The 121,896-nt window shown below is 45.3% G+C and overlaps 2 protein-coding genes across 11 annotated transcripts; one reads left to right on the top strand and one right to left on the bottom strand.

The window, feature by feature from the left end:
* Nucleotides 1–10,694: 10,694 nt before the first annotated feature.
* Nucleotides 10,695–102,808, bottom strand: USP22 (ubiquitin specific peptidase 22). Of its 7 annotated transcripts, none has more exons than XM_072820805.1 (14): nt 102,483–102,808; nt 82,737–82,869; nt 75,758–75,871; nt 74,047–74,148; nt 73,247–73,416; nt 71,922–72,069; nt 69,028–69,133; nt 67,953–68,111; nt 63,199–63,325; nt 62,216–62,307; nt 61,490–61,552; nt 60,812–60,961; nt 49,544–49,636; nt 10,695–10,938 (listed from the first exon to the last, which is right to left on the bottom strand). In XM_072820805.1, the coding sequence occupies exons 1-13, from the start codon at nt 102,651–102,653 to the stop codon at nt 49,546–49,548; spliced, it is 1,626 nt and encodes a 541-aa protein (XP_072676906.1). In that variant the 5' UTR covers nt 102,654–102,808; the 3' UTR covers nt 10,695–10,938; nt 49,544–49,545. The 7 variants fall into 7 exon arrangements, with proteins under 7 accessions (XP_072676906.1, XP_072676904.1, XP_072676903.1 ...); XM_072820803.1 differs by lacking the exon at nt 10,695–10,938 and adding an exon at nt 28,145–36,280; XM_072820802.1 differs by lacking the exon at nt 10,695–10,938 and adding an exon at nt 41,046–41,559.
* TNFRSF13B (TNF receptor superfamily member 13B) lies at nt 12,110–46,243 on the top strand. 4 transcript variants are annotated; one of them, XM_072820809.1, is made up of 7 exons: nt 12,175–12,255; nt 14,173–14,349; nt 31,814–31,951; nt 35,356–35,595; nt 44,705–44,881; nt 45,365–45,631; nt 45,790–46,243. In XM_072820809.1, exons 3-6 carry the CDS (start codon nt 31,831–31,833, stop codon nt 45,616–45,618), a joined length of 792 nt encoding a protein of 263 aa, XP_072676910.1. In that variant the 5' UTR covers nt 12,175–12,255; nt 14,173–14,349; nt 31,814–31,830; the 3' UTR covers nt 45,619–45,631; nt 45,790–46,243. The 4 variants fall into 4 exon arrangements, with proteins under 4 accessions (XP_072676911.1, XP_072676908.1, XP_072676910.1 ...); XM_072820807.1 differs by lacking the exon at nt 14,173–14,349 and having other exon boundaries at nt 12,116–12,255; XM_072820808.1 differs by lacking the exons at nt 12,175–12,255; nt 14,173–14,349 and adding an exon at nt 28,570–28,615.
* Nucleotides 102,809–121,896: the final 19,088 nt, after the last annotated feature.

The following is a 121,896-nucleotide window of genomic DNA, read 5'->3' as shown; positions in this document are numbered from 1 at the left end:
CTTTATTCATAATTGCCAAAGCCTGGAATCTGCCTTCAGAGGTGAATGGATAAATAAACTGTAGTAAACCCAGACAATGGAATACTATTCAGCACTAAAAAGAAATGTGTCATTTTGCCATGAAAAGACGTGGAGGAACCTTAAATGCATGTTTATAGCTGGAGGAAGCCAATCTGAAAAGGCTATGTACTGTATGATACAACCATATGACATTTTGGGAAAGGCAAAACTAGAGAGACAGTACAAAGATCAGTGGTTGCCAGGAGTCTGGGAGGCAGGGAGGCATGAAGAGGCAGAGAACAGAAGATTTTCAGGGCAGTGAAACTATTCTGGGTGGCACTTTAGTGGATCCATACCATTATACATTTTTCAAATCCCATAGAATACACATCATTAGGAGTGAGCCCTAATGTAAACTGTGGGCTTTGGGTGATGATGATATTTCAATGTAAGTTGGTGACTGTAACAAATGTTCCACCTTGAGGAGGCTACGTGTTCATGGGAGGTAGAGTAAGGACAAATGTGAACTTTCTGTACTTTCTGCTCAGTTTTGTTGTGAACCTAAATGTGGCTCTAAAATATAAAATGTATTGTTTTTTTTAAAAAGGTTGGAAGAAAATCAACCAAAGGGGAAGGAAGGAAAGAAGAGAAGGGAATCAAAGGGAAATTGTGGACCTGAAATGTTCAGTTACTGAAATTAAGAACTCAGAAGATAAGTTTAATACCTGATTAGATAGAGTTGGAGAGAAATGTAAGGAACTGGAAGGTAGGTCACAGGAAAATATCCAGATTGTAGAGACAAAAGAGCATAAAAGAAAAATGGGACATGGTATAAAAGAGCTAACATATGTGAAATTAGAGTTTAAGAAGAAGATGAGAGGGGGTGCCTGGGTGGCTCAGTTGGTTAAGTGTCTGACTCTTGATTTCAGCTCAGGTCATGATTGCAGGGTCTGGAGATCAAGTCCCACATCAGGCTCCACACTCAGCAGAGTCTGCTTGGTATTCTCTCTCCCTCTTCCTTTCCCCCCTCCCTGCTCATGCAATCAATCAATCAATCATAAGAAAGTAGTGTGGGCAGCCCCGGGTGGCTCAGTGGTTTAGCACTGCCTTCAGCTCAGGGCGTGATCCTGGAGTTCTGGGATCGAGTCCCACGTTGAGCTCCCTGCAGGGAGCCTGCTTCTCCCTCTACCTATGTCTCTGCCTCTGTGTGTGTGTGTGTGTCTCTCAGGAATAAATAGATAAATCTTTTTAAAAAATAAGAAAGTAAGTAAATAAAATAAAAAGAGGACAGAGAAAATACTGGACAGTGGTAGCAGTTTAGGAGATAATGACTAAAAATAATTTTAGATGAATGAAAAGACACTGAGCCATAGATTTGAAAGGATAAATACAAAGGAGGATAAATACAAAGGAACTTAGGAGGATAAATACAAAGAAAATCCCACTGAAGTATAGTGTAATCATGTTACCGGGAATCTAAGACAAGAAGAAAAATCTTAGAAGCAGACGGAAGAAAAAAATTCCAGAGTTTTCAATGAGCGACTGATATGATACCTGGCTCATGGTCTGATTCTTGTTTGTTTGTAAGCTCCATGCCCAACGTGGGACTTGAACTCACAACCGAGATCTATGATCCAGAGTTGCGTGCTCTACTGACTGACCCAGCCAGGTGCCCCTGATTTGCGTTTTGAAAAGTTCCTTTGCAACAGCTGGAGGAGAACGGATGGTAGAACAGTTAGTTGGTGGCTCAGCAGAAAGGTGCTGTGGGTCTGAGAGTGGCAGTGATGGGGATGGGGGGAGAATGGCCATGCTGAGGACGTTCTATATTGTGGAGATGGAATGGACCACTTGGTGATGGAAGCAGAAGAATCAAGAGTCATCACCAGATCTCTGCTTTGAGTGATTCACTACATGGTGGTATCATTATCTGAAATGGGCAAGTGTGCCAGAGGGAGTGGTTTGGCTATGCTATGGTTAGTGGGTGATTTGCTGTCTTTGGGCTTCATCATCCTCATCTGCAAAGTTGCACCCACCTCAAAGCTTTATTAGCTATTATTATGACAGACATCCAAGTTGAAAGGTCCCTGTGTCCTTAGGCACTTTAGGTCCAGAGCTCCAACAACAAGACCAGCCCAGCCGTGTGGCTTAGACCAGCCACCTGTACCAGAGCCAGCTTCCCACTCATCAGGAAAAAGGAGAAAAATCCATTAGACTCCAATAGTAGTGGATTAAACTCAACTCCTACAAGACAAAAGGTCTTGAGGGGTTTTTCCTCCTTTACCCAAAACTTTTAAATTCTGCTTCTGCAACCTGATGCTTTCTAATCTGCCTTATTCCATTGGTGTATATTGTTTTGGTTTGCTAACCTCTGGGGGATTAACGCTCACCCTCCTTCTTTCTGGAGGGAATGTGCCTGTGAGGCAGGCTGCACCAGAAACTGTTTTTGTTTTTGTCTTTGTTTTTGTTTTTTTTTTGTTCCTCCCAAGCATTGATCTGATTCAGTTAATTCAATTCAGATACTTCTGGAGGACCTTCTCCATGCCAGGTACTGCGGGAGCTCAACACATTATTTCAATCATTCCTTCTTTTGGGAAATATTTCTCTCTTGCTTCTCACATCCACCCCCACAGGCCTTTTTCTCTATTACACTCATATGCCAAGTTCACTCACTTCTAACTGTGCCAATTGTCTGAACTGCCGTTCACCTAGACCTTTGCAGCCCCCTGCCCCCCACCAACACACGCACTCCCTGGGCTCCAGAGCCTGCCACTCCACTTTACCCCAGCACAGACCAGCATCCGACTTTCTATCGTCTTCTCGTGTTGGCAGCTCTCCGCCTCTATCACCTGTGCTCCATGACTGCAGGAACTTCGACTTACACGCAGCCATGTCCAGAGCACCCATATACAGTAGGTGCTCAATTAATGCTTATGAGCTGAGTGAGTGAACCACTCTGCTTCTGGTCCCACATGTCCTCCCTGAGAGGGTCAGAAGTCCCAAGATAGAAGATCATCAGGGTCACGCAGGAGCTGAGGCTCACATGTGGAGCTTGATGAAAATTTATAACAAGCCCAGCTGTTCTTAGCACCCACCAGGGAGATCGTGGGCCCCAGGGTCAGATACCAGAGGGAGGAAATCTCGGCTCCACCACATCCTTGGCTATGGGCAAAATGCTCCGCCTCAACTCCCGTATCTATAAAATGGGGGCCTTGGTGGCATCCACCTTATTCTGAAGATGAAGCAATTTAAAATAAAGCCTGTGCTCGGCACATAGTAGTAGTTCAACTAACCATGGTCACTTACTCTCCTAATGCCTCCCCTCTCCACCACACACACCATTACCTTCACAGTGGGGCCCGAGCCCCTTTTCCAGCTTGTCACCTACTGTTTACAGATAAGGGATGCCAGAGACCTCAGCCCAGAAGTTAGCAGCTTATCCCCTTCCCTTTCTCATTGATGGGTGCCTTTCACGTGCCAGATACAGCTCTAGGTACCAAGGACATGCTGATGTCAAGATGAAGCCACCTGGCCTGCTAGAGCTGAACATTCCAGTTAGTGGGGGAGCTGATGACCTGCCGCTAAGCCCAAGAACAAGCTAGCTTATTCTAAGCAGATGTAAATGTTCAGAAGGAAATATACCAGATTGAAGTGGTTGGGTTGAGAACTCTGGCTAGGGTGGTCAGGAGTACCTCTCCGAGGAGGTCCTTTTGGGGCTAAAACTCAGTTCCGCAAAGAGCCTCAGCTGAGCATCACTGCCGGGAGAATGGCAGGTGCAAAGGCCCTGAGGTGGGAGTGGGTCTGGCTGTGCTCTGGGAGTGAGCCGGGGAGAGATGTGGAAAAGGAGAGCAGGCAGTGGAGCTAGGTAGTGGGGGCCTCGTGCACATTCTGGTCTTGGCTCTGTTCTTCTAGCCGCACCCCCGGGACGTCTGTGAATCAGTGGACTGTGTATGTGAGTGCTAGCTGAGTCACCACCGCCTCCCCGCGGGGCCTGGTCTCATCTTCTCACGAATGACCTGGTTCACCGATTTTCCTTCCTTAAATTGGTCACCACCCAGCAGAATCCAAAGGAACCAAAATCTTGGTTTTCATTTCCAACATTCTCCTTCATTCATATATTCACTCAACAAATACTTGTGAAAGGTATATTGTATGTTGAATACTTTGCTGGACTCTGAAGACAAGTTACATACCTTGGGGCCCTCAAGCAGCCCAGAGCCTGGAGATTTCAATGTCTCAACTTTGCCATCATAAAATGGGCAGAATGGGGGGTACCTGGGGGGCTCAGTTGGTGAAGCATCTGCCTTTGGCTTGGGCATAATTCCAGGGTCCTGGGATCAAGCCCCACACTGGGCTCTCTGCTGGGGAGATTGCTTCTTTCTCTGCCACTGCCTGCCACTCCCCCTGCTTGTGTGTTCATTCTCTCTCTCTCTCTCTCTGTCAAATAAATAAATAAAATCTTTTAAAAAACCCAAAGAACTGTATTAAAATGGGCAGGCTGGAACTGATGTCTATAAGATACTTCTCTTCTAGAGTCCAGATGACAATGGAGAAATTTGTAAATACCTCTGCTCAGCATCACATGGACAACAGCGGGTTTGGAGGGGAGACGGAGAGCTTCTTTCTGCTTCCAAACTTAAGATATTAAAGTTTCCCCATTGTCAAGTGTCATAGCTCCATTCCCCACCTGCCCTGGCTCCAACCAATCCCCAAACTGTAAAAGATTCAGAGATCAGTGACTCACCTCCCTTTCCTGAGCTGCAGCAAGAAGTACTTGCAGCTGCCTCCTCTGTCTCCTGATCTAGAACCTGGGTCAGTGCGCTGGGAGCTATTTGCAAGGCTGCATTTTTTGGTTAACAAAAAATGTCTCTGCTCAGAGACCAAGGGGAGGAGCAGGACCAGCAGAACCTTTCCTCTTTTAGCAAGAAGTCATCTTTTATTCTATCTGGGTACTATGTGGGCCTGCTGTATAGAGGGAAGGGTTTGGGCACTGCAAGCAGATCCCTTACCAGCTTTATGACCTTAGGCAAATCACTTGCCTCTCTGACCCTCAGTCTCCTCTTCAGTAAACTAGGAATGATGATAATAATAATAAATAAATATATTTCTGAGAGGATTAAATAGAATCTGTGAAGCGCCTTGTACACTCCAGTAATCAGTGACAAGGACCATTTTTTTAAAAAGATTTTATTTATTTATTCATGAGAGACAGAGGTAGAGACCTAGGGAGAGGGAGAAGCAGGCTCCCAGCGGGGAGCCCAAGGCAGGACTCGATCCCAGGACCCCGGGATCACGACTTGAGCCAAAGGCAGACATTCGACCATTGAGCCACCCAGGTGCCTGATGACAAGGATTATCAATACAAATATAGGGACATTATGGATTGAGAATACAGTCTCCCAATGATATCCACCTGATTGTTAGCTAATATAGCACCTCCCTGGTTTAGGGTGGGCTTCAGGGGCACCAACTGTCTCTGGGAGAGTGAGTATTTGCTAGCAGCTCAGATGCTCAGAGCAGTGCATTGCCTCACACCTCTTGTAGTCACGTTCCTTCCTTCCCAGTGAGTGACTGCAAGCATTCAGGTAGGCAGCAGCTCCTTCTCCCACTGGTCAGTAAACATCTGTGCACAGCCTCACTAATAATCAGGAAATGCAAATTAAAGTAACAAGATGCCAACCTATTCCTATTAGATCACCAAAATATCTGATACTAGATGAAACAGTCTGATACTAGCCTGTGTAGATAAAGAGTTGGGGGCATGGGGCTAGTCATCCACTGCCAGTGGGAATGAGTCTTAGCGTGGCCAGTTTGGCCATATCCACTAAAATCGGGAAAGTGCGCACCCCACAATTCAGAGGTCCTCTTTGAGAACATCCTCCCTAGAGAGACTTTCACATTTGCATAAAGAAGCATGTGCAGGTCTGCCCAGGACGGCACTGCTCATAACAGCAAGGAGTCAGAAACAACCCGAATTCTCCTCAGCCGAGGAGGGACAGAAATGTGGAATACCAGACAGTGGGTAAAAGTATGAACTAGCTGTGTACAAATTAATATGAGTCAATCTCAAACAATGTCGGGTGAAAGTAGGAAAATCCATAATGAGATATACAGAATACCATCTATATAAAACACCTTTAAATCGCTCATGCAAAATAGTGATGTATACTGAATTATTGGTAAACATATACTTACAAAGCAAGCCTGGAAGATAGAGCCAAACCTACAATGGTGGTTCCAGCTGGGGAGGGAAGGAATAAGGGTAAAGGGGTGAGGGGATTTCAGAGCTGTAATGTTTTCTTTCTCTTTCTTTCTTTCATTCAGATTTTATTTATTCATTTGAGAGAGAGAGCACAAGGCAGGGGGAGGATCCGAGGCAGAGGGAGAAGCAGACTCCCCGCTGAACAGGGAGGCTCGACCCCAGGACCCCGGGATCATGACTTGAATCATGACTTGAGCCAAAATCAGACGTCCAACCAACGGAGCAACTCAGGCTCCCCACTGTCTTCTTTCTTTCTTTTTTTTTTTTTTAATGTTTTTATTTATTTATGATAGGCACACACAGAGAGAGAGAGAGAGAGAGGCAGAGACAGAGGCAGAGGGAGAAGCAGGCTCCATGCACCAGGAGCCCGATGTGGGATTCGATCCCGGGTCTCCAGGATCCCGCCCTGGGCCTAAGGCAGGCGCTAAACCGCTGCACCACCCAGGAATCCCCACTGTCTTCTTTCTTAAAAGAAAATTCTGAAGATGAACATGCCAACCTGTTAACATGTAACTCTAGGTGGTAGAAATACGGGTTTTATTATCTTATTTATAGGTAGATTCTGTATATTTTTAAACAAAAGAAATAAAAAGAATATCCATCACAGAAAACCCTGGCTGAGAAACGTAGAAGGAATGATAGATGTAGAAAGTCACCACATTTCAAGTGTTATAGTTGTTTCACACAAGGACCGTCAGTGAATGGTGGTTGGGGAGCAGGATGTGCAAGGTGTCAGAGTACCACCTGCGGGTGACACTCGTTGTAAAGGGGGCAGGGTGCCTCTACATGGAGACATCTGGTGTCACCACCTTAACAGGCGGTTCCAGTTGGGCATCACCACATGGGGGATCGTTGACACCACGCAGCACTAGCTGAGAATCTACATCTATTTACCCCATCACCTGGAATGTCTCCTCCCCACTTGGAGCCCAAATCCAAGCAAGTGTGCAGACTATCATTCTGCTTCCAGGGGGCTAGAGGAACATGTTAAAGCACAGGGGACAAGCCATGAGAGATGCGGATGTGGGACATTGTATAAGACAGAGGCTGAGTCCATGTCAACCAAAGAAAGAAAAAGAAGATAAAAGAAAACAAAGAGCAAAAGGGAAAGGACTATTCTAGACCCCAAAAATGACTACACAGACATAATAATGACATGCCACGTGTGACCCTCGGCTGGATTCTGATTCAAAAGAGGCAGCCAAGAAAATCTTTGGACAACATCTGGGAAATCTTAAGTATGGACTAGATATTGGATGGGGTTTCAAGTTATTATTGATTTTCTTAGGTGTAGAAATGCTAAGTGTAGGGAAGAGAAGGTCTGTGTGTTAGGAGATGTCTGCTGGAGCGCTGAGGAGTGAATGTTACACCTTCTGCAAATGCTTTCGGGTGTCTCAGCAGGAAAGTAGACTGTAGACAGACACCAATGTGAACACTTGTCAAATGTCACTGGAGGGTCCATGGGTATTTGTTCTCTGTTACTTTTAGCCTTTCTCTGAGTTTCGAATTTTTTATAATAAAGAATTTTGAGGGGATTTTTTTTTAATGGACAGAGAAACTAGATCTTCCCACAGAAGTTTGCGGCTCTTGCTATAGAAACTGCTGTTTGCTTTTTTGAAGTGGGTTTTGCTAAAGTATTTAGAATTTCTGAGAAACTAACACAAATCGAGGGAGGGAGTGGGTACTTTAGCAACGTAGGAAATTCACATCTGAGTCGCATATGTAAATTGCAATCATGAAAATCAGGGCTTTCACTGCATTTCTAAGAAATGCCCTTTTTTGGATACTCTTGCTTTTGTCTTACCTCTAGGACTCTCAGAGAAGGTTCCACAGCATGGCCTCAAAAGGGCCTGGGGTGGGGGGTTGGCAGGTGCCAGGGTGCTGCTCACCAGACAAATCCCCACTGCCTCAGAGAGACCACGACACCGCTGGGCAGGAGTTCTCAGGCCCAAAATATCGCCGCCGTGCTTGTGTAGAGTGGAACAGTCCTGTTGGAAAATATTGATCATGGGCAGCCCGGGTCGCTCAGTGGCTTAGCGCCGCCTTCAGTCCAGGCGTGATCCCGGAGAACCGGGATCGAGTCCCACGTCGGGCTCCCTGCATGGAGCCTGCTTCTCCCTCTGCCTGTGTCTCTGCCTCTCTCCCTCTCTCTCTGTGTGTGTCTCTATGAATAAATAAATAAAATCTTTAAAAAAATAAAAAGAAAATATTGATCAATGTGACGTCTCCTTTGACCAAATAATCCACTTAGGGAATTCAAGCCATTAGATGAGACACAGAGATAAAATATATATTAAATGAATATATGTAAGGGGTTTAAAATAGTGCCTGGAACATGGTGAGTGCTACGTAAATGCTCACTATTGTTATTCTTTGTAATAGGCATTTTATTTTTTATTTATTTATTTATTTATTTTTTGTAATAGGCATTTTAAAGAACTCCTTTAAAAGGTTAGGTTTGGGCTGCTGGGGTGGCTCAGCGGTTTAGTGCTGCCTTCAGTCCAGGGCCTGATCCTGGAGACCCAGGATCGAGTCCCACGTCGGGCTCCCTGCATGGAGCCTGCTTCTCCTCTGCCTGTGTCTCTACCTCTCTCTCTCTCTCTCTCTCTCTCTCTCTCTGTCTCTCTGTGTGTGTGTCTCATGAATAAATAAATAAAATCTTAAAAAAAATAAAAAGATAAAGCTTGATAGAATATATTGGGTGAAAAAAAAAGCCAGATGTTTACAGTGTGTTGAATCCGTATGCACAAGTAATTGTGTAAAAACTGTGTATGGGGGTGGAGGGGATGGGGCAAAATCTATCATCTATCGACGTGTGCATGCATGTAAATGTCAAGGCTTGGCCGGAAGCCTGTGTGAACCAGATCTGGTCACAGTTGCCACCTTTGAACAGGGAAAGGGGCCATCTAGAGTATCTAGATAGGAGAAAAATTTCTTTTTTGCTATAGTCCCTTTCACACTGAATTTTTCTTTACCATGTGCTCATTTTAACTGTTTAGGTGACCCTATTTGAATGAATCAGCTCCCAAACCTGGAGGTATACAAGGTGCCTTCACTCTGGGTCCCAGAACTCTTCTGTCCCCTTTAAATGTGGGGACTTAAAATTAGAATCCCGCGTCCCCCCCTGGGGGAGACAGCTCTCGGAGAGGGCTGGTTTCAGAATGATGTTCAGAAACCTCCAGCACCTGTTCTGAGGGAGCCCAGGGAGGAAGGGAATCTATTTTCATAGGTCATGAAATTTGAGCTCAGTACCACAATAATAAAATTCCTTGCAATTGTGTGGCACTGGTGGGGACAGATCACACATGCTTTGGTCTGGGCTGTCCTGTTTGAGCTTAACATTCATCCATTGGATCAGGAGAAAATGAGGCTTGCAGAGGCTAAGCAAGCCCCCCCGCCAAAATGTCCCACAGCTTTGCTCTGTCTGGTTTAATAAAATCTAGTAACAACGGAAAGGAGCCAGAAGAAAGAAGTGGATAATCCCATCTGTAGGTTCCTGTTTATACGGTCAGGAACAGACAACATGAATCTGTGGGGACAGAGGTCAGAATGAGGGCGATTCTGGGGTGATGTGGTGGCTGCTGGGAGAGGCAGGGAGGGGGGCTTCTGGGGGCCCCAAGTGTTCTCAGTCTTGATCTGGGTAGCATTACCTGGGTATGCACATCTGTAAACTATTCACTGACCTGCACACTTCAAATTCTTGCATTTCACTGCACGTAAATTGCACTTTTAAATGAAGAAAATAGAAAGCAAATAAGATCCATTATTTGTAAAGACTGTTCCAGCAAAAGCATTAGCAAGCTGTGATCAGCAATGAGACATTAGGAAACCCTGCCATCCCGTTCTTGGCCTCCCCGGGAGTCAGATCTGATTCTGTTTGACTTTTGTTTCACGTGTAACTTTTGTTTTGTTGGCTTTAAAACTCAAAAGTGCTATCTCATTGAGCAAGGCAATGTGTGTGGTTCCAGAGACCAGCAGTCAGTCCAGCAGGTCTGCTTCTGGAAGGTACAGTCCGCTCAATAGATGGAGACAGCTTTCCAACGGTCAGAACTAACCCCCTGTGAGCCAGCTGCTCTGTGAGGTGCTGAGAGCCCCAGCTCCGGGGAAGAAGATAAGGGGGAAGTGCACTGAGGGCATCCAACAGTGACTCTGGGCTTGCCCTGATTCCACAGGCAGAAAGTTCCTGGCAACAGAACCCATGATTGCCTCTGGCTCTCGAATCCACCCCGCCTGCCTAGCTGTTGGCACAAGTAATACAGATGTATCTTCTCTGTGTAAACATTAAGAAATTACAAGTAGGGCTAAAGTCCCTCTTGACCATCACCCCCAAATCTGGTCCCCTCTTGTCCTACCCAGAGGCAACCATTGTCACCATGCTCATCTTGTCAGATGTCGTCTGTCTGCATCACGTTCGTATGTATGGTGTCACTGAAAATGCGATTTGTGATTTTATTTTACTAAAAGGTATCATGGTTTGTCTTGACAGTCATTCCATGTCACTGCTTACAGATCCAGACTGATCTTTGTAACCTTCTTGTAACCCTTCTTTGTAACCTTTGCATAATATTCCTGGTTGTGACCTGTGTACCTCACTCGGCCATCCTCCGCTGGATCGACATGGACGTTGCTTCCAGATGCTCCCTATTATTAACCACGCCTCTGCGAACATCCTTGTGCACCTGTGGTACACGGGGAAGAATGTCGGGGTTGTGAGTTAGGTGTATGTTGTACAGTTTAATGCACCCGGCAGGTTGCCCTCCAAAATGGTAGTAACAACAGCCTCCCTCTGGCAGGGCAAGAGATCGCATCTCCCTAGGTACCCCCCATATCTCCCTGTTATCAAGTTCGAAGATTGTGCCAACCTGGTGGATGAAAATCCGTTTTTCATTGTTTGTGTCGCTTTGATCATGAGATTGAGCAGTTTTTAGGTTACCAGCCCTATTTCCTCTCCGGTTGTGTTCACTATCATCCGGGTCAGCCTTTTGTTCCCCTCCTTTCCACCCTCACTCCTGCCGTAACTCCTCCCTGGATGTCATCCCACTTCCCCTCCACCTACCCGATCCCTCAAGGTTTCCTTCCTCAATGCCATGGGCTTCTAAATCTGTCTCAATCCAGTCTTAATCCTGTGGAGGTTTCAGGGGAGTTGGGAAGGCATGGAAAACAAGTTCCCATAGTGGGAAGGGGGCTATGGCGCTGATCCTCATCGTTTATTGAGAACTTACTATGTGCCAATAACTTCTGCTAAGGATTTAACTGGGTAACTCCTTTCATTCTCCTTTCCTTCTGCTAACTGTGAGCAGGTATTATCGTTATACTTACTCATGAGAAGAGAAAATGGAGGCACAGAGGCCAAGCTGAGATTCAATCCAGGGTGTCCTGCTCTGATGTCAGCCTCTCGAGTACTTTGATAGGGCTTAGGAAACACAGAGAATGGGCATTTAACCTGGTCTGGGACAGTCAGGGACAGCTTCCTGGAGGAGGTGGCCCCTCGGCTGAGCCTGAAGGCAGATCAAGAAGAGATGACCAAGCACTGAAATAGGAAGTGGTTGTCAAGAAGAGGGAAGGGCCTGGGAAGCCTCTTGTCTGGAGGCTGGAGACCTGGGTCACTCTGGCTGCAGCCTGGAGCGTGTGACACATCCAAGGGGTGGGTTGGGGCCAGATTGGGGTCATACCAGTTTCCATCTCTTCCCAAAGCCAATCCAACCTTTCCCTTGCTCTGTGGGTGCTGACGGGCGGTGTGTGGTGGGGGCTCTGCAGACAGCACCGGTGGGGACTCCGGAGTAGGCGCAGGCCGCCCACCTCGGCTCCTAACACGCAGGTGCAGGGGCGGGTGGGGGTGCCGCTGATTTACATCCTACAGGTTGGGGGGGGAAAACCCAGGAAGTGCAGCTCAGGCACTAATCAAATCTAAGGCTAAAAATAAACGTCCTGAGTAATGCGTGGCTTGGGCCAGAGCAGGCGAGGCAGCCGGACTCGGACGGGCCAGGAGGAGTGGAGTGAGTAGTCGGGGAGGCGGCCAGTGGGGGGGAGTGGGGGCGAGGAGGGCTTGGCCGGGGCACAAGCTTCAATGGGGTTTGATGGGCACAGCACCCACAGCAGACGGGTAAGCTCGAGCAGTCTGGGGGTCACCCCAAGCCTCTGCACGTAGAGAGCCCCAAGTCTGGGAGCTTTAGGGGATCTGTACCTCGCATTCCAGGAGAGGAGCCGGGAAGATGGAGGGTCAGGACATAGGTGGGAGTCCCATCTGAGACAACCCCAACCCCACTCCTAAGCTGGTCAGGGCACCTGAGCCAGGTTGGTCCGAGCGTTTAAAAGTATTTTATTTTGGGATCCCTGGGTGGCTCAGCGGTTTGGCGCCTGCCTTTGGCCCAGGGCGCGATCCTGAAGTCCTGGGATCAAGTCCCACGTCGGGCTCCCTGCGTGGAGCCTGCTTCTCTCTCTGCCTCTCTCTCTCTCTCTCTTTCTCTCTCTCTCTCTATGTCTATCATAAATAAATAAATATTTTTTTAAAAAGTATTTTATTTTGAAGTCAATGCCAAAGCGGAGAGGAGAGTTTAATGCACTTTCTGCATACATCCCCCAGCTTTGGCAATTATCGACACAGGGCCGGCCTTACATTTTCTGTGCTTGCCATGTTCCCCCTCCAGCCCCACTGGATCAGTTTAGAGCTAATAACCAATTTCATATTGTTTGATTCATGGGTACCTTAGCATTAATCTCTAAAAAAACTCTTTAAAGGCCAAAAAACTAACCATCATGCCCTGACCAACTAAAAAAAGAAGGATCCCCTAGTATTACCAAATAAACAGTCAGTGTCAAGACTTCCCAACTGTCTTATCAATGTCTTTTCCAACTGATTTGATCAAATCAGGATCTGAACACAACCCACGTTATACCTTTGATTACATATTTTAATCTAGAACAGTCCCCATTTGCTCTCCTTTCTTCCCCCTGCTATATATTTATTGAAGACCCTGGATTACTTAGCCTGTAGAATTTTTATGAGAGTTTTAAAGATTCATTTGAAGGCACAATCCAGGAAGCTCAGGTTGCTGGAGTAGATGAGTCCAAGTCCATCACTGTGCAGAGGGGACCCAAGGCTAAACATGAGAGGGGCTGTCAGGGCCCTGGGTGGCCCAGCCCGGGATCCCACATTGCCGGCTGCTGCTCTGTCCCCCACGAGTCAGTCTCTGATTCCTTTCTTCATCCAGTGACCATGGCCTCAGACATATCCCCAGCTAAGGGCTCAGAGTCAAGACCAGAGGCCCCCTTGACTCAGGGTGAAACTGCCCAGGCCCCCAGGACCACAGGCCGGGACTCGGTCGGAACTGTGACCGGGCACCGAGCGTGGCTGCCGAGTATAGCAGAATCAGCCTTGGCCTGGAGTCCTAGCTCCCGGTGTTCACGGGCTCACTGGGTGACCTTGGGAGGGTTCTGCACCTCGCCAGGCTGTTTCCTCGGCTTTACAATGAAGAGGAGCCTCTGCCCCACCAGGTGTCCCCCAAAACCTCAAAAGGGCTTTGCCCCCTGCCAGAACCCCTCTTGAGGAGTCAAAGGTTGAGAGAGGGGCTGCAGTTAAAAGAGCTTTGACTTTCTTTAATCCGGCATTTTTCCAACTAAGTTGACCACAGAGGTCCTTCTTGGTATGGAAACTATTAAGCCAAGCACATGAGGACTCACAGGCAGAGGCCCCACAGTCATCCCTCCTGGCTGCTGTCCGGTCAGGGTGCAAGGTGCAGGAGGTGGGGGGTGTGAGCCTGGTCCGCAAAAGCAGGCGTGCAAGAGGACTTCTTCCCTTCTTCCCTACATGGCAACAGAACTTTCTCAAGCTTCCATTATGCCTGGCCAGTGTCAGTCTTAGGATTTTCCTGCCCCTCTTTGGGGCTGGACAATGATTCTTGAATTTTATGTAGATGCAGATGGTGGTGGAGGAGTGGGGAGCAGATACGGTGCCCTCCGGTCCGTTGGGTGTCTGCCGTCAGGCCAGTTGGGAACTATGTCCCGTCAGATCTCACGGCTCGGTGGCTTCCGATCATTAATGTCTTGGAAGCTCTCCATGTCTACATTGGAAGCCCAGAAAATATAAAAAGGTATATAATATGAAATCTTCCTTCCCTCAGTGTCCTTACCTTCCCAGTTCCTGCCTCTCTGGGAATAAACAGATTTGCTGACATATAATTTACGTGTCATAAAAGTGTACACGTCAATGTCACATTTAGTATATTTACAGAGTTGTGCAATCATCGCTATGATCTAATTTTAGAACATTTCCACACACTTCATTCCCCCTACCCCTGGCCTTAAGCTAACACTAATCTGCTTTCTATCTCTAAAGATCTTCTTGTGTTTTTGTTTTGTTTGTTTATAATGTGGAGGGAGGGGCAGAGTGAGAGGGAGGAGAATCCCAAGCAGATTCCCTGCTGAGCATGGAGCTCGATGCAGGGCTTGGGCCCAGGACCTTGAGATCATGAGCTGAAATCAAGAGTCAGCCACCCACGCGCCTCTAGATTTGCCTGCTTTGGACAATTTTATAAAAATCAAATGCGGTGTTTTGCAAACTACCTTCTTCCTCTTAGCATGATGTTTTTAAGGTTCTTTCATGTTGTAGCATCTATCAGCACTTTGCTCATTTTTATGGCCAAATAATATTCCATTTAATGGGTATAGCACATTTTATATATTCATTCATCAGTTGACGGACATTTGTGTTGTTTCTACTTTGGGGCTATTATGAATGATGGTGCCATGAATATCTGTCAAGCATTTGGATGGACATGTTTTCATTTCTCTTGGGAGTGGAATTTTGGGTCTTATGTTAATTCTATGCTTAACATTTTGAGGAACCACCAAACTGTTCTCTGCAGTAGCTGTACCATTTGATAATCTTGTTTCACATATGAGGATTCCAATTTCTCCACATCTTCACAAACACTTGTCATTATCCTTCATTTTCATTATAGCCATCTTAGTAGGTATCTCAGTGTGCTTTTGATTTGCATTTCCCTAATGACCAATGATGTTGAGCATCTTTTCATGCTCTTATTAGCCATTCACATATCTTTTTGGGAAGATGTCTAATTCCTTAACCTATTTTTAAATTGGATTGTTTTTTCGATATTCAGTTATAAGCATTCTTTATACATTCTGGATCCCTTAACATATATATGGTTTGCAAATATATCCTCCCAGTCTGTGGATTGTCCTTTTATTTTCTTGATAGTATTCTGTGAAACACAAATGTATTTAATTTTGATGAAGTCTAATTTCTTAATCTTCTCTGTTGTCACTTATGCATTTGGTGTCATTCCTAACCCCAAGTCATGAAGAAACTCCTGTTTTCATCTAAATTTGTCATTTTAGCTCTTACATTTAGATCTATGATCACTGCGAGTTAACTTTTGTATAGGTAGGAGTCCAAATTTTTTCTTCTACACATGGCTATCCTGTTGTCTCAGCACTATTTGTTGAAAAGACGATCCTTTCTCCCATTGAATTGTCTTGGTATCCTTATTGAACATCAATTGACTATAAATATTGGGCTTTATTTGTGAACTCTGAGTTCTATTCCATTTGTCTATGCTTATCTTTATGCCAGTAATACCCTGTCTTATTTACTATTACTTTATAGTCAATTTTAAAATGGAAAAGTGTGAGTCTTCCAACTATGTTTTTCTTTTTTGAGATTGTTTTGGCTCTTCTGAGTCTCTTGCATTTCCATATGATTTTAGGATCAGCTTGTCAAACTCTGCAGAAAAGCCAGCTGGGATTTTTTACTAGGATTGCATTGACTCTATAGAAAAATTTGGGGAATATTGCCATCTTAACAATATTAAGTCTTTAATCCATGAACATGGGATGTCTCTCCATTTGTTTAGGTCTTTTAAGATTTCTATTAACAAGGTTTTATAGTTTTCAATGTACAAGTTTTGCACTTTTTAAAAATTTATTCCTAAGAATTTTATTTAAAACACCTTTTTTTGTTTGTTTGTTTCTTAAGTTTCTTTATAGTGTTTCTTTGTGAATATGCCAACACTTACAGATTTGAATTTCCCCCTTTTTGCAAAAAAGGAAGGAGGGAGGGAGGGAAGGAAGGCAGGAGGGGTCTCAATGAGCCATACTGTTATGTACCTGTTTGTTTTTATTTTTGCTTTTCCACATAATATACCTTGGAGCTCTGTCCATAGAAATATATAAAGAGCTTCCTAATTCTTTTTTTATAGATGCACAATAGTCCCATATATAAGCATACTATAGTTTACTTATCGGTCCTCTATTGATGGCCGTTTGAGGTTTCACCAATCTTCTGCTATCACAAACACTGCTGCAAAGAATTTATCATTTCACACTCTGGGATAAATCCCAGGGTTTAATCACTGTATCACTGATCAATGCATCAGTAATTTTGACAAATGTTGTCAGCTTGCCCTCCACGAGGGTTATCCCTATTTCCTCCCCTTTCAGAGTGAATGAAAGTGCCAGTTTCCTCATTACTCTGCTAATAGAAGGTGTTATTAAGCTTCTGGATTTTTAGGTCTATTAGAGGGAAGATAGTATCAACATAGTTTGAGTTCACCCATCTCTTAGGAATGAGACCAGACATCTTTATGATGTTTTTCTCTGTCTAAGAACTGTCTATTCATTGTGTTTGCTCAATTTTCTATTGAGTAGCTGGCCTTTTCCCTTCTGTTTATAGATATGAACTGCAATGTTTTGTTCTCATTTTTCATTTCCCTTTAGACTTCTTTGAAGGCATTTTTTGCCACATTTAGGGGCTTTTTTTCTGTAGTATAGTTTATCAGTCTTTACAGATTTTGGATATGGGGTCACAGTTAGGCCTCTCATACTCCAAGTTTACAAAGAAATATCAGATCATTTTTTCTCTAGAACTTTTTGTAATTTTATTCTTTCTCACACTTGAAAGTGTGAGAAATTTTATTTTCTCTTTGATTGGGCTATTTGCCTTTTTTTTTTTTAATATAGGGGAAATTATTTCCTGTGCTTCCTGGTTTCTGGCCCCAGTTACCTCGTCTCTGCCAAGAAACCTCTCCCCTAAGTATTAAAAGCAAAAGCCAGGATTTTTGCTTTCCCCTCTCCCCACACCAGGACACCTCTGCCCTGAGTCTACTTGCATGAAGGAAATGCAGGCAGAGGAGGGGGCAGAGTAAAACTTAAATATGTCCCAGCCCAGCTGTCTATAACTCAAAAATGGAGACCGCTTTTCATTCCACAAGTCTTTACGGAGGACAACGATGTGTCAGGTCATTTACGAGCATTTATTAAAGACCTGCTATGTCCCGGTATTTTGGAAGGCACCAGATTCAGAGATGAATGAGACAGTGTAAGGAGACAGAATGGCTACACCCTCAAACGTAAAGTACAAAACCAGAAATACCACCACGTAGACATGCTCAGGCCACATGGTCATCCAGGAAGGCACATGTAACAGCTCAGAAGGAGAGGCTAGAGGACAAGGCAGCTCTGCGGGCAAGTGTTTCTAGAAAATTATGATGCTTAAGCCACAAATTGAGATGGTGGGAGCATGAGATGGTGGGAGCAGTTCTCAGTCCTGGAGAGCTGCTTTGATGATGCTATCATTATTATTAATAATAATATTCTATCATCATAAATGATTCTATGGTTTTATATTACTCTAAAATGATTATAACTGTGACTATAATTAATCCATTATATTTTATATCACTTATACCAGATACGTAACTATCACTTGGCAGCCGAGTCTCAGGCCAGTTACATGTATGTTATGTACATGTCCTTGAGAGAACTTTCTCTGCAGAGGAAAGCCTATAACCTCCATTTTGCAGATAAGGAAAACCAACGTGCCCTTTCCCAAGGGAATTCAGTGGTGTCCCAGAGCTGTGCTTTCCCCACCACAGGCACTTGTTCCTTCACACTTGTTCTCTGTCACTGAACTGTGGCAAATCAATTTTCAAAATGACCTACCTAATGAGAGGCAAAAGTTATAATGGGTAGAGACGGTTGTCCCCTTCTTATAAACACAAAACTGAGAAAGTTACTTGACTGTACTCCCAGGACCTAGTTTAGTTCTGACTTAGATCCAGCACAGGGGTGATGGGCTCACCAGCCTCAGAATCTCTGGAAGGTAGTTTGGGGTGGGGGTGGGGGCTGGCAGGGGTCAGTCTCAGAGCTGTTCAGTATTGCAAAAAAGCCTGGTAGGAAATCACATACAATTAACTGAAGTGAAAAGCCATCTTCTTTTTTTTTTTTTAATTTTTATTTATTTATGATAGTCACACAGTGAGAGAGGCAGAGACACAGGCAGAGGGAGAAGCAGGCTCCATGCACCAGGAGCCCGACGTGGGACTTGATCCCAGGTCTCCAGGATCGCGCCCTGGGCCAAAGGCAGGCGCCAAACCACTGCGCCACCCGGAGATCCCAAAAAGCCACCTTCTTATTTCCTTCTTTGTCTCCTCCTCTCTTGTCCTCTTCTCTCACCGCCTCAATTCCTCCACCTCCTCTTCCTTCTTTGCCATGTGAATAACAGCAAGGTCACCAATGACCATTCCCAATTCTCCCGTGGGCGCCCCAGGTGTCAGGCTGTGACCTCCTCCAGGACACACACCCCTTCTCTTTATGTTGGAATCCCCTCCTGACCACACCCCACCAATGAGAACTTAGCTCAAAATTCCCATCTCATGTTGTGTTTACTCAAATATTGGATGAGAAATTGCTCCTGTCTTGAAGCTTTTATTGTCCTTTCTTTTCAAGTCACATTGACAGATTTTCTTGGCAAAATTGTGAAGATTAAGAAGGAGGAGCCAAGGCTTTCATTCATCCTGCTCCTTTTTCATGGGGACAGGACCCTCTCCCCACCATGGAGAGAGACATGGAGTTGTCTTAAGCCCTTGTGGCAGGATTGGCCCTTTTTATTCTTCCTTGACCCACATCCACGCCTTGGCCGGCACATTACTCTATATTGCAAGGAGTGGCAGTATTAATAAAGCCAAAGCTCAGGGGGTTAACCTTTTACTAATTGCACAGTACCATGGCAGGCAAAGCACTTGCCATGCATGCAATGCTCATAATGGCCTTATGAAGTAAGCAATAACATTCCTATTTTACAGATGAGGACACTGGGTTTCAAGGAGATGAAGTTCTACCCAACTTCACACCGCTAGGAAGCACTAGGCCCAGGATATACAGTCCAGTGGTTCCCAGCCATGGCTGCCTGACGGCTTCACTGGGCTCACTCTCGAAGAGTCTCAAAATATAATACTAGCAGACATACACTGCTAGTTCTGGACGTTTCAATTTTATACATTATGAATTAACTTCCCACTTTCTAAGATGAGAACTCAGTTCTTATATCACCCTCTGTATACACACAACCTCCCCTCCACCCAGTCTCACAGAGCACCATGCTTAGTTAGACCAGTGGAAACTGTGAATGACTCTGATGCAGACAATAAGGCTGACCCACAGTGGATGTGGCAGGACCAGCAGTGTGCCCAGACAGCCTGGCACATCTGCCCACTCTGATGCTGCCAGGGTTTCCAGAGAATCCATCAATAAAGGAAATTCTTTTGGATCCCCTTAGCCAACCCAGGTATTCAAGGATAGACTGCGCTCTTTGCTACCAGCTAATCAGTTTGCCCACACATGTAAAACTCTCTACGGTTTTGTTCTTCCTTTTCTCCTTTCTCTCTTTTAAGTCCTGGTATTGCCATTGTTCATTGACAGTGTTCGAATGACTATCTCCGCTCACAGAAATGAGTAAACTATTTGATGCTGGACATAATACAAAGTCTTTGAGTTATTTATTAACAGTTGCTCACACATTTATGATGTGGATTTCATTCACAGCTGAGTCATACAGGTACTATGATTTCCCTGGAGTTGATAGTGCCTCAGTTTTCTCTGCATGTATCAGTAATTTATCCTCAGCTCCATGACCAACCCAGCCTGTCAGTTGGCCAGACATACTCACTTGTCTATTGTTTCAATGTTTCCATTGGAGACCTTTTTTCCCTCTTTTCTTTTATTTTAGCTGGGATAGGATTCCCTCTAGGCTCATGGGCAGCTGTCCCCAGAGACTTCATTCATCATCACTCTGAGAATTTCTACATTCACCTCTTTGCTGAGATGGAGCCTGTCTTTCTCCCCGACTCCCCATTGTTTTGTATACTCCCTACATTTGATGGAGCATATCCTCCATTAGAAAGAAAAGAAATGGTGCATGGATAGAAGATAAAAGTTTTCAGACTTTTTATTTCTCATAACATCTTTTTTAAAAATGTTTTTTTGAGAGAGAGCGAGAGAGTGAGAGAGCATGAGCAGGAGAGGGGCAGACTGAGAGGGAGAAGCAGACTCCCCACTGAACAGGGATCCTGGGGCTCAACCCCAGGGCCCTGGGATCATGACCTGAGCAAATGGCAGATGCTTAACCAACTGAACCACTCAGGTGCCCCACCTCTCATAACATCTCTATTCAACCCCACACTTGATTAATAACATGTAGTGTTCTAGACTGAAAACATTTCTATCATAAATTTGAAGCACTGTTCCACTATCCTCTTCCTTCTGGTAAGATATATATAATAAAATTTACCATTTAGTATTTTTAAGTGCACAAGTCAGTGGCGTTAAATACACGCATAATGTTTTGCAACCATCACCACTCTCTATACCTAAAATTTTTCATTGTCTCAGTTTACCCTCCCCCCAGCCCCAGATAACCTCTAGTCTACTTTCTGCCTCTATGAACTTGCCTATTCTAGGTACCTCATGTAAGTGAAATCATACTATGTTTGTCCCTTTGTAGCTGGTTTATTTCCTTTAGTATAATGTCTGGAAAGTTCATCTATGTTGCTGCACATGTCAGTACTTCACTCATTTTCATAACCGAATAATATTCCAATGTAGATAGCACTTTTAACTTTTCCTTTCATCTAGAGATGGACATGTGGGTTTTCCACCTTGTAGCTTTTGTGAATAATGCTGCTGTGAACGTTGGTATGCAAGTATCTGTTTGAGTTGCTGCTTTCAGTTCCTTTGGATATCTTCCTAGGAGTGGAGTTGCTGGGTCAAATGGTAGTTCTATATTTAACTTTTTGAGGAATTATCAATTGTTTTCTATAGGGATTGAAGCATTTTGCATTCTCACAATCAATACATGTGGGCTCCAATTTCTCCACATTTTTGCCAACAGTTGTTATTTTCCCCTTTTTTGATAAGAGCCATTTTAATGAGCATGAAGTGGTATCTCATTGTAGTTTTGATTTGAATTTCTCTAATGACTAATGATACTGAATATTTTTATATGCTTATAAGTCATTGGGGGAAATGCCAATTCAAGTCTTTTGTTTAGTTTTGACTTGACTTGTTTTGGTTTTGGTTCTTGAGTCTCAGTATATTAATCCTTTATCAGAAATATGATTTGCAAATATTTGCTCCCATTCTGTGAGCTGTTTTTTCACTCTCTTGATGCACAGAAGTTTTAAATTGTGATGAAATCCAGTTTATCTAAGAGTTGTATCAAAAGTGTCATTGCCAGGGATCCCTGGGTGGCGCAGCGGTTTGGCGCCTGCCTTTGGCCCAGGGCGCGATCCTGGAGACCCGGGATCGAATCCCACATCAGGCTCCCGGTGCATGGAGCCTGCTTCTCCCTCTGCCTGTGTCTCTGCCTCTCTCTCTCTGTCTCTCTGTGACTATCACAAATAAATAAAAATTAAAAAAAAAAAAGTGTCATTGCCAGATTCAATACATGAAGATTTTCCCGTGTTTTCTTCCAAAAGTTTTATAGTTTTAGCCTTAAGGTCTTTGACGCATGTTAAATTAATGTTTGTATATATTATAAGGTAAGGGTTCAACTTCACTCTTTTGCATGTGGTTTTCTCAGCACCATTTATTGAAGACTGTCCTTTCCCCCATTGAAATATTTTGGAAAAATATTTGACTGTTGAAAATCAATTGACTGTTTATGTGAGAGTTTATTTCTGGATTCTATTCCATTCCACTGGTCTGTATGTCTGTCTTTATTTCAGTATCACATTGTTTAACTGTTTACTTTAGCTTTGTAGGAAGTCTTGAAATCAGGAAGTATTAGTTCTCCAACTGTTCCTGTTCTTCAATGTTATTTTGGCCTATTTAGGGTCCTTTGAAATTCCATATGAAGTTTTAGGATGAATTTTTGTATTTGTACAAAGAAGTTATTGGAATTTTGTTAAGGATCACATTGAATATGTGGATCATTTTGGGTAGTATTGCCATATTAACAAGCCTTCCAGTCCATGAACACAGGATGTCCTTTACTTAGGTCTTCCTTAATTTCAGCAGTTTTATTGTTTTTCAGGGTGTACTTTTTTACTACCCTGGTAAAATTTATTCTTAAGCATTTTATTCTTTTTTTTATGCCTTTGTGAATGGAATTATTTTCTAAATTCCCTTTTAGGATTGTTTGCTGCAAATATATTTTTTTGTATGTTGATTTTGTATCCTTCAACGTAATGTTAACACCAACAGGTGTGTGTGTGTGTGTGTGTGTGTGTGTAACTTTTAGGGGCTTTACATATAAGATCATGTCATCTGTAAACAGAAATAATTTTACTTTCTTCTTTCCAATTTGGATACCTTATTTCTTTTTCTTATCTGATTGCTCTGGCTAGAATTTTCAGTACTATGTTCAATCGATGCAGTAAATGTGGGCATTCTTGTCTTGTTGCTGATCTTAGGAGAAAAGCTTTCAGTCTTTTACCATTCAGTAGGATGTCACCTGTGTTTTTCATATATGGCTTTTATCATATTGAGGAAATTCTCTTTTATTCCTACTTTACTGTTTTATTTGTTTAATCATGGGAAGGTGTTGAATTTTGTCAAATAATTTATCTGCATCAGTTGAGATGAGCATATAGTTTTTCTTTTCACTCTTTTAATATAGTGTATTACACTGATTGATTTTCATGTATTCAACCATTATTGCATTCCAGGAAAAAAAAATCCCACTTTGTTGTGGTATGATTATTCATAGTATTCTCATAATCTGTAAAATCTGTAGTAATGTTCCTGCTTTCATTTTTTAAATCTCATTTTCCCCCACTTTATTTTCATCATGGTAAGTATACTCTTTAATCTCCATCACCTATTTCACTCATTCCACACACCCATCTCCTCTCTGGTAACCATCAATTTGCTCTCCATAGTTAAGTCTGTTTCTTGGGTTGTCAGTGTCTCTTTCTTTTTTTCCCTTTTCTTAAATTCCACATGTGTGAAATCATATGGTATTTGTCTTTCTCTGACTCTCTTATTTCACATAGCAGAATACTGTCTAGCTCCATCCATGTCTTTGCAAATGGAAAGATTTCATTCTTCTCTATGGCTGAGGAATATTGAATTGTAGATATATACCACATATCCATTTGTCTATCCATGGACACTTGGGTTCCATAGTTTGGCCCTTGTAAATAATACTGCAAGAAATACAGGGGTGCATTTATCCCTTTGCATTAGTGTTTCTGTATTTTTTAATTAATTAATTTATTTATTTATTAAAGATTTTATTTATTTATGAGAGAGAGAGAGAGAGAGAGAGAGAAAGGCAGAGACACCGGCAGAGGGAGAAGCAGGTTCCATGCATGGAGCCTGACGTGGGACTCGATCCTGGGTCTCCAGGATCACGCCCTGGGCTGAAGGCTGTGCCAAACCGCTGAGCCACCTAGGCTGCCCATGTTTTTGTATTTTTAAAAAAGATTTTATTTATTTATTTATTCATGAGAGACACACAGAGAGAGGCAGATACATAGGCAGAGCAAGAAGCAGGCTCCCTGCAGGGAGCTCAGTGGGGGACTCCATCCCAGGACCCTGAGTCAAAGGACCTGAGCCGAAGGCAGACCCCCAACCACTGAGCTACCCAGGTGCTCCGCGAGTTTTGTTTTGTTTTGCTTTGTAAATATCCAGTAGGGCAATTCCTGGATCGTAAGGTAATTTTATTTTCAATTTTTTGAGGAACCTCCACATTGTTTTCCACAGTGGCTGCACAAATTTGCATTCTCACCAACAGTGTAAGAGGATTCCTTTTTCTCCACATCCTCACCAATACTTGCTGTTTCTTGTATTTTTTATTTTAGCCATTCTGACAGGTGTAAGGTGATATTTCATTGCAGTTTTGATTTGCATTTCCCTGATGATAAGTGATGCTGAGCATCTTTTCATGTCTCACTTTCATTTCTGACTTTAGTGATTTGAGTCTTTTTTTTCTTAGTCAATCTGGCTAAAGGTTTGTCAATTTGTTAATCTATTCAAAGAACCAACTTTTGGTTTTGTTGATTTTCTCCAGTACAATTTTTCTGTTCTCTATTTTATTTTTCTCTACTGTAATCTTTATTATTTCTTTCCCTCTACCATCTTTGGGTTTAGTTCACTCTTCATTTCCTCATGGTGTACAGTTAGGTTATGATTTGAGAATTTCTTCTTTTTTAGTGTATACATTTACAGCTATAAGTTTCCCCCTTAGCATTTCTTTTGCTGTATGCCATAACTTTTGGTAAGTTGTGTTTTCATTTTAACTTATCTCAATATTTTTTCTAATTTTCCTTATGATTTCTGCTTTGATACAGCAGTTGGTTAAGAGAAGGTTGTTCAATTTCCACATATCTGTGAACTTACTAGTTTTCCTTCTGTTATTGATTTTTAGTTTCATTCCATTTTGAGCAGAAAAGATACATCGAATGATTTCAGTTTTTAAAAACCTATTAAAATTTGTTCTGTAAAAAAAATAAAAATAATTTGTTCTGTAATCTAATTTATGGTCTTTTTTTTAAGAGAAAGAGAAAATGAGAGTGGGGGGCAGAGAGAGAGAATCTTAAGCAGGCCCCACACCCGGTGTGGAGCCTCACTCGGACTTGATCTAATGACCCAGAGAGCATGACCTGAGCCAAAACCAAGAGTTGAACATCTAATTGATTGAGACACCCAGATTCCCCTATGATCTAATATATGGTGTATCATAGAGAATGTTCCATGCACAGTTGAGAAAAATGTTTATTCTGCTGTTGTGGGGTATAGTGTCCTGCATATGTCTGTTATATGTCACTAGTTTATAGATTTGCTATTTGTAATTGATTTATAGTGTTGTTTATGTCCTCAAATTCCTTATTGATCTTTTGCCTAGTGCGTCCATTACTGAAAATGGGATATTGACATATCCCAATTTATTGTAGAAATATCTATTTCTCTCTTCAATTCTGTCAGTGTCTGTTTCACATATTTTGGGCTCTGTTGTTAGGTGCATGTATGTTTACAATCTTCTTGCTGTATCAAACTTTTTATTGATATATTTTGTCCTGTGTTTCTTATAACCTCTTTTGATTTAAGGACTATTTTGTCTGGCAATAATAACCACCTCAGCTCTGTTTTGGCTATTATTTCCATGGAATATACTTGTTAATTGTTTTTACTTACAATCTCTTTTTTGTTGTTGTTGTTGTTGTTGTTTTTTATCTAAAGAAAGTCTGTTGTAGACAGCAGATAGATGGATTTTTTTAATACAATCTGCAACTTCTCCCTTTTATTTATTTATTTTTTTTAAAGATTTTATTTATTTATTCATGAGAGACACAGAGAGAAGGAGAGGCAGAGAGACACAGGCAGAGGGAGAAGCAGGCTCCTCGCAGGAAGCCCGATGTGGGACTCGATCCCGGGTCTCCAGGATCAGGCCCTGGGCTGAAGGCGGCGCTAAACCGCTGAGCCACCCGGGCTGCCCAACTTCTCCCTTTTAATAGGAGAATTTAGTCCATTTACTTTTTTGAGATTTTTATTTATTTATTTGAGAGAATGGACAAGAGAGAGAGCATAAGCAGGAGGAGGGGCAGAGAGAGAAGGAGAAGCAGGCTTTCCGCTGAGCAGGAAGTCCAATGTGGGGCTCAATCCCAGCACTCCAGGATCATGACCCAAGCTGAAGGCAGATGCTACCCAGGTGCCCTAGTCCATTTACTCTGATACAATTATTGATAAAAAAGGATTTACTTCTGTCGGTTATCTGTTTTCTGTATGTCTTACAGGTTTTTTGTTCCTTAATTCCTCCTTTACTCCCCTTTTTTATATATAGTTGATTACCTGTAGTGTAACATTTAATTCACTTTTTATTTCCTCTTTTGTATTTTTAAAAGTTACTTTCTTAGTGGTTATCTTGGGGATTACAATTAACATCTTAAACCTATGACAACTTAATTTGAAGACTAACTTAGTTTCAATAATATACACTCTCTTTCTATATCTTTGTCCCCTCTCATTTATATTGCTATTGTCAGAGATTGCCTCTTTATACATTTTATGCCCATTAACATAGGTTTATAGTCATTGTTTTATGCATTGGTCCATTAAGTCATATAGAAAAAAAACAGAGGAGTTACAAACCACACAAAAAATACAATAATACTGGCTTTTATATTTACCTATGTAGTTACCTTTACCAATATCCCTTATCTATACTTATGACTGTGTTTATGTCTAGGATATTTTCATTTCAGCAAAAAAGATTCCCTTTCACATTCCTTGTAGGGCAGGAAATGGACTGGTAATGAACTCCCTCAGCTTCTGTTTATATGGAAATATCTTAATTTCTCCTTCATTCTTGAAGGATAGTTTGCTGGATATATACTTCTTGGTTGGCAAATCTTTCCTTTCAGGAGTTTAAATATATCATCCCACTGCCACCTGGTCTCATGGTTTCTGTGGAGTAAGTAGCTATTAATTTAATTGAAGATCACCTGTGTGTGACAAGTTGTGCTCTGTTGTAGGTTTTACAATTTTCTCTCTGTCTTTGGGTTACCACGTTTTGATTACAATGTGTCTCAGTGTGGGCTCTTTGAATTTAGAGACTTTGAGAGTTCACTGAGATTTTGGAATGTATACATTCATGTCTTTCCTAAGATTTGAAAAATTCTCAGCCATTATTTCTTCAAATATTGTTTATTCCCTCTCTCTCACTCTCTCTACACTTATGGTGGCATGTTTGATGGGGCCCCACAAGTTCCTTAGGTTCTGTTCACTTTTCCTCATTTTTAAAAATTTCTTTTTTTTAAAGATTTATTTATTGATTTATTTATTCATGATAGACAGACAGAGAGAGGCAGAGACAAAGGCAGAGGGAGAAGCAGGCTCCATGCCGGGAGCCGGATGCAGGACTCGATCTCGGGACTCCAGGATCATGCCCTGGGCCAAATGCAGGCCTGAGCCACCCAGGGATCCCATTTTTAAAAATTTCTGCATCTCCGATAACATAATTCAATTGTTTCATCTTCAGGTTCACTGATCCTTTCTTCTGCCTTAGCAAATCTGCCATTGAACCCCTTTAGTAAGTTTTTTTTTTTTCCTTTCAGTTATTGGACTTTACAATTCCAGAATTTGTGTTTGTTTCTATTTCTGAGTAGACTATTTTTTAGAGCAGTTTTGGGTTCACAGAAAAATAGAGTGGGAAATACAGAGAATTTATACCTCATACCTCCAAACATGCACAGCCTCCTATACTATCAACATCCTGTACTAAAGTGGTACATTTGTTACCACTGATGAATCTACAGTAATGCATCATTATCACACAAAGTCCATAAGTTTGTACTAACATTTACTTTTAGTATTGTGTATTCTATAGTATTTCACAAATAAATATAAGTACATGTATCCACCATGGTAGTATCAAACAGAATACTTTCAGTGCTATATAAAGTCCCCTCCTTTATCTCTCCCACCCCAAACCCCCAACAATCACTCATCTTTCTACTGTTTCTGTAGGTCTGCCTTTTCTAGAATATCATATAGCTAGAATCACACAGTAGCCTTTTGGGCTTGGCTTCTTTTAGCTACTAATATGCATTTAAGATTCTTTCATGTGTTTTCATGGCTGATAATTCATTTCTTTTTAGTGATGAGTAAATTCCACTGTTTGGATGTACTATAGTTTATTTATCCATTTACCTACTTTCTTCCAAGTTTTGGTTTCTTTTTTTTTTCTACAACCTCTATCTCTTTATTCATATTCTTATACATCATTCATGCTTTGTTTTTCTGATTTCCTTTAGTTCTTTGTCCATGATTTTCTTTAGCTCATGGAACATATTTAAGATAGTTAATTTAACATTTTTGACTAATGTTTCCAATGTCTAGACTCTCTCACGGATAATTTCTGTCAAATTCTTTTTTTCTGTGAATGTGTGATGCATATTTTTCTGTTTTTTAAAAATATATTTTGTAAGGTTTTTGAGAACTGAACATTTTGAGCATCACGTTGTAGTAATTCTAATTTTCCCATTCCTCAGGGATTTCTGTATCTTGCTTGTTGGTTGCTGCAGTCCATGTGTGGCTTTTCCAAACCATTTTTGCAAAGTAGGTATTTATTCTGTGTGTTCACTGAAGTTTCTGTTCCTTTATCTCTGCACTCAGCCAGTGACCTGAAAAAGACTCCCTTAAATGTCTGGCTCCCAAGAGTGGAGGAGAGTGCTGCCCCTTTAAGTCCCCTGGAAGTCACTTCAGCTGTTGGCAGTTGAAACAATGGCCACCAACCTGTGTGCTAGCCCCTCACTGATCTAAGAGCAGCAAACAGCAGTCAGAATCTACAATCTCAATATTTGTAGAACAAGGTCCTTATTGCCCATCTAGGGGACCAGCAATATGAGCAACTCTGCCCCACCCCACCCCCCGCCACTGCATACGTGAGGAATGGTAGCCACCACCATGAAATAGGCTGAAATGCACCAAAATTTCAAAAATTCACCAGTCTCTTCATCCAGCTCTTTCCTGGATAAGTTCAGAGTTCCAAAACAGTTACTTCAAGATGGTTGCTGCCAGCTTGATAGCTGTTAGGTGGAAAAGCAGATTACTAGAGCTTCTACTCTACCATCTTCCTGGACATTGCTCTCACATCCCAGTTTTGATTTGAGATGTCCATTGACGTCCTCACAAAACTCTGTGGATAACCTGCTTATTGTCAAAAAAGATTTTAGAATCTGCTCTTAATTTCTGGTTCCCCTAAATTCTATGATGATGGGTCATGGCTTGAGATTTTATTATATCAGACATCTGACTGGCTCTTTGAATCTGGAAGCTATGTCTTTGAAATCTGTTTTCTCTAGAATTCCCATTAGTTCAACCTTTGAACCTCTTGAAATAATTCCATAATTTTCATGTCTTTTCTCTCCCTATTGTCTCTCTTGGCTCCCAGTATGTTCTTTCTGCTTGTTTTGTTTGAGTTCTCTTTCAGATCAGGTGGCTCTTGATTCACAGCTCAGACTGAGGCAGAAAGAGCTGATTGGAAGTTCTGGGTAAACAAACAGGGCCGTTAATAAAGCAGCTTTGCTGTCAGATGGTCAAGGAGCAAACTTGATCATTTTCTTGAGAGAATCTCCCAGTCAGTGCCTTTAGGCCTCTTCCTTTGGATCAGTTTTCTCAGAATCTGCTGATTTCCTGCTGGCTGCAGGATGGGGAAGGAGACATTCTTAAAAACCTGGCCACAGCACTCCTCAGGTTGTGTTTTGGGGAGAGTGGACCTTATGGCTACCCTCAGCTGTGTCTCAGAAGACCCCCAAACTTTTGCTTGGTTTTTCCAGAGGCCATTACATGCTTGGGATGGGATTTACCTGGGGTCAGGCCCTCTTTGTATAAATTTCCAACCAGTCTTTCTTCCATTGTCTTGCCTTGCCATTCCCCACTGTCATTAAACTTGGTACCTCCAATTCCAGAGACTTCCTGGAGTTCTGTGGCTCAAATCAGCTTCCTTGTCCCTGAGACCTTTAACTAAAGTCAGTCATCCCAGGTCACATGCCTTCCATATTCCAAAGTATTGCTCACACCTGTCCCCTGCTGCAATAACTTTTTTCCATTCTCTTTCTCTTTGAGGACAGGTATCTTTTCTTCTCCTTTTAGTAGGGTTTCAGGAGGGAAGAAAGATAAGTCCATGTGTTTAAGCTGCTACATTAAACCAGGAGCCACTGGTCTTCTCCCAGCTTACTTTCAATGAAGAGTAAGCAAGCACCTTGCAAAATGTTTAAAAGGAGACATTTGGGGGTATGCCTGGGTGGCTTAGTCAATTAAGCATCTGCCTTCAGCTCAGGGTACAATCTCAGGGTCCTGATATCTGGCTCTTTGTCCTCCCTGATCAACGGGGGGCCTGCTTCTCCCTCTCCCCCACTTGTGTTCTCTTGCTCACTTGCTCTCTCAAATAAATAAATAAATCCATTAAAATATTGAAAAACTGGGCAGCCTGGGTGGCTCAGCGGTTTAGCGCCGACTTCAGCCCAAGGTGTGATCTTAGAGACCCAGGATCTAGTCCCACGTTGGGCTCCCTGTATGGAGCCTGCTTCTCCCTCTGCCTGTGTCTGTGTCTCTCAATCTCTCTCTGTGTCTCTCATGAATAAATAAATAAATAAAATATTTTTTAAAAATTGAAAAATTAAAAACTTCCGTCACATGAAGTTAAACTTTAAAAAAAAAAACAAAGGAAACATTTTTGGTGAAGCAAGTATCATGAAATCAGGCAGAAAATTATAGAAAAAGTGATGCATTCATATAAAGGAAGACTTAGCATACAAAACAAATGACTGATGGAGCCTCAACTGAGATGTGTTTCAGATATCTTGTGGCGCCAACAAAACAGGACACAAAGGTTCAAGAATGGGCAATAGTAACAACCGACAGTGATAAAAATCAGAGTACAAGTTACCTCTGGAAGTATTGGATGGGGAGGAGACCCAAGGGAGTCTTCAGGGTGCAAAAAATATCTATACCTTATACCTTGATGTGGGCTGTAGTGACACAGGTATATACATATGGAAAAATACATCAAGCTGCATACTTCAGATTTGTGCACTTTACACACATCATTGAGTGTGTCTCGTACTTCAGTAAAAAAGAAAAAATGGAAGAAAAGGACATTTATTGAATGCTTGCTGTACGCTAGCCACTGGCTAGATATGCTTTTCTTTTTCTTCACTTAATGAGCACCTACTATGTCCTGGGCACTATCTAGGTTCTGAGGACCCAGCAGTGAACAAAAAAATTAGAGTACTTGCCTGCATGATGCTCACAGATAATGGGGGAGACAGCATCCAATAGTCACAGTTATAAAAGTGAAGTGAAAGCGGTGACAAGTGAAGGACACATCACTGCACAGAAGAAGTGGTGTGTCTTAATCTGGGAAAGAGAATCAGGCTTTTCTGAGGAAATGAAATTGAAACAGTGATCTAAAGGATCAGGAGAAAATAGCCAGCAGAAGGGCAGGGAAGAAGAGCATTTTATGCAAAGGTACTGTGGTAGAAAGAACCACAGTAGGCAAAGAACAGGGCTGAGCAGGGCACAGGTAATCTGAGAGAGGGAGCCTCGAACAGCCATTTCACAAATACAGAAACTGAGGCTCGAGGGAATGAGGTGGCTGCCCCAGGCCCCCAGCAGATGCAGCTGGGGTTGGAAGCTAGCTTTGTCCGGTTCCTCCTCTGCTTGCTGAGACAAAGTAGAATGTGAGTGGGAGAGGCTATCTGTGTTCTGACCCGTAGCAGGGTGCCAGCTGCCCTCATGCTCCCTGCCTCTCAGCTCCACAGGGCCTGCGGATGGGGATGGCCATGGAGCCCTGCCCTGAAGAACAGTACTGGGATCCCCTGCTGAACATGTGCCTCTCTTGCAAATCCATCTGCAGCCATCAGATTCCTCGTACCTGTGCAGCATTCTGCAGTGAGTTCTGGGGCCTGAGCCCCATGGGCTGGATCACCCCTTCCTTCCCTCTAGAGGTCCCCCAGGCCCTATTGCGCTTGGGTGGCTGAGAAGGAGATGGTAGAAGGAGATGTAGAACATGGCACCTCTTTACCCCTCAATCTTTCTGCTCTGGCTACACTAGCCTCCTTGCAGTTTCTTGAACATGCTGTGGGGTTTTTTTTCTGCCTCAGGGCCTTTGCACATGTTGTACCCTATGCTTGGAATGCATTTCCCTGTTATTCTTCCCTCAGCTCCCTCTTACTCAACCTTCAGGTCTGAGGCCAAATGTCAGAAGTCTTACCTACCTGTCCAATAGAAATGAGGCCCTCCTTTGTTTTCCTCTGTTCTGACTTTCTTTTGAAATTTTTTATTATAGGAATTATTGCAGAAAGGATAGCATAATAAATCCATTTCTGCCAATCATCAGCTTTAAAAATCTGCTGTTTTATTCCCCAACCATTTTTTTGCTGGTATAGTGTAAAGTAAATCCAAGAATTCATATAATTTTACCTGTAAATACTAGATCATGAAGAGCCTTCAAAATACAACCTTTATCTCTTATCATCCCCGGCAATAATTCCTTAACACCCTCTGTATTCAGGCTATATCCAATTTTCTCTGATTGTCTTGAAAAAGATATTTTGTCTACTGTTCTTTTTTCATAACTTATTCTTTTCCTTGATGGAACTTCCCATGATTTGCGTAACGTTCTTTTGTGTGCATTTGTTTCATGTCTGTCTTGACCCTTTGGACCGCAAGTTCCTTTCCTTATTTGAATCTTGCACAATGCCTGACACATAGTGAGTGATTCATCAATACTGATTGAGTGGAGTTCAGAGAGGCTGAGTGACTTGCCCAAGCTCACACAGTGTAACAGTGGATTTAAACCAGGACTCTCTGACTTCAAAACCGTGACTCCGAACCACTATCCATTAATGAAGTGGAATACTTGTTGTATCACTCCACATATATTCATGGAACTCTCCAGCCCCTTGAAAATGGGAAACTGACATGATCCTTCAAGAGGGTCATCGTCTAATGGAAGAAATAAATACATTTCAACAGAGAAGGATAAAGTGCCATAAAATGCTACAATTGGGAGAGACCACCTATGGCTAATGGGTTAGGGAACAGGGAAGTGTTCCTGGAGTAAATGCCACCTGAGATAAATTGTTAAGAGTTGGCAGTCAGATGGTGGGAGGTGGCGGGGAGGATACTCTGGAAGGAGGACCCGTGTGGATGAAGGCATGGACATAGAAAAACACAGTAGGGAGTACCAAGGCCCAGAGGGGAAGTTTTTGAGGTTGGGTAGTGAGAGTTGGTGGGTCTAGGGAGCTCAGACACCACCTGCAACAGCCACAATGGGGGCCTGAGGAGGGGAGGAGGTCATACATAAAACCCTAGGAACACCACTGCTGTCCTGTCAACTCCGTCCCATGAGTGGCACATCTGGCTTAGTGGAATCCCCGGGCAGAGCCAGGGCAAGAAGAGGTCATTGATCCCATCTGAGTCTTCCCTCAGGTCCCAGTTTCACCATCTTCCTGGTCTTTTCCTTTACTCTTTCAAGGACGTAAGAGTTGGTGTGTTTGTGTTGCAAAAAGGCACAAATGAATATTTTACTTAAACTTTCCATTAACCCAGCATTTATTTATTATGCATCAGGCATTATGCCAGGAACCTCAAATCCTCATGGCAACTTTAAGAAGTCAATATCAGGGCAGCCCCGGTGGCGCAGCGGTTTGGCGCCACCTGCAACCTGGGGTGTGATCGTGGGGACCCGGGATCGAGTCCCACGTCGGGCTCCCTGCATGGAGCCTGCTTCTCCCTCTGCCTGTGTCTCTGCCTCTCTCTCTCTCTGTGTCTATGAATAAATAAATAAAATCTTAAAAAAAAAAGAAGTCAATATCATTATTACCTCTGTCTTGGAAATGAGGAAACTGAGGCATGGAAACTCTACAACCTGCAAGGGTAGACTAAGGATGCTCTCAAATCTGATTGGCCTTGAAGCCTGTGTTCTTACCTGCTATCTTTCACTACCTCTGAAATGTGCCCTTAAAATCTCCAGTGTGAGTCACATTTTCATATAAATAGAATCTTAGCTTAAAGATAAGGGAGGGGATCCCCGGGTGGCTCAGAGGTTTAGCGCCTGCCTTTTGGCCCGGGGCGTGATCCTGGAGTCCCGTGATCGAGTCCCACGTCGGGCTCCTGGCATGGAGCCTGCTTCTCCCTCTGCCTGTGTCTCTGCCTCTCTCTCTCTCTCTCTGTCTATCATAAATTAATAAATAAATCTTAAAAAAAAAAAAGATAAGGGAAACCTGCCCTGTGAAAGTATAGATTTCTGTTTTGCACTCAAAATTGCTCTTTTAAAGCAAGCGTGATTCATTTCTTTAGTTTGCTTGGCTTCTGCATTTTGGCACTGATGGCTGTTTAGGTTCTTATAATTCTCATTCATTAAGACAGAAGAAACATGAGTGCCCGGGTAGCTCAGTCAGTAAAGCATCTGCCTTCAGCTCAGGTTGTGATCCCCGGGTCCTGGGATTGAGTCCTGCATGGGGCTCCCTGTTCAGCAAGGCACCTCTGCTTTTCCCTCTCTCTCTGCCCCTTCCACCTGCACTTGATCTTGCTCTCTTTTTCAAATAAATCAATAAAAAGGCTTAAAAATACAGAAGAAACACTATTATTTTGAGCTTTCCCATTTTCTTTCCAGCCTCCTCCCTCAACCTGCTGAGGTGGTTTCTAGCTTCCTTCTCCAATCCTTATGTTAATAAGAAATATGTTTCTCCTTTATGAAGTTTGAAAAGTGCAATGAAGAACTTAATGAAAATGAAGAACTTAATGTAATAACCTAGATTTCAATTTTGAAAGATAACTGGAAAATTCTTATATGCTTAGAAACTAAGAAATGCACTTTCAAGTAATCCATAGTTCGGAGACGAAGTAATAATGAAAACTGAAAACATTGAAAGTAGATACAGGAAAAATACTACGTGTCAAATTATATACTGCAGAGATGCCTGGGTGGCTCAGTGGTTGAGCATCTGCCTTTGACTCAGGGTGTGATCCCAGGGTCCAGGGCTCGAGTCCCACATCGGGCTCCTTGCATGGAGCCTGCTTCTCCCTCTGCCTGTGTCTCTGCCTCTCTCTGTGTGTCTCATGAATAAATAAATAATATCTTTTTTTTTTAATGTATACATTGCAGCTAAAATAGAACTTAGAGGACAATGTATAGCCTTCCATTTACATATTGGGAAAGGAGTTGCACTACTCTGGAATTGCTTTTGGGGAATTGAATCATAATTTTTGTAAACTGTGATGCCCTTGAAGGCCAACTTCACAGGGCCTGCAGGTCTTCCCCAGTAGCATCACTCATTTCTGTCTCCTAGAGTCACTCAGTTGCCGCAAGGAGGAAGGCAGCTACTATGACCAGCTCCTGAGGAACTGCATCAGCTGTGCCTCCATCTGCGGACGTCACCCCAAGCAATGCACATATTTCTGTGAGAACAAGTTCAGGAGCCACGTGAACCTCCCACCAGAGCTCAGGAGACAGCGACCTGGGGAAGCTGAAACCAGGTCAGACAACTTGGGAAGGTACCAGGGAACAGAGCACAGAGGCTCGGAGGCAGGTAAGCTCCCCCCCTCCTCCCAGGTCGGCTGGCATAGTGTCTGAGGATCCCAGCGGGTGGAATGCGGAGTGCCAGGCATAAATAACAATGGTCTGCAAAACAGGAAGTCCAGAGTCCAGGCAAATGGCCAGAAGGCAGGGGAGGGTCATTTCAGGATAGAAAAAAATTTTAAGCAAAATATCTAGACGTCTGTGGGCCCAAAGGATGCAGGAGGAAAAAAGGTCTGATCATTGAGAGCTTATAACAGAGGCTAAATGAGTTCTGAAAACACAGATCTGAAAATAACCAGCAGAGCTAACCTCGTGAGCAAGATCTCTGATTCCATTTAAAGACAATGGGGACTTCCTAAGAATGAGAAGGAAAGAAGTATTACAAAACGATTGATAGTAGGGATTGGCCACTTGGGACATAATGAGAAGGGTCCCTTGAACTGGGCATCTACTAAGTGTGGAGCATTGAAAGTGTCTAATTATCCTCCCAGAAAACAGCTCTTAGCTTACCTACCCTGCTCTGTGGTGTCAGAAAGGATGGGACAGGAATGCCATGTAGATCAATAAACACTTGCCTTAGTTACACTGCTCTCAGTCTATCAGTGGAGAGACAAGAAGCCCGAAGCTCCTGGAGCTATGACTGGTTTCTTTCCTCTGTTGTGACTTTCTTCACTTCATTTCCATGGCTCCAGATCCTAGTGCCAAGATACCAAAGGGAGGGAAGGTATCATGTGCCCTGATAATAGAAGTTGCCCATCCCCAAATTCTACTTGGTTAGACTGTGGTCTTTTACTCCTTTCTGTTCTCTTGTCAGTAAGTGGTTGCTGTGTAACAAACAGTCCCAAAAAATCAGTGGCTTATAATTCTCATGTGTCTGGGTTTGGGCTGGGGTCAGCTGGGTTCAGTTGGCTCAGCTAGAGGTGGCTCTGCACCATGTGTCTCTTATCCTATTCCTGGGACCAGCAGACTGACAAGGCATGTCCCTCTCATGATGGCAGAAGTGTAAGAGGTAGAAACACAAAGCTTGCTGTCACTAGGCTGGGGACATGCACTACATCCTCACTGCTGAATCGCAAAGCCAATCAGATTCAACAGAGGCTACCTTTTGGTGGGAGGAGATATAGAGAACTTGTAGCCATGGTGAGTTTGTGGCTGATTTTAATCTAGCACAGCCTCTCTCTCCTGAGAACTGTAGATTAACATGCAGAAGGGCATGGATACGAGAGGGAGTGATGTACAGAATCAGGAAGTAGGGCTGGGGGTGGGGGCAGACCTGCTCCTCCAGCATCTGGTGACCATGTTTGTCCAACCTACACTTGGCGATGTCTTTGGATTCTTCCAGCCAAAAACCTAGAACTTTCCCATCTTTGATGCATTAAGGTTCCCTTCAGATCAATTCTGCCATTTTGCAGATCGAGAAACTGAGCCTCAAAATTCAGAGTGATTTCTGAGAGTCGTACAATGAGTGCATGAGCAATGCTGAGCTGGGATTCAGGCCAGGTCTATGGGTGCCAAAGTGTATCCACTTTGCAAGATCAAAAATCCCAGAGTGGCATTCATGGGACTGTCACTTCCTGAGCGTCACCTGCCGCCCGTGGGACATGATTAGCTATTCTTGTTTGTGACTCCCCACCAAGCCTCATCCCTGGAGGGCACTGGGTAGAATCTGGGAGCCTCATCTTGGCTCCAGGGATAGATTCCTCAGGATGTGCGGATGAGGGTGTGTGAGAGCATGGTGGGGAGCCAGTGGGGTCAACATGACAGGTCATGCCCGAGCCTGCAGCGTTAGCTGTCCCATTCGTACTATGGCAGAGCCGAGGAGACCACATGCCCTCGCAGGGACTCGGTGGCTTAATGACCGTCTTGCTGTGGCCTTAATGACTGGAGGTTTGGGTCCGTTCTGGTCTCCTCTGACATGTGGGTGTGCTGGTGGGGCCGGAGCTGGGCTTGGGGGATGATGAGCAGGAAGTAGCAGGGCCCACACTGGGAAGGCTAGTTGTGCACCTGTCTGAGAGCATGGACTGGAGGATGCCATGTGGCCAGGCTGCCTCTGGCTGCAGCCAGCGGTGGAGCCAATGTGATCCCATCTCTCTGGGAGCTCCCCCAAGCCTGCCATCCCCCCTGCTAAGTCCCCATCCCTGCCAGGCCCCACCTCCAGCCTTCTCTACGTCTCTTGTGCAGTCTTTCCAGATCATCATTCCTTCGTTTGACACATCGCTGTGAGGCTTTGCTGTGCATGGGTGAGTTGGCAAGAGCAAGGCAGATCCTGTCCCTAACCCCATAGAAGTCACAGTCCAATGGGAGAGACAGACAATAGACAAGACTCAGGCAACAATGAATTCATCTCCGTGCATGGTGGCAATGTCACCCACCAGGGGTGCGATGGGGGCAAGGCAGGTAGTCTTCTCTGAGGAGGGGCTTTCAAGGAGGACTAGAGCGATGCTGGAGGCCGTGGAGCCAGACCCCAGTTGCATCCCTCACCAACTGTGGGGCCTTGAGCAAGTTACTTAACCTCTCTGAGCCTTGGTTCTGTGAGAATGAGGTCATACATCTTCACGGAGTCATTGTGAAGATTACAAGAGAACGGTCATCAGGATCGATGAGTGCCCACCAAGCACATGGCAACTGCTCATTTAAAAAGAAAAACGTGTGTTTAAGAGACAAAGTGGAGGGAGAGTATTCCAGGCAGAGGGAACAGCAATGCTGTACAGATGCTCAGTAGTAAAGTTGCTGTGCCGTGAAGAGGATCTCTGCTAGAAGGGAAATCCGAGGAGAATGACACTTCATCTCTGCATCAGAGGCTCCCAGCCTGATGGCAGGGACCGCAGAGGCAGGAGGGACCCCCACCAGAAAGTGTGGCTGCTTTGAATGTTGAGATTGATGATACCACCCACTGGCCTTGAGGGTATAGAAGTCTCGTGGTCCACATAGTGAGGCATTCAAGGGAGCAAGCTGGACAGCTGACATGATGAAGGAGCCCTGGCTGGGGTTTCATTGTGGGCAGGGGTGGCCAGGTGACAGTTCCCATGTGCAGGGGGACATGTAGGGTTGGCATCTGCCACTGGCACTGAGGGCGGGAGCCCCTCGATTTTCCTGTCAGCTGGCCCGGTGTGGTGCAGAGTGTGGAGCTCGGAACATCAACATACGGGGTCCTGCTGCTAGCTCAGGGACACTCTCGGAGGGCTCAGCAAGGTGGAGGGAATGTCCCCTCTCCCTGAGCAGATGGCACGGCCAGGGGCTGCTCGGCTTCTAGGGAAAGGCAGGTGGGCACTGGGCTCAAGGGTGGAGGGAACAGAGGAGCACCCAGGGCCCTGGGGGAGGATCAGACACTCGATGACAGAGGGTCCTATCTGCCAGGCTGGGGACACTGCCGCATTCCTGGAGGCAGGGCAGCCACAGGCCCAGAGCGTGGGGACTAGGCTGCAGGGAGATCCCCCGGGGCCCCTGGAGGGTGGACCCTGGCGAAGGCAGAAGGGACCCCGAGAGGCTGTTTGGGCTGTTGACAAGGGCCTGGATCGTCCTCGAGGGGCGGTGCAATGGCGCGGGCTGGGGGGCGACGGAAGGGCCCTCAGGTCCGGACCGGGGTGGAGGCGTCGAGCACGGCAAGCTGCTCGGGCTCTGGGACGACCCGGCACCGGGGAGCCAGGCTGCGAAGCATTTTAAAGCGCATCAAGCAAAGCACATAGGGTTACGGAGACGCCAATGATGTCGAGACACTATTCACGATAGCATCTCGAAATACTAAATGAAATCACACGTTAAATCAAAATATTACCGCGGTGTTGCACAAATCAGAACGAACCTGTGCGCCTCCAGCAACGCGGCCGATGGCCAGGCGGAGCGGCGGGCTGGATGCGGACAGCGGGTCCAGACCACGCTAAGCTCAGAGGCGGCGCAGGCTGCTGAAGCCACGGCGCGGGGTGCAGAGATACCCCGGGTTCCGCAATGGACAAAGCCACACTCCTGCTCATACCACGTGGGGCTGCAGCCTCCACGTGCAGCGGAAGCAAAGGCTAAATCTCAGGGGCCATCGGTGGGGTTAACGACGTGTTTTTCTCATCCACGTCCACGGAACCCCCAGACTCTCCACGGGCCCCCGGGGTCCAGGTTAAGTGCTCTGGGCGTGTTGGCAGCAGGGCGCTATGCCAGCCTGCCAGCACCTGGATTCCAGCCCACCTCCCTGGGAGACCCGGAGAAGCTTCTGGACCACCTGTGCCTAACAGTCCCCACCTGCAATGATGATAAATGCACCGACCTCCCGGGGCTCTCTGGAGGCCTCCATGGCTCTGATCTGGGGGCACAGACCTGGTTGGGTGGGAAAAGCACAATGTGGGTCCCTTCCTGGGCCGGCTGCATTAGTGTCCTGTGGCTGCTCTGAAACTGGGGCACACATGTCCTCTCTCGCTGTTCTGGAGGCTGGAAGGTTGATACTCGAGGGGCTGGCAGGGCTGTGCTCCCTCCAAGGCTCCAGGGGAGGCTCTTTCCTTGCCCCTTCCCGCTGCTGGCGCCCTGAGGCAGCCTTCCCTCAGTCCCTGCCTCCGTCCTCATGGTCCTCATGCGGCCTCACTGTGCGACCGTCCTTTCTCCTCTTATAGGGGCACCTGTCACTGAATTTAGGGCTCACCCATATCCAGATGACCTCTTCTTGAGGTCAACTGAATTACACAAACTTTCTTCTTTCCAAATAAGGTCACAGTTGCAGGTTCCGAGGGGGCATCTCTTTGGGGGGATGGAAGGAATCAGGGTTGTGGGGAGGGAGCTGGAAGGAGGCTTGGTCCCTCCTTCCTACAGACAACCCTCCCTGGCTGAGCAGTGGAGGAGTGGGGACACTTGGGGATGAGCAGCAGCATCAGCCCCCCAGGCCTACCTGCCTCGTATACATTTATTTGCACCACCTTGCAGATGCCAAGCAATGCTGGCAGGAATCCCATTCCCCATTTTACAGAGAAAATTGAGGGCTGAGGAAGCTGAGGGCAGTGTCCAAAGCCACATTCAACTCAAGCAGTTGTGGCTGCAGGGCTCTCGGCTCCATCCATCTGAGGCCGTGCCACCTGGGTCCCCGGTCCACAGAGGCCGCTTTGCTCTGCCCCTACGTGACGAGCCATAACATTGACCACCTGGCCACCGGAGCCGGAGCCGGGGACCGCAGCAGTCTGGGGAAATTCTATTTTTAGATGTGAGAAGGCTTAGAAGGCAGTAAAACAAAACAAAACAAAAACAAAAACCCGCTTGGAAATAAACTGCCCCAGCGGAGGGCCAGCCTGGCTCCGGCGGCCAGAAGCTGTGTGTGGTGCCCTCTGCAGGTGGTTCTCGGGACCTGCACCTCCAGGGGCTGTGTCCTCAGGACTGTATTTCAGGACCAGAACAGAGAATGCATCCCTTTTACCCATGATAACTTTGCTTTTTTTTTTTTTTTTTTTTTTTTTAATTCATAGAGACACACACACACACAGAGAGAGGCAGAGACACAGGGAGAGGGAGAAGCAGGCACCATTCAGAGAGCCTGACGTGGGACCCGATCCAGGGTCTCCAGGATCACGCCCTGGGCTGCAGGTGGCGCTAAACCGCTGGGCCACTGGGGCTGCCCCCACGATAACTTTGACTGTGTCCCTTTGCTCCCGGGGTCAGCAGAGAGGGAAGGACGGGGCAAGGCCTCTCTGCCCTGTGGGGGTTGGGGCACTGAGGGCCAAGAGAAGGCAACTTCTGAGGTCGTGACTCAAGAGACCTTCGTGATTGAACATAGGAGGGCAGAGAAGGGCACACACACACCCTCCACCCCAGGAGCGTCTTGGTGCTCCCAGCTGCCAGACGCAGGGCCAGGCCCCATTCAGGTGGTACAGAAAGAAGCAGGGGACGGCTCTCCCGTTCATGGGACCTCCAGCTGCTGGGACTCTATGACTTCCTTGGCCTTCTGGTCGGCCTTTACAAGGCCCTTTGGACATGTGGGAGACCAGAGCAGCTTCGAGTCCTTTCTCTGTTTTGAATAGATGACACACATACAAATCATTTAGAAAAGAAAAGGAAGAGGGGCGCCGAGGAGGCTGTTGGTTGAGTGTCCGACTCTTGGTCTCAGTTCAGGTCTTTGAGATCGAGCCCCATGTCGGGCTCTATACTGGGCATGGGACCTACCTTCCCACATTTCCTCATCTAGGGCACATCTTCAGCTTCTTATGTGGTTCACACCGCTGCTGGCATCCAAAGTGCTCACCTCCTGCTTTTGCTGCATACCTCTTGGGGATTGGGCCATTTTAGGACGACCCAGGCTGCGGCTCTGAACAAAGCTCCAGCAAACCCTGTGTCTGTGTGGGTGGGATGTGGCCCTGGAAGTGAAGTTGGGGAATCCACGGGAATCGGGAAAGGGTGTTCCCCATGTTGGTAGATGGTGCCAAATGGCCCTCAAACTTCTCCCCCTAGCACTACCACTAAACGAGGTGCTCTTGTGAGATAGATGGGACACCTGTACTTTTAACCTGTGCTTCCCTTCCTCGTTCGGGGGCTCTGAAGCATGTACTAGGGACAAGTCACCAGCAGGTCCGCGGGAAGCCGCAGATCGCTGCTTCTGGCCGAGGGGTGAAGAGCAGTGGGGACTAGCCCCTCACTCCCTCAGGAGCACAATCTCCATGCTGTTTGTCTACTGCAGCCTCCAAAAGCCACCAAAAACTTAGTGGCCTACAAATAACCCCTTCATTATCTTGCAGGGTTCTGTGGGTTCCTGGGCTCAGCTGGGCAGGTCTGGTGTCCACTTGGGGTTTGTGTGCAGCCGCAGGCAGGTGGTGGGAGGATGGAGTCACTTGGAGGCTTGGCTCCAAGTGGGAGGCTGGGCTGACCGGGCCACGCTCCTCCCCACGTGACCTCTCCCTGGGCAGAAGCCAGGGCTGCCAGGCCTTCGGAGGGCTCAGACCAGGACGGGCACAGAGGGCGCTGCTGCCTCCCACTGGCTGCAGGGAGGCCCAGCCCAGCCATTTTGAAGGGAGGCTACGAATGGGAGGCGGTTCTTTGGGGACCATCTGGGAATACGTGCTGCCAGGTTTGGGTGTTAGAATTCGTGCTGAGAACATCTGAACTATGCAGCTGTTTAGACTCTCCTTGAATCTACGTGGCAGTTCATTTGTACCCAGCAATCTGGCGGCCAGGCATTCCAGCTCTGACGTGAATGAAGGCTGCTGGCCTCTCCCCTGTGGATTCAGTGATCTGATGTCATTTTGTGTCAGAGGCGAGTAGGAGCAGTAGACAGACAGAAAGACCTGGAAGTTGGGAAATGGGAACGGTTTCCTGGCTCTGCCCTCTGCCCTATGACCCTTCCCTGCTTCCTTTTTCCTCTGAGGGCCTTGGTCTCCAGATCTGTAGCACCCGAGTATAGTGGGTGTGCCCTGCTGGAGGTCCTTTGCTTCCCCCTGCCCCATGGCCTTCTTGAGCTCTGGGCAAGGGGCACAAAGGACAGCACTGCCCAGAGCCCCTGTTCTCCCTCTGTAAATGTCGGGGTGGCACCTGCCAGTTCTGTCACTTTATAAAACTCGGGATTCTGAGGCACGTGTGTAGGGAGTGGTGTCCTTCTCGTTGCCTCTGTGTGGCCAGCCCAGAACACTGGCCCAGAGCCCATCAGACCTACTCCCAGTGGCATCTGTGACCAGGAACAGTGTGACTCTGAATCGGTTTTGTCACCTGCAAAATGGAATGTAAAATGGTGCAGCCACTGCTGGACATTCCCCAAAAACTTAAACAGAGAATTACCATCTGACCCAGAGATTCCACTCCTAGGTATAACCCAAGAAAACTAAAAACATGTGTCTGCATGAAAACTTGCATGCAAATGTTCACAGCAGCACTATTCACAATAGCAAAACATGGCAACAACCCACACGTCCATCGGCAGATGAACGGCTAAACATGTTATGACCATACAATGGAGCATGATTCAGCCATAGGAAGGAGTACAGTCCTGCCACACACGACAGTGTGGATCAGCCTTGAAAACATGCTCAGCGAAAGCAGCCAGATGTAGAAGGACACAACTTGTATGATTCCATTCATATGAAATGCCCAGAATAGATATCACAGAGACAGTAGATTAGGGGCTGTCAGGGTCTGGGGCAAGGGACATTCAGAGTGACTACTAGTGAGTTCACAGGTAATGGAAACATCTCCCAATCAGATGGTGGTGACGGTTACTGAACCTCGTGAATATACTAAAACCCACTGAGTTGCTCACTTTAGAATGAAGAATTTGATGCATATGAGTTCTATCTCAATACCCAAAGGTGGAGTCATCAATCCTCCTTCCCAGGAGCAGAGGAATCACGGGGGCCACTCCCCAGAGGGCCTGCACGTAGTAACGTAGTAAGGGCTCAGGGGGTCATCCACATCATCAGTGTATTACATACATGTATTGACTCTGGCCCATCTGTCCTTCCACCTGGGGCCTAGGGGGTGCCCTGATTCCAGGGGCCAGGAAAAATTTCAAGGGGAGGGCTTTGGAGCTGAGTCTTCCTCTGGCATCCAAACCAGAGGCTCAAGACCCTGAGAAGTGGGGTGACCAGCACCCCAGTTCTCCTGGGCCCTCCTGGTTTGCTATCCCAGATTCATTAGCAACTGGACCTGTCCCACTCTCGAAGTCTGCTTCCCCAGGAAGGCCACCTCTTGGAGGAAGGCCCAGGTCAGGGCAGAGTCATCTGCCCAGGACTATTGTCTCTTCACTTATCCATCCACCTCTGGTACTGGCCCGATCTAGGTCCTATGGGAAAGAGCAGATGGCACACAGAGCCAGCTCCAGAGGTGTCCAGCTCTGAGCTCTTAGAAGAAGTTGCTACCAGCCTGGGGTAGAGGGGGCTGATTGTCTCCAGAGTCTAGAGAAGGGTCCACACCAGGCAAGCCTGAGTGAGGCCGGGAATCAACTTCTCCAGGAGCCAGACAGGTGGACAGCATGCTGGGGCTGAGGGCTCTGCCCTCCAAGGGGGCAGGTGGATGGGACGGCCATGTGGCTTGCTTGGGCTCAATGAGGGAAAAGAAAGATTGCAGGACAAGGGGCTGCTAGCCTGCAGGGACACTTCAGAGAAGGGCCCTGGGTGGTGGAGAGCCCCTCCCAATCTCGTGCCTCACGGGAGCTTTGTGGCACCCCTCAGGGCTGAAGCTGAGCACCGAACAGTTGGCCCTGGTCTACAGCACTCTGGGGCTCTGCCTCTGTGCCATCATCTGCTGCTTCATCCTGGCGGTGGCCTGCTTCCTCAAGAGGAGAGGGGACCAATTCTCTTGCCAGCCCTCACCAGCACCATGCCGGACCCAGGCCAAGTCCTCCAAGGGTGAGCACAGATCGGGCCCTCAGACTCCCGGGGCCTGTGGGACAATCTGCTGGTCGGCCTTCTGTCCTGGCACTGGCCCTGCTTCCAAAAGGACAGCAGTTTGCCAGCCCTTCCTGACAAAGGCCTGGGGCACATCCCTGCAGTACTTTTTCTGTCTGGTGAGATCAGTTCACATCAAGACCTGAGGAAGCGTGGATGTGGGCTGCCGGCCGCCGGCTTGGCCCCGCACAGGGCTTCCGGGCTGAAACCTGGAGGAGGTGGTCCCCCTGGGGGGCCTAGGGGTGGTCGGCCAAGGGGCGAAACCTGTTCCTTCCCAGCAGAAAGGCAGCTGGCGCTGGGGAGTGGGCGAGCCGGCAGTCCGCTGACCGCGGGGAGCCCAACTGGCCGACAGCCCAGCCGGCCGCGGGTCCCCTGGGGCAGGGCAGGGCGCTGAGGACGGGCGGGGGCCAAGGCCAAGGCCATCGCCCTCCGCCCTTCCCGCAGATCACTGGATGGAAGCGGGGAGCGCCACGGGCGCGTCGCCGCCAGAGCCGGTGGAGACGTGCAGCTTCTGCTTCCCGGAGCGCAGGCAGCCCACCCAGGAGAGCGCGGGCGCGCCCGGGACCCCCGACACGGCGCCCTCGGGCCGGCGCGGGCTCCTCGGCCTCAGCGCCCCCGCTCGGCCCTGCGCGCGCGCCCCGGACCGCGGCCTCGAGGTCCTGTGCGCCCCCGCCCAGGAGGGAGGCCCCGCTGCCTGACGACGCGGGCAGGGTGAGCCTGGGGGACGGCTGGGGCGGAGGGGGAAGAGGTGGGGAGGGAGGGGAGGGTGGAGAGGGAAGGGGAGGGTTGAGACAGGGGGAGGGAAGAGAGATGCGGAGGGAGGCGGGGAACAGGTCGGTCACCGTCTTTATCCCACGTGTCCACTGCAGGTCACCACCCCTGCATACCTGCAGTGAAGTCATCCTTGCCTGCCGGACTCAGCCCCCAGGAGCCCTTCCTTAGAAATAAAACCTTCTCGGGCTGCCCACTCCTCCCTATCCCTGCTTTCGGTCGTGTCTCCCCTGCGGTGACTCTGGAGGTCCCACCTCTCCCGCTCGCCTCCCTGGGCTCAAGGCTCCACCGCAGCGCAGCCGCCTGGTTTCCGAAGACCTGCGAGTTGACGGTCCCCACCAGGCTCAGGACCCGCCGAGCTCGGTGACCGGTGCCGGTGGGAGGCAGCGAGCACACACGGGACTCTGCTGTGCGCTTTCTTTTAAGAGGGAAAGCCAAAGGATGGAGCGAAGCCAGTGTGCCTCTACAGGAGGGCTGGGCACACCTGCATTTCTTTTCTGAAACAAAGTCCCCACTGTGCCTCCTTAGGCATGGTGAAGCATGGTGCAACGTGTGTGTGTGTGTGTGTGTGTGTGCATCTGTGTGTGTGTGTGTGTGTAGTGGGCTAGGGGTGGACAGGAAGGTGCAGGCTGAGCCCAGGGCGCCAAGCTGCTCTGAGCCCGAGGCTCTTTGCCTGCCCCCCTCCCCAGGAGCCTTCTCATTTGCAGGCACCTTTGGCCTCACCTAGCTACCAACCTGCACGTCTCATGGCTTAATATTCTTTATATTAACTCCCCTTTTCTTCTAGCCCTACTTTAATCTCATGCTGAATTTTATAAGTGATAACACTAAGAATATCTGAGCATCCACACATTTTCAATGTTACCTATATTTTCTATTTGTAGTAGCATTGAAATCTATATTTCAGTGGCACTGAAAATGCATAATGATTCTTAGAAGCATTTACACAGTAAGAGAAATACACAATTGTGTAAATTAAAATGATTCATCCTGTGCCACCCAACATTACCTTGCACAGCTACGTGCACCAGAGGTTCACATAACACACTTTGGGAGGTGTAGACAGGGTGCCTGATGCTCCATCTGTCCACCCTCCAAGGGCTAACAGGCTGTCCCGGCTTCCTGAGGCAGCTGTAACAAAGTAGCACACACTGGGTAGTCTAAAGGCGAAAGTCGCTGTTCCCCACTTCTCCAGGTGTGCCATCTGGAATCAAGGTGCCAGCAGGAGCTGCTTCCTTCTGAAGGCCGCAAGGGAACCATCTGTTCAGGGCCACTATGCTTGGCCTGCATCTTCCTCTCTGTGTCTAGAGTCAAATTCTATCCTTTGTACAAGGACACCAGTCATATGGGATTAGGGCTCACCCCCACCCCTCATTTAACTTGATCACCTCAAGATTCTAAGTCCAAATAAGGTCACATTCTGGGGAACTGAGGGTTAGGGCTTTAACACATGAACTGCCGGGGGGGGGGGGGGGGGTGTGTGACAACATCATTCAGCCCATAACACAGGCCCTGCCCCAAGCCCACCTCTGCTTCATCTTTATGATAAGCAAGTTGGCTTCTAAAAAGTGTCTGCCCAAGACACGTGTCTGTGGCACAGTCAGCCCCACAGGGCAAGTGGTGACGCCCTGGCTGCAGTGTTTCCTACAGCCATGTCCTTGCCAGTAGCTGATCCTATTACAGGATTGAGACTAAAGCCCTGTAGCTGGTGTAGATGTCCCAGCGTGGTGACAAGATAATGGCACACTTGGGAACCTCACAGGTGCCGCTTAGGCGGGAAGGCTCCCTTGGAAGGTGTGCGGCTTTCTACCTCTTCTCAAGTTTTCCAGCTCTACCCATCCAAACCCAGAGACTCTAGGGGATGTTTCTGGTACTGTGGGGGCGGGGAGTCAGGGCTGCTGAAAACGTAAGGTGCTGAGTGTCCGATCCTGGCAGCCATCAGACCAAACTTATCTTGTTTTTTGTCAGTCATTTGATTGCTCTTTGGTGTGTGTGTGTGTGTGTGTGTGTGCGCATGCGTGCGCACATGCTTGCACATATGTGTTTTAATACAGGGATCTCGTTGGTAGACAGTAAATCTGAAACTCTAAATACTGTCCATTTTATACATGCTCTGGATAAAATTCTGTTGGTTCTATCTGAAGCATCTATTCTGACTCCTGCCACTTGTCACAGGCGTGGAGGCAGGCTCCTGTCACTGCTCCCCTGGGTGAGTGCACCAGCGTCCCCTGGCCTCTCTGTCACCTCCCTGTCCCCCAGCCCAGGGCTCAGCAAGCTTTGCTGAAAAGTATCAGAAAGTGAGTATCTTGGGCTTCAGGACCATTCGGTTCCTGCTACGGCTGCCGGACGGTTACTCAGCCCTGCCACTGTAGGGTCCATTCAGCCATAGACAGTATCGAGCAAGCAAGGATGGCTGTGTTGCATAAAACTACTTCTAGAAACAAGAGGCAGGCCAGATTCGAACCTCAGGCCATACTTGCCAAGCCCACCCTATTACAAATCCCTGCCTAATAGCTTCAACGTCCAGATCACTTCTGACCCTGGCTCTGTGGAGTGATTTGTCTCTCAGCAGTGCATTGTTTTCACTTGCTCACTTGTGTGTCTTGTATTCCTTTAAGGAATGCCGGATCTGTGTGGGGCAGCAGTCAGACAGAAGGAAGAGGTAGGGATGCCTGCAAATGGGCACACCTCTTCTCCTGCCAGGCTGTCAGTGTGAGCAGTCAAGTCAGCCAAGCTAGGAGCTGAGCTGGGTTTGGGTTTTGTTGTTACAGTCACCTTTTGTGCCTTGCTAGCTGCAAAGTGCCCTGGTGTTACCATGTTCTTGGTGGCAGGGGGTGGCTGGGCTGGTGATATTCCTGCTATGAACTCGGCTTTACACCTTCCCTGTGTGCCACTGCCTAAAGAGGCTCTTTCTCCATTCTTTGCTCTCTGTAGGTGGTAAGTCTACCATTACATCACTTGGTGCTGGCCCATCTGACGGGTGGCGGAGCCACCTTCCATCCTGGTGTCAGGCAGGCCATGTTCCTGGGCTGAGGGGCTGAGCCTTTTCCCGTGATGCTTCCCTCCCCTGGGAATGGACAGTTTCCTGCCCCTAGATAGAGTAGAGGGTATTTGCCTTCCTACTGCCCACAGTGGGTATATCATCTGTATCCTGAGTTCACAGCCCCTTCCCCAGCTTTGGTTTGTTGGGAAAGAAGAGTCTGGGGGGCTGTGAATACTTCCAGCAGCCAGGGCCCCACGCCTGCTCCTCTGATAGAGGCTTCCTGTGGTCCCTGCCTGGTGCCTGGTTTTTATGAGGTCCAGTGGAAGTCTGTGGAGAAGCACCTGCAAGTGGGTATCAACTCCACTTGTTTGACTTTCCCAGAAGTTCTGTGCTCTCATGCAAGCCTTCAAATCATGGGAGGACTTGCTCTTGCCCATTTTCATGGCAGCTTTGCCTTCTTCCTTGCACTTGGCCACAGGTGGCCACTGTTCATGTCCCCTCTCTCCTTGGAGGCACCTGCCTTCCTTAGACTCCAGGCTAGTCGGTTGCCCTGCAACTTTAGCTCACAGATGGGCTCAGAGAAGATATAGTTTTGTGGATTATCCAGCTATATTATCATTTGGGAAGGAGTGGCCTTCTCTCTGGCTTTCTCCTTCCTAGGTGGCCTTGGAAGCCAGGGTGATCTTATAAAAATATCAATGACATCGTGTCTTTTCACTGCTTAAAACTCTCTCATGGGTTCTTGACACAGAACAAAATCTCCACCTTTTACAGGGGCCTCTGAGCCCATGTGTTCTGGCCCCTGGCCTCCTCTCAAACTCAGCTCATATCACACTCCAGGGCACCCACCACCCTGCAGCCCCACTCACCCTCATCCTCCTGCCCTGAGGCCTTTGCGTTTGCTGTTCCCTCTACCAGGAATGTGCTTCCCTGCATCTTCACCCAGGTTGGAGGGGGTGCTCCTTTTTAAAAAAAAAAAAAAAAAAAAAAAGATTTTATTTACTTATTCATGAGAGACACAGAGAGAGGGGCAGAGACATAGGCAGAGGGAGAAGCAGGCTCCATGGAAGGAGCCCAATGTGGGACTCGATCCTGGGACTCTGGGATCACACCCTGAGCCGAAGGCAGGCGCTCAACCGCTGAGCCACCCAGGCATGGAGGGGGTACTCCTATTGTGCAAAAGTCAGCTCAAATGCCATCTTCTCAGAGCCCCCTCCCCCCACCCCCAGCAGTTTCTCTTTTCCCTGATTTCTTAAAATCTCAGAAATCTCAGAGAAATGATTTTGGAAACTTCTCAAAATTAATTTTTGGTACAAAGGAGATAGGGAAGGGAGAGATTTCCTCCAGCTGTGCTTCTCTGGCTCTTGGTATTTTACATGAGCTATCTGGGCCGGCAGTTCTCAGCCTTAGCTGAACATGAGAATCCCTGGGGGGAAAAATCTGCAAAAAAAACTCCCAAAACTCCAGATGCCTGCACCACACTTTAGATCAATTAAATCAGATTCTCAAGAATGGGGAGGGCCAGGCATCCAGAGGCTTTTTAGGCTCCCAAGTGGCTCCAGGTGAAGAACCAGTGGTCTGGTCCTAAAACGGGCCATATCACCCACCAGCCTGACATTTGATCTCTTTCCAAGAGACCAGGGACAGGTCCACCATCTGCTTAGCAAAATACCTTGTTTCTCCTTCCTAATTTTTGTTGACACTCCCTCATTTATAGATTCATCAAAGGAAAAATACCAAACATATGCTAGGAAATGGACATAAGGGCTTGGTATGCATTTTTCCTTGTGAGTCAGAAGGCACACCACAGATCCCAAGAGCCCCAAGCTTGGCTTTCAGGTTTAGGGTTTTAAAAATTATTTATGTAAGTCTTACTACATGCCACGCATTTTTCTAAGCACTTTCCACATATTAACTCAAATTTTTTCCATATAATAATCCTATGAGAGGATACTAGTAGTGTCCCCCATTTTCTAGATGAGTTTAAGTAGCTCACCCAAAGGTACCCAGAACCAGGATTTGTGTGCAGGCAGCCTGGTTCCACATCCTGTCTCTTAATCACTGGACTGTACCACAGAGAAGGTTTAAATCACAAGTGAAAACATTAGAGAAGCTGGAACTTGCATCTTAGCATGCGGTGACATGCCCCTGACAAGGCAGAGAAACCACATGAATGCATCGGCATGGAAAGCATGAAAAATCCTGGCTGGAGACCAGGAGGAATTTTTCCACTGGCTGCTCAGGAGAAGCAGGCCACAGCATAGGTCAGAGGTGGCAGTGGTCACACAGTGTCTCTCCCCCAAGCCTTCCAGACTTGGCTTTTAGAATTGACGGGAAACCACGGCGTGGGCTGGATTCAACAGTGGAGCCAAGGGAGCTCGCTAAGGTGTCCCTCTGAGCCTTCATCTTCCCATCTTCAAGGACACGCTGTTCCTTTTACCTGGAATGTTCTACCTCTGATAGCCTGTGCTCAGTTTCTTACTTCCTTCAGGACTCTGCTGGGAGGTTGTCTTATTGAAGAGCTATTTGACCACCTGTGTAAACAGCACACCCACTGCTGTCGCGCTCTGGCCCCCAGCCTCTCTACGCAGAGCTCAGCACAGTCTGACGTATATGTGTGTCCCCCACACTGACTGTACCCTCCGTGAGCACAGGACTGTGGGCTCGCTCCTGATGTCCACAACAGTACAAGCCCTGAATGATACAGGGCGTCAAATAGTTGCCAAATGAGTGAATTCAGGAGCCCAATGGGATCACTGTTAAACTCTACTAGTTTGAACACTCTATAGAAATGCAACTTATTTACATTTCATCTTTCTCTCTTAGCCACTGGCATGGACATCCATTCATGACTGACTGGTATCACCATCAGGAGAAGCAGGGAGAAAAAAAAATCTCTAGACTCCTCAGATGTCAGGATTGGGGAGGAGTGTTTCCCAACCACCCATTTTAAACTCTGCCTCTTCTCATCCTACAACGGAGGGGCCAGAGGGCTCAAAAGAACCACCAGCCCGAGGAGCACCCTCAGTGAGTGCAGAGCCCCAACTAGTGCTCATCTCTTGTCCCCTGAAAAGATCCTTTCCTGTCCATCAAACTGCTTTTTCAGGAGCAGACCGATCCACTGACAGAAATGGGGTGGGGGGGGTGGACGTGGAGTTACGATCAGGCCACAGTAGTATTCACAGATTTGCTGCATGAGGAGTATTTGTCTCCAACTTATAGGAGCTCCCACACTGGGATAAAGTGTGTAAGATTTCAGGTGGATACATTTCTTCTTATGAAAAAGGTGGAGTATGCCTCCTTCATTGGCAGAGTTGTGTGTGCAGACAGGGAGCTGGGGACCTGGAGAAAGTCAGGGGGTCCTGCCCCAGGAGACTGGTCCAGGTTGGGGCTTCAGCTTTGCCCTGAATTACACTGGCCATCATGCCCATTGCAGGAGGGGACTTTGTGTTTGTTTTAATGCATGAGTCTGAGAGTCCCAGGAGACAGAGATGTCAGAGTGCGGTGGATGCTTGGTGCACACCCCAGGCCCTCCCAGGACTGAAGCATCCGGTTCCCCCTCTGGAGGAGGGAACAACAATCAACAGGGCCACCTCATCCACACCACTGTTGCCCCTGTCCTGCTAAGTGTCACTTCCTCAGCCAGGCCCCCAACTGCCCTGTAAGGTTGCCAGAGCACTCTGTACCCACGATTGTTCACAATTCTTACAGACATTAGGTCCATGCTTATTTCCTTTCCTGCAAGTTCCTCAGGGACAGGACCTGGCCTCTTTCTGCTCACCATCACACTCCACTGGAGATCTGTTATCAAAGTCCCACACTGAGCAGGAGAGTCATTTATTCAGTGAATACTGTGGACCAGGTGCTATGTTAAGCGCTGTAGACTAGATCTGGGCCATCCCCATTTTCACATATCATTCTTTTATTGAAGCAGCCCAAGACAATAGTTTTTCTTTAATCAAAAAAAATTATCTCTTGCTCACGTAACATGTCTGTCCAGTCACCTATAGGTTCTCCTCCATGTCATCCTTCCCCCAGGATATTCTGGTTGATGGAGACTAACTGAACTTTGCCAGCTGTTGTGGCAGACAGGTAAAGAGAGCGCAGAGAAACATGCACTGGCTGAGTCTGCCCAGAGAGCGTGCATATGATTTTTTTTTTTTTTTTTGTAATGGAAGTATGTTTGACCCATTCTGATTATTCCCCCAGCTCCCAAGTGTAAAGTGGGCATACTTGGCACTTTGGCAGGATCTCCATGTGACTTTTAACCCGCTAGGTGAGGTCTACTGTGGTTGGAAGGACTCTGGAAATTCCTGGAACTTCATCTCCCTTACCAAGACAGTAAACCAGAAGCAATACGTATCCTTGGGGTGGGGGGTGGGGGGAGGGTCTTTTCTTTCCTTCTTTTTTTTTAAGATTTTATTTTAGAAAAAAAGAGAAGATTTTATTTTAGAGAATGAGCATGAGTGGGAAGGAGGGACAGAGGGAGAGCAGCAGACTCCCCGCTGAGCAGGGAGGCAACTTGGGGCTCAATCCCAGGACCCCGGCATCATAACCTGAGCCAAGAGCAGATGCCCAACCAAGCCACCCAGGTGCCCCTCCTGGGAGGACTTTGGATTTACACCCCCATCAAAGAATTAAAAGACACAGCAGCGGTATTACCAATCACAGTCCCATTTAATTCACCTGTATGGCCTGTGCAGATCTGTGGGAATGATGGCTGACTACTATAAGCCTAATCAAATGCTGTCCAGTTGCAGTTGCTGCCACAGAAGGGGTGCCACATTTACTGGAACAAATCAACATGGCTCCTGGCCCTAAGTATGCATCAATTGATCTGATGAATGCAGTTTTTTTTTTTTTCCATACCAATTTATAAGGACCACCAAGGCACTTTGCTTTTATGTGACAGGGCCAGCAGTACCCCTCACAGTATAGACTAGGGCTACATTAATTCTGCTTTCTGTTGTAAGAGTCTATATACATTATCTACTGCCTTGATATTCCATAATTCATCACCCTGGTCCACTATATTGATAGCACTTTGCTGGCTGGACCTGATAAGCAAGTAGTAGTAAATCCTACAGAAGCTTTAATAAGACAAGTGAACCAAAGCATGAGAAATAAACACCCCAAACCTCAAGCCTCCACAACTCAATGAAGTTTCTGGGGGCTCAGTAGTCTGAAGCCTGTTCAAGAGATCTTCAAGGTAAAGCATAAATTGCTGCAAGTTATACCACCTACTCTATAGAAAGAGGAACAATTCCTGACAGGGCTTGTTGGGTTTTGGAGGTAGCATACACCACAGTTGAGTGTGTTAATTTGACCATCTCCAAAAGCAGCATATGGCTCCCAGTTGCATAAGGACTTAAGTTCAGGTTGTCATACATGCTATACTATCACTCAAATCTTATAATCCAGAAGATCCAATGATACTCAAAGTGTCCATGGCAAATAAGGATGCTTTACGGAGACTCTAGCAAGAGCCAATAGGAGAGAAATGACACAGATCTCCAGGATTTCAGGGCGACTCCAATCTATGTCCTCCTCCTCAGATATGTATTCTCCTTTCTAGAAATAGCTCCTGCTTATTTCTTGGACTTAGCAGATTGAACATGTAATCATAAGACATGAGTTGGCCAGGCAGCCCAAGCATCCCGTAACAAGTGGTCTGACCCACTTGGCCTTAAGGTTGGGCTTGTCCAGTGGCCATCTATCATGTATGGGAATGGCATGTGGAAGAGTGAGTGTAGGCATGTCCAGAAGGTAAATTGCATGAACAGGTGCCTCAGACTTGCAACAGACACCTACTACATGGCATCAAGTGTTTTTTTGTGGCCAGATGACTGAGGACACTTACAGTGATGAAGGAAAATCCTGAGTGAAACTCTGAGCTGTGCATCTGGGTACCCACTTTGTCTGGAGTAAGAAAGGGCCAAAAGTAGTGACCTACATTGATTTGTGGTAAGTTGCCAGCAGCTTGGCTAGATGGTCAAACACCTGAACAGGATTGACTGATTGATTTAAAGATATTATCTATTTATTCATGAGAGACATAAAGAGAGAAGCAGAGACATAAGCAGAGGGAGAAGCAGGCTCCTCACAAGGATCCTGATGTGGGACTCAATCCTGGGACTCTGGGATCATGCCCTGAGCCAAAGACAGATGCTCAACCACTGAGCCACCCAGGCATCCCACCTGAACAGGATTTAAAGAATTAGTGACAAGGTCTGGTTGGGGACAGACCTCTCAAAATGGGCACCGACCACAAAGATATCTGTACCCATGTGAGCCCACCAGAGACTCCCTATAGGTGATGCTCTTAATGATCAGAAGACAAAATGGCATGCCGTCTGGATGTGGTCAGCTTCCTTCCCCAGGAAGACCCATGAACCGAAGAGCCATGAAGACGGGTGGGAGCTAGAATAGGCTCAACGTCTTAGACCTGCTCTGCCCGAGACTCACTAAGCTAACTACAGCTGAGTGCCTAAGCAGCTAACAACGAACACTAACACAGAGGCCCTAGGATGGCATTTCTTAAGAGGACCAGCTAGCCCCACCCGGTGGCAGGTTGACTTCACTGGGCCTCTTGCATCATGGAGGGGGCAGAGATTTGTCTTCACTGGAATAAACTCATATTCTGATGACAGACAGCCCTGTCAGCAGCACCAATCAGTCACATTCCACAAATTGCTTCTGATCACAGAACCCAAATCACAGCAAAGGGCATTTGTGAGCAACAGGCTTGTATCCATGGAACTAACTGTTCTCACTACATCACCCCCCTCCTGGAAGCAGCTGGGCATACTGAGGACTCAGCTATGGTGAAAGAATGAGGTTCTACCTTTCAGGATGATTTTTTTTATGTCTTTAGCCAGAGACCATTATCTTGTGCGGACTCCCTCCCTTACAGCCAGAATATATGGGTCTGAGGATCAAGGTGTGGGAGTGGGGTTGGCATTTCCCAGTACTTTTTTTTTTTTTTCTTAATTCATGAGAGAGAGAATGAGAGAGAGAGAGAGAGAGAGAGGCAGAGACACAAGTAGAGGGAGAAGCAGGCTCCATGCAGGGAGCCTGACATGGGACTCGATCCCGGGTCTTCAGATCAGGCCCTGGGCCAAAAGCAGGAACTAAAGCGCTGAGCCACCCGGGCTGCCCGGCACTTCCCAGTATTACACTAATAATCCAATCAAAGCATCTTTTTATTCCACGCCTGGAAAATTTGGTCTTTGTTGGCTTAGTAGTCTTAGACCCTAAGGGGAATATTTTCCACTGAGCGACACAACACTGGTTCTGAGTAATATGAAGAGCATGCTACTCTGTGGGGACAGAAGACTACACCTGGGACTCGGGGGGATTCTCCGGTATCTCTTGATGTTTCCATGTAAGGGAAGTAAAGGCAATTGCAGCAAAGGTTCCTTAAAAAAAGGGTATTTCAGCAATAAGGGTTTGGGTCAACCTGGTAAAAAATCAGTTAAGGGAGTTTCTGAGGACAAGGGAAGTGTGGAGGGAGTAGGAATTGGGGGGGGGGGGTCACAAATGTCAACTACAATCCTGTGACCAATTACAGAATCAAGGGTAGCCATAACCGTGCACATTTTCTCCTTATATTCTCATGCACTTTTCTCATTTGGGGCACTTACTCCAAATGCATGTTGTTATACCACATCCTGGGCCTGGTCACTAAACGTGGGCAAGGATTCCTGCATTTAAGAAGCTCCTCGGGATGCCTGAATGGCTCCGTGGTTTGGCACCTGCCTTCAGCCCGGGAGCATGATCCTGGAGTCCCAGGATCGAGTCCCACATCGGGCTCCCCACAGGGAGCCTGCTTCTCCCTCTGCCTGTGTCTCTGCCTCTCTCTCTCTGTGTCTCTCACGAATAAATAAATCCTTAAAAACTAAAAAAATAAAGAAGCTCCTCTGTTGACTATTCCAGTGACTAACTCTGAGAGGGCATGGTTGTCCTGAATCCCAGATATGTCACCATGCTGCCCACCAAGAGGAAGAAAGGAGGGTCAGAGAAGCAGTGAGCCAATCAGAGAAAATGAGAACATGTGGGGTGCATGGACATCCCCCCACCGCCCCTCCCCACCCCCCAGGCAGTCACTGGACCCGCCCAAACCAAGTAGGAGCTCTGGTCGCTGACCTCGGCAGGGTTCCTGTCACCACAGCTCAGCCCTGGCATCCGCACACAGGAGCCTCTCATCCACAGCACCCTCTCTGGCTGCTGTCATTAGGAAGAGGAGAGTCGGCTAGTTTTCAGAGAAAATGTTGCTTTATTATGACATAGGAAAGACTACAAGCCATTAAGGGAGAAGATTCGACAGTTCCTCAAAATGACAGGTAAAAGGGAGGTGTAAACATCTTGGTAATAAAATCCACAGCACGATCATTGGAATCTTTTCTTACAGTTTTTGTTTTCAAGGTTATAGTAAACAAAACAGTCACTTGAATTGTCAAAAGAACGGCCATTTTACCCAAGGAAAGCATACACACCAAGCCAAAGGACAACAGCACGGGGCTATGTGTTGTGGGGGTGGGGGCGCTGCCGCAGGAAGGAGGCCTGGGCGATCCCGCGCCCTGGAGAGGAGGCCCGGCTGCTCGGGCTGCCCACCCCCGGCCCTAGCTCGCCCCCACTCTCCCAGCACAGACGCTGCTCAGAACTCACTTCAGACCTCAGAAGAGGAAAAAAAAGCCCAGTTTCACTGTGAAGCACTGAAGTGATAGCCAAGATCTCAGAAATACAGCTTATTTTAAAACCACTGGAGGGAGTGCAGGAGAGGCTCACCCAATGATCCCTTAGTGTCAGATGCACTTGGTAATGACCTGAACACATACACAGGGGTGGTTACTAGGAAACAAGGAAGCCATTTTCCTGAATCGAATAACTGGCTTGGGAGCAAGAGAAAAACTCCAGGCCCATCAGAGTATTTTGTTGGTAACAAGGTAAATCCCAGCACACTTGGCGGTGGCAGGATGTCCTGCTGGCAGCACTGCCCATGGTGCCTGCAGTCATGGGAGCTTCCCAGTGGCACACAGACAGGTGACTAGTTGGAACCCTAGTGCCAACAGGGAATAACGAGAATGAATCTGGATATAAACATTTATTAAAATCCTGTCTACAAAAGATAAACGTGGCCTCACTGTCCTCAGACTTCATGCTCTTGGAACAGCTGAACCCTCCTGAACATAAGCAGAAACAGATGTGGGAAGCAGGGCCGGCTGACCACAGGGAACCTATCAGAAAACCCAGGACAATCCAGTAGAGCCAGGTCACAAGGTAGCAAAGTTCATGGCTCAGAACTCTGCAGGTCAGCTTTAGTCAGCTCCTCTTTTTGCTTCTTAAGAAAAGGCAATGGCTCTCCCAAAAAGAAATCTCCAAGTCTCTCTCAAACACACACACATGGCTCAGGCATGTGGGGTTTGAAAACCAGCACCCACCCATATTTCTGATGATGACGATCTTAAAATGCATATTCCTAAAATGCAGAAACACATTGAGCCTGAACTGAGCAAGTACTTTAAAAGCTGCATCACTAAGGACTTTGTCATATATGATGCTGCTGCAGCTATGGATCGTTGTTTCATGTATTCTAGCGTCTTCCACATTGAGCAATAACTACCCAGCTGCTGCTGCTCCTACCCACCTCCTAACCTGACCAGCTAGTGAGCCAGATTAGGAGCACTATTTTTGTATGGCCTACCAGCTAAGAATAGTTAGCACATTTTTAAATAGGGGGGAAAAAAATCCATGATATGTGAAAATTATCAAATTTCAGTATCCACAAAAAGTTTTATTAGAACACACCCATGCTCATCTGTTTATGTATTAACTACGACAGAGACCACATGGCCCAGAAAGCCTCAAATATTTACTCTCTGGCTCTTTACAAAAAAAAAAAAAAAAATTTGTGGTGAACCTGAAACAGAGGGGCTCCCAGGGCAAGCAGTGCGTGTTCTAAGAACTACAGTAAAGCAGTTTCTCCTCCCTTACATCTCTGGGTTAAGTTCTCAGAAATGGACAATCTACGTGTGGGTGTGACCAGACAGATGCATGCAAGATATCTTACAAGGAACACTGCAAACTGTTCCATCTCCCCAGGCGGCTCCTCCCTCTTCTGACCGGCTCATCACAAAGCCATCTCCCCACTATGGTTTAACCAACATCAAAGGTAAAGCAGAGGCAACAGCACTGGCATGCAGACTCCGCTGGAAGCCACCCCGGCTTCCCTCCCACACATGAGCCGCCATGCAACGACAGGGACAGTGAGTGGGACAGGTGGCCAGGAAGCAAATAGGAGGAAGGGGACAATGAAGCCACTGGACCCTTCATTCACTCCAAAGATTCCTAGGAGATACCTGTTAGCCTCAGCCTGACTCTTGTCCGCTGCACCCGTCTTAACCAGGACATCGATGCTTCGAAAGGGAAGGGGAGCAACAAAACCACCACCGATCAAAAAGCAAGATTCACTCTCGAGAATAAAGGAAAACAATCTAATAAATTTCAGTATAAATTCAATAATTCATTCACGTTACTACCATTACGTTTATGAAAATCACCATTGTGGAAAAAGAGAGAAAAGGGGAGAGAGCTCAGAAAATGTCTATTTCTAAAAAAAAACAAGAGAGAACACCTGGGCTGACGCTTCCACATGCAGTTTGATGCTAAGTTATTTGTGGAACAGACGTGCTTGGAAACCCGTTAGTGTCTTCTGTTCCACAGGCTCGGGGACAAGGCGGAGGTTAAGAGCTCCACGCTGTATGTATTTAATACTAAACTCACAGAGAAAGATGCTTTGTGGAGTCCTCTGTCCTTACACGATGTCTGTGGCTCCTGTACTTCGCTGCTTTAATGGACCCATGACTCTCAACCAGGCCGGCGCCTTGTTAAACTGCACCACCGAGTGTAAGCACCGGGACCAGTCCCGCTCCCCCCTCCCCCCACCCCCACTCTCCCCCATGTGGTCTCGAGGGGCACCGGAGCAGAGCCAGTGACACATCAAAGGTGCCCAGTCCCGCACACAGCGCGCCTGCCATTTGGCTGCTTCTGTCATGCGGGTCCTGGAGCCTGGTTCCAAGCACAGCGCTTGTCCATGCAGACGGCACGAGCCCAGGCACCAATTGTGGCTGTGGTGGGGCCCAGACCACAGAGGAATCCGATGTTCTCGGGGGGCACTTCTGTGTGGGTGGTGGCTTCATGACGGGGAGAATGGGGATCATTCTGTGAGGCTAGCCAACTGATCGCCTTCATTGTTTTCAAACCAACTGCAGATAAGGCTACTCATACTCCAGGAACTGTTTGTGGTAGAACAGCAGGTATCTGAGGAGGTGAAGACAGGAAGCATGCTTATAGTCTAACCCATGGAGGTTGAAGCAAAACCAACCCTCCTCCTGCAGGAACACTCGTGTGGTAGGCTCAACACATGCTGGTGGTCTGTTTGCTGGGCTGGGTTTGGGTCCTTGGTCCCCATGGAGGAGGGGCCTTGGCTCAGCAGCAGTGAGCCCACAGTGAATGCCTGTCCTCTCACTTGCGCACCAGGAAGTCACAAGCCCCATCAGCCCTGCTTCCCACACACCCCCAGACTCCGCTTCTCTGCTCTTCCATAGCTACTGCCCTTGTGGTGGAGACTACTCTGGAGGAAACTCTTGCAGCGGCTTCTAGTTCAAAATCCACCCCTTTGGGCAGCCTCCTCACTGTCCACAAAGCCATCCTTTCAAGCACAAATCCTTCTACACAGACTTTCTCAAAGGGCACTCCACTGCTTGGGGTAAACAAAGTGCAGATGCCTCCAGAGTGCTCATGGCAGCTCATCTCAGCCTGTCCCTGGACCCGGGGGCTCTATGGACAGTCTCGAGATGAACAGGGACTTAAAGTAAAAGGTGGATGACAATGGGCCAGGAAGGGATGAAATGGGCAAAGAGTAGAGGAATTCCCTAAGGACCCACATGGCTGCTCATGCCATAGTGAACATAAATGACCACCACCCCATTATCTGTGTTAAGTGATCGACAGTGACCTCGCCCATCCAGTGACCAATCAAGGCTGGCTTCCTGTCAAGCCTTGTTCCTTCAGAGCCTCAAGGCAAACACCCCAGAATGGATGTACACCAAGGTAGTTAGCTGCCAGCCTGGACCTACCCCTCACTGTCCAGCACGTCCTCAATGCTGGCCTTGGTGATGATGGCATCGTCACATTTGAACCACTGGTCCTTGTGCTGCCGAATGAAGCTGGTGTAGTGGCCACTCTCCAGGGTCCCCTGGTGGTTAACTACGGCAAACAAGGAGTACCTGGATTGGGAGCACGGGCAGGGGAGAGATGGAGCAGTCAACTCAGTTTTATTACCACCAGAAGCAGCTGGAAGCCTGCAGAGTGAATAGCCCACTGACCCCAAATGGGAACACCCCAGGAATGAGCGCTGCTGTACAGAGAGCATGAACGCCTGCCTGGTCCGCTCAGCTCTCCAGCTGCTTTGCCAGAAACCACACTTTGTGGAAGTGCAGACAGCTTCAGTACTGGGGATGCTATAAGCAGGTTGTCCTTTGTTCTATCAACCCACGGTAAGCAGGGTAGTAAAGAAGAGAACAGAGGTCTTCCTGCAATGGGAGCTTTATGGTACAGGTGTGAAAAGTCCTTTCCCAACAGGGCTTGAGCATTCTCAACAAGGCTGGATAGCAGCAAGACAGGCAGCAGGCCAGTGGCCAAAAGAAACCAGGGCTCTGCCATCATGGAGCCCTCCCTGCCAAGCCTTCCAGTGGTCCCCGGCTCCCCACTCACCCTCGAGAGGCCCGTGGCAAACCCACAAGGCAACCACTTACTTATTGTCATTGTTGAGACTATCCGTTGGCTGCTGGTACTGTCCATTCATCCTGCTCTCTTTGCTGTAACAAACAACAGCAGCTACTCAGCAGTACTTAAAATAATCAACCGAGCAGACGCATGGCTCCAATAATGATGGTACTACTACCACTGGGGCCTCCCAGAGCAGGTGCAAGACCAGGTGCGTTTCAGACAAGCTTTCTAGTTCTTCCAGCAACCCTGCTTTCTAGGGGGAGCCTATCCCTGTGTGAAGGTGAGGAAGTGAGGCCAAGGCCAGCCCACACAGACCTGACGCCACCTTACTGCTTCAAGCCGAGTCTGTAGTGATCCCCAGGAGACTAATGCACGTTGAACGTATGAGCAAGTGTCACAGTTATTAGGAGGATATATTTTAAGTGGTCCAGGATTATCAAGATTTAAAAATGAGGGAAACTGAATCTATAACTGCAAAATCCACTGTTGCTTAGCTGTATCCAAAGTCCATGACATCAACAGCCACGCTGCTTTGTGTGATCCCACCCGATCACTTGCCAAGTCTGACAGAGGATTTGCTAGAGAAAACTCAAAGCTGAAGCAGCAGGGCTGAGGGAACTCAACTGTGTCCTGATTTAAGATCAGGATAACAATTCAGTTTTAGCAGGTATGCTTCTATCAATGTCAACCCCGGACCCCATGGAGCCATGCCCTTCCGGATCACACATATAGTGTGCCAAACCCTTTCATACCTGGATGCCATGAAGGGGGTCATGTCCAGTTCCAGGGGGAATGACACGTATGTGGTGATCTTCCGCCTCAGCTTGGCCGAGTGTTCAAATCGCTAGAGAAATTGGGTAGAAGGGGAGAGAAGGAAGAGGATGAGGCTATAGGGATTTCCTCCAACAGTGTGTCTCTGGGCACTCCCAAAAGCGGGCTTTTTCATTTTCTTTCTCAACTGCCCTTTGGCCACATTCAGAGCGTTGAGACTCAGTAACACAGTATTAATCCATACAAATCTCATTTGTGGGGTCCAAAAACAGTCTTAAAACAATGGGATTGTTCAAGGCGACTGACACCAAGTGTGCAGGAAAGTAATCTTACATCAAACCCAGCAAAGTGTAAGGTGGCAGAAAATAGAACAGGTATCCATAAGCTCTGGAAGCAAAAATGGACATACTATTCCTCTCACCAAAGACATTCCTTTGACTAGACTGGGGCTACTGAATCCAGCTAGCAAGCCAGGAATGGTTTGGATTTTTTGTTGAAAGGGTCATAAAATAAAACAAAGACCATAAAAACAAAGATCCTATGTGGCCACGAAGCCTAAAATACTTACTATCTGATCCTATACAGAAAAGGCTGACCAGTCTCTGGACCGGATCATAATGCTCTGTGTTTGTTTGCTTTTAAGTAAAAGAAAACCAGAAAACTTTGGTGTTGGGTGTGGTGGTGGTGGGGAATCTGGGGAGGAAGAGGACTAAAATCTTAACCCCCAGCCCCAGTAGAGTAACTCACACCCTACTTTCTTTATGAAGCGATTACTCTGGTTCACCACAAACCTCTCTGGGCAACAGAGAACAGGGGAAGAGTTACAACTTCTGTTCTTCACTGTTCCTTACTGAGTCACTAGAGTTACAAAATGTACCTCTATACACCAAACCCACAGACTCTAAATTGTACTGGGGTTTAAAAATTGAGTTGGCTACTGGAGTCTGCTTTCTAGAAAACTTACTTTGAGATGAAAACAGGCTACAATGGGCAGTTTCTTCATGGTGAGCTGCTTGGTGGACTCCTGGTAGCTATGGCAGCCACTACACTTGATCTTGGCACTGCTTCCTAAGTGCTCTGGTCTGGTAAACCTGCAAGGCATTTTAAAAACATATTTTTAGGGGAAAAAAGATGAGAGAGGAGAAAAAAGAAAAGAATTAGTTTATCATTTTCAATGGATTAATTTCTCTACTAAAAACATGAATACAGTTAGGAGTATTTATAATTTCACAATGAAAACAACAAACTATTTCTTCTTTCGTATCCCCTTATCACTTTAAAAGCTATCTTAAATTTTTTAAAATTAGGGCAGCCCAGATGGCTCAGTGGTTTAGCGCAGCCTTCAGCTCAGGGCTGATCCTGGAGACCCGGGATCGAGTCCCACGATGGGCTCCCTGTGTGGAGCCCGCTTCTCCCTCTGCCTGTGTCTCTGCCTCTCTCTCTCTCGGTCTCTCATGAATAAATAAAGTCTTTAAAAAATTTTTAATTAAAAGTCCAGTGAAATAGTAGTAATAACTTTCTAACTACTTTAAGACCCACCAATTCAAATTTTCAGAAAAATGAGAACTCACGTTCTTGAAAAAAAAAAACTGTACACAAATGTTTTTGGCAGATTTTTTAATAACCAAAAATCTCGGAAGCAAGAGGTCCTTCAGTGTGTGAATGGTTAAAGAAAATAGTACATGATGCCATGGAACACTAGTCAGGAACGAACAGGAACAAGCTATGGGTACACACAACCTGGATGAGTCTCCCCAGAATGTTGGGGGACTGGGGGAGGAGACCCAAAATGTTACATGTTCTATGATTCCATTTACATAACATTCCCAGAATGTTGAATTTGGAAATGGAGCACAGACTCATGGCTGTCAGGGGTTAAGAGGCAATAGTGGTAGGAGGGACCCGCAGGGATGGAAATGCCTGCTTCAATGTCAACATCCTGATTGTGATATTGTACTATAATTTTACAAGCTGTTAGCACTGGGGGAAACTCAGTAGAGAATACTCAGTTATTTTTTATTTATTTTTTAATTAAAGATTTTATTTATTTATTCATGAGAGACACAGAGAGAGAGAGAGATAGAGAAGGGCAGAGACACAGGCAGAGGGAGAAGCATGCTCCATGCAGGGAGCCCGACGTGGGACTCAATCCTGGGTCTCCAGGATCACACCCCAGGCCAAAGGCAGTGCTAAACGCTGGGCCACCGGGGCTGCCCCTCAGTTATTTTTTATAAATGCACGTGAATCTGTATCTTAAAATAGAAGTTAAATTTTAAAAATGGGGAAATGATCATTTTCTAATGATGAAAATAGATCACACCATAGATAGTAAGTTGGCAAGCATTTCTGACACAGGTGGTGGCTACTAAAAAGAAAAATCCATAAAACAGATGTTTCGGTATGGTGTTGTTTTTTTTTTTTTTTAATTTTATAAAGTATGCTTCTTTCCTTTTTTTTTTTAAAGATTTTATTTATTTATTCATGGGAGACACACAGAGAGAGAGAGAGAGAGAGAGAGAGAGAGAGAGAGAGGCAGAGACATAGGCAGAGGGAGAAGCAGGCTCTATGCAGGGAGCCTGACATGGGACTTGATCCCAGGTCTCCAGGATCACACCTTGGGCTGAAGGCGGCGCTAAACCGCTGAGCCACCCAGGGTGCCCTCAATATGGCAAAATTTTGTAAATGTAAAGCTGAAAAACAAATAAAATTCACCTTTCACCACTGGGTCTGGAAATCTTTGTTTACCCTTCAGAACTCTGTCATCTCACTAGGGCAAGACGATGCCCCCTTCTGACCACTGCCTGCCCCGGAGGTGCCCCGGGAGTGGGAAGCCAATGAGACAGCAGGTAGATCTTATAAAGGAAGAACACAATAAAAAATAAAAAAATAAAGGAGAAACACCAGAAAACAAGGCATCTGAACTGTGGAAGGAGCCTTGGTATCCATTGACAGATGAATGGATAAAGGAGATGTGGTCTATGTATACACTGGAATATTTCTCAGTCATTAGACATGACAAATACCCACAATTTGCTTCAACGTGGATGGAACTGGAGGGTATTATGCTGAGTGAAGAAAGTCAGTTGGAGAAGGACAAACATTATATGGTCTCATTCATTTGGGGAATATAAAAAATAGTGAAAGGGAATAAAGGGGAAAGGAGAGAAAATGAGTGGGAAATATCAGAGAGGGTGACAGATCATGAGAGACTCCTAACTCTGGGAAAGGAACAAGGGGTAGTGGAAAGGGATGTGAGCGGGAGGATGGGGTGACTGGGTGACAGGCACTGAGGGGGGCACTTGACGAGATACGCACTGGATGTTATGCTGTATGTTGGCAAATTGAACTCCAATAAAAAAAATAGGATAGGATAGGATAGGAAAGGAAAGGAAAGGGGAAAGGAATCTGAGCGGGCTTGCTGCAACCTACAAGAACGAGCCCATAAATGCAATCTGCAACCTGCAGAGCATGGGTAATTCTGTGGAAAGTGATGTTGTCTTTTCAACATAGAAATGGTTAAGGAAACCAAAGGGAGACTGAAGCCTACGGATTTGCGAGGGGCTTGTGAAACCAAACAACGAAGTGTAGTGTGTAGGCCTCATTTGGATCCTGAGTTGAATGGACTGTACAGAATAGTTTTTTATAAAGCCAACCAGGGCAGTTTGAACACTGGGTATCTGACTGGAAGAGAGAAGGTGCCCAGGTTTATAGTGAAGACTTTGGATACACATGACTAACCATGACACTAGCTCATAATCCAATTTTCCAACTAAAACCAATTTGGCACCACTCCAACCCAACCACTCAGGAACACACTGGGGGCCACGACCACTTCCCTGACATCTACATGGACTTCCCCATTCAGCATAGGGTGACAGCAGGGCCTAGTATTCAGGCCAGTGTCATTACCAGGCAGAAATAGCACTGTGCACTGAGGATAAACACTGACTCTTAGAACTGAAGTCCAAGGCCGGCCCACAGCTGAAACTGGGCTGAAGACTCTGCCCATCCAGCAAGCATTCAGAAAACAGGTGACTGATGGTGGAAAGCAAAGTGCCTGAGGCAACAAACCTACCCAGCCTGGTGGCAAACAACACTTCCTTAAAGGAGCCCTCAAGTGCCTTCCCCAGTGAAGGAAGGAAGCGCCTCTGAGGCTCGTGCTACCAGAACTCACTTCCGTGATAGGTCCGAGTTTCCTGACATGCCGCCTTCGTGGCTTGTGAAGTCACACTAGAGGTGTAAACATTTTACTCACCCTTGCATTTGGATAAACATGCTTCAGCCAGTTATAACCACTTTGCCAACTAGTACCAATTAACCAACTTATCAATAAACAACACACTGCTTCTCATGAGGAGGCACGTTTTTTTAAACATACGCCAGTGCCGTAGAAAATGCTGAGTCCAAAGTCCTCTTTTGATGTTTTCTCATTTATTTTTCTGGAAGTTCCTGATACTTTGTCATTTTTCTTTCCATGTGCAGTGCCCCTAAACTGAAATACACTTATCCCCATATCCTTGTCATCTCTGCCAAATTATGCTAACTTTCTGGCACCAAGTATGTCAACCAAACCTGCTTCAACACGAAGAAAACATCCCACAATGTCAGACATGAAGAGGGTCCTACCTTCAAATTCACATAACCCTGAGTAAAGAATGGACAACAGAGCTCAACTCACATATCTTCTCCATTATCTATCTGTGCTACCCCTCCACCAAAACTAGGTGGGAGACGGGATCCATCTTCCTTCATGAAGTTTACCACAAAAGCCAGGTATCTGCTTTTCCCACCCACTAGCAATTTGGCCACACGACCTACGCTCGACCAGCTGAATACTCCTAATTTGGAATCTATCTGGAAAAATCGTTCTAAAGAAGCAACGGTAGGAACAATGTGTCCTGCTGGGAGCAGCACCTCAACTGCACCTGAGAGCGTCCAGGCCAGTAGCAGGCTGTATGTTTCTGGATCCTGGTCCCCAAGCCATCTCAGGGTGACCACCTGTTCACTAAGCTGCGTCCTCTCTAGCCTTCCTGTGGATGTTGTGAGCTAACCAGTATCTCTGCCTGCTTCAGTCCACCAGAGTCCATTTCTGCCACTTGCAGTTGCCAGCACTCTGACCTGGTATACACAGGTAGTCACACGTGTGTCGGGCAGAAGACCATCACCACGCAAGGTGCTGCGGGGGGACACGAACGTTGTAGGAGACAGTCTCCTCCCCTGAAAAGGCTGCATTTCAATCCTGACTGAGGAAGTATAGCACAGACAGTAAGAGCTGAGACAGCAACACAGTGAGGGAGCCAAGGGCTCCAACCACAGCCACATGCAGGCTATCATATCTTGTCTCATTTTCTATATCGGACATTTGAAAGAAAATCCTACTGGGCCCCGGGTGGCCCTGAATTTCTTAGGACTTTCCTCTGACCAATACTACCCTGAGGAGCCTCAAGGCAAGGAGAAGACAGGTGCCTGCATAGAAAGACCAGTCTTGGGACACCTGGGTGGCTCAACGGTTGAGCATCTGCATTCAGCTCAGGGCGTGATCCCAGTGAGTCCCAGGATCAAGTCCTGCATCAGACTTCTTGCAGGAAGCCTGTTTCTCCCTCTGCCTATGTCTTTGCATCATTCTGTGTCTTATGAATAAATAAATAAATCTTTAAAAAAAGGAAAAGAAAAAGAAAGACCAGTCTTTGTCTACAAAAGCGCCATTGGCAATCTTACCTCCTCAAGCAGTCCGTAAGCGTAGTGGTTCCTGCTACATGGCTTTCCCCATTCACCACGCTGCCTTCACTCCCTGGGCTCAGGGGCCAAAACGGGGTGGAAGAGCCAGGCAGATCTAAACTGATGTCCCAGAAGGGGTCTATGGTGGTAGAGACTCCACTAGAAGCAAGAGGAGATAAACATACCAGTGAGAATGGACAGCCACATGGCTTCAGAGGTAGCACCTGGCCAACAGCATCCACATGTTCTCACAGCTCTGCCCTTCCATCCAAATGACATGGAAGGTCAGAAAACGCAGGAGAGCTCCCACTCCATGCATCCTGGGCTTCCAAGGGGGCCCTATGGAGGAATAGCAGGTAAGCCACTTCAGGCAAAGGCTACTTTTACAGCAACAGTTTCCTAAAGAACCCAGAAGATCATCACACTCATTTTGAGGTTTTTCAAAAAACTGTAAGAATCAGGGACACTACCTTGGAGATCATAGAAAAGGAAACTGAAACGAAAAGCAACACTCTTTGGAACCCAGGTGCCAAGTGTTTGCTGTCTGTGTGCCAGTCCCTCTGGAAGGCAGGGCTCTCTTATTTAGCTCCTGGTGTTAGGGACTCCAAGGGAAGCAGAGATTCAGTGGGAGGCTTCGAAGCACACCTCACTGGGTGGCAGAGGAATAAAGATGGCCCCGGGGACCGTGCTCCAGATGACCTGCACCACTCAGGGTGACCTACTCATCTGTGGATCTGTCCTGGAGCTACTTTATCTCAACATATCTGATGGCTTGGCTGTTTAAGCTCAACTTGTCCGGCTTCACATCTGGTTGCTGCTGCAGATGCTCCTCTATAAAAGCCAAACAATCTATTTATCCACACATCACCAAAAAGATACAGCTGTGGGGGAACCCACTAAACTTCTGGCTCTAAGTAAAACTTAGAGAACACAGCAGTTTTGTTAGCTGAAAATGTACCATGATGTCCAATAAGCAACACCCAGAATAAAGTAAGCCTCACAGACAGGACCTGGGGTACCGCATCCCGATCTGGTCAGAAGAATGCACAGTGCTGTGCAGGAACCTCGCACTTACTGGCAGACTTGGCAGGTGACGTCCGACTGCAGCCCGCCCGTGAAGATTTGATCTATGATGCAGTTGCAGTGATTGGGGTTGTTGGCCTTCTTCCCATTATCGTCACCTGGGGATAGATCGCAGCTGTGTGATTTGCACCTGTGCCCCCGAGTCCGCAAGTTTCCGAGAGCTACAGGCCCAAGGCATGAGGCCATTCACCTGCAGAGGTGATGAAGCCACAAGGATCGATACTTTCAAAAGCGCACAGAGAACCCTAGTTCAAACAGGGAGACTTGGTGGGCAAAGAGGAAACAACCCTGCTAGTTTATTTTCAATTTTCTTCTTTTACTCCATTCCCTAAGACCTGCTTGGCTTCTCTCTAGGTACCAAGATATAGCTAATGCCCAGTCACTGGGGAGAGTTACAGATTCCCCTGTTCACGCAGAGAACGACTAAACTGTCATGCAGTGGCGTGGTGCCACATGCTGCCAGCAAAGCCCCTGCTCTCCCCTCCTCTCCTCCTACTCTACACGTACACGGTGCCCTGGCTTCAGAAAGTGTCCCTGCAGGACTCACCTCAGTCTGCTTTGCTCATCAGCTCCTGCACTCTGGAACTTCAGGAACAGTTCTGCTTTCCCATCAGCAGCACATAGAGAAGTACCATTCCTATCCTCTCTAGTTCAATACAGGTTTTATTTCTATATTTGGGTGCAGATATATGGATACTAACTAAGCTTACATGGTGGAATGTAACACATGTTGATATATACCATAAATACATACTACAGAACTTTCAAATAGACAAAAGGACTGGACTGTGTCTATCTGCATATGTATCACTTATCTAAAAAGTGAAATTATTACATAGAAATAAAGGATGTCCACCCAGCCTTTTGACAGCAAACTGCCTGGAGCAATTATGGAGAAAATGCTACCCAGAAAGATTTCAAATTCATGAGACAAAATGTTAGGAAGTAAAAAAATACATATAGGAAGACACAAAGGAAAAAAGGCCTCAAGATAGCTGAGGCTCCCAACCACCACACAACCAAGTGCATGGAGGGCCTGGCTGTGGCAGTGAACTAGGAGGGTTGAGGGAGGATTCTGAACACTCTGCTTCCAGCGAGAGAAGCCTTACGCTTCTCGTGATTTGTGAGATGGAAATACCTCAGACAAGTGCATCACAGTCACTGCATTGTGCTTCTGTCCCCTGAATGTTTTCACAATAAAGCCTTTCAAGCAGCTGATTTTTCAGGTTAGACTAACGCTGATAACAGAAGTCACCTGACTATCCTCAAGTGCTGGAATAATTTCACAGCCTTACACACCAGCTCTTTTGTTTGTATGCTGTACTCCATACTAGGAAGCTAAACCTTACCTAAGCTATTAAGCACCGTTTATTTGGTTCCTCAGGTGAACACTGAAAGGATGTGTATGTTTTTCAGGAGAAAAAAATTCAAGTACACAAAAAAGCCAGAAGCCTGACAGCTGATGAGAACAAGCCATCTTATTTGGAGTTTGGCTTGCCTCTCAGCTGTAATGTCAGACAACACATGTTGAGAGCAGCCCCGTGACTAGGGAGAGGCTGAGGAGCAGCAGTAGGAGGCAATTCAGTAAGACCTGGAAGACAGGCAGCTGTACCATCCTGGAGGCCACAGGTACCCAGGTAACTTGGTTACCCCGCACACCTCCACTACACTTGTGTGTGCTCCCCTGAACCGGCAGCCTCAGCATCACCAGGGACCCATCAGGAATGAACACCTGGGGCAGCCCCGGTGGTGCAGCGGTTTAGCGCCGCCTGCAGCCCAGGGCGTGATCCTGGAGACCCTGGATCGAGTCCCACGTCAGGCTCTCTGCATGGAGCCTGTTTCTCCCACTGCTTATGTCTCCAGCTCTCTGTGTCTCTCATGAGTAAATAAATAAAATCTTTAAAAAAAAAAAAAAAGGAATGAACACCTGCCTTTGCTCCACACCCACTGAACAGGAACACCAGCAAGCCCTCCAGGGGACGCTGACCCACAGTTAAATTTGAGAACCACCCCCCCCCCCTTCATAGGACACCTGTGTCAGCACACTTTGGTGTAGGGCCTTCTGACTGGGAGCCCGCCATGGGGAGGGGAAGAGGAGGAACCATGGTGGCTTGTGATTCAGTCCTAAACTCCTGCTCCGAATGGAAGAGCTGCTGCCCACTGTCCCTTTCCCCAGACTATCCAAACCCACACATATCTGAGGCCCCTGAGGAGGCTGTCACCCTCTGGGGGCCAGGCTGTGGGACAGAAACCAAGATCCAGTGAGATCCAAAGAGAGACTTTAAAAGCCCCTGGCTGGATCCCAGAAGGAACATGACTGAGGGTTGGAGTGGCCCTGGCAAGTGTGCTGGTCCAGTTCTCAGCTCTCTCTCTAGCTACCTTAAAACAACAATCAAAAACAAAAACAAAACAAAAACAAAACAAAAAAAACAATCAGTCCTTCTGGAGACCCCACAAGGGGAGGGGCCAGTTTTGATGGTTCTGCTGTGTCTGGAGCAATTTGTAAGTTTCCAGCACACCACAGGCTATGACAACCCCAAGGAGCCACACATGAGCTCCCTCACAGTCAGGCCCAGAGGACCCCAGCAGCAGAGGACTCCAGGCAAAGGCCCGTCAAGGACAAAGAGTCCTGCTCACTGTTACAGCTCTTCCAGGACCAACCACCATGCTGGTCCACTCCCAGAAAGGTCGGAGGGAACACCCCAAACCACTTCCTCCTCTCTTCAAAACTATCAAGAACCTCTTCAGGGTATGAAGGATGTTTCTCTTCTTGTGGGGGGAAAGTCACAATGAAAAGACAAGTTCCCCAGAAGAGGTGCCTGCTGCGGCAGTGCCCCCACCCCTGCCCCAGGCACAAGGACAAGGAAGAGGACGGCCCAGGCGCACCTTTGCAGTGTCGGTGCAGGACGTCCAGGGCTGCGATGAGGAACTCGTGCGCATCCTGCTGCTCGTACCCCGCCAGGTGCCGCGCGTGAGTCCACACCAGGTGCAGCAACTTGTACGGGATATGGGGGGAGCGGTGCCCCGAGTAAAACTGCTCAGACGTGGAGAGGAAGGAAAAGGGGGAAGATGTCAAGAAAGAGTACACATCACACGTGACAACAAACATGTAACAGCAGCCAAGAATTTCCTGCAGCTGCTCTAATGGAAAAGGATTCCATTTTATATCCTTGTTTCCATTTTGTTGTTGTTTGCAAAATATATTTTTATGTGGACTCACTGGTCTTTCTGAATCTATCATTTTGTCCCTTTCCATTGTTGGTTTTCTACCAATAGGTCCAAACGATGAATCAGGAGTGCCCAATGCGTAAACAAGGCAGGTGGCTGCTGAGTGAGTGCAAGATACTTCAGGCCAGATCTGCTGGCTCCTCTGCTGGACCCCTAAAGTACACCTGGGCACTCTCAGCAACTAACAGGGCACATACCAGCCCCATTCTGTTGCCGAAGCAGCCAAGGGACTTCAGGTCAGAGACCCTTTCCAGTGCTTGGGTGCAGAAGAGAATCCAAACCCAGGACACCGGAGCTCAACCTGCACCCTATCCTGCCACATGGGGACAGGTACGGCCTGAGAGCAGCCTAGGATCTAAACAGAACAGACCCTCATGCTCAGGGTAGAGAGCCACAAAGCCAGAGATGGCCACAAAGCCAGAGGTGTTCTGCTGAAGCACACTCAGGCCTGGCAAGAGAAGGGCCACTCACCATGAGAACAAAGGATGGCAGACCATGAGGGAAGGGTAAAAGGACCATAGCATTTACGGACAAATGTCTTCCCCTGGCAGGGCCCCTTCGAAAAGGCTCTTTCTTATCCTCCAAGTTAGCACCATGCTTCTAAGTGATGCCAACAGACCCTAACGATTCCCTTTGGAAAAAATGTTCCCGGGATGCCTGTGTAGCCCAGTGGTTGAGCATCTGCCTTTGGCTCAGGTCGTGATCCCAGGGTCCTGGGATCGAGTCCCCTTATCAGGCTCCCCATGGGGAGCCTGCTTCTCGCTCTGCCTATGTCTCTGCCTCTCTCTCTGTGTCTCTCACGAATAAATAAGATCTTAGAAAAAAAAGTTCCATAATAAACGCACGTATTAAGTATTCACTGTATATAAGATGTCAGAAACCTGCCTTCATTAGGTCAATCTTTTTTCTTTTTTTTTTTTTTTTTAAAGGAAAAACACAAGTGGTTACAGAAGCCATACACTGCCAAGGTCAAGAGCGCTCACCTCCTGAAAAAGTGACGACATCTCACAGACCAGACATGAGCTGGGGCTCTGCATCTCACACCGGTGCCTGTCGGAGAGGAAGAAATCTCGCAGAAGTGGCGTGTGGGTGAGAGCCTGGACGATGCAGTTCATGAAGCACGTGTTTCCAAGGTTGATCAGTCCCCGCAGACCTGGCCGGGAGGCAGACAGGAGAGTGGGGCTGACAGGCTCTGCACCACAAGGACCACTGAGGCCCGATGGCACTGCTGTGCCTCTACATTTATTCACTCATTCAAGAGGTAAGAGGAAATGTCTTTTTCTAATTTTTAGGCCTTTTCTAGTAACTGTCCTGAGGAATGTTTACCATCATCCTTCCGCTCACCTCAGCCACTAAGTTTTGATAGAATGACCCACAGATAGAGCAACAGGTCAGAAAGGAGCTGCTCTAACAAAACCTATTAAAAAGCTTCTAAAACATATTCTTGAAGTGTTAGAAAACCCAGAGAACCCTCTCACACACACATTTCTCTCCCTAAAAGTCATGTACACAGCGTCAACCTGACCATAATGAGTCTTTTTACAGGATAGACTGTCAGGGCTGTTTCCATCACTATGGGGCCCCCCTCAACCTCACTGCAGCACCACCTCCCAAGAACAGGTGTTCCAGAAGTAGTGGGGGGAAAAGGGGGTGAAGACAACTGATGTACAAGGGGTTAGAGAGAACTGCACTATGCAATCCTCCTGTTCACATCTACGTTGGAATAGCCAGCCGTGCTGGCAGTGACAACAGACCACCACGCCCAGCACTGCCACCCACCTACCTATGGTGCAGTTGGAGGTGATCTTTCGCCTTTTCGGGTTGTGTTTCAGCAGTTCAAGCTCTCGTTTGGTTGGCTCCCAAGTTGAAAACTTCTCCCCAACACCTAAACACATGGAAGACAGTCCAGGTGCCATGAGCTCAATACTCATCAGGCGTGTTTGTAAGTAAAAGTGATGGTGACAGACCACTTATCAACTTGTATTTCAAAGATGGGCATCCACAACATGAGGTCTTTCTAGAACCATATTATATTACAACAGACTAAAAAAGAACAATTAAAAGGAGTTTTAGAAAAATGTGTGGTGAATGAGTTTTCCCCTGAGAAAGAAGGAAATGCCTCCCATCGACGCTACTGTAATGCTAATGCCAAGATGGTTTTTGTTTTTTCTTTTGCAAAGCCTATAATCCTTGAGTAGACAGAGGAGAAGCGGGGCACCCCGAGGTGATGTACCCTCCCAGAAAGAGTGAAAGCAACAAGGAGAAAACACTGGCTGAAACACCGTCTGAAAATGCATCATGTTGGACAGCTGTCCCCACAAGAGACTTATAACACAGATAATGGTGCAGATGCTAATTAAGTGTCCCAATACCTACTTGTTTCCCACGACTTGTTTCCCATATTTCTGCAAAATTCAATGAACTTTAAAAGACATAATATCTCATTGACACATGGGAACTATAGAATGATTTAGAAAAGCTCTGATTTATTCTGGGCCATGCATTTCTTAGTTCTTGTAGGGTAAATGTTCTTCCCAAAGAAATAATATATTCAGACTCAGTTGCAATGTTACTAAATTATTGAGGGAGAAAAGAATAGGAAGTTGTTCTCCAGAAAAGATTTGTTACATACAAACAAATCTGATCACAGAGAGCACCTGTTTGTATTGTTTCATTCTCGGAAAATGGTGTTTTTTCAAAAGCAGAGCAATTAAGCCCAAAAAGTGTAAAAGAGATACTGGGTTCTCTTTGTAAACAGTGACGGTTCTGCTAATTGACAGATGCTCACCAGTCAAGCGGGGTAAACTACACCTCTTACTGTTGTAACCCATGAGCATCTATCTGCTGGAAATGAAAACTAAAAAAAAATCAAGGAAACAAGAAACAAAGAAATGAATAGGGAAAACATACGTATGAAGTTTGTGTGTACCCTGACTACATATCCAAGGAAGAAAGTGTGAGGTCAAGGAAGTGACAGCAACTGAGAACCGCATGCTGGTACCACAGCTACTAGGAGAAAACAGAAAACGTATGTATTGGTCTCCACCCCTGGTTCCTGGCACAGGGTTCTTAAAACCCTTATACTCTCTAAGTGATAAGAGAGCAGAAGCATCTTTTATTCTAATGAGGTGACTCTTGGTGGGTTCCTGGAGAGGGGCTGGTCGCCAGAAAGACCACCAGCCATGAGAAGCTTGGATTTCCAGCTGCCTCCCCGGGGCCCCTGCAGAAGGAGCCTGCACACCTGTCTGGCGAGTCACTTCACCTGCTTTTCCTGGATCCTCAGCTGGTGCCTACAGGAGGAAGTAAGCAGCTGTGGGGGTTCTTCCCACTAAATCAGGACCCACCCTGCAAAAACCCAGCTGCTGTCCTATCTCCCTATACTGACTTTTTCCCTAGATACTGATCTTTCTCTTGATCAGCTCTGCCCTGGACAGACATGAGAGAATGCAGGATTAAGAGACAAATCAGGCACATAAATCTAGGCAAAACCAAACCTTGCATTTTCCAAGCTTTCCGCTGTTCCTCTTTGGCAATGATTTCTATATCTTTGTCATATATGTAGTCCTGACACAAAAAGCAGTAGATGCCTCCATACATAAGTTCTATGGCTGAAAAGAGAAAGGAGGAGAGAGAGCAAATTTAATTAAAAATGTAAAGGCAACATTTAAGGTTACAAATGAAACATCTAAGTGTTTTACACATCTTACTGTTTCCACTGTTTCCCTACTCTCAAATCACAGAACCCCTTTTTATGAAAGGATTCATCCCTCCCACTTCAGACCTTTATCCTAAGCAGGTACAGTACATGTAGTTTCCTTGGAAGCTCAGGACTTACAAGTCTGAGGAATCTGAGTGAGAATGAGAGCCATCGCGCGTCCACATTTTACAAAAGACTTAATCCTCAAGTATGAGGACTCTATTTTCTTTTTTTTTTTTTTTAATTTTTTTTTTTAATTTATTTATGACAGTCACAGAGAGAGAGAGAGGCAGAGACACAGGCAGAGGGAGAAGCAGGCTCCATGCACCGGGAGCCCGATGTGGGATTCGATCCCGGGTCTCCAGGATCGCGCCCTGGGCCAAAGGCAGGCGCCAAACCGCTGCGCCACCCAGGGATCCCAGGACTCTATTTTCTGAAAGAGTGGTATTTAAAACAAGGGAAGGGATGCGTGGGAGGCTCAGCCAGTTAAGCGTCTGCCTTCAGCTCAGCCCCGCCCCCTCAACACGTGCTCCTGTTCTCTCAAATAAATAAATAAAATTCAAAAAAACAAAAAGGGAAAACTTTCATCGTGTATGATCAGTTCATAAGGACTCTTAGCCACCTGACATACATAACCGTGTTCTATTATATCTAGAACTCCTGATACGATTACGAAAAGGAATGCAGATGCTGTTTGCTTTAAGGACAGTGGTAAAATGTTCCCTAACCAGATAATCTTGACTTCTTGACCCACAGAGTTGGCTCCTGCCCACCTGTGAGTGGGTTTTGTGCACTTTCTTGTCTGCATCATCTATAAAACCTGCTCTTAGTTACTTCATTATAAAGTAAGATAAAGTCCTTTAATGTAAGCACCTGGAAGAAAGGCATCTCAATTGAACAATTAAAAAGAATTTTTTCTGGCTTAGATTCACCAAGCCACAGAAGCAACGCAGCATGAAGAGCACAGATGTAGAAAACTGGTCTGCCTCCTAGTTCTGCCACTTACTAGTCACGCACCACTTCTTTGAGTCTCAGCTTCCCCTTTGGCATAATGGTAACAGTAACAGCACTGACACCTCACAGGTTTGTGTGATAATTTTACAACTTTACAGTACACCTCGTACATGGGAATGTCTTCATAAATCACAACTTTTTATTCCATGTCTTCTGTCACCATGACGCAGATCAGTAATATTGTGGTGGATCTTTAAAGTCCTCTAGAACAGATGTATTAAAGCTCAATTTAAGAATCCCATGCCCGAAACAAACAATCCAATCATGAAATGGGCAAAAGACATGAACAGAAATCTCACAGAGGAAGACATAGACATGGCGAACAAGCACATGAGAAAATGCTCCGCATCACTGGCCATCAGGGAGATACAAATCAAAACCACAATGAGATACCACCTCACACCAGTGAGAAAGGGGAAATTAACAAGACAGGAAACAACAAATGTTGGAGAGGATGTGGAGAAAGGGGAACCCTCTTGCACTGTTGGTGGGAATGGGAACTGGTGCAGCCACTCTGGAAAACTGTGTGCACGTTCCTCAAAGAGTTAAAAATAGATCTGCCCTATGACCCAGCAACTGCATTGCTGAGGATTTCCCCAAAGATACAGATGCAGTGAAACGCCGGACACCTGCACCCCGATGTTTCTAGCAGCAATGTCCACAATAGCCAAACTGTGGAAGGAGCCTCGGTGTCCATGGAAAGATGAGTGGATAAAGAAGATGTGGTTTATGTATACAATGGAATATTCCTCAGCCATTAGAAACAACAAATACCCACCATTTGCTTCAACGTGGATGGAACTGGTGGGTATTATGCTGAGTGAAATAAGTCAATCAGAAAAGGGCAAACATTCTATGGTCTCATTCATTTAGGGAATATAAAAAATAGTAAAGGGAATAAGGGGGAAAGGAGAGAAAATGAGTGGGAAATATCAGAGAAGGTCATGAGAGACTCCTAATTCTGGGAAACGAAGAAGGGGTGGTGGAAAGGGAGGTGGGCAGGGGGTAGGGGTGACTGGGTGATGGGCACTGAGAGGGGCACTTGATGGGATGAGCACTAGGTGTTATGCTATATGTTGGCAAACTGAACTCAAAAAAAAAAAAAATCCCATGCCTATCCCACCCTTGCCCCTAACCCAAAACTGACAAAATTCCTACAAATTCTTTGAAAGTCTCCAACAAAGCTGTTGCATGGAGCTTGGCAGCCCTTTAGCACTGCGTATTCCTTAAATGGGATAGTTCCTGGCACAGGGATACCAAAGCCAGAGGCAGACTACAGCGAGGATGACAGAAATTTTCAGGAAAGCAAAGGCAGTCAATAAAAAATATGCCAAGCAAGCCCCTCATTGAGCTCTGTGCTCAGCAGGGATTCTGCTTGAGATTCTCTCCCTCTGCCCCTCCCCCCCCTAAGTAAATAAGTAAATCTTAAAAAAAATATATGCCAAGCATACAGTCAACAACAGCACAATTACCAGCCCGGGGAAGGCATATAAATATTTCAATGTGTGTTCAAGTCTTCCTAGACAAGGTCTTCTTCAAGGCACCTTTCCAAACTCAACACCTAACTATGTAAAATTAGTGAAGTCTACTGGAGTGCCAAGATCATCCAATGGAAGAAGTACCACCTGCTCAAGAAACAGTGGTGGGATGACCAGAAGTTCAACAAACAAAAGATGAAGCTCACCCCTACATCATATACAAAAATGAAGAAGGGATCAGCAACCTCAATAAAGCACTAAGGGTACAAAACCATTAGAAGAAAACCTAGGGGTTAAGTCTTCATGACCTCGGATTTGGCAGTGGACTCACAATTTGACACCAAAAACATTAACAACTGAAACATGAACAACTAAAGAAAAAAACTGATAAATTGGGCTTGATCAAAACTAGACTTTGTGCCTTCAAGGACATTATTAAGAAAGACAACCCACAAAATGGGAGAAAATATCTGCAAAGCATATATCTATATCTAGTCAGGGTTCACTACCCAGGAGACAGAAATCTCCAAGAGATGTGTGTTTGTGTGTGTGTATATATATCATAAAGCACAACAAAAAGACAACCCAACCCAATTAAAAACATGAACAAGTGACTTGCATAGACATTTCTCCAAAGAAGATATACCAAGGACCAAGAAGCACATGAAAAAAACATTTAACATCACTGGTCATTGAGAAAATGCATATCAAAGCCACACTAAGATACCACTTCACACTCATCATAATGGCCAGAGTTACTAAAAAAGAAAGTAAGTGTTGGCCAGGATGTGGAGAAACTGCTGGCAGGAACAAAGGATAGTGCCGCCACCGTAGACAACTCTGGTGGCCCCACAAAAACTCGACACACACTTACCATATGAGCACCCTGCTATTTCACTCTGAGGTATATATCTAAATGAGATGGAAACTTATGTCCACACAGAAACTCACACGACTGTTTATGCAGCATTACTCAGAAGAGCCAAAAGGTGGGAACAACCAAAATGTCCATTAATGGATGAAAAGATGAATAAAATATGGAAGATGTACACAATGCGATATTACCTCAACATACACAGCAATGAATTATTGATACATGCTATAGCATGGATGAACCCCGAAAACATGCTGAGAGAAAGAAGCTAGACACAAAGGGTCATCCTCTGTATAATTCCTTTTACAAAATATTCAGAACAGGCAAGTTCAGGGAGACAAAGAGCAGATCAGCAATTGCCGGGGGTTGGAGGGATTGGAGGTCGGGGGGTGGGGGGTGGGGACACACCTGGAAGTGGGCTATTCTTCTGAGATGATGAAAAAGTTCTGAAGTGGAAAGATGCTGATTGCACAATGTGGTGAGAGAGTGAATGCCACTGAAGTGTACGCTTTAAACTTTGTATGTTATGTGAATTTCACCTCAATATAAAATTTAAAAACCCAAAGCAACACATACAATCAAGGTAGTTCCCCTGGAAAATTCTTTTGTAGTGAAGATGCACCACATGCACCACGTGAGGTCCTTTCCCTTCGGTCACAGGGTAATCTTGAGAATGGAGGGGGAAACACTACCAATTCCTAAGTGAGCTGGTTTCCCCACACCCACCAGCGCATGGTCTTTTGGGAGCAGCTACAATACCTCTTCAAAGACACATGGAACAAAGCTAAAGGCATTACTTTCACACTTTTGTGTCTCATAGTGGCAAAATCTAAGTACCTTGTGACTCAACATAAAAAAACCTGTAAGCAGCCAGAAAGTATGAAATCAAACAGCTCCAAGTTTGTCGCCCTACTCATTGCAACAGGCCCCACAGTGAACTAGAATTCCAACATCCAGTTTAGGACACCAACCAGTCCAGGTGGAAGTATACCAGCAAATTGGAGTGGCCATCCCAAATGAGAGGAAGCCCTTTTTCCTGATGTATGTTTTTATCACATTGGATTAAGGCAACTACTTTTAGGAAAGGACAGACCAAGAAGTAGAATGTTTGAGGAGACTGCTGTAGGGCCAACTTATCCCATGCCATACTTGACAGGCCATACCTGTCCTTCCACATGATCTTCAACAATGACCTTATTGCTATCAATACTCTATTTTTAAATGCATTATCCACAATATTCAGACAAGATTCAGTTTAGGCCTCTCGCTCTAATCCAACAAAAAAGTAGACACCTGTTAAGAGTTTCCCTACTAATCCACTTCAGGTCCCACTATTATACTACGGAATATCCCTGGAAGGTGGAAGAACCTGAACACAAGGAAATCAAGGCGCCTTAGTCCCCCTACCACTGCTCAATTACTCTGCCCTTGGACGTCCTGCAAAATACCCTTATAAAATGACAACCAAAATATGGACAGCCTAGAAGTTGCTCTAGAGATAAGCAGGTGGGAGCAGCAGTGAGATGCACAGGGCAGAGGACAGGCAGGTGCTCTTGGCTAGTCGGGAACCAAACCACCAGGTGGGAGTCAGGGCTGCCAGGATTATGTTCTCCTCTAGCACTTCTACACTTCAGCCTCTCTCTCTTGTGCCCGTTGCCCTCCACTCCTCCCCTCCCAGACACAGAAAACTCCTAGCCTGGATGAACACATACACGAGCAATCTTCAATAAATTCACAGACTCTAACAGTGAAGGACTAGATCTTTCTCCCATCTCAAGGTTTTGTTTCTGAAAACAAACCTAAAATGCATGCACTCTACCAAAAGTAGTGGCAGAGTTTATCAATCAGGTTAATAAAATGAATAAATTTCTAAAGTCATTTTTATAAATGACTCTGGGTAACAACAAAATTCTTCAGATAGCTTTTTAAGTGCAAATATATTTCCAATGTTCCATAACTCTTTAGCCCACAGAATCACAGCCCAGGCGTAACAGCAGAGCAGCCTAAATGGGTCTAAAACTCAGGGCAGGAATACTCTTCATTTACACTGTAAATGCAAGTGTCTACATTAGGTAAATACTGCACACTTTTATCACATCCACACTGTCCTGAGCAGTGTCTTTTTCGTCTGATTGGTCAATGTAAGAAGAGATCCCTCATTTCTCCATGGGACATAATTCATGAAAGCATTACTGGCACCACGAGCTCTCTCCCCAAAAAACCCCTCATTCCAGGAGCCTTCTTAACAGCACTTGCTGTATGTTCTCCGTTATGAATGCAGTAGTCCGCCATAGAGGACTTAGTACATTCCATCCCTACTATTTAAGATTTTATTTATTTATTCATTCATGAGAGACACACAGAGAGAGGCAGAGACATAGGCAGAGGGAGAAGCAGGCTCCATGCAGGAAGCATGATGCAGAACTCAATACCAGGACCCAGGGACCACCACCTGAGGCTCAATGACTGAGCCACCAGGTTGTCCCCCATCCCTACTATTTAAAAAGGCTCTAAAAAGATCTTTAACTGGGGGGACACCTGGGTGGCTCAGCTGTTGAGCACTTGCCTTCAGCCCAGGGCGTGATCCTGGGGTCCCAGGATCAAGTCCCACATTGGGCTCCCCGTGTGGAGCCTGCTTCTCTCTCTGTCTCTCTGCCTACGTCTCTGCCTCTCTCTCGGTGTCCCTCATGAATAAATAAATAAAATCTTATTTAAAAAAAAAAAAAAAAAGATCTTTAACTGGAACTGCAGAGCCCCCATGAAGTAAGAGGTTCTTTGGGCTGGACTTTTTCAAAGTGATTTTCTCAAGGAGTGCCTAAAAACCTCACCATCACTTAAAACATCATTATGAAGGAGAGAGAAACACCTAATGAGCACAATTAGAAAATAAAGCCAGGGACAAAACTTTGCTTTATGTAACTTCCAGAACGTGTGACAGTCTGAACTGGTAAGTATAAGAGATATAAATTCATCATAATGCCACAGTGTCATGAACTGTTAGCCTTTCCATGACTGTGTTGTGGAGAGGAGTGAAAATCCATAAAAAGTAAAAAACCCCCAGCTGGCTGCCATCTGTGCTGACCTCAATAACCCAGCACTTCATCTAAGATCTTTCTTTGTGGGGTTTTGCCTAATCTAACCTAATTAGGCTTTTCAGAGAGAAAGAGGACTCCGACACTGCATTAAAAAACAAGGTTTCAAAGAACACTGAAACAGTGAGCTGCTTTAAATTATCATTTCCAGTTGCACACAATATTCACATCAACCCCAGTGCCTCCAGGCAAAAGCTGGGTGCATGGTCCTTCTGTGCCCTGTGTAGTCCTCCGACCCTGGACTCTCACAAGGGCCTCAGACGGGCCCCTGGGGGAGGGCGGCCCCACACCCTAAAGCCGTGTCCCAGAGCGCCTTACCCAGGTTGTGCCGCTTGGACTTCGCATGTTCATGAATATGTTTCTTTGTGAAGCAGCCAAAGAAGACACAGTGCAGGCAGGAGTGGAGCCTGTTCAGGTGAACACCACAAACGTGACAGACGCATGACTTGGCCTGAAAGGGAGTGAAGAGAATTAAAAACCTTACGTTCTCAGAGAGAGAAAGTGGTCAAGCAAAATGATCACAAACGACAAGGGAACCGGAGGAAAGGAAATCACAGGGTATCTTCGTTAATCCTTTCAACTGCTCCAAAAGGTACTTTAGCTCCAAACTAGCTCCGTGTTAAGAAAGTTCAACCCACCATCTCAATTCACAAAACCCATCAGCTGCTCAGGTGTTTACCACATGAGGCTTTAGGGACCATCAGTCTCTGCGTTCTCTTCCTGCCACTGTCTCGGCTCCTGTCCCCATTTCAGACCAGCAACTCATAGCCTAGCCACCCTTACTGTGGACCTCACTATATATTTGATATTCCAGGTCACAAGACCACAGCAAACTTAGAAGCACTCCATCAACCAACAGAGAGGGACATGAGTCAAAATGATACAGAAGAACAAGAAAAAGAAAGTGTTGCCAAGAATTAGACCACAGAAACCTAAAATTTTAATCTCAGCAATTGTGAGCAGTGATAATTCTTATACACCCAAACCACCCAGAACACCACTGTTTTCTAGCACAATATGACCTCTACGCTGTAGTAACTGTAAACTCCCTGCAGATCATCAAACTGAATTTCCAACCTCTGAGATGACACCACAGTATAAGATTTTCTTCTGTTGCGATGGATGGGCAGGAAGCAAGGAGATGAAGGAGAAGATAAACAGGGTATGGAGAAGGAAGGTTAAAACAGAAGGACTGCCCCCACAAATATTCCACACCACACACCGAATGTACTCTAGACTCTGGTGCCAGAGGCTTTCAGATGATTTGCGTCATTCAATGCTCACAATCACCCCCTGGGGAAGATTTTAGGCTCTTCTGACATCTGCAGAAAGTTAGTGTACATGCTCATGACCATTGTGGGGAGTGAGGTGTGTGTGACACAGAATGTGGCCTAGGATGTGCCTAACCCTAGGAATCCCTCAGCTTGGAGACAGCCCCGCCTAAGCTTCACTCTGCACTCCCACGATCAAGGGCCAAGCCCAGGGCTGACAGGCTGTGCATTCACCTAGAATGGAGGGCACAGACAGAGGAGAGGCTCTGGGGACTAGTCTCAAACCTAATTTACATAAAACACGAATCACCATTTTCACCTAGAGGGTAACTGCCTTAAGGGAAGCCATCTGGGGACACTGGCCACTTCATCAGCCTCCAGGAGATGCAGAACTGGTGCAGATGGGCTGGACAGGGACGGTACATGGACCTATGCTCCTTAAAGACAGGAGCCATGTGGCCAAAATCCCAAATCACAGGACAAATCAGACATGTTCCTCTCTCTCACCCTTGCCCTCCTACTCATGTGCTCGTGTGCTCTCTCTCAAATAAATCAATCTTTAAAACAAAAATAGGGCAGCCTGGGTGGCTGGAGATTCTGGAAGGTTTAGCACCGCCTTCAGCCCATGGTGTGATCCTGGAGACCCGGGATCGAGTCCCTCGTCGGGCTCCGGGCATGGAGCCTGATTCTCCTTCTGCCTGTGCCTGTGCTTCTCTCTCTGTGTCTCTCATGAATAAATAAAATCTTAAAAAAAATAAAAATAAAAACAAAACAAAAATTTAAAAAATATTTTTAAATTTATTTTAAAAAATAAAATGCCATATTAGTATAGTTGTATAATCCATTCTTCCAGTGATAAAGAAATTGAGTAACCATAATTGCTTTCAGAATACAGGGGACATTTTAAATTACACATACAGTTATATTAGATGTGAACGAGTGATACCTTCAGGTATCATGGAAAATTTCCCTGTAGCTCAAAATACTGTAAGCAACAGAACAAGATTCTGAGATTATAATCACAAGCTAAAGTCCATTTACTACTCACTACAAATACAGATATAAAGAATGGGAAAGATTAAGAGATGTCCTTTATTTTCATCACCCAGGATATTTAAAAGGCATTACAGTGATCAAAAAAATTTCTCTATGAGCTTAAAACAGTAAATCCAAATCTATTTATATAACAAAAAATTCAAGAACAGCGTTACCTTGAAAATATTAGCTCATCTGGATAATTACACATCTGTAACACTAAGTTTTCCCTTAAAACACACAAAAATTTTAAAAAGCGATGTATTTACTTTAGAGATAGAGAGTGCATGCGAGTGGGGGTACGAGCAGAAGGGAAGAATCTTCAAGCAGACTCCCCACTAAGCATGGAGCCTAACTTGGGGCTCAATCTAATGACCCTGAGAACACAACCTGAGCTGAAATCAAGAGTCAGACACCCAAGGAATCCCAAAATACACAAAAAGTTTTTTTAAAAGATCAAAATTAAGCCCTGAACTTTATTTTTTTTTAAGATTTTATTTATTCATGAGAGACAGAGACAGAGAGAGGCAGAGACACAGGCAAAGGGAGAAGCAGGCTCCATGCAGGGAGCCTGACATGAGACTCGATCCTGGGTCTCCAGAATTGTGCCCTAGGCTGAAGGCGGCGCTCAGCCCAACCCCTGAACTTTTTTTTTTTTTTTAAGATTTTATTCATTTATTCATGAGAGACAGAGAGAGAGAGAGAGGAGAGAGGCAGAGGGAGAAGCAGGCTCCATGCAGGGAGCCCGACGTGGGACTCGATCCCGGGTCACCAGGACCAGGCCCTGGACCGAAGGCGGCGCCAAACCGTTGAGCCACCAGGGCTGCCCCCAAGCCCTGAACTTTAAATGTAAAAATACATTACCTGTCGTCCTACAGAATTTCATGAAATAAAAATCTGCCTCAAGAAAAAGATCTCAGCTGCACAAAAAAATATAGCAATTTACAGGTAGAGAGCTCCTCTAAAAACACAGAAACTGATAATGTCCTGATACTACCAGGTCAGGGAAAGAAAGCCTTAATTACAAATAAATGCACACACATATTCACAATTCAGCTAAATCTTTTTCATTTAAATAAAATCCACGCTTGGGGTGCCTGGGTGGCTCAGTCTTGAGTCTTCATTTCGGCTCAGGTCATGATCTCAGGGTTGTGAGATCAAGCCCCATGGTGGGCTCTGAGCTGAGCATGGAGCCTGCTTTTGGGATTCTCTCTCCCTCTCCCTTTGCTCCTCCCTCCCAACTCATACAAGAGAGCATTCTCTCTCTCAAATAAATAAATCTTTTTTAAAAAGCCACTGACTCCAACACTGAGAGAGGCATGTTATAAAGAATGGTGAGCCAGCTTAAGGAATTCCCACTAGGGAATTCTGGTACAATCTGACTATAAAAATGAATAATAACGAGAATAGATTACATACCGAATAAAAAAGAATCCCCAAGTCCCTTCTGATTATTAATACTAAACACACACAGTCTTAACAGTCTTCACAGGAGAATTCCATCTAATCAATGTAGTTGGAAAGACAAAAATACACATACAAAAATCTTCATTTTCCAATCATCATCATCATCAATGGATTCAGGAAAAAGTCATCAATGGATGCTAAAACCACAGAGTAGAAAAATACTGGGTCATTCACAATAGTTAAAAGGTAGAAGAAACAGACCAAATTCCCATTAAAGGATGAATGGATACACAAAATATAGTATATCCACACAATGGAGTATTATTCAGCCATAAAAAAGAATGAAGTTCTGACACAGTTGCAACATAGATGAACCTTGAGAACGTAATGCCAAGTGAGAGCAGATGGACACAGAGGGTCACATAATGTGTGATTCCATTCATATGAAATATTCAGAACAGGTAAATCCAGAGAGACAGAATAGAGATTAGAGGCTACTAAGGGCTGAAGAGAGAGAATAGGGAGCAGATAGAAATGATCTGAAACTTGGTAGAGGTGGAGTGATGACTATAGAACATCCTGAATATAGTGAATTGTTCATCTTTAATTTTTATTAATTTTACATCAATAAAAAATACATTAAATTACTTATATGCATGTGTACACATATGCCTGTGTCTACATATGTCTGTATGTATGTACACTGGGGCACTGGATACTCAGTTTCAAAGTAACAAAGACTACTTTTGTTAATTAGAGGGGAAAAGGTCACCTTTAGAACAGAGTACTCTGGCCAACAAACACCACCTTATCCAAACCTTAATATACCCAAAAGAAACTGATGAGTATAGATAAATGTATATGATATTTTGGTATTCTTGCTATTTTTGTAGGCTTTGTATTTCTTTTAAATAAAGGGAAAACGGGATCCCTGGGTGGCTCAGCGGTTTAGCACCTGCCTTCCGCCCAGGGTGTGATCCTGGAGTCCTGGGATCGAGTCCCACATCAGACTCCCTGCATGGAGCCTGCTTCTCCCTCTGCCTGTGTCTCTGCCTCTCTCTTTCTCTCTTTCTGTGTCTCTCACGAAAAAAATAAATAAAATCTTTAGAAAAAAAGAATCTTTAAAAAAAAATTTTTTTAAGGGTAAACTACTCAACAATACATAGCCTGTAACTCAATAATTCCCAAGTTTATATATAACAGAAATAGAAACATATACATGACAGTACTGCATGTATCAAGGACACCAAAAGACACATAAAAGAATGTCATAATTGTAATACCTCAAACCTGAAAATAAATAAAAATACTCATCGGGAGCAAAAAGCACAAACTGTGGTATAGACATTGAATGCAATGAGCAGAGCAATAGAAAGGAACTCATGGTACATCCAGCAGCAGAGATGAATCTCACAAGAGAACACAGAGGAACCTGGCCACAAAAAGGACATACTGTTTGCAACCACCGTCATACAAAAGTACAAAGGCAGGCAAAGGTCCTTTGCTGGCCATGTAAAGGTAGACAGTCGACACTCCTCAGAGGGACCAGGAAAGGGCTTAAAGGGGACATTTGGAGCACTGGGCGCTGTTCACAAGGACAGGAGCATGTTCACTTAACAAAGATTCATCAAGGATTGTGCTTTAATAGGAGGGATAAAAAGCCGTAACAGGAAATAATAAACACACAGATAATATATACAGTTATAGTGTGAGACATAAACCAAATGCTCTGAAATTTAAAAGAACAACCACATCTGATTAAGGAGGACTGGGGAAATAAAAAAAGTCTGTATACAATTTCTGCTCGAATTCTATGGAATTCTAAAGAACAAATGTTTCTTATAAGGCGTATGACCTCAATTCATATGGAATAGAGAACTCAAAGTGGGAAAACTCAAAGAACAGAAGGAAAGTATGTAATTAAGGACTTAAATACTCATCTGGGTGACTATGTTCTAGCACATTAAGACCTAGACTACTCAACTACAGGTGGTTTAGAACTCACCACTGAAGGCCTCGATGGATTCAACTCAGTTCTCTAACATTAATCAAGCAGCCAGTCAATAGGCTACAGACACTAAATACAAAAAGCAGAAATTTGTCTTTGGTGTTGTCTTTTACATTGTTATTTGTCTGTATCAGCACTGTCCAATAGAACGTTCTATGTTGCTGCAAGTGTTCTGGATCTGCACTGTCCATTACAGTAGTCATTCCCTACAACTGACTAGAACCACCAAGAAACTGGATGTTTATTTCCTATTACAAATAGCACATGTGGCTAGTGAACAGCACAGTTCTAGATCCTAAAATGAGCAATACTAACTTACACAAGGAAGTTCATAATATCTGCCTCCTGAGTTAAAACAAAGGCAGGTGAGTAGTACTGTTAAGTACTAGTGAAAATAATTAGGATGGGCAGCCCAGGTGGCTCAGCGGTTTAGCGCCACCTTCAGCCCAGGGTGTGATCCTGGAGACCTGGGATTGAGTACCGCATCGGGCTCCCAGCATGGAGCCTGCTTCTCCCTCTGCCTGTGTCTCTGCCCCTCTCTCCCTCTCTCTCTCGATGTGTGCCTCTCATGAACAAATAAAATATTAAAAAAATAAAGTAACTTTTTTACTGTAGCTGCTGACTTCCAGTTAATTCTTTAAAAAGATGTGGCTTTCAGTTGTAGCTGATCCGGAGACCCACTCAACATCGGTCACAGGACACAGGAGCGGATTCAATTCCATCACTCTCGCTATGAGATATGAAGCAAGGTACATGATTCTCTTTGCCTCGGTTTCCTGACTTCTAAAATGTGGACACATATCTACCTCAAACCAGTATTACAAAGATTAAATGATCTGATGCTTTTTAACACACTGAGGACAGTGCCTCTATGTGTTAGGATTTGTAGTGGGGCTAACCTGGCTCCTGCTAGCTCCCCAAAAGGTGTATCCCTGTTTTAATCTTTTTTTTTTTTTTTAAAGATTTTATTTATTTATTCATGACAGTCACACAGAGAGAGAGAGAGGCAGAGACACAGGCAGAGGGAGAAGCAGGCTCCATGCAGGGAGCCCGACGCGGGACTCGATCCCGGGTCTCCAGGATCGCGCCCTGGGCCAAAGGCAGGCGCCAAACCGCTGCGCCACCCAGGGATCCCTGTTTTAATCTTTAGAACCAGTGAATGCTATCTTATTTGGAAAAAGTATTTTGCATAAGTAATCAAGTTAAGGGTGTAGAGATGAGATTTTTTTTTTTTAAGATTTATTTATTTATGATAGACATAGAGAGAGCGAGCCAGAGACACAGGCAGAGGGAGAAGCAGGCTCCATGCACTGGGAGCCCGACATGGGATTTGATCCCGGGTCTCCAGGATCGCGCCCTGGGCCAAAGGCAGGCGCCAAACCGCTGCACCACCCAGGGATCCCTAGAGATGAGATTATATTTGATGATCTGGGTGGGCCCCAAATGCCATCTTGAGTGTCCCTGAGAAAGGGACACAGAGACTGTGCACCCAGGAATAAAGGCCTGGTGAAGGAGGCAGAAACCAGAGTGGGGGGTGGCGGGAGCTGGAACAGTCCAGGAAGCCTTCCACCCCAGGAGCTTCTGGAGGGGCATGGTCCTACCTACCAGACTTTGGGCTTCTGACCTCTAGAACTTGTTCTAAACCCCCCACTTTGTGGGCACTTGTTAAAGCAGCTGCAGGAAAGAACAGAGTTTGTGTCAGTTATTATTCCAACCCCCTCCTATTGGCACTGAAAAGGTGAGGACACTCGTGTATCACACACTACTGTTCTGAGTGGGCTGGGGAGGCACAGGGTGGCTGCTTTCTGGAGTGTCTGGTGCGGCAGGGCTGGCGAGGTTCCTCCCTCAGTTCCCCAGGCAGCTTCCTGTTGGGGAGGCAACCCTGGCAACTTTCCTGGCTCAGCAGAGGCAACAGAATTCTGGACGCTGGCAGGGGTTCCAGAAAACTCAACTAAGAATCTACTGCTCCTGGAGCCCTTACAGTGGTTTCTTGTATTAAAGCCTTTTCTCCTATAAATTAATTCAAGTTGATTCGGGTAGCCTGCAAGTAAATCCTGAAACACAGCTGTGATTCTTAGTGATAGGAAAAGCAGCCAGGCCAATGATTTACCAGCTCTGTCTGCATCCACGTGGCTGGAGCTAGAGAGGATTATAGTAAATGAAGTCAGTCAGATCTCATGCACATGTGGAATTTAAGAAACAGAACATAGGAGCAAAGGAGGAAAGAGAGAGGAAAACCAAGAAACAGACTCTGAACTATAGAGAACTGGTGGTGACTGTGGAGGCCGAGAAAAATTAAGGCCATTCCACCTCAAGTTTAGCATTAGCACAAGTACAGCCATCTTAGGCCCCTGTGAATAAGAGCTCAACTTTACAGGAAAAACTGAAGAATGTCCTCAGCAGGGAATCCCGTATCAGAAGGACAACAGAGCCCAAGGCAGTGGCAGAAAGTCCCATATTAGAATGAGAACAGAGCTCAATGCCCCTGAAAGTCCCATATCAGAATGTAAACAGAACTTGAGAAATTCCTCCATGCCTTCTGGAGGTCCCCTAGACCAGCCCATAAAACTAAGCTGGAACCCATCTCGGGGTCCAAGTCCCTGCTCTGCTGTGTCGGGTATACTTGGACCCAAGCTCAAGCTTGTTAATAAATCCTCGTGCGCTTGCATCGGTGTTGGCTCCTTGGTGGTTTCTCGGATTCGCAATCTTGGGCACAACAGTGACCAGAGGGAAGGTGGGTGGGAGGATTGGCGATTAAGGAGGGCACTTGTGATTAGCATGGAGTCCTTACAGAACTGCTGCATCACTCTATTTTACACCTGAAACTAATATCATGCTGAATGTTAACTGGGATTTAAATAAAAACTTTTAAAAACAAACAGTTCTGAGCTTACATGGTGCAAGAAATTCACAGAAAGTCCATTCATTGGGCCTCAATATTAACAATATTTCCTTGGATACCCTAATCTCTATTATCTTTTCTCCCCATCTTCCTCCTCACCCCAAGAAGGACAGGGCAGGGACAGAAGAGGCACTTGAAGTCGAGGATGACTCAGCTGTACAGTGAATTTTGATTCCAGCTTAAAGAAAATGACAACCACGAGGCAGCACCTGCAGAGCTAATGCATACGTCCCATATTACCCGCCACTTCCCACCACCACTGGTCTAGTCACATCTGACAACTGTAAGAAGGTAAGTATACCTGTCGTGCTTCTCTTCAATGACTTTTTCTTTTCTTTTTATATGAAATTTTTTTTAAAGATTTTATTTATTTATTCATGAGAGACAAAGAGAGATAGACAGAGACACAGGCAGAGGGAGAAACAGGCTCCATACAGGGAGCCCGACGTGGGACTCGATCCCGGGTCTCCAGGACCAGGCCCTGGGCTGAAGGCGGCGCTAAACTGCTGAGCCACCCGGGCTGCCCATCTTCAATGACTTTTTCAAGGCTCATAATACTTTTATACCATCGTGGACTCTGATATAAGCAAAGGGACAGGATAAACATTCTATTTCCTACATGAACTGAGGCACTAAAAGGCAAAAAAAATAAATTAATCTCAAATTCCCCAACCTCAGAAAGCCACACTCAGGCCTTTGAATCTCAACTAAAATAGATTCCGTCCAACTCCCTCCAGGTACAAAAGTGGCAGTGACATAACTGATAAGTAGTACATATTTTGGCCTTACTTCAAAGTTCTAAGCACAAAGCTCTCAATTTGGAATTTGCAAAGTGATAAGATTGATAAAGGGGTCTTTTGTTATTCAAACAAGTTCCTTTCAACCAGGTCTGTTTATGCTAATGAGATGATTTTTGAAAAGCTTCTGGACAGCCTCAAGATGGGGTCTGGGTTCCAGGAAACCAACCCTGTGATTAGAGGGGTGGACCCTTCAGCCCCCTCCAACAGACAGTAGTTTAATCAATCACGCCTGTGTAACGGTTTAACTAATGTCTGCTTAATCAGTCATAACGGTGTAATGAAGTTTTCATAAAAATGCTAAAAGACAGGTCGAGAGGGCTTCTGGGTTGGTTAATGCATCCATGTGATGAGGGAAATAAAAGCAGAAAAGAAATTATTAAATTTCCTTACTATTCACAGCCCACTGACAAGTCCTTGAAACAGGCAGTGACCTTCCTCTAGGAACTCAGGTGCCTCCATGTTAATACCTTGCTAAGGGCAAAAGACAATCTTAGCCTGACCCCCAGGATCCTGAAATCCTTTTATATTTTAACATATAAAAGTTCCTTTGGGGGCACCTGGGTGGCTCAGTCAGTTAAGTGGTTGCCTTCAGCTCAGGTCATGATCTCAGGGTCCTGGGATCAAGCCCTGTGTCTCCCCAAGTCCAGCTCCCTGCTCAGCGGGGAGCCTGCTTCTCCCTCCGCCCCTCCCCTCCACGTTCTCTCTCAAATAAATAACAAACTTTTGTAAACTTCCTTTAAGATTTTTTTTTTTTTTAATCTACACCCCAAGATATATGTTGGCAATCATCGCCCAAGCCTATGACTCACTGATATATATCTGATGGATCTCATGACTCAGGTTTTATTAGACATTAAAAAATGACTTTTTCCTAATAGCAGCTAGCCCCCTCAAGGTCCTGGAAACTTTGCTTCCAAAATTCTTTTTGGAGACTTCCACTGGCCCTAATCCCCTCCCAACTTGAAAGGATATAACAGGCCACTCCTCACGAGCCCAGTGCAGCGCTTTCGGCCCACAGGTCCTGTCCTCGTGCTTTAATAAAACCTTTGCACCAAAAACATCTCAATTCTTTGTCTGTTGGCTTCGAACGCTTAATATCTTCCTATATCACGTGACTTGGGAGTATGATGCACCTCTACTCCACTGGGAGAAAGCTCCTGTGCCTAGGGCCCTCCCAGACCTGATCCTATGTACCTCTTCATCTGACTGTCCATCTGTACACTTTAGAATATCCTTTACAATAAACTGGTAAACCTAAGTAAATGTTCCCCTGAGTTTTGGAAACCATTTTAACAAATTACTGGACCCAAAGAAGGGATCCTAACCAGTTGCAAGCACAGATGACAACCTGGACTTGTGACTAGTGTGTATAGCAGGAACAGTGCTGCAGGAGTAAACTCCTTAACCTAGGCAATCTTACACTGTCTGAGTAAGTGTCAGAATTAAGTCTAACTTGTACAGCACCGGGTCAATATCTGCTGATATTAGAGAATTTACTCAGTGATACTGTAAAACATTCCAGAATAATTTAGTGGGAGCACAAACTTCAGACTCAGAGTAACCTAATTTCAAGGCCGACTTAGTGTTTACATCAGTGCTCTTGGATGAGACTTATCTGCCACCCTCCCTGAAAAGTATATCATGAGTACCCAAACCAAGTGAAATTTTCTGTAAGATATACTTTATGAAATATAAAATGTTATGTAAATGTAAAGCACTATGATCATAAATGAGAAATAAGTGCAAGAGAGATTTGGGGACCTGGTCAGGTCACACTTTTGGGCAGAAACAAGGGCCACCCCCCCCACCCGACCCCCCCTGTACTGACTGCCTCAGGCTACTTTTTTTTTCTCCCTTGGGCTAGTCTCAATTTAAACTCTACACCACCTGGGGATCCCTGGTTGGCTCAGGGGTTTAGCGCCTGCCTTCGGCCCAGGGTGTGATCCTGGATGGAGTCCCGCATTGGGCTTCTGGCATGGAGCCTGCTTCTCTGCCTCTCTCTCTGTCTCTCTCTCGAATAAATAAAGTCTTTAAAAAATAAAGAAATTCTACACCACCTTCCAACTGTCAACTATAAGTGTGTATAGGGAGTGATCAGATTACCTTAAACCTTCATTTTAACCTGCACTTCCCACTTTATTCCCCAAAATCTTTTACCAGAGCTGCTAAAAAGTAATAATAAAAGCTACTGAAGGTCACTTCAGACCCTGAAAATGGAGTTTCTGTACTTTCTACTTAATCTTGTGAACTTTTTCTTTTTTTGGAGAGAAAGAGAGAGAGAGAGAGAGAGAGAGAGAGAGAGACGAGCAGGCAAAGGGAAAAGGGAGAAGCAGACTCTGCTGAGCAGGGAGCCTGATGTGGGGCTGGATCCCAGGACCCCAAGATCATGACCTGGGCTGAAGGCAGAAGCTTAACCAACTGAGCCACCCATTCACCCAATCTTCTGAACTTTCACAGTACAAAGGGCAAACCACAATACATGCAAATCTGTAAATAACTGGTTAGGCAGTCAGAGGATGCCAGAACGCAGCTCAAGCCATGATAAAAGAATCTGACTGTTTTACAAATAAATGTATGAGATAACTCTCATTTACGTAAAGGGCATGGGACAACCTGCCTACATAACTTGGAAATGAGTGGAGGATATAAAACTAAAGGCAAAAGGAGCCATACCTAAGCCAGGTGATAACACTGCTTCCCAAGGCAGGGCAGGTTAAAAATTCTGAAACAGCTGTTAGGAAAATTTTTCTTCTACCCTTCAAGATTCTTCCAGCTGGTCTAAGAATTACAAAGTTTAAATATGCTCACACGGGCAGCCCGGGTGGCTCAGCAGTTTAGCGCCTCCTTCAGCCCAGGGCCTGATCCTGGAGACCCGGGATCGAGTCCCGTGTCGGGGTCCCTGCGTGGAGCCTGCTTCTCCCTCTGCCTGTGTCTCTGCCTCTCTTTCCTCTCTGTGTATTCTCATGAATAAATAAATAAAATCTTTAAAAAAATAAAATAAATATGCTCATACGGAGACCAATACTGACATCAAGGCCCAAAGAAATTAACGCTGGCAGTTTTTGTACTCTTTGGACAAAGAGACAATAAATTTGAGAGGAATCAACAGGACAAAAACTTATGTTCAGGAGCTTCAATTAATAAGGAATTCTACACAGATTTTGTGCTAAATGATAAATTGGTAAAAAGTAACAAAGGTTATATAGTTTTCTAGGTTCTAAATTCCCTGTGATAAGAATGTCTCTTTACTTCCTGGCACATTTGACATGGGAGATTTATTTCTTGCTTTCTGGACACAAAGGAGGATCAGAGTGTTCTTGCATGGGCCCTTTTTTTTTTTTTTAAGGAACTTTAAAGATTTCATTCATCCATTTGACAGAGAGAGAGAGAAAAAAAAAAAAAACACATGCACACAAGAGCGCACAAGCAGGGGGAGCAGCAGGCAAATGGAGAGGGAGAAGCAGGCGGGCTCCCTGATGAGCAAGGACCCCGACACACAGGGTTTGATCCCAGGCCCCTGGAATCATGACCTGAGCTGAAGGCAGATGCTTAACCAACTGAGCCACGCAGAGGTCCCTTTAAGAACTTTTACGTCAGAATAAACAATATGCCAAAGTGTCACATTTTTGAAGGCTGGGGGGGCTACCCTTGGGCCCTATACAACTATACAAGTGAACTGAAAATAAACAGGCAAGTACATGGATGGGGGATAAGTTGAACTCTGCTGGGCAGAGAAGTTACATATAAGCAAGAGGGGAAGGCTAGAATGATACATGTAGTATTGGATTAGAGTTGGAGACAGCACTATGAACTCAGGTATACTTTAATAGGGGTGGAGATGCATAACCAGAGACTTGTGTGTACAAGCATTAGTATACCCACGTTTGTTCTTAACTCTCCCAAGAGCTTAGAAGCCACAACACTGGTATCAACAAGCACAGCCATTGCTCAAGCCATATTTTCTTTTCTTTCTTTTTTTTTTTTGTTTTTTTTTAATTTATTTATGATAGTCACACAGAGAGAGAGAGAGAGAGAGAGAGAGAGAGAGGGGGGCAGAGACATAGGCAGAGGGAGAAGCAGGCTCCATGCACCGGGAGCCCGATATGGGATTCAATCCCGGGTCTCCAGGATCGCGCCCTGGGCCAAAGGCAGGCGCTAAACCACTGCGCCACCCAGGGATCCCTCTTTTCTTTTCTTTTCTTTTTTTTTTAAGATTTTATTTATTTATTCGTGATAGACACAGAGAGAGAGGCAGAGACACAGGCAGAGGAAGAGGGAGAAGCAGGCTCCACGCAGGAAGCCCAATGTGGGACTCGATCCCGGGACTCCAGGATCACGCCCTGGGCCGAAGGCAGCGCTAAGCCACTGAGCCACCCAGGGATCCCCTTGAACCATATTTTCTAATTCCATTCTCCAGTGAAAGGAACCATGGCCCCTCAGTGAAATGGCAGATTCTAAGACCAGGGCAGAAAATATAAAATATAGGGGCATTCTATAAAATGCTTGAGCACTATGCCTTAAAACTGGTAAGGTCATCAAAATCAAGGAGAATCTGAGAAAATGTCACAATCCAGAGAAGCCTACGAAGACATAACAACTAAATGTAATGTGGAATCCTGGATGGGCTTCTGAAAAAGAAAATGGGCAACCCCGGGTGGCTCTGTGGTTTAGCGCCGCCTTCAGCCCAGGGCCTGATCCTGGAGACCAGGGATCAAGTCCCACGCCGGGCTCCCCGCATGGAGCTTGCTTCTCCCTCTGCCTGTGTCTCTGCTTCTGTGTGTCTCTCATGAATAAATAAAAATCGTTTTTTAAAAAAAGGAAATTAGGGAAAAAACTAATGATCTCTATGACTTCTAGTTCATAACAACGTATCAAGCTTGGTCATTAGTTGTGACAAAAGGTACCACAGTAACAATAAGAGGATAATAATCAGGGGTAGGGGGGGGCTGAATAAAATGGGTACATTGTGTAAAGATGAACTGTATCAATGCTGACATCCTGGTTGTTAATACTGTTACAGTTTGCAAGATGTTACCATTCCGGTAACTGGGTAAAGAATACAGGGAGTTCCATGTATTTTTTTTTTTACAATAGCACATCAATCTACAATTATCTCAAAAGAAAAATTTTTTTCCATTTTGGATCTTTTACTTGGAATGACCTGTCCCCTGCTTAGTTGATTGTATGTTTTGTTGTAAGGATTTGAAAGATTCAAAGCATCGATAAATAAGGCAAAAGTTAATTTCTCAAGACAATAAATTTTGAAAAGAAAAAAAATGTACTTTAAAAAAACAAACAGGGATCCCTGGGTGGCACAGCGGTTTGGCGCCTGCCTTTGGCCCAGGGCGCGATCCTGGAGATCCGGGATCGAATCCCATGTCGGGCTCCCTGCATGGAGCCTGCTTCTCCCTCTGCCTGTGTCTCTGCCTCTCTGTCTCTCTCTGTGTGACTATCATGAATAAATAAATAAAATCTTTAAAAACAAACAAACAAACAAACAAAAACATCCAAAAAATGACAACTTTAAAAAACAAAACCCAGAGTGGGCTCAGCAGCATTTTCAACGTCATGCTTAAGTGCCAGGCTGAGTCAATGAGGACTAACCGGTCTCAGTGGTGAAGCCAGCAACACATGGATATTTCATGGCTCTCAGTTTATGATCTGCCAATGTGTCCTGTCACTCTAGGTATTTTGTCTAAGTAACAGCATAACTGTTTTTCCCCAACGATGATTTCTGCTAAAAAGTTCAAAATATAAGAGATTCATTCAGATCTCAAGGGAGGCTCTCAGACTCCAGAACTAAAGCAGTACATATAAAGAGATGACCAGCACAGTGCAGTCCTAGACCAGTACATCTTTTTCTAAAACACATGGCAAAGGACCACTGACTCAAGAGAAATAAGACCATATTCCTCCTGCAATGATTTCCCTTTCCACACAATAGCCAAACACCTGAGCCACATTTACACAGCCCTGACTGTTAGAGCTACTCTCATCTTAGGCAAGTGCCCACAGGCTAACAATCTGTATTTCTCACTTTGTAAAGACTCAAAATCAAAGGGCATTACCCTATGAAATTATACTATCTTCAACTTTAATCTTTCATGTTTAGTTTTGTACTTGTCTCCTTTTGGCTACCTCCCTTCCTACGATTGTCCATAAATAAAAAAGTGCGCTTTTTAAAGGTGTCTCAAGTTTGATGTCAAGTAGACAAATCACATTTCACTCCCTCAACTAACAAAAATATACATAAAAATTACTTGCCTAAGATTATTACTTTAAACTGATTACCAGGGATCCCTGGGTGGCGCAGCGGTTGGGCGCCTGCCTTTGGCCCAGGGCGCCATCCTGGAGACCCGGGATCGAATCCCACATCGGGCTCCCGGTGCATGGAGCCTGCTTCTCCCTCTGCCTGTGTCTCTGCCTCTCTCTCTTTCTCTCTCTGTGACTATCATAAATAAATAAAAATTTAAAAAATAAATAAATAAATAAATAAATAAATAAATAAATAAACTGATTACCAAAAAATAAAAAATAAAAAAATAAAATAAAATAAAATAAAAATAAACTGATTACCAGGCTTATACGAATTCTTAGCAAATCCTCCAAACTGAAAGCTTGAAAAAAAGGAAAATACACAATGCTGTTTCTATCCAACGGAATATTAACTGCACAGTTCAACAGATCTATACACATGGGCAACAGGTGAAAAATGGAAAACAAGACACACAGCATGTATGTTTACATAAATAAAATCATGTAACTTTGTTTTATTCATATATATACTCAAAAAACTTTTTGAAGATTTTATTTGACAGACAGCCTGTGCGCACATAAGCAGGTGGAGCAGCAGGCCGAAGGAGAGGGAGAAGCAGGCTTCCTATTGAGGCTCAATTCCCAGGACTCTGGAATCATGACCTGAACCAAAGACAGACAGTTAACTGACTGAGCCACTCAGGTGCCCATATATAATTTTTTAAAAATCTGAAGGACCCAGGCAATAAACATATCTTGACAGTAATTGTGTATAGCCAGAAAAGACTCACCTTATATATTCTATAAGCCTATAAGGTATTTTAATTTTTACACATTAAGAACATGTTCATAATGTCACTTTGCAATTGTTTTAATACACAGATCATGCATTTTAATCTTCCTCAGTAAAACTGACCAACAATTAAGCATCTAGAATTATTTTATGCAATGGTTTATGTAAGTTCTGGCTCTAACTACCCTAAGTGTAGGAATTATCATTGGGCATCTACAAATACTTTAAATTTTAAGGCAGATATTTATTATCTCGCTGTGTGACACCTATTTAATGGCCTTTGGACAATTATCATTTCAATTCGTCAAGACAGAAACCCAGAATTCGAATTTGACTCTAGACTGGAGAATGAGAGGTCTAAAAAAAAATAGGGAATCATTCTACTTTCTTCCAAAGGATACCCATTCCACATTTAAATAGTGGTGTGAAGACCACAAATGTAGAAAACAACAAAATGTTAAAAGTACAATTACTGGATCTTCGAGCCCTCTGGCCTCTTATCTATTATTTCCCAGGTAAATTTCCTTCTCTCTAGCCCCTTTCTCAAACAAAATAAGAATTTCAACCCAAAGGCTTGCTTTAGGCCCCAAATTCTGTGCCTCAGGTAGAAACCTTCGAAAGCAGTTTCCTGCCCTCCAGATTAGTGACCAAACTAAACCAGAACTATAACAATCCAAAATTACAGTATGTTTGACACCTCTTCTTCACTTGTGGCCAAGTATATTTGGTAAAAGTTACTACAGCTACAAAGAGGGCTGTATCTTGAGGACAAGCTGCTGCAAAATTTTAGAGTCACAAAGAATTTTTTTAAAAAGAGGAGTGAATATTTTAAAAAATATCACTGAAGGGACGTCTGGGTGGCTCAGCAGTTTGGCACCTGCCTTCAGCACAGGGCATGATCCTGGAGTCCTGGGATCAAGTCCCACGTTGGAATCCCTATGTGGAGCCTGCTTCTCCCTCTGCCTGTCTCTCTGCCTCTCTCTCCCTCTCTGTGTGTGTCTCTCATGAGTAAATAAATAAAATCTGAAAAAAAAAATCACCAAAATATCACCTTCCAAGGATCTATATATTCAAAATACAGTGTAGACTATGTTATGTCATAATAACCAGTAGCACTGTAAATTCTCAATGTTTTTACTGCCAGTTTCTTTTTCACACCCTAAAATGGTAAGATATTTGCTCTATTCAACACATGCCGCTGTGGTAGCACTCAGTCCTAAATCATAGGAACACTTTTACATTCAGTAGTACACAAGATTTACTGCAATTCAAGCCTAAATTGGACAGAAAGTCATGTTCTTCTCACTCTGTGCCTACCAAAAGAAGAATCAAAAGTGGATACAAAATCATAACCCTTTTCTACTTAGACAAAGTTCTAACTCCTGTTTATCCAGGGCTTTGTTTCTATGGTTACATTGTAGCTGAAACTTCAGCCTCAAAAGGCACCTTTATTTACAAAGACTATAACTTGAGTTGAAATATTTTTGTAGGAAATTTCATATTGTTAAAATCAAAAATATACTAAGCCTACAGAGCTGAGAAATCTACAAACTGCCAAACACGTATTGTTCATTGTTAACCATCAAGTTAAACTATTTATCCAACCAACTGTTCATTAGCTAGGCCACTAGAGAGTGCTAGATACACCATTACACAGGACCCAAGTGATTCAAAAAGGACTATCCCCGAAAATCTGGAGCATAAAAGATGAAGAACTTGCTGGTATACTGCCAAGAGGTACTGCAACACTGACAGGTCTGAATTTTAGAGGTAAGCATTTGTCACCACATCTTGTCTGTCAATAGCTCAAGTTCCCACAAGTGAATATAGAGATGTGTGCTTCAACAGCTTCCAAACTAAGCAACTGACATTAAAGGATTAATCCAAGACATACATAGCAAAAGGAAAAGTGACTGCTTCCTTTAGGAGACAAAGGTGCTCGCTTCAGCAGCACATATACTAAAATAGGAAAGGAGACAAAGTTAATGATGGGTTAAACTTGGCTCCTTAAGCACTGTTAAACATTTACAGGGGAAGGGGAGGCAGTGAGAAAAAAAGGCATGGGATTTCTTACTTAACCCAACGTGGAGAGGAATCTTACACCATATAAATCTCAACCAATAAACTAACAATATGGAGTAGTAATAAGATTATCACCTGAAGAGCATCGGTTTCAACCAGGCTATTTTTTTAGGAGCACACAATTCCATTAGCAAGAATCTCACTCTGATCCTAATAGAGCACCTCCAATGTTTAGTTCATTCTAAGAGGTAATGCTTCCCAACACCATTACTGATACAAAGAAAACTGATGCTTAACATTCCCTACAATCTCAGTGGATGTCAGCTTTTCAAAAAAAGGGTTACTCAAGGTGGAAAGAGACTAACACCCCTCCCAACCTCACTAAACTGCAAAATCGCGTTACCCTGTAATAAGACTTATTCAGATAAGAATATGGTTATCTTGATTTCCACATCACTAATAAGCCTAATGGGATGTATAGCTGAAAAATATAACACTAAATGTAATTTCCTCAACGTCTCACGAAGGTGATCAGTTTCTTTCTGAAGCCTCTTAACGCAGAAGCCCCGCCACTGTCCCACCTTCCCAGCAAACCCATCTTTTAAATCCACTCCTCCGGAGCTACCAGCGACCCTCCCTCACACTCCGCGCTGACAGCGAAACGGCTTTCCAGGTAGAGGTGCAAGCAGTGGCCTGAGTCGCTCCACTTCCAACCGCTCACCCCTCCACCCACGTCCGAGTCTGAAATGAGGCCAGGGCGACGCCATCTCCCCGCCTTGGTTCCCGCGGACCCCGGAGCCGGCGCGGGGTTCGGCCCGCGCACCACTCGACCCCCGATCCCGACACACGGTTCCGGTTCCTCGACCCAGGTAAGCCTCAATGCACACTCTGGAGGAACGGGCGCTCAGCATGGTGGCAAGGGGCTGACCCCACGGCGGACCACCCAAGAGGCCCCGGGGTCTTCGTCCCTTTTCAACGTTCTGTCCTACGTTTTCTCAGGACCCCCATCCCCGCCCCGGAGGGTTCCTGGGGGAGGCCAAGCGCTGGAACGCCGGACACCTTGGTCCGCGGTCAGCAGGCTTCCACCGCCGCCGGGGAAGAGAAAACCGCCCCCTTCCCAGAGCAGCACCAGCCCACCCCCGGAACTGGGCACGCCCCAAACCCCGCCCCCGCGGCGGAGGGGGGCCCGGAGGAAGATGGGGGAGGGGAAGAGAGGGCGCGGGAGGACCGCGGAGGAGCGGGGGAGGGGGGAGGGGGGAGGGGGGAGGGGGGAGGGGGAAGGGAGGGGGGGAGGGGGAGGGGGAGCGGAGGGAAAGAGGGGAGGCGGAAGGGAGAGATGGAGAGAAGAGGAAGGGGGGGAGAAGGAGGGACGGAGGAGGCAGGGAGCAGGGAATGAGAAAGCAGAAGCGCCCTCTCGCCCCCAACCCGGCCCGCGAGCGCAGCCGGGGAGGGGTCCGCAGGCGACTAACCAGCCCTCCTCCCTCCCCCCTTGCTAGGCAGCGCTGCAAACGAGGGGTCTCGCGCGGCTGCCAGCGCCGCCCGCAGCGGCCCGGGGACGCAGGGGGCCGCACCTTGCGCTTGCGGGCCTCCGCCGTGCCGCTCCACACGAAGCACTGGTAGATGGCCCGCAGGTTCTGCTTCCAGTTGTCCACCTTGAAGCTGCTCAGGTGCGAGCAGCCCGGCGGCGTCACCACCAGCTCCGCGTCCATGGCCTCGCTCTCCGGCTCGGGCCGGGAGACCATGGGGGGCAAGGCCCGGCCGCGCGCGGGGGGCGGCGAGGGGGACGAGGACGACGCCAGCGCGGCGCGGAGGGCTGCTCGGTGGCGCGCCCCGGCCTGGGGGGGAACGGGCGCCGGGAACAAAGCGCGGACGGCCGCGGGGCCGGCGGACAAAGCCCGGGCTGCGCGGACGCCGAGCGGGAGGCGGCGGCCAGCCAGGCGCCGCCCGCGCTGCGCTCGCCCGGTTCGCGGAGCTCGGCGCGGGGCGGGGCGCCGAAGCCGCAGGCGGAGGTTACGTCATCCCCCGCCGGCCGCGGGCGCCGCACTGCGCAGGCTCGGGCCGCTCCCGGGCCCGCCCCCGCGCCCGCCCCCGCCCCCGCCCCCGCGCCCGCCCCCGCGCCCGCAGGCTCCGCGGCAGACTGCGCCCGGGCGCTCGGCGGCGGCGAGGAGCCGACCCGGGCCCGCCCCCGCGCCTACGCCCGCTGTCGCGGGTCTGCCCGCGGCGGTGGTCGCCAGCTGTCGGTACAGGCCGCCGGGGTCAGAGCAGCCGCCCGGGAAGCTGGCCACCACCCCTGCCGCGTCTCCCTCCAGGAACTGCGGAGGTGGGGGCCGGCCGGGGTTGGGTGGCGCGGGGTGTCCGTCTGGGTACGAGCCGAGCTCTGCCGCAAAGAGGCGGAGCAATGGGCCGGGTCTTGCAAGTCGGTGCAGTCTCCCTCGGCCTCCCCATCTGTGCCGAGCCCCGGCGTGGGCCTAGCCACCCCAGGCGGTGCTTCCCTGGATCGCTGTCAGTCTGGTGGCAACCGGAGGCCCTCATCTGCAGGCCTCTCCCATCTTTGTGGCCTGTCTGGTAGTTGCTGGGCATTGAAATGATTAAGACCATGTCCTACTTTGAGAATCCCAGGATGGGTGCCCTATGACTTCACTCATGCAGAATTGAAACAACAAAGCAAACAAGACCCCAGACTCAAAAAAACAAAACAAAACAAAGAACAAACTGGTGGCTGCCTAAGGGAAGGTGGGTGGGTGCATGGGTGAAATAAAGGGGATTAAGAATACACTTAAAATAATGAGCACTGAGAAATCTATAGAATTGTTGAAAAATTATATTGTACATGGGAAACTAACATTTTATGTTAATTTTACTTCAATAAGAAAAAAACCCCAGAGTGGAATGTAAATCGATGTAGCCACTGTGGAAAAACAGTATGGAGGTTCCTCAAGCATTAAAAATAGAAACAGTGCATAAGCCAGTAATTCTACTACTGGGTATTTACCCCAAGAAAATAACACAAACTCAAGGGTATATGTCCCCCTCTGCTTATTGTAGCATTATTTATAATAGACAAGATATGGAAGCAACCTAAGTGTCAATCAATACATGAATGGCTAAAGATGCGATATATATATATATATATATATATATATATATATATATATATATATATAATAGAATATTACACCAGTTAGAAAGAATAAGAGCTTGGCATTTGCGATAGCATGCGTGGACCTACAAGGTATTATGCTAGGTGAAGTAAATCAGACAGAGAAAGACAAATACCATATGATTTCATTTATATGTGGAATCTAAAAAAAAAAAAAAAAACGAACCAGCAATAAATGCGGAAACAGACCCATAAATACTGAAAACAATCTGGTGGTCGCCAGAGAGGAGTGGAAGATGGAGGGGTTGCACAAAAGGGGGTAAAGGGGAGTGGGAGGTACAGGCTTCCAGTTAAAAAATGAATAAGTCATGGGGATGAAAGGTACAAGGATCCCTGGGTGGCGCAGCGGTTTGGCGCCTGCCTTTGGCCCAGGGCGCGATCCTGGAGACCCGGGATCGAATCCCACGTCGGGCTCCCGGTGCATGGAGCCTGCTTCTCCCTCTGCCTGTGTCTCTGCCTCTCTCTCTCTGTGTGTGTGTGTGACTATCATAAATAAATAAAAAGTTTTTAAAAAAAAAGAAAGAAAGGTACAGCATGGAATAGTTAATGGTATTGTAATAGGGTTGTATAGTGACAGATGGTAGCTAGACTTGTGGCGAGCATAGCATAGTGCATGGAATTGTGGAAGCACTTACTATGCTGTATACCTGAAACTAATGTAACATTGTGTGTCAACTAAACTTAAATTAAAAAAAGAAAGAATCCTACAATGTAATGAGATAAATAGCAATATTAGCAGGCAATCACATTAATATGAAATTGCAGAGATAAAGGAAAGTCCAGGTAACATGAAAACACTCCAAGACTCCTTTTACCCTCACCCTGCTGCGCAGTCACAGTGGAAGGGATCCAGAAATAAGTGCCATGGTGAGAGATTTGCCTTAAGCCGTATTTCCCACCGTCCATGAGACTAACATGATCTAAAATGGGTACCTGGGTTTTGATTGTTTGTTTTCAAATTTAAAGAAATTTAAAACACCCAGGGAATTTTGCTTCTATGATGATCAAGTAATATCCTACACTAATCCTCCCTCAGATAAGAACTATGATCTTTGGACAGAATACAAAAACAAACACCTGAAAGCATTGGAGAGTAAACCAAAAGAGCAGATTCTGGAGGGAGCAGACACATGGAAGACAGAACTTGCCCAAAGAAAAGAACGTGTTTGTTTTGGTTTGGTTTTTGTTTGGTTTGGTTTTTTATGGCTTATAGACTGAGGAGAGGCTACTTGGAGGAACCCAGACAGGGAGGCTGAAACTCTGACAAAAGACCCCCCTCTTTCTGGACTGAGGAAGCAAGAGAAGAGTACAGAACAAAAAACCGCTGAAAAGTGAAAAGAGAGAAGGTTAACCTCAGAGTCTACGTATAAACTATGTCTACAAAAAACAACAACAACAACAAAAAAAAACACAAAACTATGCCTACATATCTAGACATCTGGTTGAGTGAGTCAAAGCCAAGCAGTCCAAGTAGAACAAAAAGAAGTGAGCAGAGATTCAAGCTGCTGCCCAAGAAATACTTAAATTCTAAGTTAGTGCCTTCTAAAGCAAAAATATCAACTCTCTTTGGAGGTATATGACAAAATCCATACTCAAAACAATATAATATTTATGACATTCAGGATACAATTCAAAATTATTTGACATATGAAGAAAAATATAAAAATATGAATCATTTTCAAGAGATAAGACAGTCAGACGTGAGCAACCCTAAGAAGTATGAGATGTTAAACTTAGCATCTGAGGACCTCAAAGTGAATATGGTAACTGTGCTTGGGAAAGGAGAGGACAATTTCCTGGAAATGAATGAAAAGATAGGAAATTGCAGCTGTGAAATATGAACTAAATGTAAGAATCAAATGGAAGAACTGGAACTGACGTGTACAGTATCTCCAATAAAAAGATCACCAAGAGGGCTTAAGAGCAGAATAGAAATGACACAGGATGGTAAGTAAACTTGAAAATAGGTCAATTGAAATTACCCAATCAGAACAAAGAAAAAAATATTGGAAAACCTGCACAGAGCCTCAGAGACCTGTGAGACAATATCAAAAGGCCTGTGATCTTTTGTGCGTGTGATTCAAATCTTAGAAGAAGTGGGAGAATATGAGAGTGAAAATATATATGAAGGAATAATGGAAGAAATTTTCCCTAGTTTGGTGAAGGATATAAATGTACAGATTCAAAACTGCCATTGAATCCCAAGTAAAATAAATGTGCGGAAAACATGCTGAGGCACAACACAGTTCACTAAAAACAAATAATAAAGAGCAAATCTTGATAGCAGCTAGAGAAAAGACATTATATACAGGAAAACAATGATGTATTTTTTAAATCAGAAAGCTTGGAAGCCAGAAGAGAGTGGAATAACTTTGAAAGTACAGAGACACTTACTATTGAAAATGTCAGGATTTCTTTTTTTAATTTTTTTAATGCTTTTTTTTTAATTTTTTATTTATTTATGATAGTCACACACAGAGAGAGAGAGAGAGGCAAAGACATAGGCAGAGGGAGAAGCAGGCTCCATGCAGGGAGCCCGACGTGGGATTCGATCCCGGGTCTCCAGGATCGTGCCCTGGGCCAAAGGCAGGAGCCAAACCGCTGCACCACCCAGGGATCCCTTTTTAATTTTTTTAAAAACGATTTATTTATTTATTTTAGAGAGCGAGCCTGTGAATGGAGGGAGGGACAAAGGGAGAGACTGTTAAATCGACTTCCTGCTGAGTGTAGAGCCCAACTCCAGGCTGGATCCCATGACCCATGAGATCACAACCTCAGCTGAAACCAAGAGTCGGATACTTAACTGACTGAGCCACCCAAGTCCCTCAGGATTTCTTTTTTAATGGCTGACTAATATCCCATTGTATCTATGTAGATACGTCACATTTTCTCTATCGTGTTCAATATGGGATATTGGTCAGCCATTAAAATGGAAATTCTTCCATTTACAATAGCATGGATGGACCCTGAGGGCATTATAATAAGTGAAATAAATCAGAAAAGACAAATACCATATGATCTCACTTGTATGTAGAATAAAAAAAAAAAAAAAAACAGAAAACAAAACAAACTCACAGATATAGAGATTAGATTGGGAGTTGCCAGAGATGATCATGGAGGATAGGCAAATTTGTGTGATGTTGGATATTTTTTTATGTTGGATATTAAATGAAATATATTGTCATAATCATTCTGCAATATATACTTATGTCAAATCATTTTGTTGCACACTGAAAACTAATGTTATATGTCAATTGTATCTCAATTTAACAACAACCAAAAATAGCACACCGCAAAGTTTTATTTTTTTTTTTATTTTTTTTTTATTGGTGTTCAATTTACTAACATACCGCAAAGTTTTATTTAACTTATCAACAAGGAACAACAAGAGAACAACAGGAAGATATAGATGGGTCATCTGAGAAAATGGGACATTTTTGGTCAGTGGAGAAAAAGGGAATGATGAGATAAGGTTTTCTAATTATTACTTTATAGCTTGGCTAATGTCCTAGAGCAGTGGTTCTCAAACTGGAGCACATAACAGAGGAACCTTGGGTTGCTGGGCTTTACCCCTAGAATTTGTGATTTCATAGGTCCAGAGCAGAGCCTGAGAAACCTCATTTCTAACACCTTCCCAAATAATGCTAATGCTGCTGGTCTAGGAGGCACACTTTGAGAGCCACTGTTCTCCAAGGAAATGCAACTGTAAGCTTTGGAGTAGTCTTCTTTCCTGCTGGTCGTAAAAGAACATCCTCAGACCGTATTACACTCTATCATTAATCTTTAAGCTTAGAGAATTGTATGTCTGGTTCCTAGTTAAGTAAATAGTAGGAATCTCCAAGGTTCCTTGGAGAACAGATGTCTAGCGCATTAAAAGTCATGCAATCATCTTTTACTTTGTTCCTTTCTCTCTCTCTCTCTCTCTCTCTTTTTAAGAGAAAGAGAGCACATGTGTGCACAGGAGAGCAGGGTGGGGCTTAACAGGCAGAGGGAGCAGGAAAAATAGAATCTTAGGCAGATTCCATGCCCAGGGCAGAGCCAGATGGGGGGCTTGATCTCAAAACCCTGAGATCATAACCTGAGCTGAAATCAAGAGTCGGACATTTAACCCACCGAGCTACCCAGGTGCCCTCTTTTACTTTGTCTCTAAGTTTTGGATAATATTTCTAAACAGTTGGGCAGATTGCACAAATGTATTACTAGATAACTTCTTTTGCATTGCCAAAGTAGAGATTGGTCTATATCATTTGGGGTAATATTTTCCAGTAATGGGGGAAAAGGAGGAGAAGAGAAATATCACCATCCTTATGTGTTATCCTTTATAGGTTTCAAAGGGCTTTTATGCATATCATCTCATTTGACTCTGGTCATAAGCCTATGAGGAAAATGGTTTGATCTCATTTTTTAGAATTAAGTTCCCTGTTAAGTCACTTGTCCAAGGTCACAGCAAATGTGGAGAATGCGTAGAATGAAATTTGAATGGAGTCCTGAAGTCAGTGAGAATGTGGCTCTGGCCACAACCTTGCAGCCTCATTGCCTCTGGTCATTTGTGTTGTTTTGTTGCTAATTCAGTTTTACGAAATGAAAATCTTGCTGGTTTGCCCTAGCCAACTGGGACTTCTTGAAATAGCTTGGCTATTCAAATCTCCTTTGTTCAGAAGAAAGTTTGTTTTTTTTTTTCTAAGATGGCTTTTAGAGTATACATCTCTAAAAGGGACAAAATATGACGGGCTGTGTCAGAAATTGCACCAGCCTATTCAGAATTTGATGAATGCTCTGTCTCCTTAGTGAGAAGTACTTTTTGACCACTGTTTTCTGTCACTGTGGTGTGACACATCTGGTGACGCACTCACCAGCCTGCTAAGGACTCCAAAAAGCAAATTGTAGCCTGCTGGCTGGTCTTCAGGCTTTGGTGAAGGGACCACCCTATGCTGTGTCATGCATGAGCCGCCTCTGCTGAGGAGGGTGACCCATTCAGCAGTCTGAACACGCAGCACGCTGGGCTGGATGCCCTGCAGCCTAGCAACGGTGTCCTTGTCCATTGCCAAGAGATGGCACAGGGATGATGGCTTTTCCTTTACAAAGCCACCAACTCTTCCTCTCCCCCTCCTCCTCTCTGCCTTTCTCTCTTCTATTTTGTACTCCCATCTCCATGTCATTTCTGTGGTCCCTCATAAGTCATTTCTTCCTGTCTTTGACATGTGGGGAAGAGCTGGCATTTTGAAACTGATGAGGCATTGCAGCCAGGGAGGGAAGGGACAGCTCTGCTCTGGGCTCCCCATGTATTCTTCCCTAAGTGACTAAGGCTCCCCTGCCCCCTTCCAAGAAAGGAGATATGTATGTGCGTATATATGTGCACACCAAGGCACGTACACAGTTCACTGAATGCTTGAAGCAGAAAATCCTTGTTTCCTTTTACTGTCCCCATCACGTTGCTGCCTACCCTCTGGACTTCTATCCTGACCTTTCATCTGTCCCCACTGCCCATTCTATCCTGAGCAGAGGTGGTCGAGCATTGAGGGTAAGAGCATAGGTCTGGGGCCAGACCACTCAGGTTCAACCCTGTCTCCAGTACTTACGGGTGTGTGACTTCTAGCAAATTAATCGTGCCTCAGTTTCCTCATTTGTAACATGGGGGGGTGACAAGAGCATCCACCTCAAAAGCCTGTCATGAGGATTAAATAAATGAGTTACACCTAGTGAGGAATTTAGGACCACGCCCAGCACGTGGTAAACTTGAGTCATGCATTTGGCTCAAGCATCTTACTTACTGCACGACTTGGAGGTAGAGACACACACCAGATGGGATCATGCAGAAGTAAACAACATCATTACCACTAAAGCATTGATGAAACACCTACAGTGCGCCAGGCATCATGCTGGTCATGTGGAGCCAGCATCCTGCAGGGACGTGATATTCACCCCCCTTTAGAGATGAGGGGACTGGGACTAGACAAATTGGACCACTTGCCCAAGGTCACATGCCATCCAATCCCCAAGGCCAAATTCTTCCCATTGTGCCCTGCTGCTCTGCCCGTGTAGTGGATCAGAACTGGAGTCTCCCTCTGATTTTCATACTTCTTGTTAATTCCATAATTGTCCCACAATCAAACCACTATAGATCGCCTTAAGCAAGCTAACCCCATCAGCTTCTGGCAAGACAGGGGAAGAGGAAGCAGTGGCTGCCTCCCCAGCCCACGAGTAGAGAGGGCTAAGAATAGAGGAAGAATGTGTCTATCAAGGCCAAATTCAGCAAACCTCACACTTTCCTGGGTTCTAGCACTAGTGGCAACTGGGCAGGAAATCAGTCCCCTGGAAACTTCAGGTCCACCCTGCAATCCTTCAGTGTGTCCTTGACACTTGGATAGTGGGACACAGAGAAGTCTTGCTCAGCATGAAGCAGGATCCAGCCATCATGTGATTACTTTGTATGCTGGGCTCAGAAGTTTTTCCAAGGAACCAGTGACGGAGGATATGCGGATAAGATGGGAGGACGGGTCTCTACTCACTTCTGCTGGGAGTCATAAAGGTAGAGCCCTACACGGGGTGCCTGCCCTTCTGCCATCAGGATGCCGGAGACCCAAGGATGATAAGAGCTGAGCTGAATGGACGGCAAATGCAAGCCCTAGGGTGACTGTGATGGATGCTTCCAGGGTTATCTCAGTCCAGGTGGCAGCTGGGGAGTCACTAAGTCTTTGCGGTGCATGGGAGGAAGAGGGATACCCCATGGCCACCCCTTACCACTCAGGTCAGGTGATTCAGCTGGCTCTGAGTTGGGGGTCAGAGCCCATGGCTCTTATTTCTATCCTCGAGATGTGCTTTTCCTTCCACAGAGTTTTCTTGCTTGGATGATAAAGGACTCTGTTTTCCATTTGTCCTCCATTGCTCTTGTTCGAAGAAGACCTCTCCTCCACAGCCAGGTGGTATTCTGGCGGGTTAGAGACCTGGCAAGACAGCAAGCAAAGCTGGCCACAAAAGGAGGGCTCACAAAGAGTGTGAGAGGGCTCCTCTGCAAGATGCCCGCCCTGCCCTCCATCCCCCTGCTCTTCGTGGCTTCCAGAAAGCTGAAGGAGGGTCAGAACCTCCACTGTTAGCACTCTAGGCAAACCCACCAGCATCTCTTCCCTGGATGATTGCTCTAAACCGCAACAAGCGTCCCCCCGCCGCTGTCTGCTCTCCTGCAGCAGTCAGAGGGATCCTGTCAGAACAGGCACCAGGTCCTGTACTCTGCTCAGAGCAATGTCCAACACCTCACCCAGAATCAAAGCTTAGTCCTTAAGAAAACCCAAAAACCCACAGAGGAATGGTCCAGGCAAAGAACATCTATCCAATGGCCTACTGCCCCGCTATAAACAGGCATGAAGTTCTGACACACGCTAAAACATTCATGAGGCCCAAAATTGTATGCTAAGCGAGAAAGGCTGGACACAAAGGACCACATATCGAATGATTCTAATTTTTGTGAAATGTCCAGAATAGGCAAATCCATAGAGACAGAAACTAGATTCGTGGTTGCCAGGGGCTGCAAGGAGGGGACTGACTGCTTAATGGAAACGGGGTTTCCATCTGGCTCAATGAAAACGTTCTGGAACTAGACTGAGGTGGTGATTGCACAATAGCGAGAATGCACTTACTGTTGCTGAATTGTACACTTCAAAATGGTTAATCTGGGGGCGCCTGGGTGGCTCAGTGGTTGACAGTCTGCCTTCAGCTCAGGTCATGGTTCCGGGGTCCTGGGATCGAGTCCCACATCAGGCTCCCTGCAGGGAGCCTGCTTCTCCCTCTGCCTATGTTTCTGCCTCTTTCTGTGTTGCTCATGAATGAATGAATAAAATCTTTTTAAAAAATGGTTCATTTTATGTCACATGAATTTCATCTCAATAAAAAGTATTTGAAACTATTATATTACAAAAATAGAAATGGCTAAAGTGATAAATATTGTGTTTTGTGTGTTTTACCACACACACGAGAAAATGAGTTGTCTTTGCCATGCATCATCCCTCCACAGCTCTCTCCTACTGCTTCTTGCTCTTCCACTCCAGTCACACGCAACTCCTTCCATGCCCTCTAACACACCAGAAATACTTCTGCCTCAGGACCTTTGCATCTGCTGTTTGAGGCCTTCCCCAGATATAGCTTGCTCCCTCCCCGAAATTTGGTCAGTGAGCAGTTTCTGACCATTCTATTTAAAATACAAATGTCTCGGGATCCCTGGGTGGCGCAGCGGTTTGGCGCCTGCCTTTGGCCCAGGGCGCGATCCTGGAGACTCGGGATCGAATCCCACGTCGGGCTTCCGGTGCATGGAGCCTGCTTCTCCCTCTGCCTGTGTCTCTGCCTCTCTCTCTCTCTCACTGTGTGCCTATCATAAAAATAAAAAAAATAAATAAAAAATTTAAAAAAATAAAATAAAATAAAATAAAATAAAATACAAATGTCTCTTCACTCAGCATTTCAGATGCCTCTTAGCCTGTTTTACATTTCTGCATAGCACGTTACTTTTTTTTTATAATTTATTTTCTCTCTGCCTATAGCAGAACGCAAACTCCTTGCAGGTCAGATTTTTTACCTCCCAATGTGTACCCAGGGCTCAACCCATGCCCAACAGTCCAGAAGGTCAGTAGATTCGCACAGCAGCCCACCTGCTGACCCAGAGGCTCCAGCACCATTCCCTTTGAGGACCTGTGGTCTCTCCACACCCTCCCCAATCCTGTAGCCCCTCCCCCGCAGGGCCCCTGCCTTGCTCTTCTTTCTGCCCAAAGAGCCCACCCTGTAACTTCATGGGCTTCTGCATTTTTGTCTTTTACTAAGCCCTTCTCACACTTCCCTCAAAGAAAATCTACTTTCTTCCCTTGCAAATCCATCACCCAGTCCTGAACCTTCTTCCACTGCCAGTGACTCAGACTCCTTTCTTGATCTTATTACCCTAGAGCTATCTTGTAGAGATACAAATCCGATCGCATCGCTCCAGTAGTTTCCGCATCGCTCCAGTAGTTTCCGTTGCCCTTGGATAAAATCCAAACTCCTTGCCACACCCTTTGAGGTCCCGAGTGACCCCTGCCAGCCTCACTCCCACCTCAAGGGAGGGGCACCAGCTCTTCTTTCTCCCCCAGATTTTTTTTCTCCCCCTGATTTTTATTGTCACTCAGATGCACCCTCGGCAGCCAGAGCTCATGTGGCTGTCCTTGATCTCTCTCAGAAGCCTCCCTGCACCCAGCAGGCACCCAGCGTGGTGTCCTACTACATTTTGTTCCTGACACCAAATCTCTCACAGCCTGTGTCCACTCCTGTGAGGATAGGAAAGCATGAAGTGGGCATCCCCGTACAGACCAGCTGTCTGCATCCCCCACTGCTCTTCGAGATCACCAGGGAACTTTTAAATAAAGGACTCATGTCCACACCCCATGCCCTTCAAACTCCTTTTAATCATTCTGCAACAAGAAAGAGGCATCCATATATATTTTTTAAGCTCTTTAAATCATTGTAGTGTGCCACTGCACATTACAAAAGCACCTCTTCCTGCTATTTTATGGATAATGGATCATGTCTATTGAATGAATGCATGAATTATTTTTGCATTCTTTTTAAAACTTGAAAATTTTTTTATTGTTTTTATGTATTTATTTTTAAGGTACACTGTTTTATTTTTGTATTAAGCTTTTTATTTTAATTCTAGTGTAATTGGGATGCCTGGGTGGCTCAGCGGTTGAGCGCCTACCTTTGGCTCAGGGCGGGATCCCAGGATCCAGGATCAAGTCCCACATCAGGCTCCCTGTGGGGAGCCTACTTCTCCCTCTACCTATGTCTCCCTCTCTCTGTGTGTGTCTCTCATGAATAAATAAATAAATGAATCTTTTAAAAAAATAATAATTCTGATGTAATTAACATACAGTATTAGTTTCAGGGATACGATATAGTGATTCCACAATTCTGTACATTACAGTGCTCATCATGCTAAGGGTACTCTTACTCTCCTTCACCTATTTCACCCATCCCCTCACCCACGTTCCCTCTGGTCACAGCCAGTTTGTTTTCCAGAGTTAAGGGTCTGTTTCTCGGTTTGTCGCTCTCCTTTTTTTCCTTTGCTCTTTTGTTGTGTTTCTTAAACGCCACATATTTGTGAAATCATATGATATTTGTCTTTCTCTGACATTTCACTTAGCATTATGCTCTCTAGCTCCATCCACATTTTTGCAAATGGCAAGATTTCATTCTTTTTTATGGCTGAGAAATATTCCATATTCCATATATATATATATATAGAGAGAGAGATATACCATATTTTTATCTATTCATCTATCATTGGACACTTGGGCTGCTTTCATAATTTGGCTATGGTAATTTCACATAATCTAGTAAATAAAGGCGATAAATGTAGGAGTGCATATATCCCTTTGAATTTGTGTTTTTGCATTTTTTTGGTAAATACCCAATAGTGTGATTACTGGATCATAAGGTGGTTCTATTTTTAACTTCTTGAGGCCTCCATACCGTTTTCCACAGTGGCTGCCCTAGTTTGCATGCCCACCAACAATGCAGGAGAGTTCCTTTTTCTCCACATCCTCATTATCACCTGTTGTTTCTTGTGGTTTATATTTTAGCCATCCTGATGTGAGGTAGTACCTCATTGCCATTTGGATTTGCATTTCCCTGATGATGAGTGATGGTGAGCATCTTTTCATGTGTCTATTGGCCATCTGTATGTCTTCTTTGGAAATATGTCTGTTCATGTTTTCTGCCCATTTTTAACTGGATTATTTGGGGTTTTTTGGCATTGAGTTGTATAAGTTTTTTATGTATTTTGGATATTAGCCCCTTGCTAGATATGTCCTTTGCAAGTATCTTCTCCCATTCAGTAGATTGTCTTTCAGTTTTGTTGATCATTTCCTTCTCTGTGCAGAAGCTTTTTATTTTTGATGTAGTCCCAATAGTTTATTTTTGTTTTTATTTTCCTTGCCTCAGGAGACATATCTAGAAAAAGGTTGTTATTTCCAATATCAGAGAAATCATTATCTATGCCCTCTTCTAGGATTTTTATGGTTTCAAGTCTCACATTAGGTCCTTCAATTTTGAATTTATTTTTGTATATGCTGTAAGAAAGTGGTCTAGTTTCATTCTGTGTGTAGCTGTCCAGTTTTCCCAACACTATTTGTTGAAGAGACTTTTTACCTTTGGATATTCTTTCCTTCTTTGTTGAAGTTTAATTAAACCATATAATTGTGGGTTTATTTCTGGGTGTTCTGTTCTGTTGATCTATGTATCTATTTTTGTGCCAGTACACCATACTGGATTGATTACTATAGCTTTGTAATATAAATTGAAGTCTAGAGTTGTGACGCCTCTAGTTTTGTTTTCCTTTTTCAAGATTGCTTTGGCTACTTGGGGTCTTCTGTGGTTCTATACAAATTTTAGGATTGTTTGTTCTAGTTCTGTGAAAAATGCTGTTGGTACTTTGATAGAGATTGCATTAAATGTGGAGATTTATTTGGGTAGTATGGACATCATAACACTATTTGTTCTTCCAATCCATAAGCATGAAATGTCTTTCCATTTCTTTGTGTTCTCTTCAGTTTCTTTATTTTTATTTTTTATTTTTTTAAAGATTTTGTTTATTTATTCATAGAGACACAGGGGGGCGGGGAGAGAGGCAGAGACACAGACAGTGGGAGAAGCAGGCTCCATGCAGAAAGCCTGATGTGGGACTCGATTCCGGGTCTCTAAGATCACACCCCAGGCTGCAGGTGGCGCTAAACCGCTGCGCCACCGGGGCTGCCCTCTTTCTTTTTTATTTTTAAAGATTTTATTTACTTATTCATGAGAGACAGAGAGAGAGAGAGGCAGAGACACGGGCAGAGGGAGAGATAGGCCCCATGCAGGGAGCCGGACATGGGATTCATCCCGGGTCTCCAGGATCACACCCCGGGCTGAAGGCGGCGCTAAACCGCTAGGCCACCGGGGCTGCCTGGGGTTGTTTTCTTAATTTCTCATTCCGCTGCTTCATTTTGGTGTATAGAAAGGCAACAGATTTTCTGTACATGATTTTCTATCCTGCGAATTTACTGAATTCATTGATCAGTTCCAGTAGTTTTTTGGTAAAGTCTTTAGGGTTTTCTATATATAGTATCATGTCATCTGCAAATAAGGAAAGTTTTACTTCTTCCTTACCAATTTGGATGACTTTTATTCCTTTTTCTTATCTAATTGCTGTGACTAGGTCTTCCGGTACCATGTTGAATAAAAGTGGTGAGAGTGGATCTCCTTGTCTTGTTCCTGACCTTAGGGGAAAAGCTCTCAGTTTTTCACCATTGAGTTTGATGTTAGCTGTGGGTTTTTCATTTAAGGACTTTATTATGTTGAGGCATGTTCCTTCCAGACTTACTTTATTGAGGACTTTATCATGGATGTTGTACTTTGTCAGATGCTTTTTCTGCATCTGTTGAAATGATTATGTGGTTTTTATTTTATTGGTGTGATATATCATGTTGATTGGTTTGCAAATATTGAACCCTACTTGCATCCTAGGAATAAATCCCACTTGATCATGGTGAATGATTTTTTTTAATGTGTTGTTGAATTCAGTTTTCTAGTATTTTGTTGAGGATGTTTGCATCTATACTAATCAGAGATATTGGCCTGTAGTTCTTTTTTTTTTATGGTGTTTTTATCTGGTTTTGGTATCAGGGTAATAATACTGGCTCATAGAATGACTTTGAAAGTTTTCCTTTCTCTTCATTTTTTTTTGAATAGTTTCAGAATAGGTATTAACTCTTCTTTAGGAGTTTCCGGTAAAATTTGCCTGTGAGCCATCTGGTCCTGGACATCTTTTGGTTAGGAGTTTTCGATAACTGATTCAAATTCATTGCTGATAATTAGTCTGTTCAAATTTTCTATTTCTTCCTGATTGAATTTTGGGAGGTTATCTTTTTCTAGGAATTTATCCATTCCTTCTGGGTTGTCCAGTTTTTTGGCATATAATTTTTCATATTTTCTTACATTTTTTTGTATCTGTGGTGTTAGTTGTTATTGCTCCTCTTTCATTGGTGATTTTGTTTATTTGAGTCCTCTTTTTTTTAAGAGTCTTACTACAGTTTTATCAATTTTGTTGATCTTTTCAAAGAACCAGCTCCTGGTTTCATTTATCTATTTTTTTTTAAGTTTCTACATCATTTATTTCTGCTCTAATCTTTATCATTTCCTTCCTTCTACCGGTTTTGAGTTTTGTTTCTTCTTCTTTTTCTAGCTTCTTTAGGTATAAGGTTAGGCTGCTTATTTGCTATTTTTCTCACTTCTTGAGGTAGGCTTTATTGCTATAAACTTTCCTCTTAGAACTGCTTTTGCTGGGATCCCTGGGTGGTGCAGCGGTATGGCGCCTGCCTTTGGCCCAGGGTGCGATCCTGGAGACCCGGGATCGAATCCCACATCGGGCTCCCGGTGCATGGAGCCTGCTTCTCCCTCTGCCTGTGTCTCTGCCTCTCTCTCTCTCTGTGACTATCATAAATAAATAAATTAAAATTAAAAAAAAAAGAACTGCTTTTGCTGCATCCCAAAGATTTTGGATTATTGTGTTTTCATTTTCATTTATTTCCATGTAATTTTTTATTTCTTCATTGATACACTCATTATTAGTAACATGTAATTTAGCCTCCACGTATTTTTATTCTTTCCAGATCTTTTCCTGTGGTTGATTTCTGGTTTCATGGCTTTGTCATAAGAAAAGATACATGGTATGACTTCCATCTTTTTAATTTGTTGAGACTTGTTTCATGGCCTATATGTGATCTATTCTGAAGAATGTTCCATGTTCAGTTGAAAATAATGTGTATTCTGCTGTTTTAGGATGGAATGTTCTGAATATGTCTGTTAAGTTCATCTGGTCCAAAGTGTCATTTAAAGCCCCTGTCTCGGGATCCCTGGGTGGCGCAGCGGTTTGGCGCCTGCCTTTGGCCTAGGGCGCGATCCTGGAGACCCGGGATCGAATCCCATGTCGGGCTCCCGGTGCATGGAGCCTGCTTCTCCCTCTGCCTGTGTTTCTGCCTCTCTCTCTCTCTCTCTGTGACTATCATAAATAAATAAAATTAGGGATCCCTGGGTGGCGCAGCGGTTTGGCGCCTGCCTTTGGCCCAGGGCACGATCCTGGAGACCCGGGATCGAATCCCACATCAGGCTCCCGGTGCATGGAGCCTGCTTCTCCCTCTGCCTATGTCTCTGCCTCTCTCTCTTTCTCTCTCTGTGACTATTATAAATAAATAAAAATTAAAATAAATAAATAAATAAATAAAATTTAAAAAATAAATAAATAAATAAAGCCCCTGTCTCAAAAAAATAAAATAAAAATAAAAATAAAATAAAATAAAATAAATAAAGCCCCTGTCTCCTAGTTGACTTTCTATTTGGGTGATCTGTCCATTGATGTAATTTGGAGTGTTAAAGCCATCTACAATTATTATGTTACTATTGATTAGTTCCTTTATGTTTGTTATTAACTGTTTTATGTATTTGTGTGCTCCTATGTTAGGTATGTAAATATTTACAATTGTTGTATCTTCTTGTTAGATTGTTCCCTTTACTATTATATAATGTCCTTCTTTGTCTTTTCTTACAGTCTTTGTTTTGAAGTTGATTTTGTCTGATGTAAGTATTGCTACCCTGCTTTCTTTAGACATATATTTGCATGATAAATACTTCTCCATTCACTCACTTTCAATCTGCAAGTGTCTTTAGGTCTGAGGTGAGTCTCATATAGGAAGCCTATGGATGGGTCTTGTTTTTTTTTTATCCACTATCTCACCCTATGTCTTTTGATTGGAGTGCTTAGTCCATTTATAGTCAAAGTAATTATTTTTTTCAAAGTAATTATTGATAGTAATTTATTGCCATTTTATTACTTGTTTTGTGATAGTTTCTATGGGTTTTCTCAGATCCTTTCTTCCCTTGCTCTCTTTCATGGTTTGTTGGCTTTCTTTAGTGATATACTTAGATTCGTTTCTATTTATTCTTTGCATATCTATTGCTGGTTTTTTATTTGTGGTTACTATTACATTTGTATATAATGTCTGCATATAGCAGTCTATGCTAAGTTCCTTAAGTCTGAACCCATACTTTATTCCTTTCCCCCCACCTTTTAGGTATATGGTGTCATATTTTACATCCTTTTATTTTGTGAGTCCCTTAGCTGATTTTTACAGCTATATTTTTTTATTGCTTTTATGCTTCCAACTTTTTATGCTCTCACTTATGATCTTTCCTTTTCGTTCAAAGAGTCTCCCTTAACGTTTCTTATAAGGCTGGTTTAATTGTTCTGAATTCCTTTAGTTTTTGTCTGGGAAACTCTTTATCTCTACTTCTTTTCTGAATGATAGCCTTGCTGAATAGAGTATTCTTGGCTGCAGATTTTCCCCATTTTTGAATATATCATGCCACTTTCTTCTGGTCTGTAAAGTTTCTGCTGAAAAATCCACTGATAGCCTAGGTGTCTTATATGTAACTGTCTTCTTTTCTCTTGCTGCTTAAAAAATTTTTTTAATCACTATTTTTTGTCCTTTTAATTGCTATGTGTCTAGGTATGGACCTCCTTTGGTTGATTTTGTTGGGGGGATATCTGTGCCTTCTGGATCTGGATATCTGTTTCCTTCCCCAGATTAGGGAATTTTTCAGTTCTTATTTCTTCAGATACATTTTCTACCCCCCTTTCTCTTTCTTTTCCTTCTTCTGGGATCCCTACAATGTAAATGTTATTATGCTTGATATTGTTGTTGAGTTCTCTGAGTCTATTGTCATTCTGCATAATTCTTTTTTCTCTCATTTTCTCAGCTTGATTACTTTCCATTACTCTGTCTTCCAGGTCATTGATTCATTCCTCTACTTCTTCTAGCCTGATATTTATTACTCAAGTGTATTTTTTATTTCATTCATTTTGTTCTTCATCTCTGATTGGTTCTTTTTTATCTCTTTATTAAAGCTCTCACTGATACCCTCCACTCTTCTCAAGTTCAGTGAGTATCTTTATGATCATTACTTTAAATTCCCTATCCAGCATACTACTTATATTCATTTCAGTTAGGCCTCTTGCTGTGGTTCATTTGGGAGATGTTCCTCTCTGTGTCTGTTTTTCCGTGTTAGGAAAGTCAGCTACATCTTCTGCTCTTGAAGCTAATGACATTATGAAGAAGAGGTCCTATAGGGCCCTGTATTGCAGTGTTCCCTGTTCCCCAGGATCTGGCCCTTCAGGGATTGTCTCCTATGTGTGTACATGTGTCCTGCTCTTGAGTCCTGGCTGCTTTTCCCTTCAGTCTAGTTTTCTGCAGAGGCTCTCTTTGTCTGTTGTGGGTAGTGTTTTGTCCCTGGCCAGGTGGGGGGCATTTTAACAAGGTATAAAATAGTCTGCTTTCAAAATGAGATCTGGTGCCACCATTGCCAGAAAGGAGGCCCCACAAACGGCATGGGTCAGGAGACAAATTGTTGGTGCAGCTTGCAGATCTTTTGGGGGAAGGGGCCTGCAACACCAGGCCTTAGGCAAGCTTGAGTAAAGAGGGTGGATCTGCCCATACGTGAGATGGTGGGGCTTGATATAAACGAGTTAGGTAGCAAGATTGGCACTGCTGGTTCCTGCAGGTAGCTATGTGTTTATGCTGAGTGGTTGAGAGGGAAATGGTGCCTTCCTGTGATTCCTGCCCCTTCCATAACACAGATAAGGAAATTGAGGCCCAGAGCATTCCAATATCTGACAACCAATAAGCACAGAGCTGAGATTTGAACATGGAACACATATTCTTACTAATCTAAATGCATTGACTTTTTCATAAGGGCTACACCACTTTTAAGTAAATCAGACATTTGGTTTCATTGCATACAAGATCTACAGTAAGGAACATGTTTTCTTAACAACACAGTACACACACACAAACACACACACACACACACACACACACACAGATACAATAACCAAAATAACTACTTCACAAAACAGCACTTCATCCTACTCTTTGGTATATTTTCCTTTATTTTATTAAGATTTGTCTGATATCCATTTCCTGGCTATTATTTGGTCCTGACTTACAGTTTGAAAGCTCAAGACCACATGACCTGTGAAGTTCTAGGGCATAACATGGGATAACTGCAGAGACATAGAAGTCTGCTAAACCCCAGGCCAGCTTTGCTTGTTTAATGCATTTTGCACATTTTAGCCTGTTACCTATATTTTTAGGTCTATAGCTAAGACCTGCCAATTTTCCCAGCTCCTGCAGCTGTCCTTCCCTATCACTGAAATCATGTGCTCCAATTCCACCCCTACCTGCTTCAAGCTTCAGGCTGAGCTGTGCCCTTTCTCTCCACTACTGCCACTGCTATATGACTTTGATTTCATTCCCCAATTCTAGGTCTATGTTAATATATTATATAGATAATATATGTTAAAATGTAATTTTGGCTCATGTAACAGAAACAATAGAAGCTTGAACAAAATTAAGTTAATTTCAAAATAATCTGGCTATAAGAACTGTAAGGTTGGTACAGCTGCTCTAATGGGCAGAAATCCAAGTTCCTCCCATCCTGCTGTTCAACCATCCCTTTGAAATTCCCATGTCTGCACTGTACAAGATGGCACACTGCCATCTCCAGCAACCATTGGGAAGAAGAAAGGGGGAAAGGGGAGGAAAAGCATAGCCCTGCCCCTTAAAGGACATTAATACATTTTATCTATACTCCAATCCCACTCGTTGGAACTTAATCACATGGCAACATCTACTCATAAAAGACTAGGGTATAATCTGTATTCTGAGTGGTCATGTCCCAAGCTAAAGATTGAGGGTTCTATTGCTACAGCAGTGGGA

This window comes from Canis lupus, chromosome 3 (assembly GCF_048164855.1).
Source record: "Canis lupus baileyi chromosome 3, mCanLup2.hap1, whole genome shotgun sequence".
In the NCBI taxonomy this organism is placed as follows: domain Eukaryota; kingdom Metazoa; phylum Chordata; class Mammalia; order Carnivora; family Canidae; genus Canis; species Canis lupus.
The sequence above is the reverse complement of the archived record's forward strand: the minus strand, read 5'-3'. Positions and strand labels throughout refer to the sequence as shown.

Coding starts and splice junctions, on each gene's coding strand:
- USP22 (XM_072820805.1), bottom strand. CDS start 102,653: ATGGTCTCCCGGCCCGAGCCGGAGAGCGAGGCCATGGACGCGGAGCTG. Junction 63,326..67,952: donor CTTACGGACTGCTTGAGGAG/GTAAGATTGCCA, acceptor AATGCCTTGCAG/GTTTACCAGACCAGAGCACT. Junction 61,553..62,215: donor ACCCCCTTCATGGCATCCAG/GTATGAAAGGGT, acceptor TGTTTGTTACAG/CAAAGAGAGCAGGATGAATG.
- TNFRSF13B (XM_072820807.1), top strand. CDS start 12,195: ATGCGTGGCTTGGGCCAGAGCAGGCGAGGCAGCCGGACTCGGACGGGC. Junction 12,256..31,813: donor GACGGGCCAGGAGGAGTGGA/GTGAGTAGTCGG, acceptor CCTGCCTCTCAG/CTCCACAGGGCCTGCGGATG. Junction 31,952..35,355: donor TACCTGTGCAGCATTCTGCA/GTGAGTTCTGGG, acceptor TCTGTCTCCTAG/AGTCACTCAGTTGCCGCAAG.